The following is a 144179-nucleotide window of genomic DNA, read 5'->3' as shown; positions in this document are numbered from 1 at the left end:
CTGAGGTCCTCCTCATTGGTACCAGATCCACCCTAGCATCACTCAATACTTTCTCCATGTCCATTGACAATTCCCCTGTTCCTACATCACCTCAGGTAAAAAGCCTGGGTGTCATCCTGGACGGCACCTTATCCTTCGAAGCCCACATCAATAATGTTGCTTGGTCTGCATACTTCCATCTACGCAACATCAATCGTCATCGTCCCTCACTTACACCAACCTGCATCGCTATTCTTGTAAACACCCTGATTACATCCCGTCTGGACTGTTGTAATTCTCTACTCTATGGACTTCCTCGGAAATCTCTTCATAAACTCCAACTGGTCCAGAACGCAGCCGCTCGTATCATAACCAGAACTCCCTCTATTGAACACATCACTCCTGCCCTGCAGCAACTTCATTGGCTCCCTATCAAATCCCACATTGATTTAAAGATTCTACTCCTCACTTTCAAGATCCTTCACAACCTGGCACCATCGTATCTCTCTGAACTTATTCACATCCACACACCTTCCCGCACTCTCCGATCCTCTTCTGCCATCCAGCTCCTTGCCCCATTCGCCAACCTAACTACCATGGGGTCAAGAGCTTCAAGCGGATCTGCTCCCTGCCTTTGGAACTCTCTCCCACCAGACATTCGCACTTCCGACACTGTCCCCACCTTTAAATCCCGCCTGAAAACGCACTTATTCTGAGTGGCATACTCTGTCTCACACTAGCTATGCGATCACATTTTTGTCTATTTTCTGTACGATTGCACTATGTCGTCACATTCATATTTATTTATTTATTGACACAATGGTGTCAGCTTTTCCATCTGGAGCAGAGACTAGATCCAGAAATTGATGATACACTTGTCCCTCTTTATCCATGTATCTGTGAGAAAAGCATTTAGTATCCACAGTTCTTCAACAAGGAACAAGATTTATGTGATTCTGACAAAGAAAATAAATGTATACCTGACATGCATATCAAGCTGCCTGGACACAGACACATCTGTGCTCTCATCGATTTCCAGGCCAATTGCCTGTGACGATCTGATGGCCATCTGAATTGGCCCCTCAATTACATGAGATAAGATCTCAAGCATCTCGTCAATTATGCGATGAGATCTATAGTTATTTCTCTGGTCAATCTAGACATTGGGAAGAGCAAAAAAGTTACTTCATAACTTATTAAAAATGTATAGCCATGTATGTAAAGACTGAATTTACGTTTAGATAATGGATAGGTGACATTTATCCGAAGATTTAGGTGTGTTACCTTTTAATTTCTTAAAATAGTTACACCCCAAAAGCTCTGCCAGGCTCAAAAGCGTTGGATAATTGGTATGGTGGGTCAGTTATTTTTTTACAAGCCAGTAGAGGCACTTGAAGCCACCAATGATGGCCTCCTGTTCCATCACAACAGTGGGCTCAAAAGAGTCCATTACAGAGACACCTGTAAATGCCCAAATTATTAAAAAAAATATTTGGATGTATACTAAATTATGTTATTATTATATATTATCTGCTGTTGGACTTGGAAATTACCAGATGAAAGAGATGCCTGGCATCTGATGCTCTCCTGGTGGTGCTCTGTGGTGATGTGCCGCTTCAAATAGTCCTTTCTATAGGTAATGACTCTGACCTCAACAAAAACCCTCTTTGTGGCACCTTTCTTAGGTGCAGGCTTGTGCTGCCTGCACAATCTACAGAACATCCCCTTAAAAGTACATTGATAATTAATCAAGTTAGCTAAATAGCCAGACATTCCACAGTCACACTCAGTCTCACTTTTTTTTTTTTTTTTTTATCATATTACATAAATGATAATGATATAAAAAGAAGAATCAATACAAATTATTATTTCGGATTATTTGTTAATGATGGCATAGATTATGCAGACGTTAAGTTTACCATGCTGTGTGTGGTACATCCATGACATCTGTTTTTCCACCTCACCTGTTGCTTCAGCTGGCTCTCTCACAGCAGCATGTTGGCTGCTGCCCTCCTCCTCTCCTACATCTCTTTCTTCAATGCCTACATTAGATCTATCTCTTTCTCTTCCTGACCCTGTCTTTCTGCTTGAGCAGCACTGGTTGAAGCCTGAACATTTTTGAAACAAATTAATAACATAACTAATCACACTGGTCGGACTGTTCAGCTCTGTTTCAGACTGGTACCTCCGGTTCAGGCTGGCCCACATCCTCAACACGTGCCTTTTTCAGTCACCGAAAATACTTTTCAATACTAAGCGGCAAACATTCAGTGTAAGAGTAAAAAAATAACATAACATTATCTATAAGATAAAGGTTTGCGTGTATTGAAACGTGTGCAAACTCCTTGCACACGCAAAAAATTGTACAAACTGATTTACTAACAGTGCGCAAAAAGGGTTGCGTCTGTCACAGGTGCAAAATAGCAGGTCTGCATCCAGTTAGTACGTTTGCAGCAATGAATATGCAATATGGGGCGTTTACACGCAATTGTGCGTGTTCTGGGTGGAGAAAATGTAAATATATTAATTTAGCACACGCAAAGTGATTTATCAAACCTGAAAGCAATTTTGCTAATAGAAACTGCTTCTATATTTAACACGTCTCAAAGGGAGGTGCAAACGGTTTGTATGCGTAATTGCGCACACATGGCTGCAGTTATTGTTGCAAGAAGGAGACGCCGAAACAATGGAAGCCTGTTTTATTTGCAGGCCTTTTATTATACGCCAATTCTTTTGTTCTTCTTCTGATGTCTTGGTATCTCCTTTTCACTTCATCCACTGTTTGCCTGTTTTTTCCAACAGCATTAACTTTTTCACCCATTTTCTCCCACACGGCGTTCCTTTGCGCGACCGTCAGATTCCTTTGCTGCAGCTCATTGAAATGTTTATTCGCTTCCTCTGCCAACACTTCTAATTCCAAAGGGTCGAATTTCACTTTGCGCTTTCGCTCTCTCAAACTCGCCATGCTGAAAACCATGAAACACGCTAAACCCTCATTTAAATAGGCGTGTCTCCAACACGTTTGCACCTGTTGTCATTTACGCAATCACTCTTAGTAAATCACCCGCAAACTGCGGTTCAACCCCACACGTAAATTTCTAGATTGCGCACGCAGATTAGTACAAGCAATTTGGGGTCTTAGTAGATCCGGCCCACAGTGTGTTGACCCTGACAACCCAACTACATTTTAACGTGAACTTGCAACTAGTTAACTATCTAAAGAAGGCCTAGCAATCGCTTGTTTGCTTAAGGGTTGGGTCAGGTCTCCAACATTAACACACTGACAGCATTGTATTCAGAACATAGAATATTTTTTATACCACTTTTTATTGTGTGATTGTGTACAGGTGTTCATGAGATACCAACCTTTCCTGAACTCTTGAATTTCACCAGCCGTCTTCTCTGCACCAAATATCAAGCTTCCATGCTTTCACTTCCAGAGATGATCAGCTGATCAAATACACTGCGTTTTAAAATAGCGTTTAACCCCCCCCCCCCACAAAAAAAAAACAAACAAAAACAAACGTAATATGTGGCGGTCGGTGTGTGGGAAACTGCTCATTCTAATCTGCTTTCTGCCAAAAGCCTTTAACAGAAACAGCTCTAGTTGGAGTAACTAATGACATAATGATGTCCTCTGATGTCCATTAAGGACTTGATGGCAAACAACTATCTCCATCTGAACTTGGATTAGACTGAGGTCCTCATCATAGCTTCAGACGGCATAGCTTCTAATATGCTGTGTTCAGACCAAACATGATGCTAATTATTCAAGCGACTAGATTACATACAAAGTCAATGATAAGACACAATTAGACGCAAATTCGTGTCCCAAGCGAGCATTCACGTGAGATGAAAATATTGAACTCAAGCGAAATGTTTGCATGAGCCTGAGCTCTGGGTGTTTGCGGACACCCAGAGCTGTACAATATCACATCTACTCGTACCAAGACAGGATAAATTAGGAGCTGCTGTGGGTCAGACTACCTGGTAAGTTTGGAAGCACAGTATAGCTCTTATGGATCTGAACTCCATTCAGGGAACAAGCATTTTAAAAGTTGTTTGCTTGTCGTCTGGCAGACAGACCTGATGAAGCATGAATCAGGCTTTTTACAAGATGGCATTGTGATATTGTTATTTCCACGTCCTTCTGATCCATTTATTGCAGTCAGATCACAGAGAAAATGTCTTTGTTCTGGGTTCATACTGATGTGGTTCACAGTTGTTTTTATTCGCGTTAGGTCTAAACGCAGCATAAGATGGCTCAGTGTATTGGTTACTGGTGGTGCCCCAGTCTGGTCTGAAAACAAGAGGTGACTGTGCTTCTGAAGTGGTGGCTCCAACACTATAACATGCTCTTCCTATAGACCTATGCTATGCAGTCTTCGGTGATGCCTTTAGAAAGCAACTGAAGACTTATTTATTCAAATTGCTGCTATCTTGTGTTGTAATCTGTATACTTTTGTTTTTTTTGTTCCTCCTCTTGCTGTTTTTATGGTTTTGATGTTTTACTTTATCTTACTTGTGAAGCACCTTCTGACAGTGCTCTGTGAAAGGTTCTATATTAAATAAATTTAACTTAGTTACTAATATCCACTAATAGGGTGTGTTGGCTCATAAAAAGACTTCCGTAAAGGCTGCTCTCACGTGTCCTCGCTCCTCAAAGATTGCTCCTTGGTCCTCAGAGCACAAATAACTAAATCCCACCAAATCCGTGTTCGGTCCGTCTCCGCTCCGCCACGGCAGCGGAGCTAGTCTATGTGTTTACTGCATCCAGTGGAATTCCCGGATAAAAGCTTAAGGATGATGTACAACTTCAGATTAAAACGAGGATCAAGGAGCGAGTGAATTCAAGTAAGTTGACCTTGTGATAAGAATTTACTTCTGTTTCCAAGAAATAACTGTCAAGTGCAGCATTGTGACATTAGACTTCATATAGTCCAATTATCAATTTTAAAGCTTTTACTTTAGCTTTAAAAAATACCAAGTTTTGGCATCAGCCCTGGAATATGAATATCAGCCTTCAAAACTCTATATCGGTCAAACAGCAGCAGGCTCTTCCTCAAATAGAAAAGCACAGAGCATTGAAATGGAACATATTAGTAATGACAAACTGAGCCAACAGCCAGAGCACCATACACACTTGAAACCCTCACGTGTTGCGTGAAAGTGGTGTTTTGATTAACTATAACTGAGAATGAATGGTTACAATCATCTCAGTGTGGGAAAGTGCCTCACCAATCCAGGCGAAAAGTTTTTGTCATTATTGGTGGGAAAGTAGGCCGACTCTGACAGGAAATGGAAACTGCAGAAGCATAGCGGTGCAGCCATGGCCATCAGATTGCAGAAGGAAGTGCAGCTGCACTTATCGCACATGGCTGCATTTCAAACGCTTGGGAAAAGTTACTCAACTGAGTTAACAAACCTGGACAGTAAGGCTGTTGTGGGCAAGCGTTTCATGTTCGATTGGATTTCATGATCTTCAACATGTTAAATTCATCACAGTTAAAATGAAAGAAAGAATGAGAGAGACGTCAGTTTTTCCATTCTCTCATTACATTGACCTCAGCCTTGCTGAACTAGGCACCCATACTGTAATATAGAACAAGAGTGGAGTGGAGCTGCTGGGGCTCAGGAGGGGAGGGGGAGGATACCACTGTTTGTCTTTGAATTCAGAGTCTGTGTTAATTTTCAAACCTGAATACACCAAAATATAGTTGAAAAATTATAATTACACATATCCTCAACTGCCTTTTTTACTACTCAAGACTAAAATGAAATAAAAACTCATCCCCCAAACAACAACTATGACAAAAAATATTACAGTTGTCATTAATAAAAAGCTAAAGAAAAGAAGAATGGAAAAATTGATCAAATAACTAAATGCATTACAATGATAATTGGGGTCTTTTGATGTGGGGTTGTATGAGGTACTTATCAGTAGTCAGTGTGTTCCTGCAGTAGATGACCTTTCGCTCTGTGCCGGAGGCTTCACAGCACTAATCTTTGATGTTGTATGTACAGTAAGTGCTGGTTGGAACTCAGCTTAAGGTATTGGTCTTGATGAATAGATTTCCTGGCAACTATGGACTCCTCAGTCAAGTAAGCTACGGTGGCGGAGACTGGTGGCCCTATGACTGTTCCTTCCTTTAGCTTGCTTGTAAAATTCCCTTTGTACATATTGAGTTGTGTCATGGCAGAACTATAGCAGTTGGATAGAGTGATCCAAGTTGAGGTTGCTTCTGTGAGACTTTAAGAAGGACAGCTACAGCGTCCGCCAAACATTTGAACAGGTTGCAGCAGTATTGGGTATCACTAAGCAATATTTAACTGTTACATCTGCTACTTACTAACTTTTTGGTGTATTCCTGGGCAAACCAGGCGTTCTCCTGCAGTCGACTGTTGGGCTACGTCAGGAAGTGTTGTGATTTATTTGACGCCATAGTTGTCCCTTCAATCGTTGCTGCTTAAAGTCCCTAGTGTTCTGTGTTACCTGCTGTTTAGCGACCTTTATTACTTCTTCAGCGGTAAACAGTGTTACATTTCTAACACCAGTTAACTTGTAAAGTTGAAAATAAAAGTTAAAACTTTTACTGTGGCACAAAAGTACAAGTGGAAGTTCAGACATATTCCTCACTTTATTATTAACATTCTAGCCTTGAATACCACATAAGTCATGCATACTTTTTCATACAAATAGTAGCTATGGTGGTAGACTGTGTGGATTGGCATGTACTTTAGTTTCAAAAGGAACATTTTCTAAAGAATTTATTTGTAAAAGCTATACATATTTCATTAAATAAATACTTTTGTTAAGAAAATTCAATTCAAGCTGGGGTTGGTAAAATGGAAAAACCGTCAAGCCCAGGCTAGGTTTTGAAAGTATCCAGCCAGTAAACCCCGCCTCCTGCACTCAGGCCTCTCGCCAAAGCCACTCCCCCCAAACGATGAACGTTACATGTAAATATGTTTCTTACGGCAGTAGTCTATCATAGCTAGCTAGCTAATGTTAGCTACAAGCTGTCAATGCTAACGACGTTAGTGTTGGGCTAATACATATGACAGCAACATAAGGAACTAACATTAGCTATGTTGACTACTTAATGCAGAGTAATAATACATTTCCCCAAGGCAGCAGTGGGCAGCTACGGCCCCCAGGGACCAACTCCAGATCTTAGCCAGTGCCTTGGTCAAGTGAACTGACTGGAGAATCAAGCTGATGTGAATGTTGTGATGGTGGGGGAAACCTGAATACTCTGAGGTATACACGCAAACATGGGGAGAAGATGCAAACTCTGCACGAAAAGGCCCTGCCCCAGCTGGGATTCAAACCCACGACCCAGGAGCCAAGAAAACTCTTTTCACACTACAACTTCAACTTCAACCAACAAATTTGCTGTTCTCTGTCTGCACATGTTTTTTTCTGCCGCCCCATTGCTCCCCCCAAATTCTATTCCCAGACAGGGAGACAATGTGTCGGGGAAGTTATGGCACCCAACGCCCACTTCAAATAGCACACATACTGCAGATTCCTCCTTTGTTCCTCCTTCACTTCATTTTCCCCTCATCTCCCCACCGTCCTCATACCTGCTAGGTTATCATGTTCACTCTTAATGCTGCTTGATTTCATCACAAAAGGTGTCTGGAAGCAGTCTGGAAATTGGGGCTGCTACTGGAAACCATATGTTTGATAAGGGAATCCTTCTTTTCTCCCACCTCCCTTTTTCCTGTGTGTGTGTGTGTGTGTGTGCGTGTGCGTGTGTAAGGGAAAAGTTGGAAAGGTTGCTGTGATGAACAGGATTATTGAGCATAGTCAGGACATCTGCTCTACATGAAAAGTGTCATGACTAACTAACTTTTACTTAGAGTTGGCACTATCTAAATTTAACTGACTTGAAATTGAATTGAATCCATGCATGAAGATGGTAGCTCCTCCAAATTATGCTACATTTTAGTTGTTGTTTTTTTTTACTGTTGGCTTTATTGGTGAAACACAAACAAATCACAATCATGGGTAGACTATCATCAATCTTGGGTTTTTGTTTAATACTGAATTTATCTGGGCTAATAATACTTTAGTTCATGTTAATGTGTATTTTAAGACACAATTATGTTTTTGAAAAAATAAAACTAAAAAGATAATATCAAACAATAATTTGTCACAATCTTATTCAAACTTTGGTTTTGGTTTTTGAGCTGTTTGCTGCTGTGATGACCTGCATGGATCAGTCAAAATGGATCTTAATCCTGCTACTTTTCACCACACAGTGAATGTTTTGAGTACCCCAACATTAACGTCTCCCTCTGCCTGCCATACATCAATACCTTCTCGCCAGTCCTTAACTACCTCAGTCCTACCCCAACAGTTCTGTGCCCCCCCTCTGCCAGGTCGTTGGGTTTATCCCCAGCACGGCTCGTCATACTGATGGACAGGGGCAGTTGGGTTTCCTGGCTCCAAATCAAGGCCAATGCTCGGCCTGAGAGACAACGCTCCATTCAATAAGGGGGTCCATTCCACAGGGGAGAGCTGGGAGTTATTCAATCTACTGCTGCCTCTCACATGGCCCTGCCCTAACAACACGCACACACACACTCACACACACAAACACACACACACAGAAAGGGAGAAGGAAAGAGAGTCACATGCTGATGCATACAGCACAAATGCACGCACATTGCATTCAGCTGAAGATCAGTAAAATAGAAGTTGGCTGAGCTACAAAGAGATCATAAGTGACTGTGTTATGAGTTTTCTTTTTTCTTTTTTAAATTTAGATGAAAATGGTTCCCTCTCAGTTCAACAAATATTCCATCTGCTCTGGCAGCAGCCTTATCTGCATTATGATGCAATCATCTCATTTAAGGGGAATTTCACGCAGAAATACTTTGTGCATTACTGCCATTAAGCTTGTGCCAGACACATGCAATCATCAGGAGGAGGCCAACAATGTCATGTTTTTTTGATAAGATTCAGGGAGTCAAGTTCAAACTATATAATACCGAGGTTGTTGTTTTTTGTCCAGTTCAAGGGGCGTAGTGCTGCTGCTGAGCCCTGGAGTGCTGAAATCAGCCTCAGTGACAGTCTCATCATATGATATCATATCAATCATATCAGTACTTAACACAATAATAACGCAAATTCCTAACGCAATAAATGTTGTTAATTTTTTTGACACGCGATTAACGCACGCATGTTATGACCCTCGGCCTGTGCCATAGTTTACTAAAACAGGAAGTGGTGCAGCAGTATCGTTGTGGATGGCAGCAGAAACAAACCTCCTGGAGCAGAAATGGATAAAGGCTCTTTTGAATGGCAGGTTCAGCTTCAAAGCCCTGCCAGATGGTTCTCTCCACAAGAACAAAGTTATTTGCATTTACTGTCAATGTGAACTGAGTTACCACCGGAGTACGTCCAGTCTCAAATACCACTTGCTGGCCAAGCACACAGCTGATGCAGAGAGCCTCCTCCACCTCGTCAAAGGCAGACCATGCTGTATAGTTTGCAACGCAGACACCTGGACAACTCTACATGAGACAAACTGTCAACAGCGATAGCTAAATGTGTAGCTGCAGCTTGCAGGCCGATTAACATTGTTTAGTTAATCTTTACAAGTGTAAAGTTGGACACTACATTGTGTTAGTATTACTAAGGAATGTTATATCCAGGTCAGTACGCCCATCTGTTGTTGCTTGTTGGGCTTGAGTTTGTCATGTTATGCTTTCAGCATATTATTTGAGCATGCAGTACCTTTGAGGTTATTCTGGAGAATGTTCTGGACAGTATTCATCATTGTTTTGGATTGTTGCAATGATAATAAACATACATTTGCATAAAGCAAGATTTTTTATCCACTACCATGTTGATAAGAGTATTAAAACTTGAAACCCCTTTAAGGTACATTTACAACAGATAAAAAAATATGCGAATAATTTGAGATTAATCGCGAGTTAACTATGGATTATTATGCGATTAATCGCAATTAAATATTTTAATCGATTGACAGCCTTATTTAAAATATTTTAATTAATTATGCATTCATAATTTTTATATCAAGATTACTTTTATATGAAGTCTTTTTGTCTTTTTATTGGATTCCATTTTTTATTTAGCTACTGTGAAGCACAATACATTTTATTATTATTACTATTATAATTGTTATTAATTTTAGTATTATTATTATTATCATTATTATTATTATTGTTACTATTATTACTAATGTAGACCACTTGTATAAGAACTTGAGAGAACTCTCTGGGCTAATAGTTTGGTTGGGAACTCAGTGTTCAGGTCACAAACTCTGTCCTTCACTGTAACATGACCAGGATGACATAACTGATCATTCAAGTGAAGGCAACCTCCTCCACCCAGTTCTTTGCCAGTCCTTGCTGGGTTTCTGTCCATCCTGTGTATTGAAAACCCTCCATTTTCACATGAGAATCTGGTATCCTGTCAGACAGCCAAGTCTCCATAAAACACAGTAGGATGCTCTGTTGATTTGGTAATCATACCTCAAATAACCAACCATAACCATGGACCCCTCCTCTGGGGCCTCTCTTTCTGGTGTTGAGCTTGAAGTAGACATCAAGATATAATGCACCTGAAGAGGCCACAGCTGAAGAAACTCCTACTGACTGTAAGTGATAAGAGGTGGGCCGGGTTTCTTCCTGACCTGCAGTGTTTGAGTGGCTCTCCAGTTGCTACTCAAAGCCACAGAAGGCAAACCAAAGTGTGATTGTTGAGTGTAACCATAATCATGTTATCAATGATCAATCAAAATGCCTTAAAAAATATATAAATTTGAATCACGGATGCACAGGTGGTGGAGTCGCTGGCATGGGGTGCAGCCACAGTCAGTAACTACAGCCCACATACATTTAGTTACTTTTGGTAGGCTACTAGTTGATATTGTAACAATAAAATAATTCAACGAATCCAGATGGTCGCCTTGGTAAAAGATTATTTTACTTAATACTGATTGGAGAAGTGCATGACAAGTTCTTAATTAGCTCTAATGTACTTATTTCTTTCCTTTCTTTTTCCTTAAATATTATTCATGGAAGCATAAAGCTGGTCAACGGGATGATTTCACACAAGGGTGGAATGATGACTTCACTGCTAAATCTGCAAAGGAAGCATCACACATTATGCAGATCAGTAGGAGGACCATAAAGAGTCATGGCAGCACACCTGGGCAAGGCCTGGCCACTAATGCTGAGCAGGCAGAGCTCAGCTACTCTGCCTCCATCTCTCAACCCCCACTAAAAAAGAAAAGAAAGAAGAAAACCCATAAAACTCTGGGAAATTCCCAGCCCTGTAATGTGACTGTGTAAAACATAATACTATGTGCAGGACTCTGACTGCGTCCTGAGTCCTGAGCTACAACAGCCCAGATGTTTGAGCAGGCATCCAGGAACCCTGGCGAAGTCATTTGCTTGGAAAATAGGCAAGACGTGAAGTGTGTGTGTGTGTGTGTGTGTGTGTGTGTGTGTGTACGTACTTGTAAACCCTGCATAGTGAGGACCAGAACACAATTTTAACCAACAGAGTGAGGACATTTTTGAAAAGTGAGGACATTTGGGCCAGTCCTGAGTATTTAGTATTTTTTCAATCAACATTTTCCAAAAGTCTTCAACAATGTTACAAAGTCAGTAATGCCTTCAGAATTTTCCCTCTTGGTGGAGTGTAAATTGCGTGGGGAAATTGGCACCCACACAGCAGCAGAGCAGTGGTGCACTGTGTTGGTGAAGCTGAAGCACGTGAGCAGGAGAGACAGCTTTGTGGAGTTTCCATTCAGCCATGTCATATTCCCCAACACACTCTGTCTTTCCACAGCTCCTTTCTCCCCTCACACTGTATTCTCTGTCCTCTGCTGAGGAACACACTCCAAACTTTATTTGGCTCCTCATCATTAGCTCCTTAACAACAATTTTGTATATTTTTGTGTCAATGGTACTCACAGAACAACCTGCATCCAAAGTACAAATTATTGGGGCAAATTTGATCCTATATCCACCTTATTTCTAGCCTCCATGATACCTTGCATGAATTATGGGTGTGACTTCCAGCATGTCTAGTCACATACCTGGAACTGGCGTTTTCCATGGAAGCAAGACACTAATTCCTGATAGCAAAATTTACCAGGCACCCTCATCAGGCCCACATACCATGTGGAATGATGGCACTTGGGCGGTGCACTCCTGGCAGGCCATAGCATGGTCAGGTGTCAGAATCTGGATCAGATCCAGCCCACCAGAATAGAATGAATTGTGACCCAGATTTTGGCAAGTTCTGGTTTATTTGGTTCGCCCTTGGCTGACATCTGACCAGGGGCGAACCGCCAAAGTGCCATCATTCCACGCAGTATGTGGGCCTGATGAATTAATCTGGTCAGTTCCAGATCTGATCTTGCTTCGCCCACTTAGCTAACACTTCTAAAGCCTTGAAAGTGTTTTGCTCACACTAGTTCCGCCAAGTACCAGATGATCAACCCATAATCGTTTCCCCAGTAACCTCCTCAGTGACCACCCCAGGAACCTACTGTTGTTTACATATGACTACTTTGCAAATTAGCAACATAGAAATTAATTCTGCCTAGATAACAATTTTCTCAATATATCAGATTCATAGATGTTCACAACTAGTGTTTTATGGTTGGTTATTTGTTTAGTATCAACATCTGGTAACTACAGAAAGGTTATAACATGTATTTGGTTAATCACCTAAAGAGAACCAAGGTGCAATGAGGATTTATTTTAGGCTCCTGGAAAGAAAGTTCATTTTCTACAAAGACAATGCTGAATGAAAGTTGAAGTACTTTAAAGCTTGAATAGACATGAAACTGTCCCAGTGCAATGATCAGTCTAAAAGATAAACAAATGGTAATGGATTGGACTGTATTCATGTTGGCTATTCTCATCTAACTGACTACTCAGAGCTTTACAACAGAAGTCAGCATTCACCCATTCACACACACACATTCATATTGTTGGAAGAGGCTACCATGCAAGGTGCCAAATGCTCATCAGGAGTAATAACCAATCATACACACACTCACACACCGGTTGGGGTTCCCTATCTTCAGATGCCTCTGATACCATGAGATAAGAAGTGAAGGGGGACAAACGTGTGGATGTAAAAATTTAAGACAAATTCCCGAGATGCATATCAGTAAGAAACTGAGCTGTTCATCTCCAATCAAAACTGTGTTGTTCTTCCTTTAACTCCAGTTCAGTGTTTGAGCTTCACTGTGTAGAATGATGTATGTGCAGAGTTTGTCACTGTCAAACCAAGCCACGCTCATTTGCATGTCCATCATCAGTTTTAGTGCTAAATTGAGCCATGCCATGCATGGGATGGACCTGCTCTGGAGTAGTAAGTGCACCCGCAGTGACGTCTTGCGACCACGGCCAACCCTTGATGACCCCTGTCTCTCCCTCAAACAAGCCTGTGTTGAGACTCAACTTATGTCAGTGCAAGAAACCCGATTGAAATATGTTTTTTCTCCAGTGTCCCTGTTTGTACTTTCCATTTAATTTTACTGTTTCATCATGTTCACTTTCAGCTGTTTCAGGAGTCGTGTTTAGTGACTGCTGGTGAAAACCAAACATTTCCTGATTTTGCTGCTTCATAATAAAAGCATTTAAATAACTAAATAATGGAGAACTTTTATTGGGAAAAATTTTCAGGAAATTAAACATGTTTGCTGCCGAATTAGTGGAGCGGCTTTTTTCAATGGTGCTGCAGGGAGGAAGAGTGGTCACAGCCACTCCTCTGACCACAACACAAAACAAGTGCTTCATCACTTAAAGACATGCCTTCAAGCAGGTACCCCTGTTGTCATGGAAATACAAATCCCAGCCATGCTGGGCTGATGTGCTGAGTCGAACCGAGCAAGGCCAGACTGGCAGATGTGATGGAAAAATAGAAGGCTGTCTTTGCCCAAAGTGTAAATTTTGAGCTCACTGAAAATCTGATTTTAAGATGAAGGCCTATAAGCAAAATTTGTGACTTCACAAATCGTTTGGAAACCAACCATGGTCCAATATTCAAGTGTGATGTGGAAACTCTAGTGCACTTACACTGAGAATGGACTTCACAGGGAAGCCCTGTAGGAGACATCTTGTGTTCAGCAGTTAAACTTGTGAAAATAAAAATATTTGCATTTTCATATACTCTGGAATTATTTCTTTTTTTTAATCAGGAAAGAGGACTAGGAACATTTTAGTGATTTTAATGTGATTGCCATGTAACAGCAAGTGGAAGCATATGATTACACTTTGTAGAAACCTAATCATCACCATAAATCAGATCACTTTTAGATTTTGCAAATGTCTTGGATGAATTTAACAACTAATTCTAAGGTCCAGTCACAAGTTTTCTGAATTTTCTAAAGCTCTGATTCGCTCCTCCTACTGGCTTTCAACAACGTTGCCCAAGCTTATGAGTATTGTAGTAATAAGACCCATCCAACATGCAAAACCTGAAGAAATTACTACATTTGTTATCAATTAATTGAAATAAATTAAAACAGATGGCTACAACTTTAATCTACAATTTAGTTACATTATCTGGAAGTGTCCTGGTGGGTTAGGTTAGGTTTAAGGGAAACTTGAATTTTTCCTAAGCAGTGGCCATAAGTGGCAATTACATAACTGACTGACAGCAAGTGAAATGTGACCACAAGCAGGAAACAACAAACATGTCTCCTGCAGGTTTCTCTTGTTTTACTTTAGCCATAAAACCATTTAAATGTTTGTTTTTGACACCAAAAAACTACACCGTAAAGTTTGCAAAATAAAAGCAACTGTCAGCAACACACCAGTAGACTCTCTATCTGTGAAGTTTTGAGCTAATGGTCATACTAGACCAAGTGAGGTGATGCATTACCCAGTAACCGTAATAATATTACCGCAAATCCTACTAAAAATTAATAGTAATATAGGCTATTACTGTAATGCATTACTTTTGTAGCGTGTCATCCCCTACACTGTTCCTTGATACTGTCTGTAGAGTGCCACACTGGGGACACACAAGGCAGTTGCACTGCCATAAGTCAAGAGGATGAACAGTAGCCTGGCTGTTCAGAAGTGCATTTCTCCTCATTGGTCACTTTTGCTCCTGTGTTGTTTTCTAATCACAGGTGATCTTCATGATTAGCTCATGAATTTATAACATTAAGACTTTTACTGTACTTTTTTTTTTCAAGATGGCGGCGTGAGAGTAGCAGGTAGATACAAGAAGTCATAAGAACGACCTGTATTCCAACAGCAATCAGACTCCTTAACACAAATGAGACATAAATAAAGTAACACTGCTTCTCACCCTCTTATGTGTTCCTGGATAAGGGGTGCGTTGCTTTTTCTACAACAATGAAGTTAAATGACCATAGACTTTTGTGATGATGGGCAGATAAGGGTTTTTCTGATGCCTGCAGAATGTGTCTCTGTTTGTGTGTGTCTACCCCCCTCACTCTGTTTAGACAAAATTGACAAATATGAAGAATGAATACATAAGAACACAATTACAATAGTGTTAATTTTGGCAGCTATTTTAGATTTAGTGTTAGTCTGTAGATGAAAATGCTTATTAGTATTTGTCACATTTTAGTCACTTTTATCCTTCAAAGTTTTAGTCTAGTTTTAGACAATTTAAACTCAACACATGTCAGACAATTTGATCACGCTGGTGTGTTTTTTGTACTTAAAAATACTACCATTAAAATCACACCAGTACTAAAACAATTAGTTGATTAATATTCCTAGCTGGCCTTCGAGCTGAGAAATCATACATATATATCATCAAACAAATTGCTGTGTCATCTTGAAACAAAACTTTGACTAACTGCAATTCAATGTTCAGAGCTGCCATTACGCTTTTTCTGGCAAGGACAAGTAGGTTAAAAATGAATTGAGCATAATTACAAAACGTAAGCATAAAGACATGCTTGTCCCATGATCTAAATAAATAAACTCACAGGCTGTACAATAAGGTACACAAAAATATGAATAGTTACTGAGGAAGGAGAAAGGAATAAATCAGGAACAACTTGATAGATGATGAATTGTTAATGCGTGATTCCTGAATAACTGATTTCATGAATATATATGAGATAATGATGAGTTACTGGAGAACAGACTGAGAGATACCTCATTAATGAATCATTAGGTAATGATTAGTTCATAAATATCTGTGAATTCACATACTGAATATGTTCTACATTAGTTGTCCCTGATTAACTATGAACCAACGCTGAGTGGCATTAACTAGTGATGACTCATTAATGATTAATTACTAAAACTTTAGTTACTTGTTTTGGGTACCTTCAAGTAAAGTGAAACTAATTAAATACTAATTACTAATTACTTAATCATCACCTACTCTTTTTGTGCCCCTTTATAGTAAAGTGATACATAGGTGATACCTAATACTGACTAGTTACTAGTAGTCTCTCATTAAACTACTTCATGATTAGCTACTGGGTATTTCCTAGGGGTTCATCATCAATTCTTTAATAACAAACCAAAGACAGCAGGATTCTCAAAAAACATTTTAATAATTATATGCACACCACATATACATTAAAATACACATCCAAGTCATTTTCTGTAGCATTAGTGATGTTGATGGCTAAAAAATAATTGTCTGCTTCCATGGACTTTGAACCTATTGCCCTCTGTTTTCAGTGCCACCAAGGGCCAAAATAGGCTACTGCTATTAATAAAATATGTGCACATCAAAATAATGTATGCCCATCCATTGGTTAAAGATATCGTAAGTTATGAATGTAACAGCTGATTTGTGAGACTGAAGGATGACTGTCGCTATGGTCTTAAAAGAATGATAGCCTTCAATCCACTGCTCTCAAGACCTTCTGTCAACCAAGTCATGTCCATGATCCCCAGAGGGGGAACTTCCCACACTTTAACAGAGGGGATAACTTCCAGCTTGTCCTCTTACCTTAGATGCCTCAGAGTGTTCCGAGCAACAAGAAAGGATCCATAGTTACATTCATAACTCATGATGTGTTTCAACCTCACTCTGACCATCACTACAGTCTTAATAGGATGACTCATACCAAAAGGGTTGCTAGGAACAGAAAACAATAATTGTCCGAACCTTGGACAGCCTAACCCAGCACAAAACAAGTGTCATCCACAAGAACGCCTTACAGTGCAGTCCATGAAGTAGCTACACTTCTGGTTGAGTGGGCTTGTATGCCTGTAGGGACTGGAAACTCCTGTTCTGTGTACACATGAGGAATGACATCAACCAATGTGACAGATGCTGCTTAGGAAGCTGTAACCCTAGTTTTGCCTTCCTTTAGCAGACAAAAAGCTGGGAATGAGACCTCCATGGAGGCCGAGTACGAGTTACATTCTAACTGGACACAGGGTGGGCAACTCATCCACCTCTGCTGGCAAGGAGGAAGAGGGCTGAAATTGACCTACCCCCAGTACCTTCATTGACTGGAGATTAAGTACCTTTGGCAAAAAGGCAGGGTTAGGCCAAAGTGACACCCCTGTACAGTCTGCTCTCCACTGTAAAAATCATCACAGAAAATGCACAGAGCTCTTCAAACCATTTAGCAGAGCAGAGAGCCAAAAGAAAAGCTGTTTTGAGAGAAAAAGCTTTCAAGTCTGTGTCAACAAGAGGTTCATATGGGGCCTTAGTTAGAGATTTCAACACGAGAGGCAAGTTCCAGTTCAGTGACTACAAGATACAGGCTGGACACAAGTGACAGGCACCCCTCAGAAAATGACACACTAAAGGATGCTGTGAACCCAGTGGCAAGTCATCAGTCTGGCTGCCTTGCCTTGGTCCAGGTTCAGACTGCTGGCTACAGGCTACTGAGTCAATGTTCATGCCCGAATACCATCTGAAAAGATTCTCCACCTTAAGGAGTAATTAGCTCGAGTGGACAGGGCTCTAGCATTGTTCAAACTCACACACAGTCTGGTCTAACTGTTGAGTGATGGACTTCGCAGAGGCCAGACGCGCAAGCGCAGGGCAGTTTGGTTTGGATTGCAAATCTGCCCATCTAACTCCGTCAGGAGGTCCAATCGAGATGGTAGTTGAGTTGCCATGGGTGACCCTGTGCCAGTTGAACCAGGTCTGCAAACCATGGCCTTCCTGGCCAGCATGGCGCAACCAGCAGGCCTGTATGATGAACCTCCCTGACCCTTCTGAGGACTTGAGGTATCAGAGGAAGTGGGAGGAAAGCATATAACAAGCTTATTGGCCATTCTTGTGACAGAGCATCAATGCCCAAACTGCTCCCCCCCAACCTCTCAGGGATTGCCATTCCAGGCAAAGGGTTGTTGCCCTGGATGCGAACAGAATGACCTGGGCTACCCTGCATCGAGCCCAGATTTGGGTCACTACATCTGGGTGCAACAGCCACTCTTCCGGGACAGACCCTGTCCTGGAGAGAAGGTCGGTGACCCTGTTTGCTGCACTTGTGATAACTCCTCTCAAAGAGGTCAGTCAGGGCCACGTCCATGTCAGTAGATTCCCTTGGCACCTGGAGATTGCAAAGTGACCACCCAATCCACCCTGGTGATTTATCTGGTACACTACAGTGGTACTGTCTGTTCTTACAAGCACATGCCTCTGATGAATGAATGGCCACAAACCAATGTTCTAGTGACCAAGGGGGATTCCATGTGCCCCTCACTGTCCTACCTTCCCAGACAGCTCCCCAGTCAGTCAGTGATGTATCTGTTACTATCCTGTGGGGTGGGTTTGCCAGTGGTGTTGAAAGTGAAGAAAGTCCATGCCACCCTTCAGGGAAGCAGGGTGGAATATAAACACGTTCTGTAAGTTAAAATGGTTCCTGTGCCTGAGCATGACACAATACACAGTATTAATATAGAAAAAAATATCAAAAACTCCAGAGGAAGTTTAATGTGTATAACAGAGGCTTTGTTTGCACAAAAATAAATAATCAGGATATCAGCAGGTGCATCACATCCCGACATGTCTAATGAGTGATAAAACTGAGAGATTGAAACAAGAACTAAACTCACACGAACCACAAAACCAGAAAGCAAAGCAGATGTAGATCCAGCTGTTAGCTTCTCCAGAGATCAGCCTTTGAAAAAAAGTGATCATCCAGCAAAACTGTTTGCTGTGAGCTTTAAAGATATTTAAACAGGTATAAAGGACAGGATTGGTTATAATGTAGGGCACAGACAGCAGCTGAAATAATGTCAGGATAACTGCAAAAGAATCTGATCTTTATTTTAAGCCATTCGTAAATTCAAGTTAATCAGTATGTACCAGTATAATTTCCAAGTGTAGGCCTAAACTATATTCCCTATAACTTTAATCACGTAAATGTCTGAACTGATTACACTTAAACTGCAGACACACGTTTGCTTTTATCACGGTAGTGATGTATCACAGCTATATCCATGGACACCTTGGAAAAGCTGTGGATTGGGCGGTCCAGGTCATAAAACTAAACATTGTGATTAATATCAGATGGGCTGCTGGTGGGTGAAGTAATACATCTCATTAATGAGGAAAACATTACATCACCTGCACTATAAGAAACGATGTAAGTGCATCTCTCCGTTAACAGAGCTGTGCGCAATTATGCACGGTACATCAGTTTAACTTTATTGATTATTTAAATCTCTTTAAAAGTTATTAGTTCTGAGTTATAATTGCAAAAAATATGTAATGGCATTTTTGGCATAAATTCATCTGACGTCTCTACAGCTGTTAAAGCTGACTGACAGCTGATCCAGCTGTGATCAGATGCAGCCGTCATCAGAGAGGGACGTTGCTTCACGTGATGTTGCAGAGGAAAGGACGTCTCACTTGTCTTAAAACACATTGTCTCCTTTCCTGTCTCCTCCCATGGTTTCCACGTGACTCTCCACGAATCCTCGGTGGGAGGGACTAAAAAGCAAATGAGGGAAATGTGGATGCAATTTAAGGAAAATTAGATATACCCATAGACTGCCCCAAATCGCACGTTGTGAGTAAGTTGACAGAGCAGAATCAATAAGAGCCTTGGAATCCTGATCCTCTCAGTCATTGTCGTTTGCAAGGCTGCCAAGGGCATTACCTATATGAGCCACTCATGTGGCAGCGTTAAATGAATGCAAAATCAGGCTGTCATATTACCACACTCCATTAGTAGAAATACAGGCCAGTTCCAGCACTGTCCATGACACTATTGCCTATCTGCGCACGTACCCAGCAACAACCAACACTCAACCCAACCAACTGTGAACAGAGATATAGGGAACAATAAGGGCTACAATACTCACCAGCAATCACAAATTAAAATATAGTCCACAGTATTTCACTGGTGGAAAACCTGGAAGAAACAGAACAGGAACAATATGGAGCCAAGCTGTCATGCCAGCATCTCAGCTTCTGGCTGACAAAGAAAATAATATATTGTTAGCTCATAACTACTTTATAGCAATACACAGCAACACATGCAACAAAACACCAACATTTTCAGGGACACAAGGCACCTGCAACACCTAGGTAATGAATTGAAGGGTGGATTCGTAAGCAAAAATCACTTTCCAACCTTAACCTTGTCTCAGTTTGCTACCTGCACCTGGTCTCTGAGGCAACAAAGGAGGACAAGCCGGAAGTTATCCCCGCTATTTTAGTGCAGGAAGTACTGCCTCCAGGGGTCATGTCCATGACTTTGTTTACATAAGGCCTCAAGAGTTGGGGGAACGTAGACTATCATTCTATTGAGACCGTAGTGACGGTCAGTGACCAATAGCAAAACTCAGGAACATGATAGCAAAGCAGAGGTCACTAATAGCGGGGAGCCGTCTGATCCAGACCCGGACCTATAATCGGTAAAATATCGAGAACTATTACATTTTGACAGAGCACAGCTTTTCCAGCTATTACAGCACTGGTTTAACGTTTAGTTGCATGCGTTATAAATCATCTCACATGACACTACTCAGCCAATCAAATCACATTCGGACAAGTCGGGTGACTTGAGTGAGTGAATAAATACACACACAGAGACAATACGCTAGTCAGAAAAGAGATATTACACAGGGTGTGCTCTAAAAAATGAAAAGTGGACAATGAAAACAGAGCTTTTATTCAGGAATGGACTGTTGTGGCAGTTCAAAACCAGAATGTCTCATTTGACCCCAGACCGTGGCTATTATTAAAAGCAGTAATGTGAAGCACCACTAAGAAACGAAGCTGCAAACATACCCACTCAGATCTGAATTTAAGGGCACAGAAAATAAAGACAGCTTTCTCCACTATCAACAAAATATCGTCCCAGCTACATGTGTGTATAAGGCTGACCCGACCCCAAAATCTTGACAGGAAAAGAGCTCACTTCTCTCACTGAACAAGAGAACGTTGCGGAGTGGGACATGCGAGGGAAAGAAAGACTGTTCAGTTGTTAAGATGTGTTGAGACTGAAACGTTGATACAACAACTAGGTTCAACATACAGTATATGGCAATTGTTATGCAAGTTAGACATTATAGTAGTCTGGGTCTGATTTGGGAGATTTTTTCCAACCTATACCTCTATGAATTTTAATTGAATACCCCTGATCTATTGTTACATTCCCGCGCAGTTTAAGACAAATTAAACCCTAACCCTTTTAGCATGCTAGCTTAACCAAGAGAGCATCACAACACATCTCACCTGCTCAAAAGCTCACCCAGTTTGCAGCTACATAACTCATGCATCTATTGTGTGTCATTAACATAAGCCCCCCTGCAGGTAACCTTGAACTATGAAAACTGTTTTCAGTTTTTCATAGTACGGAAGCCCTAAAGGGCCATGCATTCATACATTTTATTTCCTCCGTTTTCCCGTGATAATAAGTTAATTTCATTTGTTTTCTCAAGTTCTCGAGTTATTATCTTGAAATAACAACTGCCGTTTTCCCGAGATAACGGGATAATTTTCTCGAGATCTCGAGATAACAAAACTTTGTTTTCCCGAGATAACGATATAATTAATTCGAGATCTCGAGATAATGACTGTGATATGATAGGCTGAGATTATGGAGACGCCCGGGACCTCGTAGCTGGTCAGCTATGTAGTTAACGACGACATCAGGCTCACTTAGATTGCGCCGCTGATATAGCTGAAGCCTTGCTAACCATCTTTTTAGATAACGCACACTAATGTGTATATTATCTGTAATAGTAAGGCATAATGCTATTTCAGCCTGTGTCAGGCCTTGATTGAAAAGATATGTGACGCGGTGATCAATATGCTCCTGCTCCTCTGACATTGCTACACTGAATGTTTCCTGCAATGATTTAATATACTACACTATCGTTTTGTTTTCTCAAGGTCTTGAGTTAATTATATCGTTGTCTTGGGAAAACAAAGTTTCGTTATCTCGAGATCTTGAGAAAATTATCCCGTTATCACAGGAAAACGGAGGAAATATAATGTATGAATGCATGGCCCTTTAGGGCTTCCGTATCATAGTGCTTTAACACCATCCAGATTGAAATAGGATGAGAAAATTAGCTAATGCTGTTTTAATACAGAAAAAATAGACAGCGGCAGAAATGTAAAACCTACTGTAAATTAAAAAACAGAGAACTCTAATAATAGAGGATGACACTGATTTCAATTCGTTTCATTATTTTATACTATGCTGTATATTAGCAGCAACCATTTTAATAATGAAAAACAATCTGATACATATACTGAATGAATTGTTTTAAAAGACCAAAGAACTTTATACACATATTAATTTATATTTCTTTAAGACCATAAAAACACAGCTCATACACTGACAATGAATTAATTTGCCACAATGGTTTTACATAAACATTTCCTGTCTGATTGTACAATAATTATGATCAGGCACATTTGTGGTAACCTTCATTGACTGACAGGACCACTTTCACGCATGCACAGATGGGATCAGGCAGTCGGTGCCGATCGGGTACTGACGGGGGGAATGACACATGGTCCAAATCAGTGGCAGCAAGGCAGTCGATCCAGCCTGATAGCCCTGGGCCCAGCTGGAATCAGAGGGCAGCAGGTTCAAAGCGATATTCGCAGAAGTGGACAATTATATTTAATTTAATATTTAAAAGAGTAACTAATAATTAGTATTTAATGAGTTGTCACTAGTTTGTGAACAGAAACAGAGAACAAACCATAAATCCAAGGGGAACAAATGCAGAACTCGAGGAGCACACGAGGACCAGGGAAAAGACACGGGAATGCAGGATGAAGACTGAACAGACGGACCAACAAAGAGTGAAGGAACAACACAGGCTTAAATACAAATTAAACTAACGAGGGGGTGAGGTGCAAATGGAGAAACACTGGAAACAGGGAAGTGCAAAAAAGACTGATGTGAGACAGGTGTGGGAAAAAAATCTGACTGGGGAGGAGAAAAGGAATACAGGAGGGAAACACTGAGAATACAGGTGAGAAGGAAGTAGAAAGTAACTACTAACAACTACAACATAAGCAGTGTCAACACCAGCACTTCCCTGGTTGTCCTACTAGCTGCATGCCTAACTGAGCTAACAAGCTAAGAGTTGCTACAGTCGTGGATAAAAAGAATACAGTTAGCAGCAGTTAGCAGTCACCCTGGGGATATACTGCCTCTATTTGTTGGGATTAACTCAAGCCAATTCTTACATATTGCACCTTTAAATTAGTTAGATTTGAGTCCATAAATGGGCTCCTATATATTTAATCATGCATGGAGGACATTGTTTCACTTACCTGTGGAGAACTGCAACCAGACACCAGGTGGCTGTTTGAAGTTTGTCCTCTCTTTGTGTTCTAATTCATAATTGCAAACTATGTAGATGTGTGATCAGAAGAAATCACACCCTGGAGTCTACACTCATGTGAATGGGTGAAGGGGAAGGAGACATCTGATAGGCTTGGGATTATTCTCTGAAAAAATGCATGTAATAACATTTAAATAATATGTTCTGAATGAAAATTGCAAACACTTTTATTTAAAGCCATAAATATGTGTGTGTCCAACACAAACAAAATGTGAACCTTTTTTTAATATGTGGATTATTTTTTACATTGATATGATGATAAATATTTGTGTATGCACTGAAAATTATTGTTGTGGAGAGGTTCATTTATATGTAATTCACAAAATAAAAAAAGTGACTCTTGCCCATCCATTAATAATGAGACTCGTCTGATTCCATAAATGAAGACCATTAGATGTTGTTGGACCTTTCACTAAGATTTTTTTTTCGTACATGTGGACAAATGTGTTGTAGAGTTGTATTTATTGAACTTGCATGACCTGCATGTTTCTATAAATGGTCACAGGGATCTGCACCTCATTCTCAAGGGCTCCCTCCTCACTGTGGAATCACCTGCCATCCTGTTGCGTGTCTAGGAGTGTAACATCATGTATTGAGTGTTGTTCAGTGCAGCTCAGTGCACACTAAGAGTTAAAAACATACACTGGTTGGCTTTGGATGTGTTGGCCTGCTCCCCATAATGACAATACCATATCACTATTATCAGAGGTAATAATCCCCCCCAGTGGGAATATCCAGGTCTGTTTCAGCAAAGATTTCCTTTTAATTATTATTGGTTATTATCCTTAGTGGGATTTTACACGCACAGCCTTAGTTTTGCACTCGGTCAATGAACCAGCATGTAATAATGGTTACTCAATTTGTTCTCATCCCTGACCACACACACACATACACACACACTGTACTATATATCAAATTCAGCCTGGGGCTAAACCTCTGTTTCATGGCCCACCCACACCACATCCACATGTTACACACTGACTCACGTGGGAGAAGACAAATCTGGACTCTATAACAGACCCCACCATATGCTAAAAAAAAATGCACTTAAGGTTTTTACAACTGTAACTCACTTCAACAATCAACGGTCAGCAATCAAGGGGGTCTGTGGTTAAAGGAGTGTGAGTCCCTGGATATGCACTGAAAATAGTGTCAAAGAAAAGTATGTGTTTGATGACTGTTTGGGTTTAGGCACTGGCGTTTGTACATGTGGTGTGTAACACATATCAGTGGGTGAGATCATGTGAGGAGAGATGAATGAAGAGGAGGGTGCAGTCGTTGGGTCTGGCCCAAGCCCTCAGCAATACTGCAAGGTTTTCAAAGCCAATTTAGCATAGTGGTCAGTCCTTGTAAGTACATCATCATGTGATGCAGTTACCCAAAAAGGCTTTTTTTCCCCATAAATTTCCATTGTGAAAGAAGCAGCTGTAAAACATTGGATACATTTTTGAGTGTCACGAACTCTGCCAAATGACATTATCAGAATTTGATCAATTCAGTCTGATAACATTTGGAAAGTCTCAAAGATTATTAAATTATTTTAACCCTATTGAAGTTAACAGAGGACTAAACTGGATGTTAGCTACTCGGCCTGCACAAGTCTTGCACACTCTACAAAATTTGTAGTCAATGACAAGAGACAAATACATTTTTGATCCCATTTGAATCGTGTCAAGCACACATGATGTTTGTCAATTTAGATTTAGAGTTTATAAAAAATAATTTTGCACGTAAATAAAAGTTGCAGTAAAGATAGTAGAGCACCATCTAGTTTTGTGAGAAACCGTTCAGTGAACTACATCGTCTCACTCAATAAACGTCACCAGCCAACATGGCCGTCACAGAGAAAGTTTTTTAAAAGGTGAAAATCACAATAAATCTGGCCTAAATACAACTGCAGTAATGTAAAAGGGGAGTTGGTGGCTGTTAAAAAAGACTATGCCACTTACATGACTGTTGGGTGTCTAGTCTTTATAATTAAGAATTTTCACAGTCTTGTACTTGATTAGTTTGATGACAAACTGTGACTCTCTTGAGTTGAAAAAAAATAGTTTGAATAGAAAAATGTGGAACACAGTTCAAACAGGATCAAAAAAATATTACTTATTATGTCTTGCATTTCATTAAAAGACATATTTTTTCTGAAAAAGGGCCCATAGTGGTCTAATACTTAAATTTGCCTCTCTATGGGACGCACAATGTGGAAGCTATGCAGTGTAATTTCATACTCAGTGTGTCGAACGTTTTTGGCTTCATGCACCACTGAGCAGCTTTCATAGGAATGACCGGGGCTCCGCCTCTGACACTGTATCCAGATCCCTTAATAGGTCCTTGGTCTGGTGTCAGCTGTTTGGCACCTGAACTGTTGGTGGTTGAGTTGCATTGTGGGTAAAGTAGGCCAGTCTTTGACAATCCCATTCTGTTGCATCAATTTTGATTTTTGATTTTATAGCTTTTTTTTCCATCTGTCTATCTAAGTCAACCTGTCACAGGCGTCAACCTGTTTGACCAAAATAGAATTTTCTGGATACAGTTACTGCCAAGATGGTGGCATGTAGTGTTGTTGTCATAGCAATTTGTGATGTCATAGCTTCAGTGTTGTGCATTACTGTGCTGAATAGCCCATTCATTGAACATGCATATATTTTTGGTGACTGGTAAATCAAATGTATCTGTTTGCGAATGTGAACGTGAGCTCATGCACTGTTTGAAGGAACCTGACGGTGAATGGGAGATTGTAATGTTTCATACATAGCAGTGTTATTATGGATCCCAGTACTTTTCTTGTAAATACCCGCCCCACTCTGCCTCTGATTGGTCGAGAAGTCATGAACACAGCCTCTGACAAGGCAGCAACAATAACTGCTCTCAAAACAAAAAAAGCATAAATAATCACAGAAGAAATTCAGTGTTGGATTTATCATTATGGATTTATTAGAAAGTCTCCAAAAAGGCCCTGCAGTTTAAGTAAGTTACAAACACACAGCTTTCCAGAGATCTTTAGTGTGCTGTACACGATATTTTATATTTTGATATAGTATATGACATCGTGCACCCAGACGAGAAGGTTGGAGTAACATGTTAGCTGACACTGTAAATATAATAAACCAGAAACCAGACCAAATCTTATTATTTTACTTTGTTGCTGATAAAAGTGATATGGAAGAATAAATAATGAAGCTGAACTAGTTCATTTTAATGTGTGTGAACTGAAGGCAGGGTACACCCAGGATAGGTTGCCAGTTCATCACAGGGCTGACATAGAGGGAGAAACAAGCATTCACGCTCACATTCACACCTACGGACCGATTAATTTAACTTTTGCACTCTTTGGATTGCGGGAGGAAGCCACAGTACCCGGAGAAAACCCACGCAGGCAACTCCACACAGAAAGGCCCTGCCCAGTCTTGAATCCAGGTCCTTCTTGCTGTGGGGCAACAGCGCTAACCACTGTTCCATGCTGCCCTAATCCAAATCATGTTTCTGTATATAACACACTCAACCACGAAGCTATGACATCACAAGATGTTAGTTTCAATGATTGTCCTGGAGCAACATTAATTATGATGTTTTTGGAACAACACTAACACAGTGATGCATTGGTGAGTTGACAGACTGGATCTTCGGGCTGTTGTTTGGAAATTTGATGGATTTGTTCCTCGTGTCCTTGTTACCGGACATGTACACTGATGTGTTTTGTTTTGTTATATTCTTATTCTCCTGTTTTCTTCTCATTTCTTTAAACATTTCAAAGCACTTTATCTCAAAGTGTTTTGTTCTCAAAGCTCAATATTATAAAGTGAACTTTCCTTAAACATCAGACAGACAAGCAGGCAGGCAGGCAGGCAGGCAGACTGGTGCTGGAGGGATTGAATATCTCGGGCTGAATTCCTGTCTCTGTCTCTATCGTGATATCTCCAAGACGCCTGTCAAACTTTAGAGGGAGGCAGCATAGAGGAAAGAAAGAAGAGGGGGAAAAAAACTCACTTTGCACTGAGCTTGTGAGTGATACCTCTGGCTGCCTTTGTGCCCCCCTTTTTGAGTGAAACACAAAGAGAGTTGCTAATCCTGAGCTCAAAGAGGGCTGGCCTTCCTGTGTAATTACAAACGCAATCCAACACTGTCTTCTGCAGTGTTACTGCCGCCACATGAGATGCAGGGCGAGGGGAGTCAGAGGTGGGATGGGCAGGCACAGTGAACCAGACTGAGATGTATCAAGTTCGGTCAAATTGCTGTCAAAGGAATGCTTTGGCTGTGTGCATCCAAACACACAAAGACACTGGCTCACACACACATTACGCGGTTAGACATGTACTTTCTGTCAGTAGCCTAGCCTCTGAGATTTTCCTCTGCCGATGGGAGCCAGCACATTGCTGGATGCTGATGTCACAGTTGAAGTACCTCTCTCTGATTTTGTGTTATTGTGTGCCGCCAGCTGCAGCTGAGTAACCAAAATCTCTAAATCGCTTTTCTCCCTAAAGACAGCGAGCCCTTTCACCCTTCAAATCTGCACTGTCCTCTGCTGCACACTCACAGGCCTCTCACAGGGCTGCCTGCTGCATGGCCGTGGACAGGGAGCCTTTCACAGGCTCTGTGCAACACCCAACAGGACTTCACCTCACACTCAGATCACACTTGTGCTGGTTATATGCACAAGACAGATAGTGATATCTGATTGGATTCACGATTCAAGCCAAAGACAATGGTTGGGCTCCATGTTCAGTTGTAGTCTGCTTGTTGCAGCTGTCACCTCTTTAGACTGGAGTTGTCAAATTTCAAGTTTCAAGAGTTTTTAAACCTTGACACTGAGCATAGAAGAAACTCAGGGATTTGGAGGTGATAATGGAAGTGAACATGACAACTCCTTACAGCCGCACATTATTTGAGCTATACAATGATGCCTCAAAGTTCTAAATTCTCTCAGCTCACTTTTGATATTTTTCAACCCAGCTGAGATCCAAGAGGAGATTAGGAGTTTTAGGAGGCATTGTTGGGTGTGATCTTCACCCAGTGTTAGAAATGTTACAGTACATTGAAATTGTCGCTAGTGAAGCTACAAGCCACTCCACAATGAGGTTAGTTTTAAATATTAAAGAAATGAAGTAACATTATTAACAGTGTTGATGTTATGTCAGAGGTGAGTATGTACTGTGTACTGTGTTGCAGAGACGTTTACTGAAGTTTGCATTGTTCAACAAGAGGTGATAGTCTTATAATGATGATGAAAGGATTTTGGATTAAGAGCAGCAGACTTTGAGACGATCTCTTCCCACAGCATCTCCCGACCATCCAACACCACGCTATGGAAGAGAGGAAGAGTGTTGGGATAGGAGCCATGCTATTCCAGCTTGGATTTGAAGCTGCTCCTAGCTAATGTCTGATCACAGGAAAAGGAAATGGACAAAATGGGACTCAGGCTGGCTCTCTTACATCGTTGATGCTTGGTGCCCACATGCAGTCAAGGCTGGTGCACAGTGTTTGATGTCGAACCTTTACTGTGAGGATGGCAACCATATTATCATCACCATGTTGTTGCTGCCGTTCACATTCACTCAGATGCAAATTAATAAAGTGCACTACAGAATTATTTCCTGGTTTTATATGTGATTATGTATGTATATGTCTATACCCTAAAAAAGTGTGCATATGTTTTACGTCTGTCTAGCATGAAGGAGTTACAAACTTTCATTATGTAACCTTGTGTTTTCTCACCTTAAACCTTGAACATAATATGTAACATTCCTGCATTAAAATGTCTAGAAATTTACAGACATTTGCTATATATTGAGTTATGTACATAATCCCTAATGTTTCCAACAATCATCTCATCATGCTGACTAACTGGGCTGATAGATCATCTGACTACATTCTTGCTTAACCCCAGATCAGCAATTGTGTGTGTGATTGTGCAACTTTGCTCTTCTCAATGTGATCACCACTGACCCAGATGATGACACACTTCAGTAGTCTCCAGCTGAGATGCTGAGTTATAATTTCTGAAAGTCCAGGGTATGACTGGGAGTCAGTGCCAGGCTCTCCTCTGATCTTCTCCCCTGCACAGAACCCTCCGGGAGCCAGGACCACACGGTCTTTATTTATCACTGGTCCACCACACACCTAATCCCTCATACTGAGCATGATGGAAAACCTCATTCCAGAGCTGACAACAACCCCCCACACTCTCTTAATGCTGCTCTCACTCCTGTTTCTCTTCACCCATCCCGCTTTCACACTGTCGGCAGCACGGTACAGTGAGGGGTAAACACACCTCAACATGATTTACCTGGCTTTGTATTTTTAGGATTATTGAGTCTTTATAGAGCAATCGTACGTTTTTTCAACATATGTGATGTCACTCTCACACATGTCATTTTAAAATGCTAAAGGTTTGTTTTCAGAACTGGTTAGGAGCAAAGAAATGTGAAGCTTTTGGTTCCTCATGTTAGAGGACATCCTGTGTTCTTGAAACCACCATCTTCCTCTCAGGCTTCACCAGTCAGTCAGATTTTTGGGCTTGAAACAGTGGAAAGTCAAAATGTGTCATTATCCTCCACTGCAGCTGCAAAAAGGTTTTTGTGATAAGAAGAAGAGTGAACATTTGGAAGATATCCACTTGATTTTACTTTGGACTTTGAAATCTTTCCTCCAACATCAAGGATAATAACAGGAAACAGAAACTGTTTCTATGTTCACATGGGCACCATTGTTTAAAGACAATTGTGAACCCACACACATCAGTGGCATGTGACTTGTCTCAAACCCACATGGCCATTGATTTTATGTCTTGTCTCATTGGGACATGCTTCTGTCCCATTTTCCAACTTAGAAAAGTAACAATTTTATAACAGTCTTAGCACCCGCTGACGACTGTACCCTGTACATGCGTCAAATGACTTTACCATGCAGAAAGAAACACAGTATATCTGAGCTTTTCTTAACATATTTCCTTCTGTTTTTGTTGAGCATTGTTTACATTATGTGTACCCACTGGATACCATACACACTTTAATAATGTATACATATTTAATAATAGGTTATCTATACATTATAAAAGTTTTGCATCCCTTCCTTGTCTCGAGTATTACAGGAGTATCCTCCTTTGATCATATATCATATTATGAGGCATGATTGCATGACTAAAATGACGGGAACCTGAGCCTCTTATTCATCTTTGTGGCTTTCCAGTCAGAACTCAACAAGTGGAGGAGGAATTGGTTTCCAGAGGGGACAGGAGGACACACTGCAGCAGTCAGATTAAATATCACTTCAGACAAACATCCCAAGGAACCATTCATTGAATGTAACCAAGTACATTTACTCAGCTACTATATTTAAGATCAATTTGTACTTTACTTGAGTATTTACATTGCATGCTGCATCACAGCCAAAGCAGTGCAATGTTAAATGAATGAATTTTATTGACAGTTAGGGGAAAAAAACACTGTTCGTCAGAAAAATGCTGAAAATCGGATCTGATAATCAGCCAGGCCGTTATACATTACAAATATACATTAGGGTCAAAAAGTCAGAGACCTCCAGTCAAAATAATTCAATTTTGTATTTGTTTCAATTGTAATACTGTTATTTGAATAGTAATATAAGCTTAACAAGTGAAAACTGAATGAAATATCCATGAATTTCAGAGTGTCTTAGTATTTGTCCCCACCCCTTTTCAGTGACAGCATACACTGTTATTGTTGAGCTGATATTATCATTTGTAATGAAAAACACGTATAACATTCTGAACAAATGAAAATAGAAATGTTTTGACTTGTGGTCTCAGACATTTTGACCCTACTGCATGTATAACTTGCCTTTAACTTGTACATGTAAAATCAGATACTTCAGACTTACTTAAACACTATTTACATGTGTGACTTTGACTTTTACCAAAATCATACTTTAACTGGATATCTTTACTTTGACTTCTGACTTTTGATTACTTTTACAGCACTTGAAAGAACACACATAAAACTGAGCTCCCTTGAGACTTAAATAATTTATTTACCACTAGAGCACCACAACAATACTGTGTTACAATACAGCATAGTGGGTCACAATAACATCATCATCATCATCATCATCATCATCATCATCATCAAAACAACAACAAAATACACATAAAAAATAACAGCTCTATCGTGACAAACTTGGTGCCTAGCTCTCTTTGTTTCTGCTTTTCAGTAAGTCCACTGGCACTAAACACCTGAAGGGGCTGCGGTCAGGTCACCTACATCAACATTCATTTAATAAGGGGGAAACTTTGACTGACTAAGAAAACTAGGTAATTTAAAATAGTAAAATGAAAACAGCATCAGTGCAATTTGTTTTAATAAAGACACAAAAAGATAATGACTCACAGACAGCTTTTGCAAGTTTGTGGTGAAGTCAGTTTTCTGATGGCAGGAAGATTCACACTGATGACACTACAGAACGCTACTGCTGAGCTACAGGTCTCTGTTGATGGTTGGATACATTTTGTGATACATTTGGCTCTATGAGCATTTTTGAAAGCCATGTCTACTCTTCATTAATATCTTCTATAATCTTTCAGCAGACTAATCGCCAGCAGCGTTTCTCCAAACATAGTTCCATCATCACATACCTAAAGACAGCATCTCCTCTCCCTGAACCCAAACTCTCAGAGCTAGTGTGGACTGAATCTGTGGCTGTGCTGAGTGCTGGAGATGACACCACTGTAATTCTGTCATCACTGTGGAAAACCTCAAACTGTTCAACATCAATCACTGCAAAGCACAACCAGGTTACACTAAACAGGACAGGAGGGACAGTCATTTCTTGGTTGGCTCTAATGTCTGTGGTTATCTTTAGTTACAACAACATTGCTCGCTACTTGGCCTTGTGGGTTTGGACCTGTTGGCCAGCCAGGGCCTTTCTGTGTAGAGTTTGCATGTTCTCCTCATGCCTGTGTAGGTTTACACTCGTAGTCCACATGCAGGTAAACTGGGGGCTGTAAGTCTCAGTGTGAATGGTTGTCTGTCTCTATATGTCAGCCCTGTGATTTACTGGCAACCTGGTCAGGATGCACCCAATGTGAGCTGGTATCAGCTCCACACAGACACGACGAGAACATGCAGACTCCACACAGAATGGCCCAGCTGGGAATGGACCACAGTACCTTCTTGCTGTGAGACAGTGCTAACCACTGCACGACCGCGCTGCCTCGCTTTGAACTTGTTAGTTCTAAATTGTTCAACTTGATTTTTCAGTCACCTGTCCAAGTATTAAATAAAGTGAGATCTGGGAAAATTGTGACATCACTACACCAAAGTTAGAGGGGTCAAACGATCAGACAGGTTGAATACACGCCAGCACTTCATCCAGATAATTTAAACCACTTAATTTGGAGGTTAAACTGAAATGTAACTAACAGTCTGATTCAGACTCAAACCATCGCAGCGTCTGTTGCTCAGTTGCAGAAAAATGCTGATGCTAGCCTTTCAATGTGCTACGTTACTGACTGACCTGACTGTTCTATAGCTGAACATTAGCAACCAGATGCAGAGCTGCCAAATCTCAAGCATTGACCATGAGACTCACGCAATTGAGCATCTTCACACGGTCACACGCTAATCCTCCTCTGTCACTCTAAATCTAACCAACCCAACAAAAGGCAGTGAGTACCAACCACTCAGAGGCAGAGTAGGGCGGGTCAAGCTGTCACATCTCAGGAGGAGAAAACAAACTTTAGCACGACAGGCTTACAAACAATTACAACCGTGACCATCTTTCAACTGAAGCGGAAGGTCAAACGGTAGGTAGGCAGCGAAGGGTCAGCCACAAAACCTGCCAGGTCAGAGGAGTCAGAGGAAACTGTGGAGGAGACTGTGAATTTGACATCACAACAGTCTAAATGTAAACTTTGTATATGAACATCTTTCTAGTCACTAATTTACTGACAATATTTCGTGTTCTCTGGTATATTCAGAGTAAAGGCAGAGAGGCAGAGAGCACGCAGAGGCCAGCAGGGCAGGGAGAGAAGCTGGCATGGAGGCGGGTGAGAAACTGAGCAAATACTGATGTTTAAGACCAAATGATGACATCACAACAGTCTAATCCTAATGTTCATTTAAAATGAGACATTACTTTAAATCTGGTGTCAAACGGCCCATTTTTTTCACCAGCTACCGAGTTCCGTTCCCCTGAAGTCTCACGCCAAACTTTTGCTGAAACTTGGCAGCCCTGAGATGTCCTGAAGCCTGACACGACGGTTGTCAGGGACAGGATTACCGTTATTTGTGATATTGAAAAGGAGTTATTGTTTATGAACTTTCCAGTATGTGTTTCACTGACAAACTAGTTAGCAACTTACGGTGAAGACAGCGCTTCACTCTGTCTGTACTGGCGTCTTCTCTGCTACATGTGCTGCTGGCCCTGCTGAGACTCAGAGTGGTGTTATAAAGGAGTCAGAGCTATTATCGGCCGGGCTCTAATTCTGAAGTAGGAGCTCTTTCAGGGTTTTCTGCTTTCCAATATTTTGTAGAAATGACTTGCAAAATAAGACCAGAATTATCCTTTAATGTGCTCCAATGTGATGTTTTTTATGCCAGTATTTAAATGACTTACTTTCCAACATTTGTAGACAATGAAATGGAGTAGATGTTATATATCATCAGTGCAAGGTTGATACTGTCCACCATTCTACCTGGGCCGAAATCTGCAGGGTGCTAAACCATAACCATGAGCATCTTCCATCGCAAAACAATGGAAAGATTTAGACAATTGAAAGGATCCCAAACAAAGACAAACACAAAATGAGGATGTGGTGTGGTGTGACTGTGAAAACTGTAGAGGGGTGAGGCGGGGGAGAGGGGAGTGAGGTGGTGTCAGGGGCGGGGCTTGAGTTATTTTCAGGACTTATTTCACATATAGACACTTATCACTTATACTTCCAGTGTTTGCCTTACTTTTGTGTCTCGGTGTGACAAGTGTGTGAGGTGATGCATGTTGACAGGGCTTTGGAAACACTATAGAGGGCATCCCTGTGTGAGAGCCGTGTCTGTGTTACTGTGTGTGTTTGGATGTGTGTGTAGCATGTGTGAGTCCTGTGCAGTGGGGTCACAATAATCAAAACTTTGGCATGACTTTGATACCACTGCTAAAGATGAATTTCCAAACATTTGTTTTCATCAGGTTTGATCTCAGTCACCGTGAAAATGGGTGCAATGGATAGGCAGGCAACTGAAACAAGTAGGGATGTCTCCAAAACAACTATTTTGCAATTCAAATTTTTCCTTATTAAGGAATTGTGACCCAGAAACCTATTAAGCGGAAAATTTAACAGTTGAAAAAAAACAAAGCAAATAAAGCAAAGAAAAAAGACAACTTGTATGTAAAAACATAATAACAGGACTTTTTCTGAATGACCTTAAACATATTTTTGATATGTATTTATTTTTTATTGTATCTGCAACCAGAACCAGAAGTATCAGTTTGGATCTACGTTTAAAAAGAAATTAATGGAGTAAAATATTTTTTTAAAGCAGTCACCAGTGGCTTTTGCCAGTACTGCATGTTAGGCACTTGATCAACCATTTCATCACATCATGACCTGGATCCCATTTCATTAATAGACTTAAAACCATTTGGCACACATAGCTGACTGTAAAGGTGCCAACGTCATATGTGGAAACACTACTTCATTGTTTTCAGTTGCTGAAGGACAAATATTAATTCTTGCTTCTTGCTGCCTTTATTTTGGTTGGTTTGGTCACATAAAAACAATTTAACCCAGACATGCGCAGCACCAATTAACTGCACTGGCTCTTGTCTTGGAGAAAAAGGTTTAATGGGTATAAAAAGCTGTGTGGTGACACTGGTTTTGCCAAGTACACTATTACACAACGTTGAGGCATACTGTGACCTGGACTCATGTGTTCATCATGAAAGTGTTAATGTGAACCCGTGTCAACCACTCTACCTCTGGTTATTAGCACTGGTATTAAAGTCAAGTTTCTGGTATCATGACGGCACTGGTCTTGTATGTTGTGTATGCATTAATTAAGTTCTGTACCTGTACTCTCCACCACACCTCTCCTAACGATGCCTGTGTGGAAACAATGCTGTGAGTATAATAGTGCATGTAATACGAACTACAGTTGCAGTTTAACTGTATGTATGCCCAAGTCCACTGTGTGTGTGTGTGTGCGTGCGTGCGTGCATGCGTGCGTGTGTGTGTGTGTGTGTGTGTGTGTGTGTGAAGGAAGTAGAGAGAGAGTGTTTGTGCTGGCTTGTAAGGGGTTCTAGCTGCACTTGCAGGACTTGACCTTCATATTAGAGAGCTGCTCTATTTTGGGGGTCTTGCCAATGTAGTAAAGGATGGTGAGGGGCTCCAGGTCCTGGGAGACGCAGCAAGGCGAGGCTGATGCTTCAGGGTTGATGGTGTTATACAGGCCCAACACCTGCAACACAGAAATATGCCATACCATGACGAAAATACAAAGTAGGTTGATGTTCAGAGGGTGCCGTACACTGTACAGACTGTAAAACCCCCTAAATAAAACTGACTTGGATGTAAACTTCGACCTGGTCCCTCATACAGTACCTTGGAATGCTGGGTGTCGGCGCTCCACAGATATGGACAGGCCCCAGCACAGAAGTTGGCCTCGTAGCCCTTTGGCTCGTGGATCCACCTCCAGCCCAAGTCCTTCTTAAAATCGATGTAGAGTGACCGTAAGCAGCAGTTGTCCTGAACGTTTCTACAAAGAAATGAAGGGGTGAGGTGAATCGTGGTGAAGTAGGAACCAAGTTTCTGCTCCAGCCTGACTTTGGTATTATAATGAAGAGTCTGGTAACAATACAGACTTTTGTAATCTTATTTAAAGGGTAAATCCAGTTTACCCTTTTGCACAAAGCGCAGTAGAATTTTTTCATGCTGTAATGAAAGGGACATAGTCATATCTTTAAATCCCAGGATACCTTATTACCGCCCAACCTTAGTTGTCATAACACCAGACTACAGAGCAGCTCTTTTCCCCAGGCGTCCACCAATCGGAGGGTCAGTGGTTCAATTCCTGGCCCCTGCAGTCTACATGCTTTAAATGGTTGCTAAGACTAGAAAAGTGCCATACAGTCCATTTAATATTCAATTCATCATTCCATACTCCACTGCACTGCACACAGTAGTTTGGTTTTGTATTGTTTTTCTCCTACGTAGCACAAAGGAGCTTAAACTAAATTTCATTTTGCAGGCAGTTTTGTAAAATGACAAAGAGTAGTAAATGAAGCTTGTGCCTTGGAGCTTTTAACACACAGATGATCACATTACTATGGCTTTCCATGGAGAGTGTGTCCATCAATTCAGTTCAGCACTATCCATAAAAGCACATCTTGCCATGGATTTAGGTTCATACAGTTACACTAATCACTGTCACTGGATAGCCAGTATTTTTATAGCGGTTTACCACTGCATAAAAACAACTAACAGGAGGATTTCTTGTAATTCCTGGGACCTGAGGAAAATTTCAGAGAATGTGTAAAGAGAACTTGCAGAGGAGAAATATCTTCTAATATCTGCATGATGAGAGCAAGAGAGTTAATTCCCAGTTATTACCTGGAACAGTAGGCAGCATCCAAGGCTCTCTTAGTCCGATGGTTCTTGTGCTGGGACTGGGTCTGGGACTCCAGCCGGTATGAAGGCAGCAGCATGAGGAGAAGGTGTGGAGCTCGGGCGCTATGCCGCCGCTTCTTAAATACCTTTAGGTCACCGCCATGGATGAAACTGTCATCAATACCTGGAAACATAACAGAGAGATCAATAAGCTATAACTTACTGATGATACGCAGATGATCAGAGAACCTATCATGTATCAGGCATCACACATCTCTACCCAAGTATAAAAACTCCAGAGATGGCTTTATTTCTTTAAATAACTTAAGAAAGCAAGATGCCAACTTCTTGTTGACTTTTACAGAAGAGCAATATAAAGAATTCTGACTGGAAACATCACACTGACATGGTTCATGCTCAGCCCAGGACAGGAGGGCTCTACTGCAGCTGATTAACCCGGTGAGATGAGGTGCCTGGATAGCACCCAAAGGATATTAAAAAACAACACCCAGCCCAGCAACAGATTTCTGACAGGTTTCTGTATTTTTCCTCGTGTTTTGTCTCATTGACAGGTTGCAGTCCTTTAATACGGCCACATGTTTAGGATAAACTAAAGGAACAGCTTTACTGCTGACCTCAGAGCAGCAAGTCTACGCTGTGACTTCAAACATCTCTCATGTCAATCAGCTGTGAGAGGAGGAAGCACAGTCACGACATACAAGCGTTTCAAAATAAAAGCCAATGTAGACCATTTCATTCAATTTTTTTGTTTTTAGACCTTGCAGCCGGACAGAACCATCATGTGGCCCGCGGGCCGTACAACACCCAGGTCTGCCTTGAAGGATAAGTACTCTCAATTTTTTTTCTTATTGTCAACAAATCTCAAATACAGACACATCCAACATTGAATGTATCCTACCACCAAGTATTGTGTGTATCACAGTCTGATATGTCAGTCGCCTGTGCCATAGAGCTCCGGTGTTTCTAAAACAACAGAATCACATGGATGTGCCTTGTGTCCCTTCATTACCATGAACACACACACAGCAGTGTCTTTTTGACTGAATCACACAGATAATGTCCTGCTGCACCAAATACTCACGAGATCACTACATGTGGATTTTCTCCTGTTTTATTAACATTTATTAAAAACCACTAAAGAGAATTGCACTCAGTAGAGTGCATACCTCAAGGACCAACAGTCCCTTTAATACAATCAACTATCCATAACTACTTCATAATAATTTAAGCCCACCAGATCTGCATCATATTGTGCTCACTCATAGATACCAGCTGCCTGAATACAGTCATCAAGACTGAAAATGTCAGACAATGTCTGAAAGATTTTCTCAAAACTTAGACGAAGGATGGGATCGACCCAGAATAGACCCAACAATGAACACATTGTTGTAGTTTTTGTGAAATCCTGCTGGCAAACCAACCGACCGACAGAAAAACAAAGTAACAGACACACATGGAAACATGAGGTAAATATGGAATAACACCAGACTTGTCCTACAACATCCTTTGTCATTTTTAATTTAATCAAATAACCTGCAAACCGTGCCTCCAGCTCCTCACTCTTGTTGGGAATAATGTAGTTATTTGATGGTACGAATGTGCAGCACGGGCAGTGCAGGCTGATCTTGAATCCACTGTTTCTGTCTGTGGAGACAAAAGTCAAGCGATAAGGTGACGGGACACTCAACACAGCCTCAGCCATAAGTGATGAGGAATGTGCTGCAGCGATGGGAGGAACAACACTCACCTCTGTGATTCAGCCACTCACTCACTGCCTCTGTCACATCAAACGACAGCCACTCTCCCTCCGTCTGTGTCCGTACCACCTTGCTGTCAATATACCGCTGCGTTGGGGACATCAGGTCTTTGTGTCCTAAAATCTACAGATAAAACAGAGCTATGTCAGGTTCAAGTTGTGAAACAGAAATAATATTTTAGAGCAATTTAAAAAAAAAATATGAATATATGTATGTGTATATGTTAACGAGTCAGTACGTGAGAGTGCATGAGTGCTCAGGCTGGTGAAGAATGCTCTCTAGCTAGCTCGTCTAGCTCAGTGGCTCGCACATGTTTACAGTTTGTCACAAAGCAGACCATTCATGACAAAAAGACACACCTTTACATGTGATTACAACTATGTTAATCATCAGAAATAAGAGTTATTGCTGATCCATCCACTGATTACAGCACCAGAATCATGATTTGTACATGTTGCGACCTTGAATATTGCTCTGTAGCTGGTCTCCAGCAGCGTTGCTGTGGATACTACTCATTAATGATTATTTGGCCTCTATGGGATGGAATAGTGCATTAATACCTTTCTTTTCTATAATTTAATATTTGTTGGTGTGTTCAAATAATTGGTTATGTCTATGCATAAAATAAGTTGATGAATAAAAGATGGGAAAAGATCGATGCATTATTCCCTGAGAAATGAACGAAAATGCCTAAAAGCCCTCACAATGTTAAAGAAAGTGAAGTCTGGATAATATTTCAACCATATTGTCTGTGGTTATGGCAAACACGCACAGCATCATAACAGAGTGCACAATACATAAACACAGAAGACACACCATTAACCACAGCAGCTAAGGACGACAGTTGGTTGAGGCCTAGCAGCCTGCTCTTTTCTCTCTGATTGATTGGCCAGGTCTGGGAGGAGCAGTGAGAGCATAAGCAGATATTGGACAGACCTCTGTTATTCTGCTGTCCTTCAGAAACATGTGCTTATGTTGGCTCATGCCTGCCTAATGTGTAAAACACTATTTGTGCTGCTTTCACTGAGATCTCCTGTCGGGGCCGCTGTGGGAAATCTGACGCCCAGACACAAACAGTGTAGAGAAAAGAATGAGAGGGAGAGGCTGGCGATGAAAGAGGTTTTATGATGGTGGGTCGAGGGCTGATAAACTCTTTTGATGATGATACTGTTTGACTTGTTTGGGTGACTCACTTTGAAACCCTTATGGTCCTTCAGAGGTGAACTATGTGGTTTTGGGGAAGAGAAAGATCTTCACTGACTGATTTTTTTCTGCCTCAACACATTCTTTCCTGGATTGGGTTGAAATTTGTCCTGAACATCCAAGAGACCCTGAGGAAACTTGGCAATATGTTTTTATTGAAATAGTTGTTGCTGAATGTTTACAGTCATCAAATTAATCAGAGGAAGTCTTTTTTTTACCAGAATGAAGTCATTTCCAAAAATTCATTCATCTCCTCTAGTTTTCACTTACCAATTTTAGATGTTCAAGACAAATGTCAACCCAATCCAGTAAAAATAAGAGATTGGTGAGGTTTAGAATACACATACAGAGAATCACAAAAATGCTGAAATTTAGCTCAGAGGGTCAAACTTCTATTTAAAAAGTATTTGAAGTAGGAAGGTCCCATGAATCTAACAGAAGCTTCAACATGAATTTTTTCAAGAAAATACATGAATACATGAATTGGGGGGCCCTGGGTGAGTTGTTATGGAATTACCCTATTACCTCATTAATACAATAAATATTGAAATTCTGAGTTTGAATTTCTTCTCCAGAACTACACAGTGCCTCTTTAACGACCTGCAAGGAGTGAATATGAAACCAGAACTTCCAGAAGTACGAAGGCCTCACTCCAACCCAAATCACAAAAGAAAACCTTGCAGCATAACCTTACTATGTCTTGCAGACAATGAATTTTCATGTTTAATGCCCTGTTTCCACTGCACGGTACGGCTTGGTGCAACTTGACTGGACACACTTTTGATACCAGGTACTGGTACCCCCTCAACGTAAGCGTGATTCTTAGCTGATCATCATAGCGATGCTAAGAAACTGCTGTTCCTTTGACCACAGCTGACCACAGTGTGGTTTTGCAGGCTGCCAATATTTCAAAATCTGGGTTGAGTGAATAAAAAAACTGCGGCCTTGATTTGCAGTCTGTGTGTAGGGTGTTCTGTCACCTAAGTGACAACCCTAGTAACAATTCTCTCTTACACATCAGTGGTCTGCACTCTCTCCACCGTTTATTACTGACTCAGCTTGGTTGTGAACCTTTAACCAAGGTGATACCAGGAAAAGTACCAGGTACTATCCACAACTTTTACCAGAGGAAAACCAAAAAAGAAGGGCTCTGATCAAGTTAAGTAGACCATGCAGTGGGTTTAAACTGCCTTCAAGTATGAAGAAGCATTTAAAGCATTATAAAATGGTACATTTGACCATGCCGTCCATTGACTCCCATTATAAAGAAAATCAGAATAAAGTTCTGTATTTAAAACAAATAGAAATAGTTTTTAAAAAGTTTAATTGTGTCACAATTCTCTTTAGAGGGGAACTACGTGACCTGCACAGGCAGACAGTTCCATAAAACCATGGCTCTATACATTACAGTTGTTTTCAATGCATTTGTTGATCTCCAGTAACTTATGAATATTTCAAACAGCAGATCTGTTAAATCTGTTTGTGCCCAGATCAACATCAACATGTGCTTTGGAAGAGCACACCTGTGCTTTCAGGTATGAGGCCAAGAGTGAACATCCATGACACAGGGTGGGTGAACTTTAAAGTTGTTTTTTTTTATGGTGCTTTCAGTGCAGAAGTGTGGGGGCATAGGAGTGAACTCCTTGGCGCACTGTGGGTCGTTCTGACGTGCAGACTTGTGGGGTGTGTGCTGTTGTTGGAGCGGGAGGGGGACGTGGAGGGGGACGTGGAGGGGGACGTGGAGAGGGACTTGGAGGGGGACGTGGAGGGGGACGTGGAGAGGGACTTGGAGGGGGACGTGGAGAGGGACTTGGAGGGGGATGTGGAGGGGGACGTGGAGAGGGACTTGGAGGGGGATGTGGAGGGGGACGTGGAGAGGGACTTGGAGGGGGATGTGGAGGGTGCTGTGATATTCTAGGATTCATGTGCATTTTTCAGGGATTTGGCTTTTTGCTGGGATTGTTGGGCCTGTGTTGTCGGAGAGGGGGCGCTCGGGACAGGTGCAGGGTGGAGGAGTTTTGACTGGTGGTCTCAGACTTTTTTGACCCTCTACTATGTGTTTTATTAATTATAGCATTTTATGCAGGTGATCCTTGGACTGTAATTGGAGAGCGGTTTCTGCTCATTACAGACACATTTTTTTGCAGCCGTTTACGGAGGCTAAGACACCTTTCTTTCATGCAGTGAAGTAAAGTGCCAGTGAACGGAGAGGAGCAAGGAAAGAGAGTGAGCTTTTCCTAACAAAACCTAAAAATAAGGATACCTTTGGTGTGACAAACTCAACACATCTGTAACAGTAAAACATTGGAAATCAATTTATCACTTATTATTATTACTTATTGTGAAATGTTTTGCAGTTGTTTGTTACAACATCCACAAGCAGCACAAAAGTCTGGCATTTCATTTTGTAGAAAGACGCCTCTCTTTCATGTAGCTTTCCCCTCCAAAGTCGATATCAGCTATACATTGATTTTATGAATTTATCTGTTCATTTCTGCAGAAGGCACTGTCTCCTCATTTGTCTGGAAGTGATCTGGTCCAACGTCAAAAACAAATCACGGTCCACTGTAAAGCCTGTCTGAAGCATCTCAAACAGAGGCACGTAGCCAAATGGGAGAAGTCTACGGCACTGCGAGCTGATCAATACAGCAGCAGCCCTAAAACACAAGCAGCCCTGGACCCTGGAATACCCCTGAAATATCACAGACGTTTTTCTGTTTTATCAGTGCAATTACTAACCACATAACACTCTATAAATGAGGTTGTGTTTTCATTACATTATAATGTGTAAAATAAAGCAATAGTCCTTCCGAGCCTAATTCCCAACAGTAACTCTAGAATCATGCAGGGAACCCTGGCAGCTCCTCAGGTCAGTCAAGAGGAAAGTGTGTGTACCTGGTAGAGCTCGATGCGCTGCTCAGATACTCGGGCCCCGGGGTTTTGAAGACGGAAGATCCTGAGCTCGGCCTTCACCAGGTTGGAGGCGTTCTTCTCCATGGAGGACACATCAAACGTCAGTCGCCTGAAGTAAGGATTAAAGTGTGTCGGAGAGATGACATCTGCAAAGGAGAGAGAACGACTGATTGAAGATATGTGTGTGTCTGACAGACAGAGAGAGGGGAGGATATTTCTGACAGGTGTTTCCTTGATGCTTTTATCTGGAGTGGTCGACACTGAAACAAGGATGAAGATTTGGATCAAATGACAATAAGTAAAGATATGGAACCTAACAGCTGTGAACACAGACATGTAACAGAACTAAGGAGAGAACAAGTTGGTCTCTCACTTAAGAAAAACAATCATTTCAGCAAAAGAACAGATCTTCCTCCTCTGGCACACCTGCAGGTAGATCAGGCTCAGACCAGGAGAATATCCGTGCACAGGCCTACCTGCCAACACTCTGGATTGTTGTGAGAGTCTCCCTATTTTAAACCCTTTCTCCTGCGGTGCTCCTGATTTCATAGAGATACAAATCAACTGGGAGTGTGTCAGTTTCTGTGTAGGATGTGTGTCGTGGTATCTGGCAACCCATCCAAAGAGATGAGCGTGCACAAACCACCCTGCCTGTGCCTGTGGTGAGTCACTCGTACCTGCTCTCGCTCAAACCCTTCCCTCCGCTCAGTTTGCCGCTGAAAATGGACGATGCACATCCAAAGAAGAAGAAATGAGCTTCCAAATTCCTCTTGGTGCGAGACTTTCCCCTTTATTAACATCTGCCCCATCACACTTGCTCGACTTTTGCCTCCACTCTGCAGACTGTAGTGCTGCATCATATTCTCCCTCTTCTTATTTTTGAGAGGTCTCACACACTCTCTCCCAACATAGTAATGTTTCATGATGTAAATTTTAGATGTTGACATGTGATTGCTTTCTCTAGAGACTAGAAGAATTTAGAAAACACTGTAGGAAAGACGGGAGGCAGAGAGGATTCCTGTCCACCTTTATTGTCTCTATGTTGCCTTGAAAGCCTCTTCAGACCGTTTCTATCGAGACAAACTTATATACCGGCAGTGCAGTGTGCCACTCTGTCTCTTGTTAAAAGTCAATTTAGCTCATCCAGCAGTCAATCTCTTTCTCTCCCTGCAATCATCTTAAACAAATGATTATCCAGTCAGATCAGGTCCACAGACTCTGCAGCTAAAAGATAAATGTAATAGATGGGATGTTTCATTTGTGAATGTGAGTAATATACTTGCATGTGCCACTCGTTATGAATATAAACTGTTGAGGGTAAATAATAACTTATAGTCGAGGTGAAAAGTTTCCATCCACTCATAAAGAACATGTTCATCATGTCAGTCTTCAGCTCCAATGATTCCTACAGCTCTCATGTTTCTGTGATGAATGAGTGGAACACAAACTACTTTGTCACAAAAACATTCATGAAGTTTGGTTCAGTAATGAATTTATTATAGATCTTCTGAACATGTGATCAAACCTGCTGGATCAAAAACATACAGTGATTCTAATATTTGGTTAAATGTCTCTCAGCCATGTTCACCTCAGTTAGCTGCTTCTGATCTCCATCCACAAGCTTCTGGTCGTCCTCTGGATGAATATTTAACCTCTCCTCTTGACAGAATCAGTGAAGTTCAACTAAATGTGTTGTCTTCCTGGCACAGACTTGTTTCTTCAGCACAGTCCACATGTTCTGATGAGGTTCAAGTCAGGACTTTGGGAAGCCCATTCAAAAACCTCAGTTCTAGCCTGATTGATCCGTTCATTTACCACTTCTGATGTGTTTGGATCATTGTCCTGTTGAACACCCAGCTGCACCAGATCTACATCAGAGGACTACATATCCTGGCTAGTATGGGTCAAAGTCCAAAAACACTGGATCATACATATTCCATAATGCAACGTCATAGCTTTTTGTCTGTACTGTCTCTACATGGTAAATGTCCACATCTTTTAAACTGCACATGTCCAGTCTGAGGCTTCTGTTAAAACGTAAACGTAAACGTCTCCAAACCCAAACACAGATAATCCTGATGACATGACAGTGTTAGATGGTCATGGTCACATGACTCCACAAAGCTCCTCCAGAGCCACATTATGCAAATTATTTCACAGAATTAAAACTAATAACAGATCTTGATGTATAAAAACTGTGAAGTGGCCCTTTAAAGATCAGTTAAGATGCTTCATATTTCCACTGGCACAAGACCAGTACCACAGCCGCCATGCACAGTAGCAGAAGCCTCATACACTACTTACAACCATGTGTTTGGAAGTGTTTGAAAGACGCTTACACAGGACTGGGGTGACACGCGCAGCGTGACAGCTATATGTGTTGCCATGTCTGACAAATTCTGCAGAACACACACACACACACACACACACACACATGTTCAGCATAATACTGGAAACCATGTGTGTGGTTCCAGCATCCCAAGGCACGGTGAATTAGGAGGCCCAGAGGTCTTAAATTGATGGCTGTAATGTAAGACAGAAGCCTGGGATTAGCAAAACACTGCAGTTTGTTTAGAGCGAGTTTACAACCACAGCAACCAACCAGCCATGTGGCCTGAGCCCAGCTGACAGAGGCAGGCACAGAGAGAGAGAAGATCGTTTTAAACTCATTTTTTCAATAAAGTTAAACATTTTTTTAAACATTTCTGTGCTGATACAGTTAATGTCTGCTTCTGTCCGTAACGGTGACAGAAATGATCACTGGGAAAGACGACAATGACATATTGTCTGCTTTTCTGTTTAAAAAGTGTTAAAATATATGTTTAGCTGCTCAAGAAATGATCACATAAAAAAATAATTTGTATTTGACAGTTTTAGTTAGAACTGAAGAAGCCTCTTGGATGAGAGGTGAAACATCTTCAAGAAACTGAAACATGTCCAGTTGCCTACGATACGGCACTTGTAAAAATAAGTAAGTCTTAAATGAGTCTAAAAGCTGTGTAATTATGAATGGTTTCAGCAGAGATGAATAATTTACAACGATGGAAAGTACACGCATATTGTGTGATTTGTCTGTATAAACTGAAGATTTTGTAAAATTGTGTCAGAAAAAATCTGAATGCTATGAACATAAGTTTGAGAAACTTTCTTGGCTACTTTACATGTACTTTTATTATCCATGAACATTGGACTGATGTCATGCAAATTAAAGGGCAGACATTACATTAGCTCTTCTTTTATGTTAAAGTGATAGTTGACGGTCATCTACTGCATCACTTCAATGCTTTAGTTATATGAACGGGTCAGATGTGGGCAGAAGGCTGATCCAGTAGACTTGTGCCGTCCTTAGCTGAGATCTGGAGACTGTGAGGGCCAGAGCACATGATTCATCACATTTTATTGTGCCCCCTGTCTCCACAGTATGTCATCTACGTGTTATTGTGAGATTTGAACGAGCTTGTGGAAATCCTTTTTATTTGCGGGATGGGAAAAAGTTGCATCCTGAATGGATTTGTAGTATGTAAGTGACTGGACAGCAGAAATAGACAGCAGCAGAGGGATTTACTGTCTGATGCAGCTCCTGACTGTTTGTCCAGCCAACTCTCAGGATTCTGACAGCCGCCTGTGAAATACTTCTGCTGCTGCTGTGTTTCAACATGGCTGCTCCAAAGAGCTCCTCTCTCCTTATCTATCCTTATAGTTTAACATGTCAACGGGGGCTGGAGCCTCCCAACACACCTTCACACTCATATTCACACCTACAGCTGATTTCAAGTTTTCAGTGTAACAGCGCTCCTTATTTCCTTTTCAGCTTTGTTGCTGCAACATGTACAGCCTATGGCAGAAAGACTTCAGGCATTTATCAGACACTTTTGTCCAAAGCGACTTACAGTAATTCATACATTCATACACTGATGCCATGCAAGGTGCCGATCAGCACATCAGGAGCAGTTTGGGGTTCAGTGTCTTGCCCAAGGACACTTCGACATGCAGACCAAGGGAATCGAACCAGCGACCTTCCGATAACAAGACGCTTGCTCTACCCCGAGACACAGCCGCCCATCATCATCAGTGGAGAAGAAAGCAGGTGTTTTGGATTAAGAGCAGCGGACTTTGAGACCATCACAGCCCACGGCGAAACCTTTTTTCCATCATTCTTTAATAAATAATATTTAATAAATATGGTGTAAATGGTGAAATAAGTTGAAACAGTGTGTTCAAAGGGAAGTAAGACTCACATTTAAACACAAAAAACAGCCGACAAACTGACAAAAGAAACATCTTAATGTATTGTTCCTAGTGCAGAGACATTCACAGAGAAGGCACTGATGATTTAATTTGCTGTAGTCGTTTAACAAGGTCTGTTAAGTTTCTACTCATGCAACGACTTAAAATCACGCAATTTGTGTCGTGAGGGAGTCTGGGATATTGCCATGGTTATGATTAGTTAAAACATTGGCAGGTTATGAGAGCCCAAACGTGTCACTTACATGATAGTGAACTTTGAACTGTGCAATCAGACAGCGTTTAATCCTTTATGATTGTTGTTGGCTTCTCTGTGTCATCTCACAGAGGGCGGTCCTTCAGTGTGGCCCAGGCCACATGTGCGTACACACTGCTAGAAGATCAGGGTCACACGTGGCCCAGACCGTCTCTGAAACTGGTCTGAGTGATCGGATCTTAAATGCATCTCAACAATGTTCACACCTATACTCAAAGCCACTTCTGATCTGATCACTCAAGACACAGAAATGCCAGATTTTCTCAGTAGATGACTGGAAAAAACTCCTATTTACTGAAAAATCTAACTTTGAGATTTATGGCACTATTCAAGTCTGGTGAGCAGAAGCTCCACTCCATTCTTCAGAGAGACGCTCTGGTTTGATCTTTGTGGATAAGGATTCATCCTGCAGCAGGATAATGAGCCCGAACACACCTCAAGGCTTTCACACAACTACTGAAGTCCAAGAAGACCAAGGAGTCCTGCCTGTCATGGACTGTCCTCCACAGTCACCTGGCCTCAACCCCATTCAACATTTACTGTATGGGGGTACTTGAAAGGCCCACACGCACGGGAGGCGATAACTGATGCTCCTCAATTGAAGCAGGTCATTTCCGGCTCCTATGGCGCCCTGCAGGCCTGAGATTTGAAATGCCAACAGCACAGAATCAGCAGTAGATTGGGAAAAGTCACTATTTATATGTAGAACTCATATTCCTCTATAGAGACCTTAGTGGTGCCCACGGATCCTCAAAAATATACAAGCACTTGCTCTCATACAGCACATAGACACAGACAACAGTCTCCTCACTTGCAACAAAATGAATTTGGATTTACCTCAGTGTTACAGAACTGTGTTAAACTGGGACTGGGATGAGCAGTGTGTCCTCACAGGACCTCAGCTGTGATCAGCTCTCATTAAACAGGTGCAATTGTCCGATTTGTGTGACTTTGTTTATTATGGCTTTACTGACTCACACAGTAGGTCTGATTCATAAATTGCTTTGTTCACAGTGATTTATGGGCTGTAGCTAAAACACACCGATCTCTTAGGCCGGTCACCTGGTCCTCTCAGGGTCACTCGTTCCCTGGAGTTGCTCTGCAGCTGCAGTGTCTCTGGGCTCGTTAGGTAGAGTGGACGGGTCCACCATACGGCACCTCCACCATCCAGCCTGCTGTGGTGGTGGGGCAACTGGCTCATGACCCACTTCAGCGGCTCTGCCACTGGCTGCACAACCCATTAACACCAGACAACCATTTGTTTTTGTTTTTGCATCATGTTCATAAACAAATCATGAATAACAAATCATTTTATTATCTTCTGATTTTGTATTCTCAAATGAATTACGGATTATCAGATGATACCCAGAGCCACTGGACTGGGAGTCAGACGATCAACAAAGTCGTTACTGTTCATCCTGAGGGAAACATTCATCCAAATTCATAGAAATGAAATGAGAGAATGAAGTGAACTGTGTGACAGTTAACCAACACTTCCACAAGCCATTTGAATTGTTGCCATGTTTGAAACAGAAACATCAGTGACACAATCACCTTTGAATTACTGTCAGCAGGACCTACAGCAGAGGCAAACAGACGCAGGGATCAAAACCTGTACTCACTACTCTACTGGAAGCTTGTGACCTGAATGAATTACAGCAATTCTTTGAGCAAACAAGCACACATCAGCGTGTTTAATCCCTCCACTCCTCCGGATGCTGATCAGTGGCCAACATTAGAAGTTAGCAGTGTGACCAGCTGAGGCAGAGGAAGGTTAACGATGCTCCTTCTTGTTTCCTTCCCATTGGTCAACAGAGAAAGTCACACTTCCAGCTCCTGCAGAGCTGAAGGCCAACTGTTTACACAAACTGCTTCATGAATGAGTCTGCTGTGCTGTAACACCACACTGGGCGTATTGAGATGAGGCCCACGCTGACACATACTGTGGCAGACGCAAACTCACCTAAAAGCACACACACATCCACTAGTCTTCGTGGACACACACAAACAGAACTCAGTACTAGGCCCAGACTGATCCAGGCTCATACCAATATATTTTGATACTCAATATTGATTTTTTTGCTTTTCAGTATTTCACTCACAATTTAGATTTTATTGTGGGAGATTTGTTTTTCACAGCCAGTAAAACAGATGAAAATGTAAAATCTTCTTCTAGTATCTCAGCTCACAACAGCAGGGCACGTTGTTCAGGGCTGTTCTGGCAGAATGGACAAAACTCCTGCTGAAGCATTTCCCCCATTTAAAGTCCTGTCAGCCGCCTGCAGCCACATGTTAGCAATATGAAGCGGTGACTGAGGGGTGATCAGTGTCATCTGCTATTGTGAGTGTTATGTGTGATGGCTCTGTGGTCCATGTCTGGGTGATGTGGTGGGAAGGCAGAACGTGTGATGCCGGAGGTGGTTAACATGGTAAAGAGCAGAGGGAACAGGACGGCAGGATAGGCTGAAATAGGTCTACAACTAACAATTATTTTCATTATTGATTAATCTTTCAATCATTTTCCTAATTCATTGATGAGCTGTTTGTTCACATCACACACGTTGTCACTTTTTTTCAAAGCTCGAGATGAAGTTCTCAAATGTCTTGTTTACAACCCAGGAGAGAAATGTTCATTTAAGGAGCGACAATCAGACAATTTTGGACATTTTTTTCTTAAAAAATGTCTTAAAACTGATTTATGTTTCCAAGATCAATTTTACGTGTGCGGACCATGAGATGAACCACCTCCAGAGGAGAGCCAAAGCGACTCATGATGAGCCCCGTCTCCCCTCAAACACGGGTGTGTTGCAATTCAACTCATGTCTGTTCAGGAGACCAGCGTGTTCAGTGCTCACTGCTTTCGTAGCTTCTATCTGTATCTCTTTAGTTTCTCTCCTACGTCCCTCCTGTACTGTAGATATCAGCTTTATTTCACTGTTTCATCATTTTTGCGTTCAACTGTTTCAGGAGTTGTGTTATTGCTGAACAACCATCCCTGACTTTGCTGCTTCACAATAAAAGCTTTTAGGTAACAAAATAACTATAATAATTATTTGAAGCTATTTATAGGGAATTAACTGTGTTTGTCACCAAATTAGTGGAGCTTTGTTAGCAGCTATCCCTGTCCTTCTGGAGGAATTAACACCTGGACTCACATCAGACTCTGCTCTGATCCGGAGCTGTTTACCAACGAAAGGAGAGCTCAGAGATGACTTATTAACTTTTGAGATTAAAAAGTGAATTTATCTATAGTCCCATTTATCACCCTGACTGCAGCAGTGATCTGCCTTCCATTGTTGCAAAAAGCTGAGGTACACCGAGCTGGCCGCTGGTGCGCAAGATCGAGGCTGGACAGCAAAGGTCCGACCGGTGGAAGTAGGCTGCAGACGGTTTGTAGCCTCATCTACATTGAAGCTACTACGGGAGATGGGAGTGCGAGGGAAGCCCCATCGGCAGGCAGTCCAAGGCCTCTCCAGAGCTGCGGAAAAGGGGAGTCAGTGGCTATGGATGAGAAGAAAGGACGTCACCTGGGCCCTCAAGTGAGCAGATGGCATCTAGGGGGTGAGCCTGGGACGCCAGGATTCACCGCTGAACCCTCTGGAGGTGTCATGGGCCTATCAGCTAAACACCGGTGAATGAGGGCGCCCACTTGATAACCCGGAGGACGCCATCTCTCACTTGACCATCCCACAGAGTCTCGTAGCAGCTAGGCTCAAGTATGCAACTAGGGATTTTATCATCTAGTCCTACAAAACATATGTGTTTATGTACTATCAAGTTGACTGCCAACTGGAGCTGGAAGAGAAATGTACTTTACTTCATTAACACAACCTTAAAGGGAGACGAGGTGGGAAAAAAGAAGGAGGGCCGTATTTAATTGATCTATGGCACATGGTCTAAAGTGCATGGTGCAGGTGCATTTAGGACGTATTCAACTCAGCAAAATATATACCATAGGTCTGGTCAGTCTAACAGCAGTCTTACATATCATCTGTAAGAGGAGGGGTGGCATAAACTACAGCCTTCACTAATGGAGCCTGACTTTAATAAAGGTCAGTTTGATTTGTTGGCCTATTCTTTGGGGATTTCTAAGTAGTGTTGTACTTGTCATGTATCCACATGCTCAATCATACACTTAAGTCCTCAAAGACAGAGCACTGAGTGGAGTGCCTGTTGATATATTCAAGTAAAGTGAGATCCACAGGGAAGTTCCAGGGGCTGGTTGAGGGTGTGGGGTGTCAGCAAATCACTGCATGACTGCAGTGTACAGCAGAGTCAGCCCACATTCCCACTGATTTATACAAACCTGACATAAAGATGATCCACCACAACTGGCACTGTCGTCTGTGTGTGTGTGTGTGTGTGTGTGTGTGTGTGTGTGTGTGTATACATACATTGCTAGATCGCTCCATCACAATGACAACACTAAGATGGGAGTAAGGTGAGCAATGTCATATCGCCCCCACACCCTCCTGCCCACACACACGCACACACTCACACACACACACACAGTGACATAGATGCTGTTCATCATGTATGTCCTCTCTCAGAGAAAAGCTGCTGTCACATGAGAGCTGTCAAACAGGCCCGACACAGCCGCCCTAATTCCTGCAGTCAGTCACTTCATTACTCATCACTCCCATTACCTCAAACAGTGATGGCAGAGCACCACAGCATGTTGTGTTCTGTGGACACAACACAAGTGAAGAAGAGACAGAGAGGTCATCAGTGACTGTCCTCTGTTGGTCGAATGAGCTGTTAAATAATAAAACATGGTTACTAGTGATGTACTGAATCAATCTATTAACTACAATGGCACACAGTAGAGTGTATACCTACACCAGTGCCCAACAGTCTTCTTTATTTCATTCAAGCCTAATACAATATCAAACCCATAGCTGTGTATTACCCTAAATTTGAAACTACTCATAACTGCTGAACCATAATTTAAGATCACCAGATCTCAGATCTGCATCAAGTTGTTCTCACTCACAGAGACCAGCCACCTACATACACCTGATGTTTCTCATCAGGATCCATCAGCAGTGTTCACTGAGAAGTGAATGAACATGTTGAAAAACAGCCCATCTCACAATGTTAAAGAGAGTGAGAACAAATGTCCTGGATCCGTCACTTTAACTGGATCAGCACCCCAAGTTAATGAGGTCTATTCTGGGCTGAGACCCGTCCTCCATGTGAGTCCAGTGGAAATCTGTTCACTAGTTTTTGTGTGATCCTGCTGAGAAACCAACCGATCAACAAACATTCAGTTCAGCTTGCTCACTGTTAAACCTACTGACAAGAGACAAAATCAGAGCGCTGACTCGAGTGCGTCGAAGGTTCTACCATTGCCATGGTAACTGATGTCCAAATCAGTGTTGTTTTTTTTGTTTTGTTTTGATTGACAGAAAGGGAAACACGTTTTGTCGGCTGCACCGAAAAAAAGGGAAAAGATTACTGGTTAGTCTCCAAACCTGCACACATAAAAACCAGGCGCATGCACGTGATACAGGCGCACAGAACAGCATCTGCAAGTGGACAATCATCTTCAAAAGCGAGCAGCATTTCTGCTCCACATGCACAGACGCTGTCTGGCTCTCTGGCTCTTTAGCTGCTGAAGGCTCTGCTATGTTCATCACTTCTTTCTCTGGGAACAGAGATGCTACAAACGATGCTATGAGACGGTGAGAGTGAATCACAACAGTGAAGTTGTTAGCTGGTCAGATAAACAATGAGCTATAAAGCTCTGTGCCGCTGAGGGGAGCTGCAGAGTCAGGTGGTAATTCTCTAGGTCCAGCACGATCCCTTTCACGCTGTTCATTTCACATTGTCATGAGATACATTGTTATAAAATAGCTTTTCTAGGCACTAAAACTATATTATATTTTTCTTTTTTATTGAGCGAAGTCAGTGACCTTATTTACATTCACTTGAAAAATTAAGAACATACAATAATACTAAAAATTAAAACAATTGTGCTGAAAGCCAGTTGGTTTTTGTTTGTATACTTTATATTTGATATACTTTAGATAGCTTTTTTCAAAGAATCTTTTAAATGTATCAAAGATACAACAGCCCTTCTCAGACAGAGATTCCACAATATCGCCGCAACGGGCATGAAGCCTCACCAGTGTGTCAGTTCGTCAGTCAGCATGCTGGCAGTATAATGTTTTGTGGCTGAGATCCTGAACCATCATGCACTGTGGAGCGTGACGTACTGTAAATACGTTTTTTGCTCTAAATGACATCACATAATCACGAGTAAATCATGGAAGAACTGAACTGAAGACTCGGTCAGGAGGGCTGACCAGGTTGCGTTGATTTTCCTCATTAAATTTTTTCTATATAAGTTGCCAGAGACAGTAACTACAACAACACAAGAGAGGAAAGCAACAACAAAGTTATAAACAGCAGGAGCTGCCTGGCTCTCTCTGCCGGGGACAGATGCTGTTTTCCGGGCGGAAGTGTGACTAAGAGTCGGTAGGACAGACAGGATGACAGACAGGATGACAGACAGGATGACACTTTTCCACAACCTCAGCAGTTTTTTCCATCATATAAGATGCCAATGACACGACATTACTGTTGTTTGGTCCTGTAACGTTGCTGTGTGGGTTTAAGTGTAGGACATTTCTCTTTTATTTGATGAGTGAAGGATCTGTTCAGGTATCAGACGCTGCCGGCTTTCACTTTACTGTTTACTGTTACTACGTCCACTGACTGATCAGAGGTGGAACGAAACTGTCCCTCATTCTGCCTCTGTAACTTTCACACAGACAGCGAGGCAGAATATTCCTGCCTTGAAACAGCAGTGTGACAGAGGCTACGGATATGTGTCTGTATTTGTATTAATGCAATAGTTCAACATTTTTGGTCATTTTCTTTTTTCATTTTCTGTCCAAGAGTGAGATGTGAATATCAATATTTATCTAATGACTGAGTGAATAAAGCTAATACTGCTACTTAGATACAGATTTCTTCAGAAGACAGTGGCTCCCAGACTGGGTGCTGGAGACACCCAGGGGTCTCTGATGTCCTTCCAGAACATATCCAGAAAGATTAACTGTTTAATACACTGAAATTCCATTTACTATAAAAGACCTCAATCAGAGAACTTTTAGCCTTGACTGCTCTAATCAAAGGTTTCACTCTCATCAGTTCCATCTCTCTGTGTACATTGCTGCCTAATACTGTTTTTAACATTGCATTTCATATGGAAAAGATGTTGTAATGACAGATTAGCCAGAAATCCAGCCCTCAGAGTGGTACTAACTCTGTCATTGCTGAATGGAAGAGGTCCATGAAGCCAGTGGTTTCTGCTGACAAAGACACCAGTCATAGAGTTTGTAGGCTGGGGAAGAGAGAAGGGCCAAGCACAGCGTGGTCAGCCCTCTCCTCTCAGGAAGGAAGCTTGTGCTTGATGGATGACTCCAAGGTCCTGCAGTCAGGAATATGTTGAGGATTTTATTATCTGAAAAAGATTGATCAGTGACAGAAGGGCCCCACTGTGCTTCCGGCCTGCTGTTGAATTTCTGCCTTTTATCAAATTGTGTCACCATCATGTGAAGGATCTCTAAGCACATTAGACCTTCAAACCTTACTGGGAGATTTCGTCCAATGGAGCTCCACCTCAGAAAATGCTTAATGTCAGGCATGTTCTGAGAGAGACTTGACTTCGCTCTCAGTGTACACAGTAAAGGCAGGGTGGTGAGGGTGAACCAGACATCCTCAGCCTTTGGACTGAGATCTGCTGTCTAACATAACAGTCTTCGTTGTCTAGTCTGTTGCTGGACCAATAATAATGTGAACCAAAAACCAACATCTCATTCGCTTCTTTCCACTTTGACTGCTAATCTCAATCTGTTGACTGATGATCCTGAACTGTTAAAGACAATGACAGACAGCTAAATGTCAAGTGTATCATTTTTTGGCACACTACATTGAAGTGCCATCATGATAATGTCATGTCTTTGATACCAAGTTTAGTATCACGATTCTCAATACTGAAACGATACTGATTCGATACTCGATACCTGATTGAACAGACACATGGACAGTATGCATATACAGTATGCATTTCAATGAAATATTAACTGTTACATATCATGGCAGGTTCCTTTTTTAATGGCTGTTTTGCCTGATAGTAAAGAGCCACCACAGTTTAGTTTAGCGGAGGCCTGTAGCTAGTAGCCCTATGATAGTTAGCTGGCTTCAAAAAGCACCAAGATAATGGTGCGTTCAGTCAATGTCTGAGGTCAGAATTTCTTAGTTGAAATTTCCAACTGCCGACCTCAAAGCAATCCAGATGTACGACACCAAAACTGAACAAAAACTTGGCTGAACATGAGACATTGATATCTGTTTCGCAAGTGCACACACAAGTGATGCCTCGGCAGGGCAGCCTCCTCGCATATGAAGAAAATAGAGTAGGGAAAATGACACATAAGGTAACAGATGCCATTATACATCTTATTTGACTGCACTTTTATACTTGGAAACCTATCTAAATATTCCATTCACTCAGCTAATACAAATACTGTAGTCTACAAATACACCCTACCCTCTTCCAGTTGGTGCTGCCATCGTTGTGTGACATCAGACAGCTGCTCCCTCATGATGTCGAGGTAGATGGATCTGCCCCGAGTTTACAAGTAGGGATTCAGATTTGTAAGTGTTGTTCCATTGTACTTTTACTAGTAGGAGGCTGGAAATGTTTGAGTTCTGAGTTATCTGGAACGTAGCATTAGGCCCCAAATAAATGCAGCTTTTCTGAAATGTGTGTCATGCTATCTACGATACGGGGTAGGAGCGACTTGGACATGCAATCTCACAAGCGCCTGACTTGGCTACCTTGCTAGTACTGCCACCTAGTGGATCAATTGCAGCTGATACATTTGACCGACAACAAGAACTGAATGTTGGAAAACATTTGATTACAGAAAAGTATTGAAGTAGTCGGCAGGCCTGAAGCTGCCACTGAGGACACCGAGGTCATGTCAATGCTACTTTTTCTGGGTCTTTATTAAAAATGTTAACATATAAATAAGTAGACAATTGCTAAAACTAGCAACTATGCAACTAGATCGTTACATGACAAACTGTATGTGAGGAGTCATTCAATCAGTGTGTGAGGCCGAGGGGAGCTCAGCCTACCTGCTGCAGCTACGCTGTCTGTCCCGTGCCAGGCATATTATTGGTATGTATTTAATTTAAAGACATATCAGGGCCTTTGTATCTTCTCAACAATTTTGTACAGCATGGAATCTGTGGAAGATTCAGTAATTGTTTTTCAAAGGAATAAGTTTAAATCACAGGGTTATTTTTTGTAAAATTCCAGCTCCTTTTTCTTCCCAGTACAACTACTAAGATACATAATGTGTCTCATTTTCTCTGGTACACACTACACACTTTCTACATCTATTGTAAAAGTAGTATTAAGAATGTCCGAGTCTGAGTCCGCCAAGCACCAAATGTGGGAATATTTTCCGTTTGCTGAGTAAATCTCATAAGACTCTCCGCCACACTGACAATTTGTACCCAAAGTCATTTAATAAGAAACTCTGCTGACGCTGTGTTTTGGTGTCGTACTGTATATCTCCGTAGACCGATCTTTGCTTCTCTCCACAGTCTGTCTGTGACGGAGTTTGACACACTCTTCATGGTGCATTCAGGTGCACATCTTAAACTTTGAACTTTATCGCTTTGTATGGCAAAGGTGCCCTGACAGGCGTTAGGTGCACCTTATAAAAATGTAACAGTGTGACAGTAGTCAGGGCGTAAAAGACTCATAATAGCATTGTGCTGAAAACTGTGACCTTAAAACTGAACATCAAGTCAAAGCGTAGATTTGGAGAATCGTGACACCAGTACCCCCACTCTCCCTCTAACTTTTACTTGCATGCATGATATCAGCCTGTTCTGGACATGCACTTTATGTTTCATGGTCATAACTACAAGTTGTTTCATTCAGCAGGTTTGTGGAGTTGGGGTCATGACCTAATGAAAGCTCAACCTCAACTGACCTCAGATACACTTCCTGAGTTGTGGATGTGTTGGTTGCAGGTTGCAGCTGAGCAAACTCTCTGCTCTTTCCACTCTGAGCTGGACTCCATGGTTTCTGGGGGAAAAATGTAATGATTCAGCTGCGGCTGGCCTCAACTTTACGGGGCTACTTTACGCACTGTCAGGGAGTTGGAGGTTGCAACATGAAGGGGTTATTATTATCTTGGCTAGGGTCGAGCAGGACACCTGCAGTGGGCAAACATCTGACCTTGAAGACAGGAAGAACTAATCTGCACTAAAACTGTTTCATTTGGAGTCGATTATCGAGGATTCAGGCAGCTTCAATACTCCAGTTCTCGGCCATGACGGATGTTTACCAGTTTGAGTTTTAGTTTCCAAAAGTTGGTTCTCTTTCATGACCGAAACAGGTGGCAACCATATTATTCATGTCTATCCACTGAAAAAAGAAAAGAAAAGAAAAAAAACCAAAACAGATTAAAAGTGTGGGAATACATAAATGAAAACATTTGCAGTGAAATAATTGCGCCGTGATCCCGAGCTGTTCAGAACTCAGCTGTGACTGCTTTTGCAGATGTACTGGCATGAAGAAATCCACATGTGCACGTCTCCTCAGCACTGGTAGAAGGTTCTGGCACCCCCACCATCATCATTTTCATCTTTTTCTCCTCACATACATGTGGTGATATTATTGGCTGTTTTGTGTGATATTTAAACATTTCATTTACCATGGAGACCTTTACTGCAAAACATGTAATTACACAAAACATAACAAAACACTGTATGTAATTCAGAGGAAATATTCTTTTCTTGTGAGTGTGTTATCGCTGTGTTGGCACAGTGCATTCTTCTAAACTCAGATTTATTACCGGATGCAACTGTTTACTACCTGAGAATCACTTTTATCGTTTGAGAATGGAAACGGGGTAAATAATAGTCCACAGGGCTGGAATGCTGGGAATGACTTGAGGGAAAAGTATTTGACCTACTTTTAAGTATTTCTCACTTCTGACATGCACAGGAAGAGAAGAATATAAGAGTGTCAGTAAGTAAAACCATTTCTACACCTAAATGAGTGTGTACATGCAGGTAAGCCACTCCGTCCCCATTACCAGGAGACAAGTTTTCCTTTCTGCTCTTTGTTTCCTTGAGGTTCATGTTTGTCATCACAAACAGAGCAGAAAAAAAGCAGATCATACTCCTCATCAGACGTGTTTTATAAGTCTTATTACACTGAATTAGACACATCATTTTATCTGGATCTGATGACGGGAGGAGCTCAGAAGTGAGACATTTCGCTTGTTTCTCATGTCTGATTGGGTACTGACATGGAGGACAACAACAATGTTATCGTGGTAAGTTTTTTATATATTTGACTTCAGACTCTCCTTCCAACTCAACAGTGACTGAACAGTATGCCCTGAACGTTCTAAAGTGTACTGTAAGAAGTTTTTATCCAGTTATCAATCAGTTTCAGTTTAATACTGATGCCTCCATATGACCTACAGGAGCAAACGAGACCATCAGATAAAAGATTGGCTGTTGCTATATAAAGGTTGAGAAAATGATTTTTCAAGTTTCCGAGGTATGAGCCGAGTACTTGGCTGAGTATACAGATAAACAGTCACGCTAACGGTCACACAAAGCTGGTTTTGAACTCGATAAGTCAACCCAGGTTTTCCACATCTGGACATGAGTGACAAGTCTACTGACAGCAGAGCAAAGTATTTTATAAAGAAGAGCAAACTATTAGACAAATTGAGGCAGAGGTTAAACACATAATCCAGGCTGAGAACACACAGTTACAGCTGCCAGACGCAGGAAGGCCAGCTGACGGCTGAAAAACTGTTAATGTATGAATTCATAGGTGTAGAATATCTCAGGCCCATCATTAGTGCATGAGTAGATCTGACTATAATTACATTTGTGTTTCCATTAAATACCAGGTTAGGTGTGCAGCATAAGTTACCATGGTGATGAAACCTGGTTCACCCTGAAGTTACCGCGCTGACTATAAATCCTGCTTCGTAGTACAGGCCTCTGGAAATGAATGCTGGTTTAACCCTTCCCACTGAAAATAACAAAAAGAACCAGATGTTGGCCGGTGGAAGTGTACTTCTTTTTTTCTTTTTTTTTTCCATTTACACGTTTTATTTTTAGTGTTGCGTATTAATATGAAATTAAAGTGTGATCTTGTTTGCTTTAGAGAGATGGTGATGGTAATGCCCCTAAAGAATAATAAATGGTGCAATGTAGAGGTGTAATTACAACAGTACTAGTTTAATAACATAGGACACTAGCTTAACTTGGCGGAGGAGATCCTCTATGTATTTACCACTACTGATAATGTATGTTTTCCTTGATAAAGATGATTGATCATTTAGTATATACAGCTTTAGGTGCATCTTTTTTTTGGAGAAAATTAACTGCAACTAAAAATAGTTGCAGTCTTTATAAAAAAAAAACTACATGCAGAGGAAATGGAACTTTTTCTGGATTAAATAGTATCCACCGGCTCCATCCAGTTCTAAAAACCTGCAGCCTGTATGTAGCCTGAGAGGCGAAACCAAGAGATGATCTATCAGCATTCTTATAAACTCAGATCTTCTCTTATCTGGATTTTGGCAGCTGGACAGTAAGAGGACACTGGACAGAGGTTAGTTAGAGAATTAAAATGAGACAATATAAGTGAGGGGGACAAGAAAAGGATTTTAAAAATGGGGACTTCCCCCCATCACCAGGGGAAAGTAGGCCCTGAGCAGCAGTGAGAAACAACAAATGATATAATATACATAGATGTGTTTTGCTGAAGAATAAAGAATCCTTTGCAGTGACAGTGAATCATATCATTGTCCAGATTATAGAAGTGATTTATGGAAAAGGAAACCGGACAAATTGAGAGAGTAATGGCAACATGGCAGATGAAGAAGAACGAAAGAATGATAAAGAGAGCAGCAGATAGGAGCAGACGGCTGTGGACACACAGCAGCCAAAAGGAAATGAAGGAAACAGCGAGAGGACGGGGGACAGGAGGAGGGGAGGGAGGTGTCAGGAGCAGGAGAATAAACGCAAAGTCTCAGAGTAAGAAAATGGACAGAGAGCGAGAGAGGAAAAAGAAAAGGATCTACAGTGAGGGAATGTGAGCTCCCGCCTGTCTGCTTCCCTGCAGACGCCTCCGCCCAGCCGCTCACCTGCCAATAGCAAATTGAAAACAACTCCACATATAATCCCCGGGAACTAAAAATACTCAGCATTTTATAGGCCCGTCCTCCTGGCCTGTCAGTCTCCACAGGCACAATTCCCAGCAACAGATAAACACACATATACACAATGCAGATACACGTTGTTTATTCACTCTGTGATCAACACATGAATTCGTTCATCTGACCCAAACAATCACTATCAAAAGTAGAATACTACTCAGTAGAGCGCATACCTCCGCCAAGGCTCAAAATATCAAACTCAAAAGTCTTGTATCACTCTGAATTCTTAAACCCCTCATAACCATAATTTAATTAACACTTTCCACCTGCTCTCAAGCCACAGGCCCATTTTCTCATGGTGAAAAACAAATGTATATGTGATAACGGTCTGCATGAAGACAGCAGTCAGCAGCATCTCTCTCCTCTGCACTACAGAGCAGGCCGGCAGCAGTAACATGGACACACTCTCTGTTGCTCTGAAACCTTCTACAGACTCCCAATAAGAGGTTATTAAAACTCCACCAATTTTCCACATTAAAGTGTGTTTACAGGTCTTGGTCTCTACTACTACATATGTGAAAAAGTAGTATAAAGCCTTTTGTGGCTCCAGAGGAAGCTGCATGTAATCTGATAAACTGCAGCAGGGTTTGAAAGGGAAGATGAATGTGTGAAATAAAAAAGGTGATATATCCCTGGTTCTCTGGTGGTTGGGAGGTTATTCATCATGGACCGTGATTATTGACTTGACATTATTATCATGACCCCAACCTCTGCGGTGGGTACTGAGTGCCTATAAATGCACTGACTTGACCAATGCTGAATCTAACTCCAAACTGAATCGGAAAGTTGGCAGCTCTGATTTTAAACTACATTTTTACCAGGAGGAACAATACACTACCATGCACATGTGCACATTTCACAATTTACAAGTCCCCCCACCCAAGCTCCGTAATGATGACTGTTTTTGCGTTGATCTCATTTGGATGTATCCGCAATATAAACAAAAGAGTGGAAAGTAATGTGCAGGCAGGCACAGAAGAGTACAAAGCAGCTACACTCCGTGCACGAAGATCCCAGCGTAGAAAGAAAGCTGCAGTACTTTGGATCTGTGTCCAGCAGCAGAGTGAATGGGCCGTATGGAAGCGCGAGAGACTGAGTGGGGAAATGTTCTGGGCAGATGTTTTGCAGAACTTTGATGATGAGCCATTCAAACACCATTTTCACATGTCCTGGTGTATGTTTCAGTATGTGTTACAGCTGATTAAACCAGCGCTAACAAGGAGGATAACACGTCCACTTGCTCGCTGTGAATTCACTCAGGACAACTATCTGCTTCATTCACACGTGTGGCTCATGCAGACTGAGGACTAGGGAGCTGGCAGGATAATGTCTGGGGCAAGTAATGCAGACATTTGTGTTCACACATGCAGCTCCTCTGGGTAAACTCTGGATAAATCCAGAGGTAGAGAGCAAGGGGTTTTATTTTTCCAACCCAGTGTTTCATATACAACACACTACTTCCTGCATTGACACTGAACATTGTCATCGGGAGCACATCACGAGGTCTAGCAAAGTAATTTAGCCCTGGACATAATTTCTGGGGCTATTGGGCAGCAAATTGTAGGTTGAGACAATGCTTAAAATCATCCAACGCTTCTTCCTGCACTATTTTGTAATAGTTTTATTTAATTATTTTTAAATATCCACACCCAGATTTTTATCACTATTTGTTAAGTTAGAAGTGCCACTGCATCCCTTCTACAGCCAAGATGAATAAATCCCAAGAAAAAGTCAACCACAGCTGACTCAACACTTTAGCCCACAAGACAAGCTTCAGAAGCTACGTGAAGGCACAGCAACCAAAAAGTTGTCGATACCGTGGCGTCACATGCTTTCACAATCTTCGCAATGGAAACGATCCTCAATGCCCATTTAGATGGAATTACTACTCTGGAGCACTACATTGGAATCCACTGCCCATGAATGAAAAATTTTAGCTTGCTGTCGAAGACCTGGTCTTGCGCTTCAAACGACAGAGCCTCTGAAGTCTTTGCGGAGGGAATAGGCTTTGGCCTAATCGATCCAGCCACCTGCGTGTTACTATTAATGAACAGACTGAGCAGAGGAAGCTGAGCCTTTCTACTGGGTCACCTGAAGTAAGTGAATAATCTGGGCTCTGCTCTTTGAATTTTATTTTATTTAGTTTTTTTTATAAATGAGTCTCTAGAGACTCTATAGACTGACCTGATCCTTTAGCAATTCTCTTTATATTGAGCAAAGCTGACTTTTTAATTATGAGTATCTAAGAACTGTTACATTTTGATGGGCAGCAAACTACATCACAGTTAACTGGTGGTATATGATATTTCCTGCTTGCTCATCCGTGTGAAAAGATTATTTTAAGTGTAATAATGTTATTATCTGTTAATAAAGTCAGTTAGGACTGTTTTTTTTTCTCTTTTCTCTTTTCTGTGTGCTGTGACATTGCTCTGTGTTGTGCACTTTAATTAGCGGATCATTGTTTCACCTCAAAGGTTACTTGGGTCTGTGATAAATGGCTGATGTGTGTCAGAGAGACGGGCTAGGATCCATCAGATCTGCAAGCTGGAATGTGAGGAGACCTGGTGGGCCTATCAAAAGAGCAAGAGTGCTTTATTATCTTAATAACATCCCCCGTGGTTCATATAATAGAGAAGAAGAATTACTGAGATCCCTCACATTTTAAATACATTCGGTTCCTTTTCAGGATACAAGTTGAACATTAGTAAGAGCGAATGTTTCCCTCTTAGTTACGTGGCAAAACAGATCCCCCGCCCAAATGCTACCTTTTCATCTGGCCTCCTCTGGTTGTTCGATATTTAGGCATTAATATCTCACGCAGTCTCCCTTCACTTTAACATTAAAGTGGGTTAGGGAGGTCAAATCAGACCTCCAGCATTGGAATGCTCTCCCTGCTGTTGGGAAGAATCAAAATATATTTTTTGGTGTTCACTAATAAGAAGAGCAGTGTTACTGCTTTTCAAAGGCGTGTTTGACTTCATTGGAAGGATCAAAAGCCTCCATGGCCAACTCTTGGCTGAGAGACTTCATGTCCTTTCTATACTTTGAGAACATTAAGTACAATACGAGGGGTTGCTGTGATAATTTTGACAAAACTCAGGATCCTATCCTCTCTTTTGTTAATTCTATCCATCCTTTGAAAGATTAGCATGATTTATTTAGTTAGTCATTTCACAGTTTCATGTGTATGTATTAAATGCAAACTAACTTGACAGCACGTAGTGAATACACCCTGGATCATTGACAGCCTATCATATCTCTTGATAAACTCACCAACAACCAACAGGCGTGTAGTTCGGTTGCACCATCACCATGTGACTGACAACAACAGAAGCTGGTGTCAGAGGGATTACTATGGACCGCAGTTCTCACAAGACCAGCTGTGCTCTGCCTGTAAAACTATTAACTCACACAGTAGTAATGTCTGCTTTTCTTGGGGTCTGATGCAGTGACCTACGAGCCACAGCCCTGCCGGCAGACACACAGACCCCTTCTGCCTCTGTCCTGGTCTTCTGCTGCTCCTCTCTGTGTCACTCATCACATCATCACTCTCTCTTCACTGCCGGAGTGTCTCCGGCTTGTTAGGTAGAGCGGACTGGCTGGCTCTGGCCGCCGCTGCTCCGCCACCCGGCCTGTTTGCTCTACCTAGGAGCCCAGAGACACTGCAGCTGCGACAGCCAACATGGTTGGCACGACCACCGGGGCAACTACGACTCACAATCCACCGCACCAGCTCTGCTGCTAGTCGAGTGTTTTACAAACCAACCATGAGAAAAGCACAAGTACAACCCATTAACACCAGAGTGAGAAAATGAGTGCTGACGGAGAGGACATTTTGAATAAGAAAGGACAGGTCAACTCGCAGGTATGAAAGTATTTTTATTTATTTGTGTGATTTTGTTTCTGTCTCTTTCATTGTTGTGTTAACATAATTATAAATTATGTGTGTAAGTAAAAAGATTCAATTCCACCTTTATTTTGCCAGGTCTTTAAAAAAAATAACAGGTCATTAAAAATGATCAATAATTATCGATATCAGTGTTGGGACTGACCACATGGTTCTGACATCAAATGCGGCCTGCGTGTAGCCCAATGCTTAAATGCAGCTTTTGCACTATCAAAGCCTGGAAGCAAAGGAAAGTGCACTGACCCTGAGTGCTTGTCACAGTCCCCCCAGGTTTAAAAACTACCATTGTCTGTGAGCGCACCTAAACGCATCAGTTCCACCGAGACTGGAGGAGATAGGTACAGCTGCAAGATCATTTCATTGCAGTCCCAGATGTTACATGTTGCTGGAAGCATCAGCTTCCGTCTGCGCAACGGTTACACAATGGGAGCACCCAGACGTTTGGATTTTACCCGCCTAGGCCGCAGTCTTTCATCCAGCTGGACGAGCCAAAACTGCCCCGTGTTCACCAAACACGCTCCGGATTCAGAAAAGACGCTGTGCAACCAGCCCCTTTCCCCGCCTGCAGAAGGAGGATTTTACCTCACAAACGCCCGCTTTGCCCGTTTTCTTAATGCCCACGTCGACTACGCTGTTTTAACAGCCAGCGCAGGACGCTGCAACTGCCTTTAATCCATGCCGAGGAAGCAAACTGGAATTAGGAAGACACGCAATAAAAGTGAGGCTTAATTAGTGCAGGGTTTCCTCTACATGTAATTGATTGTGGGGCACCACCACGGCAAAATAAGGCCGCCACACCTTCAGAATAATGTTTTTTTTTTGTTTTGTTTTTTTTCTCCTTGTTTTTATGTTGTTTTATGTTTATGTTAATGTAAATTACTGTATGAAATGTGAATTTTGGCACAAAAAATGGTGTTTTTCATGAAATGTGACGCTACGCTGCAAATACCCTTATTTTGAAAAAACAACACCGGAGTCACCACCTGCCTGTCTGGCTGCGGCGCGCGAAAGACTAAGAGAGTAGAGACGACAGTCCAACGTGGAGGGACACAAAAGGGTGAAAGAAAGGTAGCCTACCTAAGCTAGGTTATATTTGATACAGTTTTGTTCAAACCCGTGAAAACGACCCTAATGTTATAGATGGATTAGGCTACAGAAAAAATCCTGAGTCGGGATCAGTGTTGCCACAGTTACCTTGAAAAAGTAATCTGATTACTTATTACTGATTACTCCTTTAAAAGGCAACTTAGTTACTTTACTGATTACTTGTTTTAAAAGTAACTAAGTTAGATTACAAGTTACCTTCGAGTCAACCGTGTTTAAGGGCAGCATTTCCTCTACAACATACCGCCCGACCAACTTCTTCAACTCTCCCTCACTTACTTGTTTTGCACTGAAGTCCAGCTTCTGTTGTTTGGGAGGTGGGGGACCTCCTGCAGAAGTCCAGCTTTTGTTGTTTGGGAGGTGGGGGACCTCCTGCAGAAGTCCAGCTTTTGTTGTTTGGGAGGTGGGGGACCTCCTGCAGAAGTCGAGGCCGTGGCTTTGCTCGCAGCTCTCTGCTTAACACCACCTGGTGGGACTTACTCTGTAAACTTAACTGTGCTGTGCTGCGACTCCAAATGTTTCTTCAAATTTGACGTCGTGGTTTTGAAGCTTGATAGTACTTTGTCGCCAGCACAGAGTGTACTACGAACCCTAATATTCTCATCTTTAGCTGACACGAACTCAAAATAATGACTGTATTTCCAGCTCGAAAACGCGCATCTCTCACCTCCCTCCACTGTTGATACTGCAAGATCCTATTTTCAATTATTATTTTCAATTCATGTACCGGAAACCCTATAGTAAATAATGTATTTAGAAAAACATTCAGTTTGAAATAGTCATAATTTCACATTTCAAAATTCATGTTGTTGTTGTCGTCGTCACCCCCCCTCTTCCACCCGGGCAGACCTTCCCCATGGTTTAAAAAAATCCTGGAGGAAACCCTGTAGTGTCTGGGCAGATACTAGAAGTTAGCGTGTATTGTATGCTTGTGAGCTACATTGTTTGTGAGTCTGTGGACCGCCAAGTCCTTTTTTTTAATTGCTGTTAGTTTTACGTTGTAAAACAAATGTTTGCTGTTTGTTTCTCCTTTTCACTCATCACAAGCTGATTTGAGCCTCTCCACTCTGTGGAGCGGAAAGTGTTAGCTTAGCCGCCGCTAAGGGCGTTGGCCCTTTGTCTTTGTCTTCCTCTCTCTTTCTCTTCCTCTCTCTAACTAACCCACATGTACATGTACGCACACATTATGGGTCACGCGCACAAACACGTAATCTTATGAGCAATCTGTTGGAGACTTATGGTTGATGACCTCGCTATAACATAAGATACGTGTGTCTCGTGATATCTCCCTTAAATGAGTTCAGAGGCGGACGCCTCGTGGTAGCACAACTACCTTTTCTGGAACAGTAGGTCACTGTCCCTCCAAATTCATCTTGTGTGCAATCAAAGCGCACATGAAGCCAACGGCGGTAAAACCACTGCCATTGTTCAAATCTTGTGTGTTCGTTCAATTGACTACCTTTTAGGTGACATATTCACATCCACCATTTTTTAATTTTAGACACATGATTCAGCAAAATCATTATTTTTGAATTTGTGTCCATGCGTGACTTCTGCCATTTTTGTAGTCCTTTCAACGGAACACTCCGTGACACCACCTTCCAAGAGATTGTGACCGCCATTTTGGCTCTCTGCCATCTTGGCTCCTCTTTCTTTGTCTCTCTGACACACACACACACACACACACACACACACACACACACACACACACACACACTGCATGCTTGTTTGTTGCTTGAGTTTGTCTTAGTGTTGTAGTTTCATAGTTTAGCTGCTTTAGTTGAGTGAAAGTGAAAGTATAATTGATTTGATCAATTTGCTAACAATAATAAATTCTATTATATTGTACAGAGCAGTTTTCTGTGATTATTTTGTGCATATGTTTTGTGATAATCATTGGTTGTGATGGTCAGTGCTCAGATTCATTTCCTTCACTGTTCCCTTAGTGCTAAATATTTTACAAATACTTACATTTAAAGTGAACCCTTCTTTTGAGACTGTGTTTGGTCTGGTTATTGGTCCCTGATTACAGGGTGGTGCCCCTTTTATTGATTTAATTTTAATAATTATTATCAATAATTATTCATTTCTAATAACCACACTTGCCCTACCATCAGTTCCCAACATTAGCCAATATGAAATGTTTGCTTTAGAACAAACAAGTTCTAATATGTAGATATGTAGGCAGGGTCAGCCTGCATATTGTGTTCTTGTGGGTTTTTAACAATGTGACGTGTCAAGCACTCAGATGCACACTAGTGTATTGACAACCCAATAAAGACACTTGGCCTCCTCCTGCATGATGAAGGCTGGCAAATGCAAGCTGGGATGGCTCACTTCCACTGTTGCTGTATGGCAACAGGACATCAGAAAGCGTGGCAGAGACTAACACACACACCCTGTGACAGCAGGGCAGATAAACATTGCTTCATTACTCAGTGAATGACACACACCGTTGTGACCACAGCTCCAGCAGGCTCTGCTCAACCAGCCTGTTGCATAACCAGAGGCCGAGCAGCGGCACAGCCAGAAACACTGTCCAAACTCCCATCCAGCATGTGAGCAGCACCACAGCACCAAACATCCTGCTCCTCTTCCTCCTGCACTCCTGTTAAGACTATCATCTTACACAGGACTTGTGCCGCTGCAGTAAACAATACAGAAAGTGCCGGAGGAGATCTTATTATTCATTTAACTCTCTCGCTCAATCGCTCTCTTTCTCTCCCTTCTGTTATGCAATGCTGCTTGGCCACAGTGGCTGAGCAGTTCAAATGGCAGCAGCGTCCAGGTCTTGCGTAAGTGAACAGAACGCGGGCTCTCAACAACAACCCTGTGGTGAGGTCCGTCACTCAGGCAAATACCCAGAGGTCTCAGGGTATTTTCAGCTCTCCCTGCAGCTGCCTTCTCTCTCTCCGATCACTCCATCACAGGAAAAGAAGGTTTCAGTTGAATACAAAGGATCCTGATTAAGAATCTGAGACAAAAACAACAAGCCCAGGCTGCAGTCATCACAGTTAAATGCTGGCACTTAAAATGATGGTCAGTTACCATGCAGTCAGTTTGCAGCAACGCAGCAATAACACCATGAATGCAAGTTCTATGACTGCCCTGAAAACTACAAGATCCATCATGGTGACACCTACAAGCTAAAGAAAACACAAGGCTCAGAAAGAGTTTCTTATTTTCTCCCAATGTGTTTATGGAATGAATGAGGGCTGGATGATATGGCCTTAAAGCAATACTCAATATGTTTAGGCTCTATCATAATACACCACAGAATCTCCTCAAGAGCACTTCATAAATGACAAGTCAAATATCAGTTTATTTTTAACCAAATACCCCCATACTGAAATTGCAGCAAAATCAATTTAGAACAAGGATTCAGAACAAGGTTCAGTTAAGGTTCAGTTCTACTCCTTTTACGCACATTAGAAAAACTATATTTTACTGTGGAGTGTTGAGGATGAGTTCAGGAGACAACAATGTACGTAATGTTAAATGACATCCTCTCATAAAGAAATTGTGTGCTCCAGCTGAGTTTGGGCTGTTTTGGGTAGTTATTATTGTTATGACTGCCTGCAGGTTCAGGGAAGGTTCCAGTGTTTCAGGTGGTAATGATTCACACTGCAACAAACACTTTGTGATCAATCATCTGATCCACCGGTTAACGTGACTGCATCCTTTCTAGAGCCACAGCTCTACAATGTAGTTGTTAAAACTCTGGCTTCATGTTATTGTAATCACTTTAGCCTGGCTCGCAGGGCGTTCATTTGTTTCAGCACAGCAGACGGTACAGCATTGGTTGATGAAGCGTTCAGCTCTTCTGCTGATGGCCAGCGACAGTCTGACAGACAGCTGCAGACAATCTACAACACAGGCCCTGATACAGACTGGTACAGGGATGCAGTAACCATGGAGTTGAGCGTCAGATTAATCTCACAACTGATTTCTTCTTAACTAAAAATTAAAGGAGAACTATTTTGTTTTGGAGAAGAAATTCAAAGTCAGAATTTTAATATTTACAATATTAAAGAGGTAATAATACAAACTGTTTCCATCAGTGAATAAACGAGCTGTTCTCAGAGGAAAATAAGGTCTCAGAACATTGTTTGAAGCTAGAAAGGTGGCAGGGTCCGCCACATATAAACAAAGTAAAACAGTATAAATTGTGTTGTCCTTTAAGGTCAGTTTGTTTATTCAGTCATGAAAAAAAAAGAGTTTATTTAGGCAGAAAAAAAATCAGCCAATGAAGATCTTTCTCTGCTCATTAACATGTCTCCTTTAAATTAAAATGAATTCATTCTGGCAGATTCACTGTGGAAAGGACGAGCCCTCACCGGAGCTATCTCCTTCTCTTGCTCGACCAATCACACACTGCGCACCGCCCTGTTTCTTAAAGGAACCACGCTGCTTTTTTAACCCCTGTTGGAGGATGACGTATGACTCCCAAATTCTACTATAGTCATTATTCCATATTAGCAACAGCTTAAATTTGGCGAACAGTGTGGCTCATCAACATTGTCGTAAAAAACACATAAAAATGTGAAATATCATAAAAATACAAAAAATACACTGGAAGGGGGCTTTAATACTTTCATCTCAGTCATTCTTCTTCTCTATTGTAGGAACCACAGGGGGCATGTTAAAGCATTATACTCATCGAGACATGCCCCAAGCATGAGTCTCGACCCCTGGGTTCCTAGACGCTTCAGCCACTATACAACTCTGTTTAACTTCATCCTCCAGCAATCGATCCCCTTTTCAACCCTTGCCTCATCCCAGATCATCCACAGAACATGACCCTCATCCTATCCATCCCCAAACTTCTATCAATTAAAATAAAACTACTTTCATGCTATACAATGGTCGTTTGAATCAACCTATTCAGTCAGTTAGGTATGAGGATATGTTGTCAGGACCAGTGAACATTGCAGAGTCCCTGTTGTCTTATGTGAACCATTCTCTCAGATCCTTTACTTCAGGTGTGTTAGATGTTTGGAGCCACATAGTTTAAAGACTTGTTAGAAATTCAGCCAAATCATCTCGTTGGAGTAGGAAAGACATCAGTACTGTCAAAAGACCATGAGATGATGAAGCATCTGTGAGAAATATCTTAGTTTAGTCATTCATTAAAGTGCCACATGAGCCAGTGATTTCAACATTAGTTTGAGTTCATTAGTGCATGGTACATACTACCATGGGTACACTGACAGAAATGGAAAAAAAAAATGTTTTCTTCGTTTATCACTGAGGACTGGACCTACTCCCCCCCTGAATGGTGCCTGATCTCCATGTGGGTTTGTGTTCATGTTTTTGGCTGTTTTTACAAGACTCCCTTCACAAACCAAGAGCCGCCACACGCCTGGGTTTATTTAGAGAGGCGCGGGGGAGATTAGCCAGAGGTTTCAGCCGGACTAACTAAACACCATCCATCACACACAGGTTCAACAACACGCTCACTGGGCTCAACACATCACAACACACAAACACAAGTGTTAGTAAGACAAACTAACAAAGAGCCATGTGGACCTGGGCTCAGAGTTTTTGTCAAATACAATAAGAATCTAGAGTCCAGTCCTTGTAGAGTATACTACACAAAACTGTAACTTTGAACTAGAAACCAGGGCTGGGAGGTATATTCACTTCTTAAGACATATCTATACATTTTCAAACAAGATATAGGATGAGACAATACTGTTTAAAATAATGCAGTTTGTTGTGTTAAAATACATAACCCGATACTTCTGTAAAGTGGTGCCAGTGTTTACATCTCTCCTCTCTCACACTCTCCATTTAACACTGCAACCACTCGCTCAGTCCTCTGGCAACATGGAGGGACACAAAGTATCTGTCCACACTGCTGAAGAAGATCTGAGCCATTTTCTCATTTGAGCTCAGGCCCAGACATTGTCCAGAGTTGCCCTTGTCAGACGCGACCTCAGACCGGAACCGGAACTGGAATGTTTACTTTTGATGAAGGGTGGCGCCTGGTGAGAGCATGCAGAAAGAGGTGGAGGACTCATCCGTAATGATGCCTGTTGTTGCGTTGATATCAATAAATGTATTTGAGCGTATACACAATATCAACAAAAGAACAGAAAGCAATATATAGGCAAGAAGAAGATAGTTTGAAGCGTCATCATCACACCCAGTCGATCGCTGTGAATTCTCTATTCACACATGGGCTCAGACATTACACAGACATTGTGCTCGGGAGCTGGCAGGGTTCGTCTGTTTAAGGTCTAGATTAGGTCAGGGTTGCAGTGCATGTGTGAAAGGGAAGAAAAACAATAGTTCAATTATTAAGGGATGGTTTGGATTTAAAGGTTGTTGAGCAGCAGACCCAGCACAGCTGTGTATATTCTGTTAAGCAGGAGAGGAAAACCTGTACTTGCTCTATTTTAATCATTCCATTTTTATTGTTAAAGAAACTCTTTATTTCATATAATGTTGATATATTGTGTAGATTTATATAACACATAAGGAAACCCTATCTTTGCATTTTATTTTGTTCACAGTTTGTTTTAATGCGAGTACTTGTGACATCTCACATATAGCTTTGACTTACAACTGAACATTTAGCCCACTTTGTACTAGAAAATACCTAAATATAAATTGTGTATCTAAAAATACCAAGATATGATTTTTGTCCATTTAGTCCACCCCTAACAACTCATGGATAAGATTTTATTGATACAAATGCCATCAGTGGTTCTGCTTATATGTCTTTTTGTCAATTCCCTTATTCATTCTTGATCAGTTTTAGTCAAGCTGAGAGCTAGCTGTTGCAACAGTCTGTCTTTCAACATCTAAAATGGATGAATTAAGAGAATATTTGTACAGCATTTATTTTCATCCAGGTTCTCTTAGTCAGAGAAAAATCTCCTAAACCTGCCTGCATGGCACTGATGTTATCATAACATTTACCCTCAGTAACAGACATGGTGCTCAGTTGGGAAGCAGTGGCACTCATCAGTAGAGAGTCACATACATGGCATTTCCTGTAATGCCATATTTAATGCCATAATTAATGTTGCTCCAGGGCTAACATTGAAACTGACCAATCACTTTTTTGTAAGTAGCTTTTCAATTTGGAAAAAAGTCTGGAAAATTAACCGCATGGGAGAAGTTATCCTTTCAAACACATGGTTAATTAATACGATGTAATAATAAAAGGTCTATTGTAATACAAACCATGTTTTCCTGAACCTAACCATTTTTTTGCATAAACCTAACCTAACCTAACCCTAACCTGAACCTAACCAAGTATTTTTGTTCCCTAAAGTTAACCAAGAATTTTTGTTCCCTAAAGTTAACCAAGTATTTTTGTTCCCTAAAGCTAACCAAGTATTTTTGTTGCATAAACCTAATCAATGTTAATGGGGTAAACCTAACCAAGTACTTATGTTCCCTAAAGCTAACTAAGTATGTTGTTCCCTAAACCTAACCAAGTATTTTTGTTCCCTAAACTGAACAGAAAAATATTTTTCCCTAAACCTAAAAGAGTATTTTTGTTCCCTCTGGCCAACCAAGTATTTTGTTCCCCAAACCTAACCAAGTAATGTTCTCCCCTTAAGCTAACCAAGTATTTTGTTCCCCAAACCTAACCAAGTAATGTTCTCCCCTTAAGCAAACCAAGTATTTTGTTCCCCAAACCTAACCAAGTATTTATGTTCCCTAAAACTAACCAAGTATTTATGTTTCCTAAACCTAACCAAGTATTTATGTTCCCTAAAACTAACCAAGTATTTACGTTTCCTAAACCTAACCAAGTATTTTTGCTGCATACACCTGACCAATATTTGTCATAACCCTAACAGCAACAGAAAACTGAAAAGAAACAGAAAATAATAAGTGTGTGAAAAAATAAGTGAACAGTTAATCAGTATGTTCAAACTGGCAATGAACCCCAGTTTTAATTATTAAATGCATTCACATGAATTATGATCTTGTAGGAACAACACCAACATGGTGATACCAGAAAGATCGTATAGAACATGTCCCATCCATTATCCCTCCTTTATTCTTGGCCTCAAGTTATATTCTGAGTCATGTTTTTCTTTTTCTTTTTAATCTTGGGGTGGAGTTCAGACAAAGGGCTTTAGTCCAATGCTCACAGTTAGCCACAGCAGTACACACACTTGCACATGGCATTAACTGTCCATATAAACTGGGCTACTCCTTTCAGTCTTTCTGCTTCCTATTAAAAAGTGACACGTCCTTCCTGCAGATTCTCTTAAAGTCTGTTTGGAGGCTGACCTGAAACTTGTGCTGAACAACAATTTCTGCCCCTGGCAATTTACACACCACAGGAAGTCTCTTCACACTGCTGGTACCTGAACAGACAACTATTCACTCTGCGATAAGATTTCCAACACTAAGTCTATCATTGTTCCAGCAGAACTGTTATTTAAGCTCCCTTCAATTGCTCACACTGATTTCTTTGGGGACATTCACGGTGCAAATTGGATAGCTTGAAAACTCTCATGTATGCTTTTAATGTGATTTTCCAACACAAATGCTGTTAGAAAACAGGTTCAGTGTGTGTAATGTGGTGAATTGTTACCTGATGGGGAGCTAATTACTGCCTTTGAATTCAGCTCACTAAATAAAAGCAGAGGGCAACATGTGGTCCACATTTGCTTTGTAAATAAGCAGTAAATCTTTGGCTCACCATGTTCACTCCCTGTAACAGCCTTTCTTTAAATGGTGTGTTTGAAATCCTCACCAGGCTTATTAGTCTTCTGATATTTACAGCACTGGGCACTCTGTGTTACTGTCAGATGCACTGATGCAGTGTTTGTGCTTTAATATATGTGCATGTATATGTGTGTGTGTGGGTGGGTGTGTATATGTGTGTGTGTGTGTGTGTGTGTGCGTGTGTTAGGGCACTTCCACAGCAAACAGCAGTGTAAATCAGATGCCACAGATTAAAGCAGCGCCGTTAAAGACAAACATTGGCTGTAAAAAAAGGTTTTATCAGTGTGAGCAGCCCTCAGGGACAGATCTGCTTCATCAGGATGTTTCACACCATTACACTCCTGATCTCTGCACACCACAGGAACAAAACAACTCTGTTACTTTGACATCTTCTGCCAAGATGATGAACAGCATCAAGCTGTGTGTGTGTGTGTGTGTGTGTGTGTGTGTGTGTGTGTGTGTGTATGGTAAAAACAACAGCATCTGCTGGAGTCTGAAGGACACTTTGAGCAAAACAAGCCACACAACACACAAACTAGTAGTCTGGGTGATTAGAGAAATGATGAGAGGTTTTCAGGTATATGTTCCAAGGAATGCTGTTCATAAACAGTTAATGCTGCAGAGGAGGTTCAAACTAAATATACTGTATGTGCACAATGTTTACTATGAATGCTCTGCAGGGGTTCAGGTCTTCTACACATGGTCAGTGGTAGAAACTCTGAGCTGAAGCACAGAGCATAGTGCAGTAATGTAAGTGCAAAGTGTAATGTATTTCATACTACCAGTTACTTTCTTTTGAATATACTAAGTTACAATATTACTGTCTGTGCAGAGTAATGCGTTACACTACGTTTGTGTTCATCATCAAAAATAACTGCAAAAGTACAACTAGGCATTATAGAATGAAGACAGTAATATTGTTTGGCTACTGCAGCCAGAGAACCTTTTCTGAGCTGAGCCTTCTGCTCCCATGGAACCCACCTATCCTCCCATACTCTGTTGAAAAGGGAAAATGAGTGGCTACCATTGATTTGTTGATAGCCAATAACAGCTCGTTCTACCATGGCAGCAAAGATACATGAAAGAGCCGATTGGCCTTCCAAAATGGGAGCGCTTGCAATTCTCCAGGAGAAGTCCTGAGGTGAACTAAACTGAGCAGACAGAGGTGGGACACGTTCACGTTGTCAGAAGTAACATAAAGAAAACAAACATACTCGACAACACCGACCAGCAAGAATGGAATAGTCTCGTTCGAGACCAGCCAGGCTTATGCAGACTCGATCTGTGACAATGCATGGCGGCTGGATTTGTGTCTGATTTGATCCTGACTTGCTCTGATGTCATGCACACGTAGGCGCCGATAATCTCCTGGGATCGAGGTGGCTGAAGTTTTTAGAGCCGAGCGCTGCAGTTGCAGCTGTAGCCTGATCTAACGGCTGATTGGTTTAAATATTGACTCAACTATATGATGTTTTATACAAACCTTCATTTTTTCTAAATTAAAGTGTTTTGTTGATCTTATTTGTCTGATTATAAAAGTTGTTTTTTTACTAGAACACACGTGTGGCCGATGATGACGTTAGGTAGTCAGACAGACTAAATAGCCTACATTAATATTATACACTACAGAAAATATATCACAGCTGTTGTCTTTATTAACATTGGACTGATTTAATTCAATTAATTTACTTTAGCAACACAAACACTTTGGGTAAATGGAATGTGAGGATTCTTACTATAACATCTGTACAGATGTGAAGCCCTGACAGTCCAAATATCTGACATAACAGAAATAAAAGCTTTGGTCTTGCACTTCTTTCCTCTGTGTTTGACAATAAAGGTTTTTTACTGTATTGATGTACTTTAAGAGGAACATGTCTGCTCACATGTGTTTCTGTATATACAACAGCCATACAATGATGCTAACTTTCGCTGTTCACCTGGAACAAGCCTCCTGTCAAAAGAAGTTGTTTTTTTGTGGACAACTTTGATGCGGTTGATCAAAAAGCCTCTGTAATTCTTCTGATAAGTGGACTCTTAAGGACTAAAAGAACACAAATGGTCGGGGAATGGACACAATTTAGGACTTTATGACAACTTCAGAGGTAGCAACTCCACTTTCTTCTGTCTCTGTTGATTACCATGCTGCAAGTCTGAATGAATCATTCTTTCGGTTCTTTCTGGTTCAGACAAATGAACTGAGCGACTGAATGAAGACTGAGCAGATCTAACCATGTATAGAGTAAGCATACTGACAAAAGTTAAAACAATTAAATCATTATGAGTCTTACCAGGCTGATTAACATCTATAAACACTTCATTTAAGGTGGTAACATGTTACTCAACGTAGTAACTTTAATAAAATTACCGCAAATCCTATTTGAAAAGCGTTATATTACACTGTTATTGCTTAAATTAATATATTACTGCAACATGTTACCGCTGTAGCACATTACTCCCCTAACATGGTCACCAACATGTAGCAGGAAGCCTCTGGAACATTTGAAAACATAACAAGTAGGCTGACTGTGTTTTATGTATTTCAGTTTCACAAAAAGGAAGACATTATTCTGCCTTGAAGAACTAGACTAGCTGGAGAGGGCTGGAGCCCAGGGCCGTGAAATATTGGACATAAGACACAGGAACTAGGGAGAGCAAGGCAGCAAAATCCCAGCAACATGTAACCCCAAGATAGTGCTGCTGCTTTCGATGGGGAAAAAACAAGACTATTCCTGTGAAAAAGCCATATCGATCTTTAAAGTATCAAATTGTGCTCAATCCAAAGTGTGTTCAAGTTTATGTCAGTTTCAGTGGATCCAATAGTTGTCATGGTTAAAGGACGCACTGAACGTACATATACAATTCTTAAACCACTTCTGCAGCATAATATAATGATTGAATTTAATTAGGTGGATTTAGCTGTATTTGGCTGAACAATAAGACTGTGTGACAGACCTGTTCAACTGGTGGCACAAAATACTTATTTCATTCAAATGTTTTAATGGAGGCTGTTTAAGCAGAGGGAATTAAAGAGAGAGAGAAAAATAAAAATGGCCTTGTTTTAACACATCTAAATAGAGTTTACAGCCGCCCCTTGGCGCATCATCATTTCGATTTTTCATCGAGAAATGAAGCTGAATATGGCTGCTGTATGATACGGTTAAGATTAAAAGCATTTCAGCTGTGTTAGGGAGCGGTGGTGGTCGTTCTTCAATAAGAGGCAGAATGTAAAGCTCTGGTGCTGCTATCAGCCCGACCTTTACATCCTCATTTACACTGCACTATGTAACACGAACGTCACTATGGCCTGCATGGACACTGAATGTTACTACAGAGCATCATCACTATTTTGCAGTTCAGTATAAACATATTTTTTGTATTATTCAATAAACCCCTAATCATATAATGCTAACAGGCAGTGGTTTGATAGAAACGTCACAGTCACACTGCAGAATACATGAGAGTAAAGAACTGCTGAGTGAAAATGAGCTCAGTTCTCTTTCCTGTTATAAATGTACTCACAGACACCTTTTAAAAAAAATGTAAATAGAAATAGAAAGCAGGTCACTTGTGTAGACAGTGTTATGTACTGCAGACACAGAGGGGTCAGTGTGGAGGGAGGAAGCTGAAACTCTATAGCTCTCCAGAGACACACAATCAGCTGGAGGGCACACAGACGTTCTGTCCACTCAGCTCAGAGCAGCCACATCGACAGTGAGACAGTGTGTCAGCCAGCCCACACTGCTCAGAGCAAACACAGCTTTTTTTATGCATTTAGACCTTTTGTGTGCACGTTTACTGTGTTTCAGGTCACTAAAAACAGATGTTTTTGGAAAACTCCTCCACACACAAGATATTCAGAAACTGTGTTATCAGTGTTTACATCTGGACGAGCAGAGAGTTTTGGAAAGAGTGGCGCGGACACACACGTTCACTTCCTAATTGTGGCTCATCAGTGTAGCTTTAACTCGTGGAGTTTGCACACTGACAGAATGAATGTCATATTGTCTCTTTTCACAAGACAGATACAAACAGATATTGATAATACAATTATGGAAAAGAGAGACAAAAAATGGCTGCTGACAATATTTGAATAAAAGCAGCATGATCCAGGAGGGTTCTGTGGAGAGCAGTCACGAGTCAGTGCCATTTTTATAGGAATATGAACCTGTTGCCTCAGTTCCAGCCCTGAAGCCTCATTTATAATGCTGTGCGTAGGATTCACATGCATGAAAGGTGGCTTACTGACAAAAATATTCTGATTTGTAACACAATGTGCACGCATGCCCTACACCGGTTTCCCTCTAGAACTCAAAATTTGGCACATCTTTTGCGAGCTTCATGAAACGCCCACAGTTGCCTATAGTCAGTGAAAACGCCCCTAATTAATATTCATTCACACTGACTGCATGAAGATGATCACGGAAAACACAAATGCAGACAGCCAGCGAGGACACGCAGCTCACCCACCTCGATGAGAAACTGGCAGGAGAATCTCTCCTGAGTGGAGTCAGGGTGGAGAGGAACACCACCACCTCAACCAGTCAAAAAAGACTTGTTTTATGTGACTTCAGCTGTACACTGAAAAATATTAACATGAAAATGACCCTGATATTAACTGACAGTGAATGGACCGTTATCTCACCGACAGTTCTGTGAACAGGTGATAAAAACATATGAAACAATGAGTTCGGCTGAGGCATCGAGATGAATAATGAATGAATAAATTCCATAACATTAAGGTATTGTTCAGTTATTACAGAACATTTTTGAGGGGTTATTAGGCTTTAAAATATATCTTGGTTTGTATTTATTATCCGAAACCATGTTTTTTGTGTGTGTGTGCCCTTCAGGCAGATGTTAATCAAACAGATGTCTGTTCCTTTTCAGAATGGCTTTTATCCGTTTTTGCAAAGGTCATTTAATGATTTATTTTACACAATGATATCAAGTTCAATGTTTTATCCTTCTGCCATCACAGTTTCTCATTTCTCCAGTTTATGTGCGTATGCATGTGTTTCTGTGGAGGACTGCACTTCTCCTGTTCAGTTTGTTTTTGATAAATCCCACGTTGCTTAGAAAGTGGCATACGCCTTCTTTTGTGCATACACAGCATTTATGAATGAGGCCACAGATACCTGTGACATATAATAAACAAACAAATAAACAAAAAGTCAAAGAAAGTAAGACAGTAAAGAGTACGAAACAGTAAAAATCGTTCATAGTATTTTGTCAAAGTAAGAAACTAACCACAATCTGCTTCCTGTTTACACCAGCATGCACATGCCCAGTGTACGTGATAGTCATGATATGTCTTTTCAGGTGTGTTGGACAGAGATTATTTCTGAAAGCTGCTAAAACCCTCATCTGCATGGAGATATTTTTGGTTTTAGAATTTTTCAAATATAAACGTGTGTTTGGACCGGGCCTAAGGCTGAGACTCACACACTGCCCTGCACACACAAACACACACACCGACAGCAGGAGGTGATACACTCTGAAAGAAATCTTTGTGAAAGTATAATTCCTGATGTGGTGTGTAGCAGCTTCCCCCAGAGGGAAGGCACCACTCTAACACCATCTCTGGAGGTGCACCTCTAGTAAAAAGAATGAAAAGGTCCACAGTGCTTGGTGGTTGGAATAGTTGAGGGGGGTCAATCACAGGACCTTTGCCCAGGAGACCAGGGTTTAGGTCCCCTGTGTGACCAAAACTCAAAATTTAAGCGAAACCATGATGTTTTCCCCAACATAATCAAGTATTTTAGCTGCCTGAACAGAACCAAACTCATTCAGTGTTAAAAGTCCAAAACTCACAAAATGAGATCTGAGTTCAAACTTTGTGCTGACAGCAGTGAACATGTTCAGCACAATGAAAAGAGGATCTGTGAACAAAGCAAGCACAATAATAGGAATACAACTTTCTATGAGTGTATAAACTGCTTGATGGTTCTTACAAAATAATAAAATGCTAGTTTGAGCAACACACAGAGAGTCACGTCAAACAGCAGTCAGCACACATCAGATGCATCATACAGAGTACAGGAGGCCATCAGGCAGTGATGTGACCAACCTGCTGCTTCTCTACAGAGTGGACAAACACTGAGAGCTGTGGTCCAGCCTGACGAGCTGATGTTGGTCCGCTGAGGGTTTGCGGGTGTACACTGAAACAGTAGACTGCCATATACTGCCACTGTGTGTGTTGGTCTCAGTAGATCAAATTGATCTTCAGGGAAAACAAGGTGACTAAAGGATCACTCCACTGAGTTTGTACTGCACGTCCATAAAGCTGGAGGACTCATGAGTCTGATTTAAAAAAGAATGTGCAAAGCATCTTGACTTCTACTCCCTAGAGTAGGTCAAGCTTAAAAAAATGCTTGTTAATGCATTTCCCCGATGCAATCAAGAGTAGTATAAGAATTAGTCTTCCTGTTTGCCACAGTGGACCTTACTTGTGGCCAATGGGAAGAGACAAAAACATTTAAGATCTATGATATTTGAATTGTGTCATGAATCACACATATGATGCTTGTCAATTTAAAAGATAATTGTCAAGTCAATAAAGTGTCAGTTTGTTGTAATGAAAGTAAAACCTCATGTAGTTTTGTGTTACAGCGCTCAGTGAACCACATCGTCTCATCAACACACATCACCAACACCAACATGGAGCCAACTGGGCTCAGAAAAGGTCGTAAACAAGATGAACATCACAATCACTCTGATCATATTGACAACTGCAGTTCTGTGAAAGGAGAGTTGGTTCTGGTTCAGTTCTGTGAGCTGCTGATATACAGGAGCAGCTCTACAATGTTTAAGTTACAGGTTTTAGTGAGCGTTCAAAAGTGTCCTTGGGCAAGATACTGAACCCCAAACTGCCATTCATCAGTGTATGAATGTATGTATGAATTACTGTAAGTCACTTTGGACAAAAGCGTCTGCTAAATTTAAATGTACTGTTGGCTGTGTCGTCTTTATAATGACGTATTTTCACAGTCTGATATTTCATCAGATTGATGACAAACTGAGACTTTATTGACTTGGAAAATTATCTTTTTAAATCGACAAAAATTAATTAGTTTTTCCCAATTGACTACTGTATAATTTTTTTGTATATGCCATTTTTTTTATCACTTTCTGTGATAAGTCTCCAAATTGAGATAACCCTGATGACATCACTATGACATCATCATATTTTAACATTGTCCAGCCAGAGAGGACACTGTGCAACTCTTTTCACAGGCTGAGTAAAAGTCCCTCATGACAGTTGTGTGTAAAATTGGTTGAATTCCCCTTTAACATGTGATGTCAGTAGACAGACCTTAAAAGTGAGCAGCAGCCATGCAACTGCAGATAAATGCCATTAGGCTGACAGAAGGGCAGGATGGGAAGGAATAGGACTGGGGCGGGGGGGAGGTGGTGCTGGTTGGAGGGGTCTTCCGTCCAACCGTCCAAAGCCCACAACTGAGCGTCTCTCCTGCTGGAATTTTCCATGGAGTGAGTGAAAGGCAGGGCATACACACAATGCCTCACAGCTGACTGGGTTTAAATAGACGACTGTGAGACCTGGGACAGCGTCTCCAGCGCCTCCCACACACACCCCCACACTACGTCACCCTTCTCACCCTGCTGCCCAGCATTTCTGCAAAGCTTCAAGGGCCATTGTGCCCAACATTGCTGCCTCTGCGGACTTCCTGGCGCCCAACCAAATAAGGCTGATACCCTGTGGTGTGTGTGTGTGTGTGTGTGTGTGTGTGTGTGTGTGTGTGTGTGTGTGTGTGTGATATTTGCTTTCACAGCAACTCACGCTCACATGTCAAGTGAAAGAGACTACATAAACAGAGCTGGAGCTGAAGGGTTAACTGCTTGATCTCTCTCCTGTCAGACTGTGTCTCCAGATGTGAGGACCTGGCCAGTGTCACCAGTTCACATGAATGGGAATCAATTCTGGCCTCTTTCCTCCCTGCGTGTTGACTCAGTATTATTTATACCCCGTAAATGCTTTCCTGACTGCACTTGGCATGAGGCCCGATCTATTCATATTTAAGGTATTTACACAAGAGGCAGGGCCAAGCATAACATTTAATGCAAAATACACCTCGGGGCATACAAAATGTCATGCTAATTTATTTTTGCTTCAGTTCATGTGCTTACATTTCTGATGTGAAGGGGAAAACCATATCAGGGTGAATGGCACTGCAGCTTTATCTAATGTAATTATTGTTTCTGCAGCCATGCCTTTCCCCTGATGTTTCTTTGATCTACTGAAGGAGAAATTCATCTCCTCCACATGGAAGGTCAAAGGTAAGGAGCTGTCAGCAGAGAACTGAACCCACGCCCTCTACTTAAAGGATTATTACACAAACTAGCTTCCTCTGCAAACTGTATGTGGTTTCAAAAATGAAACAACTGGTTGTAGTAGATCAGCACACCACATACATAAAGTACACATACACAGGTTTTCCATCACATCCTTTGAGGCGTCAGTATGTGCTTTAGTTCAATCTTGAGAATGCTGGATTATATTTCTAATGCTGGGCGTCATTTGTACTTCTTCATTCAGACGGGGTTGTTGAGGAGTCGTTTCCAACAATGTTCAAACCAAGAGACATCCTCAAGTTTACTCAACATAATGGTGGGTTTAATTTGGTTGCCTTTTCACTCTAACTTCCAGGATAGAGTCAGACAGTGAGGGGGAGTGTCAGTGAACCAGACTAAATGTACTGCGAATAAATATAAAACATTACCTCGTCCAAGAACATTTGTGTCAGAGTCATGTCGATGGATTTTCATCAGCAAAACTAATTTTCCCTCATTAACATTCTCAGGTTCTCAATTATCATTGGACATGTATCCAAAATATTGCAAAATAGACGTTTTTGCTTTTCGCTTTGACAGCAAATCCTCCTCCATGGTCTTGTCAGTCAACTCTCCTTACTCTCATGACATTATCAGTGAAACGTGACTCCTGCTACTCTGCTGCTGGCCCCGCTGCTGCACAGAGTAAGTAATTTGCAGTTTAGTAACAGTTTGTAATTGTATCATCCCTCATCCCTCAAATACTAATTTTTAAAAACGCAAAAAGAAGGTGAGGGCGGGGGGCATGTAATGTAATCGGTGTGTGCCCGAACACCATGTAACACCGACTACCGCAGCAGGCCTAATGTTGATGAAGCTGAAGAACATTCCCCTCCAGTTTCAGTCAGCAGTCAGACCTAAACAAGCTGATAAGTGTGAACAGCCACACAAAAAAGACAGTTACCGCGGATTCCAAGTTGGATGCTGTCAAATTTTGGATCATTGTGATTTATGTCTAACTTCAGTACCAGCACTGATACTATATCTGAAGACAAAATCATCACATTATGTTAAGTTCACTCCCTCCTTCTTTTAAAGCTGTGATGTGCAGCTGCTTTCACATTAAATGACCAATAAAAAAAAGAAAGAATAGAGTCTGAATGAGCACTCTGGCCGTCACAATATATGCTTGTGTTCAAATGGCCCAGACTAGCTCTTCAGTGAGGATTAGGACCCTGCTTTGTGAAGTTTACCCACACTGGAAAGCAGTGAGACTGCAAGGCCAGTTTGTTCAGTTTACTGCTTTACAGTTGGAATACCAGTGCACCAGGTTTCCTCCACAGTTGTATAGTAACATTATATTTCAGACAGAATAGATGAGTGACAGCTTTTGGTCTGGATCAACTGGAGGGAGTACAGTGGGGCTAAATGTGCCTGGGGGTCAACAAAAAAGTCATGGAGAAACAATGTACCTACTTTGGATCATCCAGTTAACAGTTTTTATAGGGTTATAATTTAGTAGAAAGTAGTTCCAATGAGTGAGGTGGAGGCAGAACTCACAGAGTGAACAAACAAAAACTCAATGAAAATCTCTAATATTGTCACTTAAACCTGGAAATAATCAGAGGGTTTGAGGATTCAGAGAGTTAATAAAAGTATCAAAGTAAGACTGTTATTCTAAGACAAGAGGGGCTCACTGTGCCATGTCATAGCAGTGCATGGACCTGGATCAGTTGTGAGCACATCATCAGAAGATCAATACATCAAGCTTAGTTCACTGAGAGATTAAAAAAAAAGAAAAACTTCATCACAGGTACAACATTTTCTAAATAAGGACTCAAATCAACAGGTGTCCTCTCAGAGGGAGGCTGTCTTGTAGTGTCTCGAGGACAAGGAGCAGTTTCTAAACCACTGCTCAGGAGGGAAACGAGGACAAACACTTGAGGTGGGCTAAGAAATACCAGAATTTCACAGTGGGTGATGAAAAGGCCTATTAACTGATGAATCCCAGTGATAGATTAGTGTCAGTAACAGAAGGGTGTATGTAAGGAGACCAACAAGAGACAGAATGATACCACAGTGTTTCAAAGCCACACTGAAACATGGTGCTGGAAGATGTTTTCAGACTCCTGCACAGAACTGACCGAGGAGAGGCACCACTCCATTCTTCAGAGACATGCTCCACCCTCTGGTTGGATCTTAATGGAAAAGGATTCACCCTGCAGCAGGATAATGAGCCCAAACACCTCAAAGCTTTGACACAACTACTTAAAGACCAGAGAAGAACAAGGAGTCCTGATGGCCCTGGACTGTCCTCCACAGTCACCTGACCTCAACCCCATTCAACATTTGTGGGGGCACTTGAAGACTGAGAAAGTCAAACATTCTGTGACATCACAAGAAGCTTTGTGGAACACTTTCAGATCATACTGGGATGACATGAGTCAGCAGATTTTACACTAACTTGTGGAGTCCATGCAGCTCAGTGCATGCTGCCATTAAAGCAAAAGAGGGACATACCAATACCATACCAACATATTCTGAAATTCATAGACATTTTTCAAACTTTTCACTCATATTGTTAAGCTTATATTATCATTTGTAATGGAAAACAAATACTATTACATTTGAAACAAATTATGACTGCTGGTCTCAGACTTTTGGACCCTACTGTTTATACAAAATATATATAAATACTCTGCCATAAAAATGATTGGCTGTCCCAAAATGATTTCATCTGGTAGATATATCAATGCCTGACAATCTATACAATCTGATAAACAAACCTGAGAAAGGAGAAAGGCGTATTTTAGGCTTACAACCCTGCAAGCATCCAAAGACACGAGAGGCTTTAACTGCCAGATCTTTCAAATGGGCTTTCACTGTGCACACATTTCTTTTAGTCAGTTAGACCTGGTCAAACACTGCAGGAAATATTTTTCACACCCATGCCTTGACTTTGTGTACGATATTTGGACGAAACTACATAGCTATACAGAAGAATCCACAAACGTGGATACCACTGTGGAATAACCCACCGATAACAACAGGGGGAAACCCCTTTAGAAGGACCATTCATATGGGGTAACATTGATAAACTAGCTGAGATTTATAATTACAGACAGATAATTGTTTACTAGCAAGAGATATCACTCATTTAAGAACAAAAAATATCTGCAGAGAGGTTAACAAAGAAAATATCATCAACTAATGTTCCAGCTCTGAAAAGGGGTCGGGTCAGGATCTAAAATGTGATTTAAGAAAGACGGAATGGGAAAAGTTCTGAAGAACAGCTCAGTCCGTCTCCAAGAACGTCTCACTGAAACTAACTCGGCTTAAAACATTACATAGGTATTACTGAACGGCCAATAGGTTGTGGAGGGTGAGACAGCAATTGGACTGGACTGGCGCACTGCTGAAAAAAGCCAAGCTTTAAAAGGTCATGTACGTGAATATAGGCTGTCTAGACAGCTACAACACAATATGGGTACCTGTCTTAGCGACTGTGTCCTGAAGACACCAGATGGAATAGTTATCAAATGAATGTTTTTGTTTAAAGCTGCAATATGTAAGAATTGGTCACCTGTCAGGTTCACACTTGCAGCTCCTGCAGTCCAGAGCTGCAACGGAGCAGATACGCAGGGCTTCTATTTCTGCCAGAGCACGGTGCATCAATTCAGCCAAATTCAGCACAGAGTAGACAGGAAGTCACACACCGAAACAACAACATAACATCCGGTTAATTTTCAGAATAAAGCACTCTGTGTTGATGCCAGCACAAATACCTCAAAAAAGAGACAAATCCAAGCACTTCTTCTAATCCTTCGGTTGGGAACACTTCTTGTTGTTGTATTTATAACACATACGTATAACTGCGTGATTCTTTAATTATCGCAGGAACTCTTCGGTCTCGCAACTCCAGCTGTCTGGTGGGGGTTGACGGTCGACGGATCAAAACCGTACCGGAGCCGTTCCACAACGCACATGCATCCAGGGGAATTCCTGGGTTAGTGTTTACACCACTAGCACAGGAGTTTTGGACTGGGTCAGTCCGGGGCTAGCATGCTAACTTCAATAGAACACACAGACATAATGTCCAAACTGCTATTTATTATTTTTAGTTAATTTTTGAGCTTTTTCAACTAAAATTGGAACATGTTGCCCCTTTAATAAAACACAGTTAAACTAATGCATTTTATCTTCTTTTCTGACTAAATCATTTTAATTAATTGTATTGCTTATTTTAATGACTTTATTGCTTTGTCTGTTTTCCAGTTTGTCTCTTTTTGTGTGTTCATTAAAACTCTCTGTAAGGACACACACACCTCCAGAGGGCAGAAACTTCACACTGTTGACTTGTGATGTTTATGACAAGTGGAAGTGTCAAAAATGACTGTGACCTGTTGAAATCCTCTCCTCTGGTTCAACAGGAAGGAGAAACAGAGATGTGTGGTGTGAGTGACGTGCAGAGCAGCAGGCTGACTGATGGCCCTGCGCTCTGCAGCTCTGAGGAGGAGAGCTTGTTGATGTCTTGAGAGAGCAGCTCGGCTCCAGCTCCTCTACTCTATCTGGCTCTTCTCCACTGCACTCATCCAGCAGAGCATGATGGGACGGATTCTCCAAGACAATCACAAACACACGTGACCACATACAAACGCTGTTTGGGGCTTTAAACTTCAAACTCCAGCACCACCACTGAGGCCACATAGGACTGGCACATGTTTGCGCACGCACGCACGCACGCACGCACGCACACACACACACACACACACACACACACACACACACACACATACTTACTCTCTGACGGGTAGAAGGGCTGCATATCGATCTTGTGCACCTCTTTGGCGTAATACTCCTCCTCGCTCCGCTGCCGCTCGCACGTCGCCGCCCGTTCGTTCGCCTTTTCTTGCAGCAGGTCCCGGGTGCTGTTGTAAATGGCAACAATGTCCCGGGACACCTCGTCAGGCTCGGGGAAATCCTCCGGAGGGCTGGTGAGCTTCAGTTTACTCAGGATCTGTCCTCGGATGGCCTCTATGCGCTTCTTCGTGAACTGATCCATGTCCAGCGTGCTGCATGTGGACAAACTGAGCGCCACGGTGGCTAAATCCAACGTGAGGAGAAGACTGACGATACACAGGTTCATCTTCTCCTCCAGCGTCTTCAAATTTCAAATTAAAAAAACGATTCAGGAAAAGATTCACCGAGGCGGTTTAAATATCGCCAGACAGACGCATTTCTTGGACAAAAATCAAAGTGGAGAGCATTTACGCATACGAGCCAAGTGGCCCCGAACAGTTATTTCAAAATCGTATGGTTCAACTTCCCCGCTGTCAGTAAAGTGTTCCTGAAAATCCATTCAACTGTCTCGAAACAAAAGAGAGCCGTTATTCGGTGAGAAGGGATCGCACGGATCTGCTGCCGGCTGACAGTGAACGCACAGAGAGAGTGCGTAAAGGTGCAGCTGAATGTTGCCAGAGGTGGCCTTTCGGAGATCAGACGGATCTGAAATACATGGTTGAAAACAAAAGAGTTCTAAAGAGCTGACGGGTTACAGCCAGCGGACGATCAGCCGTGTAGCCTGCGGGACTGAGCACACCTCCACCGCATCAGAGCGCTCTGCTCGCAGCTCTCCAACCGCACCTCAGACCGGCCCCGAAGATTCTAGGTGTCAAGCGTCAGTGCCTCGATATTCATCGCTTTCTTATCCAAACAGACTGATCAAAAAACTTGTTTTCAGAAACGAAAATCAAACCCAGTCCTGGCGTTCAGGGTACGAACTTTTACGAAGTTTGTCTGACGCCTTAAAGCGAAATCAAAAATCTGTCCAAAGTTGTGATTTCACGATGACACGTCTTCCTTTAAAGTAGCTCAGTAGAATAATAAAGAGCGGAGTTTGCCTTCGGTGCGACTGCAGATCACTTTCACACGTCTTCCCTCACCCCATCTAGTTGGGGAATGGCTCGTCTTTTACGCGTGCCAAGCGGACAGCAGCGGCCGCGAGATTTATAAGGGACTAAAGTTACAGCGTGCTCCCCCCTCCGCCCGCGTCAAACCGAGGTTGTGGTCATCAGTGTCGGAGAAGGGGACCCCTTCAATTCTACGTTACGAGACGATTTATTGTAAATAGGAGTGCTCACTGTGCCCATTGGGACAGCGATGCAACGGCTAATGGCCCATTGGCTCCTAATGCGTCGTGACGCAGGGTCCTAAAGCCGGTCAGAGTGAGGCGGCAGAAATCTTTTCTCTCTCGTTTTCTACACTTGAAACTGTTTCAGCTTCTCTCCATGTTACAGTTCCTTCAGACACATGTCCAACTCGTCCTGGTATTCTGGTATAAGAGTCCTGTCAGCTGAGGGAGTGTATAGAAAAGATGGGATGTCTAACTATATTAAGGGATAGGAGGGAGTGGGCTGTGATCAATCAGCACTTTCCACATCTGATGTGTAACATATCTCTGATGAGCTCACTTTCCATTTGTCTAAATATTACAGTGGCAAGAAAATGTCACTGCTTCACTTTGTAGGCTTACTTGCTGAAAAAGTTCAACATGTAGCTTCCTTCTCCTGCTCTGCCCTGGTCTCTGACAGCTCTGCAGCTCCCCTTATGAAGATGGATGGTGGGATCTGCTGGTGCAGCTCAATGTGAACAGAGTGACAATGACGCGGTGCACAGTTCAGAGGTCATGTCGTTTCTCATCATTTCATTTTCCTGGAGAATCTGACAGAAGGTGTGGAACCACCACAGTGTCAAGTAAAATAAATGTAATCAAACGATAAGCAAATGACTTCATGAAAATGTATTTCATAATGTCTTCTCAATCACAAAACATTTCCTCCTTCCTTACATAAAATGAACACAGATAGGTTTTTCTAGTCATCATGTCTTAAGTCAAGTCAGATTACAAGTCTTTATTTTCCAAGTCGAGTCAAAAATCATTTATTTTCTGTCAAGTCAAGTTGCAAGTTGTCAAAACAGTGACTCGGGTCCACCTCACTGGTTGGATTATGTGGGTGATGCTGAGGGTGTCTGATCCATTCATCTGTTAGCTGATTGGATTGTGTCAGATGTTACCAGATGAGACCGACTGCACCATGTGCTCCTCCGAACTGATACCCCTGTGTGCTCCCATACACTGAGCCTGCTGTGTGGCAGCTTGATTTACGTTCATACCCCTCCGAAAATTCCTCTTTGTTTCATTATTTGCCAAGGCCCGGTGCTGGCCCTCCGAAACCGGCCATCCATCAGGCCTGACAGCCGCTCTCTAACTCTCTGCATCCAGAGGCTGCTGTGAACCAGATGGTGTCACTAAATCAGCACCCACCCACACAGACAGGCGAGGTGAGGTGTGTGTTTGAGGCCCGATGTCCAGTCCAACACCTGCTCCACACAAGGAACACTGCTGGAGCAGCAGACAGGAGGAACACAAAGGACTGGCATCTTATGTTGTCAGCAAAGTCAGCAAATACACTTAGGTACTGTACTTGAGTATAACTCTGGTATTTGTACTTGTATTACTTAGTATTTCTATTTTCAGTTACTTTATACTTCCATTCCACTCAATTTTGTAGGCAAATATTGAACTTTTACTCCACTAAATGTATTTGATAACTTTAGTCACTCGTTACTTTGCAGAATGCCTGCTGCATCGAGTAGCACATTTAAAGTAATTCATTTTATCAGCAGCTGGATTGGAGAAAAAATACTGATTCTGAGAATCAGAAAAATTCTGAATATCTGATCTGATAATCAGCCTGCCAACAATTAGTTGAACTACAGTATACAGTATATACATACATGTGAATTTATGTATAATTTACTTTTACTTCTACTTTTGATACTTAAGTACATGTATTGCCAGAAAATTACTTTTCATACTTAAGTACATTTGATATCAGATATGAGGTGTTGATAGGGCTCCCGGTTCTGGTGAAGACGTGAGGACGTTCCCCCAGCTCCTCAAATAAACTGCTGAATTTACCGACTTCACTCCCTCCGCCAAGTCCATGTAACGGCCAAGAGCTTTTTGTGAGGCAACACACATCAGGGACGGGTCCACAGCCATCTGTAATCCATAAGCGAAGATAAATGAGCAAGGAAAAGAAAAACAAGGTTAATGATAGGTCACTTGCTAACATAGCTAATACACAAGCCATGCTATCCTCTGCAAGTGACAAAATGAAGGACGAGCTGTTTGCTCAAATTGAAGAGAAGGCCAAGAGTCAAAATGCTTTGATTGACCAGAGACACTAATTCTTTAAATGTTCCTAATGGCTAACAGTTTCTTGTATTATAGAAGACATTGTAGCACCAAGAAGAAAGTGATCTGCACAGTAAAAATATGAAAGTTGAAGCGGTCATCTCTCTGTCTGAACAGGAAATCCCAGCCTGTGGAGATGACCTGGACTGTGGCTACATTTCCCAGCCTGAATAATTGTTCCAGAATTCCCCTCCAGACAAGGCTCATGTGACACGTTCAGTTCGTATCATTTTTATGATTGGGCTTAATAAACGGAAAAATAAACATTCAGCAACTTGATAATTTGATGTCCTTATAAGATAAATATTCCCTGTTATTATGGCATAGAACTAAATGCTGACAGCTAACATCAAGGAGGCAAGGAGGAGACATCAGCAGAGACTGGAGAGAGACCAACACCAACACCACTACAGATATGTGGCAGGAGATACAAAATGTCACAGGCTACAAAAGCAGGAGCGCCCCCATCATGAGTGAGGTCACACTGCTGGATGAGCTGAACACATTACATCTCCTCAACAAAGACTCAGCTGTGAAGTCTACTCCGTCTCCAGAGGACCGGCCACTGTCAATAACCACAGCGGATGTTAGAAAACTCACTAGCTGATGTTGTTACTGACATTTCTAACATCTCACTCTCACAGGAGACTGTTCCCTCCTTCCTCAAGACAGCCATCATTCCTGTACCTAAAAGTCTGCTGTGTCTAGTTTTAATGACTATCGCCATGTGGCTCTCACCCCAATCCTGATGAAGTGCTTTGAGAAACTGGATCTCCAGCACATCAAGGCAACATCCCTGCTAGCCTGGATCCTCACCAGTATGCTTTCAGAACCAACAGATCCACAGAGGATGCCATATCTACTGGCCTCCACTCAGTCTTCACACACCTGGACAATAAGAACAGCTACATCAGGATGCTGTTTGTTGACTTCAGCTCAGTATCCAACACAATCTCACCTATGAAGCTGATCTAAACACTCTGCAACTGGATACTGGACTTCCTCACAAGTAGACCCCAGAGAGTTCGGATTGGCAGTCACACCTCCTCTATGTTAGCGCTCAACACCGGCGCCCCCCAGGGCTGTGTGCTCAGCCCCCTCCTGTTCACACTGCACACCCATGACTGCACTTCCAGAGAGTGGTGCACAGAGGACAATCTACTGCTCAACATCAGCAAAACCAAGGAGCTGATTGTTGATTTTAGAACGAAGGAGGCAAAGACACACACCACTGTCTACATCAGTGGAGCTGAGGTGGAGCAGGTCAACAGTTACAGGTTCCTTTGAATTACCATCACTGAGAACCTGTCTTGGTCATCACACATCATCAGCACAGAAAAGGCTCTCGTTCCTGCAGAAACTAAGGAAAGCTAATAGAAAGCATCCTGACTGGAAACAAACTGGCATGGTTCATCAGGGCCCAGGACAGGAAGCTCTACAGCGGGTGATTAAAACCACCAGAACATCACTGGTACCATCACTGATACTACAGAGCATCAGTGACATCAGTGAATTGAGACGTCTGCACAGAGCCCAAAGATACTAAAAGACAACACCCACCCAGCCACAGTCTGTTCACCTGCTGCCATCTGACAACAGATACAGAAGTACCTGCTGCTGTACCACCAGACTACAGAGCAGCTTCACTACTCTGACTGAGAGACTCCTGAACTCATCAACACTGCATTTTCTAAAATAGATGTAGCACAAAGGACTCAGACATAGTTTTTAATAAAAGTAACCTTGTGTGATTAAAAACACTTCTGTTGAACTGACTTACATTTCCAGACAGACAAACGTCCTGTGACCCATTTATTTGGTGTCTGGTGTACTCAAAACTTTTATGTTACTGTACTAACCTAAAAAGTTCTGAGTGCAAGCAGTTTCCAAAAAAAAAAAAAAAAAACCTTGGCTCACCTGGTTCAGCTCAAAAGGAGAAATCAGATTATAGAGTTCAGTGTTTACCTCAGCATTCCTCTGTTTGCAGGATAAATAGGAATGTGTTCATATACTGATGGATTTATGGGCAGTAATCCATCCAAGGTTGTTGGCTTTGATTTTTTTAATTAGATTTGTTGACAATAAGAAAAGTACAGAAATGCTTTGGATTGTGACCAAAGTAACCTGGTCACACACACACTGTGTGTCTGCACCACTTATTCAAGTACGTTTTTAGGGGCTTAAAGAGATGATAATATTATCAACAGCAGAAATGGCAGCTACAACTTTTTCAGGTACTGTGAAAAATATATGATTTTGTTGTGTTGATGTGGCCACTGTGAACACACACAAATGTTTCGCCTCTGCTCTCCTGTCTCCTTAACCATTCATTCATAACCTTCACAATCCCTCACATGAATAAGTATGTTGGGACCTCTTGTGGAGGTCCTGGTCTACTACTTTAAACAGTAGGTTTACACATGCCCAATGTTCATTCAGAGTTATGAGTCGCTGTAGTTATGAAGATCTCATGAAGAGGTCCTCACTCACCACTGCTGCCGAGAGCTTCAGAATCTCCCTGACCAGTAGACACCATCTTGTTTTCACGAAGACAATCAACTGACTCACCAAAGGTAACTTCTGACAGCGATGCAGATGTTGGTTTATTTTCTTTTTCAGAGACCATTTATTAATTTGTTTGTGAAGAGGGTTCACTCGGGATCGACTGGAGAAATCCATCTTTGTAATTAACTGAATTTCTATCTTTTGTTGTTTATTGTTGAATCACTGAAGACTGCTGTTTACTGTTAAACTCTGGGATCTTTATTTTTGGCAAACATTATTTAAACCCTGACCTGCAAACAAAACAGCAGAATAAAGTCAAGCTGTCATAAAATACCCCTATCTTTTTAAGAGGAATTAGTAAATGACAGATGTCAGGGCCTAAAACCAATGACCTGCTGGTCTGTACTAATCCAGATGTGATATTCTAACAATGACATCAGTCTACAGAAAGAACACAGAGCATTGAAGGTGACACATGCACTGGCTGTTTATTCAACCAGCACTGTATAAAACATTCCTATGTACAGAGTCTACATCATGACAGCTCTTTCATCAATAAAATAGTTTGTAGGAAAAAAATGGAGCAAACTGAAGCAGAATCCCTGAAGGAGGACAGAAGCTGATCACCTGCAGCTCCTCCAGGCTCCATCTCGGTCACAATCTGTTTCCAATGGTCCAGTTTTTCATGTCTTTATCGACTACACTATGTTTTACAGTCCCTCACCTTTCTCTTCTCTGTACAATATATTAAGCAACAAATATCAGAATGTGAGATGCTTATAAAGCTGTTTCCTTGTGTTTACAATCAATAAAGGACAATTTTCAGATTTTCTCCAACCTCCTTTTTGTTCAGCCCACAAACTGATCAAGAGCAAGGTAACTGCTACATGTGTTCATTTCCAGACATAGGAAGAATGTTCCTGAGGCTCAAGCTGTTCTCTGCAGGTCAGGGTTCCTGTTTCCCAGACTGTCCATGAAGGCCTCGCAGCTGGACGTACACAGTCTCTTCAGCCTGTCTGGATGGTGTCAGTCTGAATCACTTTCCTCCACCTGCCCCTGTGCATCAGGCTCCTCCGTGTCACTGTCTTTGTCCCAGTCCTTCATGGTGCCTCCCATCATGAAGTCATCTCTGAGGACGCTCCAGGCAGGCTTCTCCTCTGCTGCTGCAGCCTGCACACACACACACACACGCACACACACACGTTACACTACAGCAAACACTCACTTTCTGTCCCTCAGTGCTACAGGTTCAGTCAGTGCTTCCAGCTCTGCGCCTCTCATCAATGCTTCCATGAAGCAACAGTGCCACCATGTGAGCACTCAGTTTGTTACAGAGTCCTGAAGAGATTAACCCCGTTTGGGCCCAAATTATAACTTATCAGTCATTTTATTTCATGAAAAAAGTCAAGCTCTCCGTGCCCATGAGTAGAATATTAGCGAAAGGAGTAGAAACAATTCTTCTACTAGTTTTCTAGAAGTGTTGTCATGAAGCAGTGACAACAAGACCTCATTGAACTTACAGTGACCTTCTCAGTCTTGATGGTGACTTCGCTGCCTCCCTCTGTCCTTCTCAGCACATCAATGAAGTCTTTCTTAGAGACAGATGAAAGAAACTTGGCCTTCTTCCTCTCTGAGCCACCAACTTCCTTCACCTTGGCATCGATTGTTTTCTGATGTTTCTTCACTGCGTTGAACAGCTGCACCACCCCCCTGGGCAGAAATGACACACTTGAATCAGCACATGTAACTGAGAATGCTAAACAAAGCCTCGTAGAAAGAAAAAAAAGGTATACACACCTGGTAGCAACTCTTTGTAGAGTTCTTTCAGTCTCACGGTCCTTCACCTTGTCAGGTTTCTCCCTGCACATCATCTCCCACGCTCGCTTCTTGTCAACCTGTTGGACATGAGTACAGATATATCTTCACTTTCAGCTCCCCAAAATGTTCATGCTGTTCAACATCCTGCAAACCTCTGCCTGCATCTATTCCTCCAGCATTCTTCTATGCAATTTGCACAAGATTTTTATGTGTTGAATCCCAAATTGTTCCCCAGCTCTTCTTCCTTTGGCTTCTTTCAGCTTCTCAAATTTTGCACCAATGAATATGCATATTAAGGCTGCATTCTTTAAGAATGTTATATACTTTAGATTTAAAATGAAAGAATGACCATGAGGTCAACCATGCAGCGACAACAACCTGATCTTATTGAGTGGGTGATGAACTACCACTTTCATGAGACCGGCATTTTTGGATCCAGAATTCCAGGTCAGAAAATCTTCTGAGCAGCACCGGAGTCCACAGGTACTGTTGCCCTTTCACTATCTACACCACACATTTCCAGCATCACACCGGCTCATGAAAACTACCACAATCCAATAAAACAACTATCATAACACTTCCTTTGGAGCCAGTATACATATACATTCATACCACTTACATATGCTGACATGACACCTGACATAAGCATACATAGCCACTCATACGTAAGGTTGGGTGACAACTTGGTACTTTTGAGGGTACAGACTGAATTATGTCGGCACTACCAAGTATCAATACACATTCAATCAATCGGTTCCAATTTCCGGTACAGTACGCAAGAATGCATCTTTACAGTCACGTTCTAAAGAGTGAGATGTCTCCCCTAAACTTAGCTCCTGGCTGCCTGACAGTCCTTACCAACATGATATTTAGTTTAGTTTGTCCGAACCCTCACTATGAAACCAATAGTATTTGAACTGCATTCTATTGAAGAGGAATTAAAACAGTATGCATTCTTTGTTTCCCAATTCAATTTTATATATTATATACTGTGGTTGAAGTATATTTAAAACGATTAGTTAGGTTAGGTTTTAGTTCATGTACTTCACATGAAACAACGCTGGTTTATTCATTAATGAATTATTTTATTAAAGCAGCTAAATATAGCAGTTCACTTCAAAAAGGAGACACCATTCAGAAAGAAAAGCATACTTTTTTACATTATTACATTATCTGTCAAAATGTTTTCAGTGGCGACCCAATATTGTATGACCTTTCACTTTGTGGGGAACTCATTTGGTTTTTGAGCGTGGCTTCTCTTGTGGAGGTTTAGGGTAGCTCCAGCTTAATTTCACAGATGATTGCTGGGAAAAGGCACTAATCAAGGTCGATTCTGCATCTCCATGTGCACGTTTGAGTTTAATTCAGTTTAAGGTCCTGCATAGGATTCATTTTACAAAAGCTAGGCTGAGCAGGTTGTTTCCAGGTACTGGTGATACATGTGATAAATCTGGCTTGTCATACTCATGTTTCATTTTTTTTCTTGTCTCAAACTGGCAGAGTTCTGGTCTTATTTCTTTAACATCTCCAGCAAAGCCCTTAATATTACACAAGAACCCAGCCCCTAGATCGCCATCTTCTGGGTATCCCTTACACCAGTCTGCTTCACATTGTTGCTTCTGCTTCACTCACTGCCCATAGACGTATATTCTGTTACAGTGGAAAAGCCCAAATTCACCTTCCACCACATCTTGGTGAATTGATTTAATGTCCTTCCTGTCTTTAGAACAGGTGAAACTTTCCTGAGAAGTTTGTCTGCCAGTGGCATCCTTTCACCCCCTATACAAATACTCTTACATCTCTGGACCCATCTGATTCCTGCCTGACAGTAATGCTGGAACACATTTTTGTACTTGGATTTGATATTTGTTCGATACTGGTTTCCCAAAAAATTTAACCAGTACTATTGTGAACAATATGATAGGGAACACATCTGTTTAAAACTATTGAAACACTCAACTCAATCTGATTGTACAGTGGTGTTACAGAATGGAGCTTCTTCCTTCACAGATGATCTGTGGTAGGCACTGGCTGCAGAGGACTTTAACCCGACATCAGACAAGTTTCATTTTGGCCTGAAATCAAGTTATTAACAGAATTCACAGTAAGTAGTGACAGCTGATATGATCTGGTTCCTGTGGCGTTTGGCGTTTTGACTGGTAAAAGTGAAGCTAACTGATGGCTTAAAACGAGACGCTACAAACTGAAATGTTTTGTTCGCTGCTAATTCCTAATGAGGGGAAGACTGTGTCGGATCTGAGTATATCAGTGTACCTAGACACATTTTTCCACATTCACACACATCTTTACTCACATATGCGATGGCATGTTTGCACTGTAGAGACATACTGCAACGCCACCAGCACATTGAGGAAAAAACATATTACAGCATCATATTAATCCCGTACCTGATACTGATCTGTTCAAATCGGCCTCAGAGCTGAGAACTTCAGAGCAGCCAACAGAAGCAAGTCGCTCCGCTCTCTGTTTGCACCAGCCTTATCTATTTCCAGTAGTTAGTTATGTAGTCAGGTGACTTTTCAAAAGTAAAGAATATCACTAAGAAATGTTAACTATCTAAGAAGAACTCTCCATCAGCACCTGCAGAAACTGGGTGCTGCTGAAACTAGTTTTAAATTATGACAAAGTTCTGACCCGTGAGCTAACAGTGTGTGCACAGTAAACTATAGACTAAGGCTAAGCAACACCTGACAACATGTGCAGGAATAATGTTATTGTTCGTTAGATAAAAGTGCGATCTGTATATACTAAGGCAGGGCAATATGTACGATATATATCATCAGTCTTACATTTTCTATATGGTTATATGTCATGTTTCCTTTCCCTGGTTTTAAAGGCTGCATTACAGTAAAGTGATGTCATCTTCTAAACTTACTGTTTAGAATTTAGACTGTTCTAAGAAAATATGAAGTGCTTTTGAGGTGATTTCAAAATATCGAGGTACATATCATATATCACGATATGGCCTAAAAATATGGTAATATCATTAAGGCCATACAGTCCAGCCCGGGTTAATACTGTAAAATCAGAATGTAACACATTAAATGGACCTATTGGCTAGCTAGAATAGCTAGATAGTAACTTTTACATAAAAATTTGCATGTATATGCAGGTTTTTAAAACGCAGGAAAATACTCTAATGATCGGCAATTAACTGTGTTCATATTGTCAGTGGACGAGCTTGTCTTTCTGTTTTTTTTTCCCCCTTGTGCGTTTCATGTTAATTATCACAAACACAAGGGAACAATTATTCCTTCATTTGCTTCTTTTTTGTCATATTTCAGGATGTTATCTCTGAGCTCACTACCATGCACAGGTACTTTCAGACAACGTGATATTGGCATCGTTTGATTGATTTTGGGTTGCAGCTGTGGATGTGATGCATGACACCCCCAAATTTAACTGACTATAATCACATATGTTGAAGACCCATAAAAAAAGAACATGAGAGAAGTGTCATAGTGTGCATCACTGAGTCCTTCACCGTAGTGATTACCTGTTTCTTTCTCTCCAGCTGCTCCTGTCGTTCTTTTTCCTTTATCTTGTCCAGCTCTTTGTTCTTCACCAGGATGCCGCTGTTGCTCTCAGAGGCTTTCTTCCCCAGGATTTTTGCCATGGCCTCTGCCCATCCAGCATTGGCAGTACCATCATCTCCTTCATTCTTTCCTCCATCTTTATCATCTGCATCCTCCCCATCGCTGCCTCCATCGGCATCTTCGACATCTCCTCCATCGCTTGCTTCATCATCTGACCTTTCATCGTTGCTCCCTCCAACAGAATCACTTTGGTCATCGCTATCCTCAAACTGAGGCTCTTCATTGGCCCCTGAGTCACACAGAGAAATAAACATATTTAACACACGCACGTACGCGCACACACACACACGCACACACACACACACACACACACACACACACACACACAATTATGTCTGGTGTTTTTTCATCAGCTCTTACAAATGTCACCAGTTGCTGTAAATTGCTTCTATGTTTTTTCTCGTCTTTGTTACCTGGTTCAGAACAAGGAACCTTAAAAAAGAAGGAAGGGTCTTTATATCACTGAACCTTGCTTTTGGGCTTGGGGTCCAGACTGTGGTGACAGCTGTATTGAAGTCTATGGGAGATGATGGAGAAACACACTAAAACATATCCAACATATCTACATCGTATGACTTCTGATGAAGAAATGCCTCCAGAAAAAGGAAGATATCACTGTAACTGCACTGTGAAAACAAAGCCTCTCCCAAACTAAATGGAGGGATGAACAAGGTGGTGATAAAAAAACAATAAAATTGGATGTTAACCTCCTGTCACCATAGTTTGACACTAAAGCATGATTCAGTGACATACCAATACTTCCTTGGGTCAGGCAGTGGGTTTAAGCCTGTTTGGGTGGTCTGGTTAGAGACAGAGACAAAGTCCACACAGGGGCGTCTCCTCTGAACTGTGACTGATGGTCATTAGTCTAATTAGTGAAGATATGAAATCCAGTGCTGGACGGTGCAGGACCATTAAAGCTCAAACGTTCAGAGGATTTTTTTTAATCTGAAACTTTTTTTGAAAGGTTTCTCTCTCTCTCTTTCACACACACACACACACACACACACATTCTCTCTCTCTCTCTCTCTCTCTCTCTCTCTCTCTCTCTCTCTCTCACTCACACACTCACACACACACACACACACACAGTTTACGGTTTAAAGGAATACCGACTGCACTATTTAAATACTTCTGGTTAATTTCCATGTTGCAACGATCCGCCCAAACCTGTAGCAGGTGGGATTAGTACAGACTTGCTTGTTGTTTTCTAATGATTCTGTTTGATGAAGAGGAATGAGGAAGACTAACACCGCTTCAGTTTACTGTCGTCCTGTACGTTAGCTGGAGCTAACACATTAATGTTCTCCCTCCTGGAACAGATAGCGTTTATTAGCTAGCGCGATACCCTACAAAGCATCGTTTTTTGTTGTGCCCAATATATGACCGTTCACAGCAGGTTAAGTTAGGCTACATTAAGCAGTTGCTAACAGGAACAAGACCAGTGCCATGGTAGCTCTGGAGCACACAGCACATACAGCAGCGTTAGCTAACGTCAGCTACAAAGTGTAAGCTAGCTCTATCTGTGAGATTAACATCTGCGTCAAACACTTCAGTCTTTGTTTAACACGAATAAACTGTAAAGAAAAACTCACCAGACGTCTCAACATGTGTTTTCACCAGAGCAGCCATCATGGTGTTTGAGTAAAATGGTTCCGTAGAGTACCACTGCCAAACACAGAAGGTTCCTTCTGTTGCTCTGAGGTTCAGCTCATCACTGCCCCCCTCTGGAGTCAGTCAGCTCCTGCAGTGTTACCCTGAGCTGAAACCTGCCATCGTCTCCTTCTGTACACTGTGTGGTGGTTGACACGCACGTGCTCTACAGTTTACAGTTACAGGACAGTGGTTGGTTGCTTTTCTATGACGTAACGTGCTGTTCACAGAACTCATCTAGTCATCAATGCTCCTCTTTTATTTCCCCCTTATTGTCAACTTTAACAAGGTACAATCATTTAATCTGTTTATTTTGAGACAGTTTCTTTACTTATAACTGAACTAAAGTGAGAGCAGTCACTGATTTCATGAGTTTGTCTGCACTTATTGTTTTGTTTTTTGCTCAGTTATAAAGGGAGGACATTGGGGGTATTTTCCACCCAAAGTTTATTCAGTTTCACCAAAACATTCTTAAACTTAGAAGTGCTTCACTACACAGGCTCTTATTATCATTCAAAATGACTGGCTGGCGACATTGCTGTTCCTGGTGACCTCACCCATCAGGAGAAGTTGGTGAAAGTCTTCTACCTTCAGGCTTTAACAGCAGCCTAATAACATTTCAAACAGCAAAATCCAGTTTTCACATAATTAAGAGTTTGTTGTAAAGAGTCCCAGGTATTTTCAGCCTAGAATCTAAAAGAATATTTACAGAGTACAGAAAAATACCTCAAGCACCAGACAGCCCTGTTAGCTTTTCTAATGATGCTACATTTGCAATTTCAAGGATATGTGTGTCAAGACACCCTGAGAAGGCAAGTTTGCAGGAAAGCGTTTATGTTCTGTCATGTGCCAGCCCAATATTTTAATAAAGACCCTCTCCTCCAGGAGCACCAGTGACTGAAAGAGGCACCTTATAACTAAAAAGCCAGTTTATCAAGTGCCTTTTGTCCACAATCCATTTCTCTCTCTGTGTGTGTGTCTTTCTTGATTCTCTCAGGATAATGACAAGCAGTGGACCTTGGCTTGGGAACTGGAGGCCCCACAAGCCAAGAGGGCCTATAGCTGCCCTCTATGGTAGCCCGGGGCCCAAGTAAGGCCTGCCTGGACTCACAGGTACAGCCAAAATGACCATTAAGCCTTTTTTTTAACCACCATTATTATTATTATTATTACTATAATATTACTATAATTTACATTTCCTGTCCTTGTATCCTCCATAAAGGTAATTCTAAACACGACTCAACTAAATTCAAAGCACCAATGTTCAGCTTCGGGATACGGCACAATCAGACCAGTTCTGACTGCTCGCCTGGGCCAAAATACCTCATCCCCTCCAACATCACACGAGAGGGCCGAGACGGCACTCCAGCGTTTTCGCTCCACAGCCGTGTCAAGGAGCTAAGACAGTTCCAGGTCCCTGGACCAGGTCAGAAAATCTCTTACACATTAACAATTGCCATTTGAGTTTACCTGTTACCTGTGTCTTTGTATGACTTTCCTTGGTGTTTCAGGCCAGTACAGCCCAGAGCGTTCAGAAAAGATGACCTACCGCTCTGCTCCTGCTTTCACTCTACCTGGGAGAAGCAAAGACTTTAAACAAAGCCAAACACCAGGTAATATGTTGCATTTGGTGTCAATATAAGCTGCGGATTACGTTTTTTGTCACAAAGAATATAAACTTCACCTGTCGCTCATTCTCCAGGTCCAACCGCATACAATCTACCGCCTGTGCTGGGGCCCAAAACTGAAATAAGGTTGGGAGCTTCTATGAGGACCTGAAAAAGGTGCATGTAAAAACAATTTCCTTTAAAAAAATCTGGAAATGTTGTGATATGCTTTTGTTCTAACTCAGCTACTTTGTCAACATGTACTGTAGTATACTGTTTCTGACCAGGTGGGTGCTTCATCACTTCATTCAACACTTAAAATAAGTCCCAGCATGCACAGCGAAAAAGGTTTCGTGCCTCTCCCTTTGCCTGCCTCCCCTCTCAGTATCTGTATAGATCGGTACCTCGCTGTCGTCCATGCGTCCAGTACGCTGCATCAATGCAGGACCACAGGGACAGCCGAGTGTGTCAGCGCCACAGTTTGGTTCATTGCAGCTGTGGTCACCTACTTGTTCCAGGTGAAGACACAAACACGACACAAACGCTTCTTATACTACCATGTAGTGGTGACAAGAAAGCATGACATGAAGCTTTTGGCTAACACACACACTGACAGATCACAGTGGTGTATGGTTTCAATCTATTTTTAATCTCAAATGACACATGATGACTTTATCTCCTCACTCTAATACAGAGTAATCGAGCAATAATTATAATGGCATTTGTTTGACTGTTGTCATGCCAACATGCCAACATGGGTATGGCAGTGAATGAAATGAGCTTGTGAGACTTAAAGTACTGATTAATTAACATCTCCTTTTTTATGTGTTTTTCAGGTCCATCTGTGGCACAATCATGGTAACCATGGTGCCCGCACGGAGATAAATACCAGAGTTTCCAAATGAAGCGTTTTAATAATAAATGAATGTATTGTTTCTTTGTGTCTGTAGACATGTACTACTTTGTCTTTGCCCCAACTCTCTGCTACCAGCTCAACTTCCTGCGGTCCTCTCGAATACGCAAAAGGTTCCTGATGAGAAGACTTTTTGAAATGGTGAGAGGGAACACACACACACACACGCACGCACGCACGCACGCACGCACACACACACACACACACACACACACACACACACACAATGTATATGTTTTTGGTAATGTAAACTGAGATGGGTGGAAATGAACCAGAAACAGACATGCATGTTAACACTTTTTGCTCTTTCTTGTAGCTTTTCTTCATGCAGCTGTTGGTAGGATTGATACAGCAGGTATGTTGAACATTTACATGATTTAAATCACACAGACGAGCTTTCATGATGTACTCTGCACACACAAGGTTCAGCAGAGAGGATCGGATCATGAAAATTGTTTCCTATTGCAAGCTAACCCAGTTTTCATTTGTGTCTTCCAGTGGATGGTTCCCACCATACAGAACTCAATGAAACCATTTCAGGTGCATACACACACACAAACACACACACTTTATTTATTTTACCTTGCATGTAATGTATCTGCTTCCTCAGAGCCTTACCAACAACCTCTGCCCATATACTATAATTGTTTTTTGTTAAGATCAGACTTTGATAATGACGGAATCTCATTGTTCATGTCTCTCACAGGAAATGGACTTTTCTAGGATGGTGGAGCGCCTCCTAAAGTTAGCTGTGAGTATATAGATATACTGTAGTTACACTGGAATATTTAAGGTCATTTCCATTCCATGGTAATTACCAGGAATTTATAAAAAAATTAAGGGAAATAATCAAGGTAACAATTTAGTTGAGTTGAAAATGTTTTTAAATGAGTTTACTCATTTGAAAAGAATGAATGGAAATCAGTTAATAGCCAAATTTTTTTTAAAGTGTATTTTCACCCCAAAATAAAGTCACTAATGAAAGGTACCATTTTTATATTCACATTGAAATTGTGCAAGATTTCCAAAAAAACTTTGGGATTTCCACCCTACACTGGACACATAATTGAGTCCTATCATAACATTATACACCTCCTCTACCATTTGCTTTTGCATATTGAAACAGTTGTGATGACTGTCTCACATGTGTATTGAAAAAGAGTTGGCAACATGGCAACCATAGTGTAACCCTACCAACCCAGACTCCTCTCCTCTCCTCTCCTCTCCTCTCCTCTCCTCTCCTCTCCTCTCCTCTCCTCTCCTCTCCTCTCCTCTCCTCTCCTCTCCTCTCCCAGGTCCCTAACCATCTGATATGGTTATTATTCTTCTATTGGTTTTTCCACTCTTCTATGAACTTTGTGGCAGAGCTGCTGCAGTTCGGAGACAGAGAGTTCTACAAAGACTGGTGGTGAGTATATCCAAGTACGGCGAGATGTGCCTAAACTTTAATTCTTGAAGCTAAAAATGTTATTGGAGGAGCGTGCAGCTTTTACCTTCTTATATTTAGATATTACCAACAGATTTTGATAAACACTTTTTCCTCCAGTACCTGGTGAGTGTTCCTCTGAAGATGGTCCGACTGTGGGCCTTTATGGGAATGATGGCTCAGGTAAGATGCATTTGAATGTTGCATCTCTTTCCCTCATCCCAAACGCACATGAGCACACTTTGACCTCTGAACTTTCATCTCTCCAGGTTCCTCTGGCTTGGTTTGTGAGTCGTTTCCTGAATGGAAACTATGGCAACGCCGCTGTGTGGATCTCCAGTCTCTCCCCCTCCAGCACGCAGCGCAGCCCAAACCCGAAAGCGCTCCGCGCCATCCAGTATCTCCTCACCCTCGAGTTCAGCATCCTCTCCATCGGCATCTCCGGGCCGCAAAGGACGGCGTCTTTCACCCCTGCGGTCTGCATGGCATGCTCCTGCAGTGCTTGCGTCCCCCTCTCCGTCGCTAGCCGCGGATGAGCACCCTTCCGCCTCATCCAGACCACCTGTTGCATTTCCTCCCACACAAACTTTAGACAGGTAAGGAAAGGTAGCCACCTGCCACGCCCCCCCGTGCTCTCCTATCTCATCAGGGTCCTCCAAGTTTCTCAACCCGAAACTAGCAGTTTACAATGATAACCTGGGAACTGAAAAACCGTAAGTCTTAATAATTGGGGACTCAATTGTCAGATTTGTCCAACTCCCGGGCGCTATCACCTACTGTCTTTCAGGTGGTAAAACAACCAATTTTATTGAACTTATTCCTGCACTCCTTGACCTTCATCCTTCCATCAACACAGTTATAGCTCATACTGGCACAAATGACGTAATGTCTAGGCAATCATCAAAGCTGCACGCGGAGCTGGAGTCCCTGTCCTTCACAATCGAGAGCCTGGGGAGGCGCTGTGTCCTGTCTGGACCAACTCCCACCCTATACGGCAGCTCTGAACGTTTCAGCCGGCTCTTCAACCTACACCTGTGGATGCAAAACTTTTCCTCTGCTACTGGTCTTGGTTTTGTTAACCATTTTGACTCTTTCTGGTCCAGACATGATCTTTTTAAATCTGATGGGCTGCATCCAAACAGGAAGGGAACAAGGAGGCTGACCATGAATTTTATTGATTTTATTGCCTTTTGCTCGAATTGACATTTTTCCCAGCAGGTCCCCACTCAGCGATCTGGCCCAGACTCTTTTAGACCCCCCGCCCCTGACCACGCGGGCCCTGCTGGCGCTGGTGCTGGTGCTAGTATCTCTGCTAGAGTCTCTCCTAGTGTTTCTCATAGTATTTACTCTGATGGTTCTCCTATTGGTTGTTCCAGTTCTATTGCAAGCTTCAGTTTCAGCTCTGCCAACAGCTCTTTCATTCCTGTTAGGATCTCTGGGAGGCAGCATGTAAGACCCAATGTGTGCCCTCCACTCAGACCCAGTCCTGTTGCAATTAATATAACAATTAGTATGGCCCCATTCACTAGCCCCACCTTGTGGCCACTTCCACCAGATAATTATCATATAACGACCATTTCAAACAGATACTCTCGGTGTAAATCAAGGGCTATTAAATCTGCAAATTTTACAAATCTGTCAATGTCCAGAGCTGGATGCTTCTCAAATCAGCAGCGCGGTGTTAACCAAGCCAATCTTCGCCCTCTACTCCATGCACCAACTCAGAATAACATGGACCTTAATATTGTCCTGGTTAATGCAAGATCCATATCAAATAAAACTTTTATATTGAATAATTTCTTTACATCCCACACTCTGGATTTCATGTTCTTAACCAAGACATGGCTGCAAGTTGGGGAGTGTTCAGCTTTTTCGGAACTTCTCCCTCCTAACTGCTCCTACTTTAGCTCTCCTCGAACCACTGGTAAAGGTGGAGGTCTGGCAGCTGTTTTTAAATCTGTCTTCCAGTGCCAGTTGGCTACACCTGTTAATTACTCTAGCTTTGAGCTGCTACTGTTTGAACTAAATGGCCCGTCCCCTGTCCTCTGTGCAGTGGTGTATCGACCACCAAAATTTAACAAGGATTTTATAAAGGAATTTTCCGAATTTTTATCCGGCATTGTATTAGACTATGACCATCTTTTAATCTGTGGTGATTTTAATATCCACGTATGCTGTGAGGAGAAACCTATGGTTAAAGATTTCATTGATTTAATTAACTCCTTTAACCTCACTCAAGCAGTGACAGGTCCCACCCACGAGAAGGGGCACACGTTGGACCTTGTGCTGTCCCTTGGTGTCTCTGTCGTTATTAATGAAATTTGTGACACATGTATATCAGACCATCTGCCTGTCCTGTTCACTACAACTGTCGCCTGCTCTGTAAAACCCTCTCCTCCTGCACTTCACTGCCGTGCTATAACCAGCAACACCCCATCGAAATTCTCTGCTGCCTTTAAAGACACTGTGCTCTTTAGCTTAGATGCACACACTGAAACCTTCTTGCTGATAGTCTTTTGGATCTTTTCAATTGTACCTGCACTAACATTTTAGATCTTGTTGCCCCTCTAAGAAGGAAACACTCAAAAGCACCTTCAGAACCATGGCTAAATAACCATACCCGCTTCTTGAGACGTGAGGAGATGGAAAAAGGAGAAGCTCCAAGTGTCGTATGAGATTTTGCAGAGTTGTCTGTCTGACTACCAAGAAGCTGTTAGAAGTGCAAAAACTGCATTTATTTCTCAATTAATCTCCAAAAACTGTCATAGACCACAGGTATTGTTCAGTGCCTTTAATTCTTTGGCCAATCCATGCGACGCAGCCACAGTCACACCTTCGTCCATCCTCTGTGATAGATTCTTAAGATTTTTTGCTGAGAAAATATCTGTCCTCAGATCCTCGTTGGCCAGTTCCACTGATCTTGACCCTCATATGGTATCTATGTGCCCAGCAGTGTTGGATTATTTTGAGCCCATCTCACTGGCAGCTCTACAGGGAGTTGTCCATCATCTCCGCCCTTCTAACTGCCCTTCTGATAACATTCCCTCTCGCCTGTTGAAGGAGGTTTTCGACACTGTGGGGACATCAATCCTTTCACTGATAAATATGTGTCTTGTATCTGGTTGTGTTCCTGCTCATTTTAAACATGCTGTTGTAGAACCCCTGTTAAAAAACAAAAATCTCGATCCCACTGTACTCTCCAACTTTAGGCCCATTTCCAAATTGCCCTTTCTGTCCAAAGTCATGGAGAAAGTTGTTTCATCGCGGCTTCAAGATTTTTTAGCTCAACATGGTATCCATGAAAAATTTCAATCTGGTTTTAAACAGCTTCATAGCACTGAGACAGCTCTTTTAAAGATTTTTAATGATTTCATCTTAACAGTCGACTCCGGTCACTCGGCAGTCCTTGTTCTCCTCAACTTAACGGCTGCTTTCGACACAATCGACCACAATATCCTCCTGTCCCGCTTGGAGAGCTATGTTGGGATCAGGGGTACTGCTCTAAAATGGTTTAACTCCTACCAGGACTTTTTCAATTCGCCTGGGAGATTACTCATCTGGACATGCTCCGCTCCTATGTGGTGTCCCCCAGGGTTCGGTTCTGGGCCCCACCCTATTTTCATTATATATGTTGCCCCTAGGTTCTATATTTGAAAAGCACAATGTCTCGTTCCACTGCTTTGCTGATGATGTTCAGATATACATGCCCTTAAAAATCAAAAGCAAAGGTGCATTGCAACCTCTGCTTGATTGTCTGGATGAAATTAAGTTTTGGCTGTCCTCAAACTTTTTAAAATTAAATGAGAGCAAGACAGAAGTAATTGTGTTTGGCTCCCCACTGCCATTGGGGGATGAACCTATCCCTGGGCCTATCTCCTCAAATATGCTCAATTCCGTGAAAAGTCTGGGAGTGCACCTTGATAGTTCTTTTAAATTTGGAAAACAAATTTCATCGATGGTCAGCTCAAGCTTCTTCTAATTGAGATTAATAAGCAAAATAAAAGCCTACCTTCCCCCGAGTGACTTAGAAAAAGTGGTACATGCTTTTATTACAAACTGGCTGGACTACTGCAACGCTCTGTATGTGGGCCTAGACCAGTCCTCTATCCAGCGTCTCCAGCTGGTCCAAAATGCGGCCGCTCGCCTTTTAACAGGCACCAGAAAAACTGAGCACATAACTCCAGTGTTGAGGTCTCTCCACTGGCTTCCTGTTTGCCAGAGGATAAGTTTTAAAATTTTATTATTGACTTTCAAGGCCATGAATGGCTTGGCTCCCCCTTATCTAGGTGACCTGCTTGTTGCCCACACTCCATGTAGAACATCACGGTCAGCCGACCAATTCCTCCTCAGCATACCAAAATCTAGGCTAAAAACAAGAGGTGATCGAGCCTTCGCGGTCGCTGCTCCAAAACTTTGGAACAACTTGCCACTCTGCATTAGAACAGCTCCAAATGTAGAAAATTTGAAATCCCTGCTCAAAACCCACCTCTTCTCCCTGGCTTTTAACACTCCTAACTGACTGATTGTTTTATCATGACAGTTCTTATTGTTTCTTATATTTTATTTTATTGTTTATTTTATTGTTTATTTTATTGTTTTATTGTGTTTTATTGTGCTTTTATCTGATGTATGTAATTGTAACTGTAATTGTTTTTAATTGTAAAGCGCCTTGGCTAAAGGTGCTATATAAATAAAGCTTCACTTGACTTGACTACTGGACAAATGCATAAAAGCTTCCACAGTCACACACATAAACATGTGCAAGTCATGTTGTATACACACATACATGCGCACATACACACACACACACACACAGACACACACACAGACACACACAGTCACACACATAAACATGTGCAAGTCATGTTGTATACACACATACATGCGCACACACACACACACACACACACACACACACACACACACACACACACACACACACACACACACACACAGACACACACACAAACACCAGCCTGCAGGACAACTCAATGAGTTCTAACAACAGGAGGAGTGCTCGGTTTAAAGGGGTATTCCACTTTATTAGGACAAAGGCAACTTTAGGCAAACCTCTGTATCTACAGCTGTCTTAATATCTCTATCTAGCATCGGATCCTAAACTTAGAGTGTAATAGCACTTTGATCTCTATTAATTGAAACTGATCTATCATTGTTAGATATGCTAGATGAATGATTTTATCTAAAGTAAATGTGCGGTGATGAGGTTTCCTCAAGTAGCCAATATCAGTGGGTGATGATTCATGAGTTCAAACAAAGGTTTGGTACATTTAATAACATTTTCCGCCTGACCGTTAACAAAAAGTTATTGAACTTTTGAATATATTGAAGTGCTTTTAAAGTGGAAACAGTGTTTGTAACCGGGCACTGCTCGAGTTTTGGAAACAAATGTGAACCGCTGCCGAGCGAGCAGTAGCCAGGACAGAATCCTGCCTCTGTGGAGCCAATATGAAAATGCTGTTTCTATTTTCTGTGGTTGAAAAGTCACTTTTTACTTGTGTCCAAAGGCAACAGTGCTATTATGAAGCCAGATTAACAGTTTGTTTCTCCAAGCTAAGGCTTAAAAATTCCAATTTCCAATGTAGGATGTCTCGAGGTGTTAACATTGACCACAGTAAAAAATTATTTTTAAGTATTCTGTATAAAACACTCTTCTTGAAGCAATGAGGTTGTTGAGTATTACAGACATTTATAATAAAAAGATTTGTTAAACAAATGTGGTCAAAGGCAGGAAACTGAAGAGGAAGGACCCTGCAAGCTCTAAGTGTATCAGTACATGCTACAGATGTGTTGTCTGCCTTGGCTTTATTGTATTTTTTGTGTTGCGTTTGACTTATCAGCTTTATTTTATACGTTGTACAGCTGTATCTTTCTGCAGTTATGTTTTGCCATCTAGAAATGATCATTTATGTTGTATTTTATTTACAATCAATGATTTACTGCAGTAGTTGATTTACTGATTTGAACCAATGAACGTTTTTTGCACGTTAAAGAGATGCATGCTGTTGACTAAAGCAATAGATTTCTATGAATGTATTCTTTAAGTTAAAGCAATCGTGTAAGGAAAATGTGTTTTGTTAAAATAATTTGTATATCTTGTAATTTGTTGGTTGACAGTTTGTTATATGAGGGTTGTTTCAAAGAGAAACAGCAGCTGCAGTGGTGATAATGAGAGTTTCAAACAGCAGTTTCAGGCCACATTTTTCACTATCTAAATTCTTAAATTCTGAAGAGTCCTGAATTGAAAGCTATTACAGCCTGACACTGTTGCCAATATTGATTTTGCCGTATCAAAGTTATTATAGAAAGATGTCCTTTTGTTTTATTTGTTATGCTTTAATATGCTTTCCAAATAAATGATGACAGCTGACTGAAAATGTTAAATTGGAGCCTTTTCAGGGTTTTTTCTTTTAATATATGTCCTCTTTTCTTTCCCGATGACGATCTGACGATCCTTATTGAAATTTATACGTGCCTGCTGGGAAAAATATGCTTACTCTCAACACGTACAAACATTTTATACTAACAGTTTATAACACTTACTGCCCTAACTTCAAACTCTTGTCCAAGTGTAACCCTATAGCAGTATGACCTTTTTCAAGTGTTAACTTTTAAATCAGTTGTTGTTAATGAGAGCCATATGTAAATCTTATCACATTATTGGTATTTCATCGCACAAATGGCAGCTTTATACATCCATTAATCCGATCTGACTTTTATCAACACGTCACCCAGTTTAAAACCTGTGTTGCAGTAGTCTTTTGTTTTATAAAGAGTGAACATCTGAGGATTATTGCTGAGGCAGCAGATGTAGCAACAATGCCTTGAGTACCATATTTGCAACTCCTGTATCTCAATGCCAAAACGCACATTTGTGCAGTGGAAAGACTTGACCACTAAAAGATTCAAATTACTCGGGTCAGTCTGTGACAGAATATGCTGGCAGAGACATTTAATGCTAATTTGAACTCATACTTAAATGGTGCAATTAATTCTTTCTTGTTTTCATTTGCGTGACTCTCCAGTGTGTCAATGTGTTCACACAGTTCAGTTGTGTACTGTTTGTTTTGTTTTTCTGACATCGCGAGAAGGAAAATATGAAGTCACAGTGTTTATGCTTAAGACAGGGGTATCAAAATTCTTCCCAGTTCGTTTTTCATGTTATCTTGTTCTCCTAAAACCCTTGCACTCACTGCATTTGGAAAATGAGTTGAAGATGCAGCTTTATGTCATTTAAGTTCATTTTGTTGGTGGATGATTGCTTGATGCAACATTTAGTGAAATGAATGTATTGCTGATCTGTTCATACTGTACACAGAAATCCAAAGGGAATCAAAGATTATATGTTTTGGGAATGCAAATCACTTTCATAGCCTTTCACTTGAGATTATTTGTGTTGTTTGATAAAGATTATTTATATTTGATGAATGGACTCGTCTGTTTTTCTTTGTGTTTTAAACACCAGCACTGGGCCTTCATTCTAGTAGTAGGTATCTGGATTATTGTGAAGTTCCTGGTTATTTGGCTCGTATTGATACTGTGGTCTTTAAAATACAGCATGCATTGAAATTGAGGACATATGGGTCCATAAAAAACTTTATTGTGCAGAACATCTTACACATCAAAACTCCACATCAGGTCCAGGGGAAGAGAGCAGGGTGAGAATATCTACTGCTGCAAGAGACAAACACAAAAACAGACAGGGGGGTAAGACACGTTATATGTGGTGTTCTAAGTAAATGCAGTGATGTGTGTGCGTGGATGTGTGTGTTTCACCTTGGCTTTCTGCTTCTGGACAGGCAGGCGGAGTTTAAACTCTGCTGGGAGCTCGTCCTCAGAGTACAGTCTGTCTGAGAAATACACTCTCCTTATTCGACAGTTAGCGTGGATCTGAGAGGAAAACAGCAGGTCAGACATTAGCAACTGAAAGAGAATACAGTCAGGGTTGTAGCTGGTTTCTAATCTGTCTCTGTGCACTGACCTGTACACGCAGCGTCTCAAGGTAATTGGTTCCATAGGCTCTCCTGGTGAAGTCCGACAGGTCGAACTGAATCTGGTTCCAGCCGTCGTCCAGCTTCATTGGCATGGTGCAGAGCAACGGGTCCACTCGCGTCGTGCTTCGGTAGGTGCTCAACCGAAACCGCCGGCGAATGTTTTTATCATCCAGCACCTGAAAGTTTAAAGATGGGAGAATATGTCCACTTTACTTGTTTATACCACCAAAACATGGAACAGGTCGGTATCTGTGAGAGTGAATATACCTACCTCGACTTCATAGGTGAAATACTTCTTCACATTCTTGACGATCAGAACAAGAATGGGAAGCTTGATGCCCAGTGTCTTCTTGGGGTCTGCAGGACATGCTATGTAGGTGGTACTACAGAGACGAGAAGAGATGAGGGTGCTTTAATGAGTTGCCCTGAGCTGAAGAATCAGTTCAACAGACACAAACTCACCAGACGTTTGCCCCCTCGACCTCCAACACCTGGGAGCGGATGTCATCGTCTGTGACTCTCTGGATGTGACCATTCCTCGCCTGTGTACACACAGAAAATGATGTATATAAAGGCTGCGCAGTCAATGGAAATATAGTTAGTTAGCTTTAGCACGGCCAGCTAAGGAAGCTTGATAAGCTTCATAGCATCCACTCTGAATCGCTGCTTACCTTTTCATCCCATATCTGAAGCGGTTTGCTGCCGATGCTGTAGAAAATACACAAGAATCTGCCTTGAAATGTGTTTTTAAACATCTTCTCTGAGTTATGTTCGTCCACGATCGCTTTACACTTGTGTTTAGTACAATGTAGAGGTTAGCAACAGATTTAGTTAGTAAACACTGTTTACTTACTAAATCTGTTGCTAACCTCTTCATTATTTTGTGTTGCTAAGGAACGGAATATTTAAGCGGTTCCATGGTGGTTGTTAGGTGACGCAGCTTGTATTTCACGAAGACCCGCCCCCTTCTAAGCTTCTGATTGGCTGCTCTTCTAACCCCAACAAGAGCAACCAATCAAGCCAATTAGAGACAGATTAGGGCTGGTCTTCGCGGAATGAGTTTAATAATAAAACCCAAATCTTCAATATGAGGGCTCATTTAGTGGTTTTGACTAAATAAAACAAGAAATAAAAACATTTTCAAAGGTTGTGTTTGCTGCAGGCCATGTTATTAGAAGTGTAATGGTTCATTTTTATTTAACTACAAAGTGCAAGTGACTATTAAAGTCACAACTAACACAACTACACAGCTACACAACTTAACACAACTAATTGTATCAATAGAAATAATTATGTTTTTATTCCCATTTAAGTCTTAAAGTGAGACTCATTAAAACCATTTACATGATCATTTCTTTGTGTACAGAAATTAATCAATAATATAAATTTGTGTAACTATAATTATATACACCACCGGTAGCATGAGTGTCAAGTAAACCGTGTCCCCAGTCTTCTGGTCTAGAGATCAGCTGTCCCCCATAAACCACGGTGACATAAACAACCAGAGAGATGGCCACCACTCCAATGTGTGTGTGTGTGTGTGTGTGTTTTAGTGTGTGTGTGTGTGTTTTAGTGTGTGTCAAAATGCCAAACAAACTGCTGTAGCACAGACCTCGCCTGACTACTAGCAGATGAATTCATCTTGGTTTCTTATGAAAGTAATAAGGGACTTTTGATTTATGTTGCATCGCTGGTGATGTCATTTTACAGAGTGCCTGGTTAATGTTTGATTAAAACTTTCTTGGCTTGTTCAAACATTTGAAACCTTTGTCAGATCTATCCTGGTCCGGCTTGTTTAAAGTGCTGGAGACAGAGAGGAAGGAGGTCCCACTTGACACTTTAGTGGCATTTAGTGGGGGGAAGGAGTTCTGATAAATAGGAGGAAGCTGAGATATATTCAATATTTTGGTTAGAGGACTTCATGACTAAGACTAGTGCTTTGGGCTGGCTTGATTGTCAGTGCTGGGCATGAATCCTAAATTACTTGTAGGATATTTTGGAAGTTGGATCAACTCTATTATCTTGGCTTGTTATTATCATACATAAAATGAATGTGAAAATAGCTCATTTATAATAATCATTGGGATTCATTTAGTCAAAACCACTAAATGAGCCCTCATATTGAAGATTTGGGTTTTATTATTAAACTCATTCCGCGAAGACCCGCCCTAATCTGCCTCTAATTGGCTTGATTGGTTGCTCTTGTTGGGGTTAGAAGAGCAGCCAATCAGAAGCTTAGAAGGGGGCGGGTCTTCGTGAAATACAAGCTGCGTCACCTAACAACCACCATGGAACCGCTTAAATATTCTGTTCCTTAGCAACACAAAATAGTGAAGAGGTTAGCAACAGATTTAGTAAGTAAACAGTGTTTACTAACTAAATCTGTTGCTAACCTCTACATTGTACTAAACACAAGTGTAAAGCGATCGTGGACGAACATAACTCAGAGAAGATGTTTAAAAACACATTTCAAGGCAGATTCTTGTGTATTTTCTACAGCATCGGCAGCAAACCGCTTCAGATATGGGATGAAAAGGTAAGCAGCGATTCAGAGTGGATGCTATGAAGCTTATCAAGCTTCCTTAGCTGGCCGTGCTAAAGCTAACTAACTATATTTCCATTGACTGCGCAGCCTATATACACAGGCGAGGAATGGTCACATCCAGAGAGTCACAGACGATGACATCCGCTCCCAGGTGTTGGAGGTCGAGGGGGCAAACGTCTGGTGAGTTTGTGTCTGTTGAACTGATTCTTCAGCTCAGGGCAACTCATTAAAGCACCCTCATCTCTTCTCGTCTCTGTAGTACCACCTACATAGCATGTCCTGCAGACCCCAAGAAGACACTGGGCATCAAGCTTCCCATTCTTGTTCTGATCGTCAAGAATGTGAAGAAGTATTTCACCTATGAAGTCGAGGTAGGTATATTCACTCTCACAGATACCGACCTGTTCCATGTTTTGGTGGTATAAACAAGTAAAGTGGACATATTCTCCCATCTTTAAACTTTCAGGTGCTGGATGATAAAAACATTCGCCGGCGGTTTCGGTTGAGCACCTACCGAAGCACGACGCGAGTGGACCCGTTGCTCTGCACCATGCCAATGAAGCTGGACGACGGCTGGAACCAGATTCAGTTCGACCTGTCGGACTTCACCAGGAGAGCCTATGGAACCAATTACCTTGAGACGCTGCGTGTACAGGTCAGTGCACAGAGACAGATTAGAAACCAGCTACAACCCTGACTGTATTCTCTTTCAGTTGCTAATGTCTGACCTGCTGTTTTCCTCTCAGATCCACGCTAACTGTCGAATAAGGAGAGTGTATTTCTCAGACAGACTGTACTCTGAGGACGAGCTCCCAGCAGAGTTTAAACTCCGCCTGCCTGTCCAGAAGCAGAAAGCCAAGGTGAAACACACACATCCACGCACACACATCACTGCATTTACTTAGAACACCACATATAACGTGTCTTACCCCCCTGTCTGTTTTTGTGTTTGTCTCTTGCAGCAGTAGATATTCTCACCCTGCTCTCTTCCCCTGGACCTGATGTGGAGTTTTGATGTGTAAGATGTTCTGCACAATAAAGTTTTTTATGGACCCATATGTCCTCAATTTCAATGCATGCTGTATTTTAAAGACCACAGTATCAATACGAGCCAAATAACCAGGAACTTCACAATAATCCAGATACCTACTACTAGAATGAAGGCCCGGTGCTGGTGTTTAAAACACAAAGGAAAACAGACGAGTCCATTCATCAAATATAAATAATCTTTATCAAACAACACAAATAATCTCAAGTGAAAGGCTATGAAAGTGATTTGCATTCCCAAAACATATAATCTTTGATTCCCTTTGGATTTCTGTGTACAGTATGAACAGATCAGCAATACATTCATTTCACTAAATGTTGCATCAAGAATTTTGATACCCCTGTCTTCAGCATAAACACTGTGACTTCATATTTTCCTTCTCGCGATGTCAGAAAAACAAAACAAAGCCAGGTCTAATTAACAGTAAACAACTGAACTGTGTGAACACATTGACACACTGGAGAGTCACGCAAATGAAAACAAGAAAGAATTAATTGCACCATTTAAGTATGAGTTCAAATTAGCATTAAATGTCTCTGCCAGCATATTCTGTCACAGACTGACCCGAGTAATTTGAATCTTTTAGTGGTCAAGTCTTTCCACTGCACAAATGTGCATTTTGGCATTGAGATACAGGAGTTGCAAATATGGTACTCAAGGCATTGTTGCTACATCTGCTGCCTCAGCAATAATCCTCAGATGTTCACTCTTTATAAAACAAAAGACTACTGCAACACAGGTTTTAAACTGGGTGACGTGTTGATAAAAGTCAGATCGGATTAATGGATGTATAAAGCTGCCATTTGTGCGCTGAAATACCAATAATGTGATAAGATTTACATATGGCTCTCATTAACAACAACTGATTTAAAAGTTAACACTTGAAAAAGGTCATACTGCTATAGGGTTACACTTGGACAAGAGTTTGAAGTAAGGGCAGTAAGTGTTATAAACTGTTAGTATAAAATGTTTGTACGTGTTGAGAGTAAGCATATTTTTCCCAGCAGGCACGTATAGATTTTCTGTCAACCAGCAAATTACAAGATATACAAATTATTTTAACAAAACACATTTTCCTTACACGATTGCTTTAACTTAAAGAATACATTCATAGAAATCTATTGCTTTAGTCAACAGCATGCATCTCTTTAACGTGCAAAAAACGTTAATTGGTTCAAATCAGTAAATCAACTACTGCAGTAAATCATTGATTGTAAATAAAATACAACATAAATGATCATTTCTAGATGGCAAAACATAACTGCAGAAAGATACAGCTGTACAACGTATAAAATAAAGCTGATAAGTCAAACGCAACACAAAAAATACAATAAAGCCAAGGCAGACAACACATCTGTAGCATGTACTGATACACTTAGAGCTTGCATTGATGTCATTAGTAGTTGAGAAATAGAGGCGGAGAGGCTGCCTGGAGGTCCACGACTGTACGAGTAGGGTCCTTCTCAGTCTTCAGTTTCCTGCCTTTGACCACATTTGTTTAACAAATCTTTTTATTATAAATGTCTGTAATACTCAACAACCTCATTGCTTCAAGAAGAGTGTTTTATACAGAATACTTGTAAAAATCACCGTTGATCTTGTTCACAAATTTAACAAGTCTGTGTTTTTGAATCTTCTCAGGATGATAAACCAAACAAGCGGGGCTGTTCTTGTCATAACCGACAAAAAGTCCCTGGTCACATCTGGAATCAAGCTTTCTCTTGTTCTGTTTGTAAGTATAACGTACAGATCCAAATGTCTGCATTTTGGACAAATGTGGCTTTTTATCTGTCAGCATCTGGTAAGGGGTCTTCCCTGTTCGCTTATTAAAGCATCTGTTGCGTACTATGGCCGCCGTTTGAACAGCATAGTTCCAGAGACATTTGGGTAGCTGACTTTCAATTAGCATACATCTGCCCATTACAAAAAGAGTACGCCAGCCCCTCTCAGCGGTACCGTTTTGGTGAGGTGAATACGGGGCTGATGTCTCCTGCTCGATACCATTCTTCCTTAATAGTGATGTGCGAGTCATGAACGAATTGTTCAAAACTCGAGATTCTTTTTACTGACTCGGGAGTTACGAGTCATTGTCGCCATTAACTTGTTCACTGACTCACCGCTGCTACCGTCAGCTAACTACAAAGAGGAAACATGCCATACAACTGTTATTCTAACTGCAATTGCGTAAATGTATCAAGCTAATTGCTGTATTAGCTCCGTGGCTGAAGCAACGGCTCTGGTCATTATTTCAACTCAACTCCCCTGTCTCCTCTCCTTTCTGCCCCGAGCTGAGCTGTATCACAGGCTGATACAGAAAAGGAACAATTGACTGACCCAGTAGCTCCAGCTCACTCGCTCTCCCTCCCAGCTCATAGAGCCCCTCCCTTACCTGAGTAACTCGCATTCCATGGCGCACACTCTGGGTGACTGACTCAAGTGACTCAAGTGACTCAAGTGACTCGAAAACCCGATTCACTTTAGTGAGTGACTCATACAAACTTGAGTCAGTAAAAGGAATCGAGTATACCATCACTATTCCTTAACAGGGTCTGGAAATCCCTGCACATAAACTCTGTGCCGTGTTCAGATCTGATACACTTTATCTTTCCATAAGGGGCAGTATCTGCTAGGAACTTTTCAGCTGCCTGCACCGTATCGCTCTTTGTCTTAAGAAAGTATACAAACACTGCTTTAGAATAATCATCAGTGAATGACTGCACATATTTGTCCCCATCAATAGACTCATTAGCTACTGGACCTGCTAGGTCTGTGTGCACCATCTGTAAGGGAGCCTCTGCTCTTGTATCAGGGTCTCTACTTCGGGTTTGAACAAACTTTCCCTGAATACATACCTCACACTCTTCATCAGGCTTAATAGTCTTCCCCTTAATCTGCATACCATTAACCACATTTTGTAATCTTTGTACATCCTCATAGTTGCAGTGGCCTAATATTTCATGTCACGTCTGCATGTCGTGATAAGTATTACACTTATCACTCTCCTCAATCTCAGTGTGCAAATAATACAACTTGCCATACACATGAATGTTAAACCTGGTACCGTCTTTATGTGTCAACATGTCCTGTCCTTGTTTAAATGTGACCGTTGCTCCGAACGCGGTGGCTGACTTCACCGAAAAATGTCTTGGGGGTAAGACGGTATAAACAATGCGTCTCTCAGCGTTGCTCTACGTCGTTGTCCCGTACTGTCTACCTCTGCATTCCCCTTGCATTGAGCCACACCTTTGCACAGGGTGCCATCTGCCGACTCCACACAGTGCGTCTCCGGCTTGAACGTGTCGTCAAAGCCTTTAAACTTGACTTTATCGGTAACGATGTGGGAAGTAGCTCCAGTGTCAACCATCAAGCCCTTCTCCTGGATGTTGCGCGCTGGCTGCTGCTGAACCCCGATGTCTGCGTCCTTGATCCTGAAGGCATAATCCGCTGCTGCTGCTCCAGATCAGTTGCCGCTCTCATCTGCGACTTTCCTTGCTCCATCTTGTTTACCTTTACGTCTACAAGTGGCATCGTTGTGGGTGTCACTGTTACAATGACTGCACCATGTCTTTCACCGACATGCTTTCGCTCGGTGACCCTTCATGCCACACTTGAAACATACAATGTCTGCATCTTCATTGCTCCTGTGCCGTGCACTTGACTTGGCGCCACAGTCCTCATCACATTGTCACTGGACTCGGCTGCGGTTAGCTTCTCTGCTTCAAAACTACGCAGCTTTGTTTTGAATTCTGCAAATGTTATATTGTCCTCATTATGTCCTACATGTATTGCAAATGGCTTAAAACTTTCAGGCAGCCCTTGTAAAACCATAGCAATCAGCAGACCATCTCCCAATGTTTCACCTGCGGTCCGCAGCGCCGTAATGGCGGTCTCTGCCCTGATGATATAGTCTGTAACCGTCTCGCTGCTCGTCTTCTGAAGCGATGTCAACATGGTGTACAGGTTGATAATGCGGGGCTTTCTCCTTCCCGGCACAGTATTCCCTCAATATTTTCAGTGCTTTTCTTGCATTGTCAGGTGCATCTCTCATAATTAAGGAGAGGCTCTTATCATCCAAAAGTTGAATCAAGTCGGCGTACGCATCAGCGTACCGTCTGCCGCTACCTCATTTTGGATGTTGGGTTCTCTCAGAACCGTATTCTTTAATCCTAATAAATGCAAATGTCCCAGCACTTTAGTCTCCCACAGTTCATACTGGATTTCATCTCCGTCGAACATGAGTCGAGGCAGCCTGCTTGTTCCTCGTGACTCCATAATGCTATCTGTTAGCCGTTAGCACGCTGTCCGTCACGACTTTCTACCGGCGATTAAACATCCAAAACTCTTTCCCGAGTTGCTCCTGGGCCCAAAACCTGTTGAGCTTTGCAGCTTCACTAGCGCTGCACTCGGGGAATAACCCGACGGAGGCAGTAATACTCTTTAGCCCTTTTTGGCAACTTTAATTGAGACTAACACGACCTCTAATTTTCTTCAGTCATGGAGGAATGAACTCCAAACCCCACATACAGAAAAACAAGCCTGGGCGTGGCCTAAACAAAATGCAGACTGTCCTCCCCCAAAAAGCGACCCCATAGGTCGTTTGTACAAGCAGCTCATCACGACCTACAGTTACGTTTTAAAGTTAAGCGACCTCTAGTGGTCGTGTTAATAACGACAATCTGGAGTCTCGGGTGTGTCGTCATCATATGACCTTTGACCTTCGTTACCAATCAAAATGCGATGCGCCAAAAGAGGGGGAGTGGCCCACTCATTTCACTGAAGGTTGTATCCCTGCTAAGTCCGGCAAGTTTGCGTATTTTATTTTATTTTGACATGTTTATTTTAAGTAATCGTGGTGATTGTCTGCATTTCATGTGTAACTAAGTTAGTTCAGTGTGTTGTTTTAGTTACATATCAGTTACTAATGCCACTACAGGCATTGACAAAAACAGTAATTTTATCGCGCACAACACAGGAGTTGCTCCGGTGCTAACTAACCGAACAAAACCCTTTAAAACACCAAAGTCACATAATAACAATGACGTTGGTGTTTTAAAGGGTTAGTTCGTCACACAATAACACAAACAAACTAACCGATTGAGGCAGCAGTAGACCAGCAGCTCTCGTCTCCTGCGAGGTAAAATTACTGTTTTTGTCAATGGAGTCTGGTGGCGAGCGTGACAGAAAGGCTGTTTCTGGTTAAACAAAACGGATCTTACTCTTTATCAAAAAGGTCTGTCTCTGTAGGGATCCTTCCATAGTGTTATCAGACACTTCTGAACAATCTGAGCCTGTCTGGCAAAAATAAGCACTTTTAGTGGACGTGCTTAGATCGTATGCAGTTGCCCAAAAGGATTAACGTTAATTTGCAGCCATGCAGCCCGTTTCACTGCTGCTGGCTGGGGCGATCTACTGGACCAATGTTAAATATAAATGTTTATTTCAGTTGCAACAAGTAAAATACATGGTTACACAACTAATCTTAGCTCATCTGTTTTGTTTTTTGTTTTTCAGGTCTTTGAACGTCAAACCACTTTTCTATTAGCATTGAAATATTTTAAATCCAACAGTTCTTTTAAGAGCCAGTTTCTTATTCCTTCTCTCTGTTACACTAATTTCCTTGTCTCTCATAGCTTTTGCTTTGTCTCTCATTGTGTTTATCTCTTTGTAGCCCTGTGGCCCTTATTTTCATTCATTTATATGCAGACATTAAAATGTTAATGTTGTTAAGAAATGACAGTTCATGAAGTGTAAATATGTTTAAAATGTGTTGGATTATAACATGTTAAAACATTCATTCTATATACAGTTAAAAGTCAGAGAAGAAAAAGAGTGGTGTTAGTTCTAAAAATCATTCATAGTTGGTTGTCTGCACAAATACCGGCAGACCACGTTTGTTTGTGGGGCCGTGAAGCATCCTTTATTCTCTCATCTCTGTTGGTATGTCTGTAGTCCTTAGCCAATCCTGTCCTCACCTTGTTCTTACCAAATGCCAAATGCTGTTCAAGTTTGATGTGTTCACATCATTTGAGCAGATGAAGTTGGCCAGCCCAGCTATATCCCAACAAGCATTTCTCAAAATGCTTGAACATCAATCCCTTTGCACAGGACGAGTAAGAACTCTCTTTTCATTAGAAAAATATTTGAATTCCAAACTTTAAATTAATACCATCCTTGTTCCCAGACAGGTAATATTTGTGGCGATACCTTCCACAGAGTCTTTCGAGAGTTTGCCTTCTGCAACTTTAAGAAAGAAGATCTGTGCCTGGTGGAGCCCTTTAAATGCCCAGCATGCACACCAGACATGCTGGCTATATCTCCAGATGGTAATAAAATCATTTAAAATACATTGGTGACTTATTAACTAAACAATAAAACCTTTATGGATGTGTGATTATGCTGTAAAACAAATTCTTCTAATTTAACAGGACAGATGAACCATCTCTTTTTGATGGACTGTTCATCGCACAAGATGCCAAAGTTTCTGCCTTTGTTGACCAAGTCAGAAGTCAGATGATGAGTGTAAGTATTTATTCAACCCTCTAACCATTATTATTTTTACTTGTCCCAGGGCTACATGTAACAGATTGTATCTACTCTCAGAAGACTGGTCATGATGTCTGTGGGCTGGCAACATTTACAGCAGGCAGAGAAACATCACAGAAGTCCAGGGCCAAGGTGGATGAGGAGGGCCTGGAAATAGCTGTGTGCAGACATGGAATCTTGCTGCAAGGCTTAAATCACTACCGTGGTGAAATATATGCCTACCCCATGTTCCTGCAGAAGGAGCTGGCTCAAGCTGCTAATACAACATTCTTTTGTATGGACATTACTTGCAGGTAGTCATAACCATGGCCACTGATGTTTTAAGTTGTCTTAATCAGTATTTTTAGGCCACATAGAGGCACAACAACCCGACTAGCTAAAAATTACACATTTCAGCTATTATGGCTAAATTGTTATCTGTTTACTACTTGCACATCCAGCAGATATAAGGCAACATTAGCATTCATTTGGCTACATGTTGTTCTTTGATTGGTTACTGGGATTGTACTGGTGACTTCCTAGGTCCTGGTTTTTCTCCTCACCATTATGCTATCAGGCACCCCAAATATTAAGTGGTTTTCCCATTACAGGTATTGGCCCTATTTGACGAAGATGGCAGAGAAGTTGCCTGAGCTCCAACCACTCACAGTGATGAAGCAATTCTCTCTGTAATGCATGCCAAGGCTCACACTGGCAAATGTGAGGTACAGTGTGCAAGTTAAATGTGTATGTGTCACAGGATGTTTTTGAGGAACATATCCCTACAGTCTCTTGCACAGGAAACATTGAGCTTGCTTTTTTATCTCTTCAGGTACAGGTGTTTCAGAAACGGTAGTCCACATTAGTGAAATCATTTAGTACGTTATATGCAACCCTGTTATGTACTTGTAAAGGTTCTTGTAACTGTTACAATTGGTGAGCAAACTGTACAGCAGGGCCGTCTGCAGGATAGACTTCCAAAACCCATGAAATGGATCTGTAATTTAAATATCTATAATATAGAAATACTCATTGAACAGAGGCTAAAGCTTCAACCAACAGCAGTTGTGATAGCTTTGCAGGCATCGTGGTAAAGAGCCTAATTCTACCCCAGAACATTTTAGACTTTCTGAATTTGCTCATGACACTAAATTGAACTGAGAATGCACAGTCTAAGAAATATGATTCTAATGCTGAATGTCTTGATCTTATTGTTATGTTTTGGAGCAGGTGAGGTGGGGTGGCAGAAGCCAGGATGGTGCAGGAAATACTGTTGGCGAGGAGGTGGAACAGGTCAATAGCTTCCTCTCAAGGGCAGCTCTGACTACAAAATACATGACCAAGTCAGGTTGGTATAAAAATTATATGCTTTGACACAGTACCAGATTTTAAAATTGGTTTGAATTTGCATCTTTCTGTTTTATTTTTACAGGCAGAGCAGATATGATAACTGTGCTTGCCATGGGAGGGAACCAGAGGAAGGTGGAGAGTCTCTACAAGACACTGGCAATATTTTCTTTTGGCTCCCAGGAGTTTTTCCACTTCGCCCCACTGTAAGACAGAAAGTATACCTAATCACATTGTTCGTAACTGTTTGGAGTACTATGCTGCCACTGTACTATTTACAATGAGATATGGAATCATCAGGTATTGATACCTCAAAATATAGCATAAAACTTGTACAACTGCCTGCAAGACTTAACAGCAGATTGAAATCATTTTCTGAATTACAGTATGTTTAGAACATCGTTTTAATTCTGTACACTGACAGTAACATATTTTTCATTGATTTGGTTCTGTATTCAGAATCAGCTTTATTCTCATTGTTCAAGTCAATGAAATTATAGAGCAGCTCCCAACACCTACAGCTGATAAAAGGTAAGCGCTTAAAACCAACCACAACAGTAGTTAAAAACCTCATTCAATAGTTAATAGTTAAGCACACCAGATTTCAAATGAAATTTATATGACGTTCAAGTCTGGACTTGAAGCTGTAATGGTGTTTAGAGATGTTATTGATCGTAGCAAATTTTATCCATTTGGATTTGTGTAAAAAGGGCTAAGTAGTTTGTCTGATGTAATGTAAACACCCTTAGATCCATCCATCCAGCTGACAGCTGAGGGAACACCCTGGACAGGTCGCCAGTCAATCACAGGGATGACACATGGAGACAGACAACCATTCAGACTCACACCTACAGGCAATTTAGATTCACCAATTAACCTAACCTGCATGTTCAGGCAATTCCTTACCATGTGGAGTCATGTTGCATTAGACACAACCCAGGCCAAAACTGAGAAAATTGTGGCATTCACGGGTTATTTTATAACCTTGTTCAGGCAATTAGTCTTAATTTGAAGTCACAGATGTACTCATTTTTGTTTCAGTGGTCAAAGGTGTACTCACTTTTGTTGCATTGAGGTTGTACTTTGAGGTCTGTATTTTCAATTTAGTCTATTTAACCTGTTGTTTTTTAATTACAAATAAGATAAAATACCATACCCTTCACCCTAAAATGCTACAATTATTGTAAGATGATACAATTTTGAATTATTTAACATTTTAGTGATAATGCACAGGGGTATACTTACTTTTGTTGTATACTGTATTTTTATTTTAAATCCAATGCACTACACTGCCCAAACATTATTTGACCGCTATGTGACTTGCTTGACAATCAGACTTTTCTGTCACTGATCAAACTGCAGTTAAAGTTGAAGACATGTTTATATTTTTGTTAGTCCTGTTGCCCCAGACCCAATCATCTACAGTAAAGTAAAGTTCAGAAAACATAATTACCATCCAGAGCAAGGATCGACACGGCCCTTAGCGAAGACAGAAAGACATAAGGTAAAATGAATCAAATTTTCTTTCGACAAATGGCAATACAGGTAGACTAATATACATACTGAACTGTAAATACAACATTAAGTCCATGTGTATTCAAACAATAAAGTGAAATAATAAGTCAGCGGGACTAACTCTTACATAAGAAGCATTATAAAATATTTAATATAGATAGTCATACTATCCATACAATTTTGAAAATGTAGAAAATTTCGATCTTTGGTTTTTAATTTACTTAATGTGATGAGAATTAAAATTTACACTGAAAACGTAATTTGTGAAGTAAAACTGTATTGTAATGCAATTTAAACAAAGAATAATGGCAAACAAACCTCCCTGATTCTTTCCCTCAGTATTTTTTTGTAGGGGACACTGGTTGACCCTTGATGAATGGGACATTCTGAAATGAATTAAAAGATGGTAATAATTTGTAGGTTTAACAGACATCTAGTAAACATTGCCATGAGGGTCATGGTTCAAGAATCTATTCAAACTGAAACTCAGACTTTTGATAATCAAAATTAATGCTAACTGTAAACAACTGAACAGGACCTTTTTCATTGATGTTACAGTAACATGATATGAAAGGATGACATTTTTGAGACGAGGGATTTCCCACAACACACCACAGCTGTGTGTTTTTGTCCTTTTTGTTAAAGGAACATTTTGCATTTTTCAAAGTCTGTCTTTAAACAATACTCATGCCCAGAGGAGGATTAAGGTAGTCATGGGCCCCTAGGCTATTTTTTATGTGGGCCCCCCCTTAATCCAGTATTTCCTCTTATCTTCATCAATTTTCTCCCATCACGCAGGATCCGAGCTCCAGGTAATATTAGCAGGATTGCCGGCGTCTTGTGCACTCTCTGCAGCAACAGGTGATGCACTCACGGAGGGATTAGCGGAGGCTAGCATATTGTGGCTAACTCCCGGGACTAGGGATGTATATCGTTAGGATTTTACCGATACCGATACTCCTTATCGGTACCGATATGTATCGATACTCTTATCGATACTACAACATGTAATTTTGTGTAAAAAATAAAGACGTTACAAGATGTTAAAAGATTCAACCTTTTTTTTATTACCACAAGGTAATAATAAAGCTTCAACAGAACCGAAGCTATGCAATTACAAATACATCTCAGAAACAAAAAGAAAACTAGGGAGATGGCAAAAACCCCTTTATGTTCAACCCAACAGACTGTAAGTACAGACAGACCCATACATCAAACAGAACAGTGTAGAGGGGGCACTTCTCCTGCCGCATTTGGCCCTAACAGTTTTTGTTAAGGAAAAGCAACATATTTACTTTCTCTGGCAGCAGCCGAGACCTCTCTGGAGTGTGACGGTGACATAGTGGTCTTGCGTAATACTTGTCCACCCATCACTGGTTATGGCCACTTTTGACACGTTAGCAAGCTCAGCTATTAGATTTTTCTTTTCAACTTCGTACCAAGCTGGTAGGAGGGTGCCTGACAACACTTCTCTGGAAGGGGGGGTGTAACCTGGGTTAAGGGCTCTGGTCATCTCCCTAACAATCATCATCACGGAAAAAGCAATACAAAATTAGTTAATATCTGATTAACAGGACAGTTAACAGTGCTCACACTGACTTCAAGTGGACTAACTACTACCTATTTACCTAAACCACTTGGATTCGACTGTAGCAAAGGGCTGGAGATCCTTCACAATGAACTTTGTGACGACCCTATGGCATTCCTGCATTCTTTCTGCTGTCATCTTCATTTGTCTGGCGATTGTGAATGGGGTCGTCTGCAATGTCGGCGGAGTTGTGGTAGCTGCTGCTTGGTTCATGCCGCCTACAGGATAAACGTAACATATCAGTGGTGCTAAAATCGATGCTGTAATGACTACAAACTTTACAACAAACTTACCGTGACTTGACGTCGCAGAAACGAAACCGGGTGCTGCTGCCACGGCGCTGCAGTCTTTAACGTTAGCCGGGCTGCTAATTTTACTCGCTTTGTTATAGCAATCAAACACGCTGCACTCCTTTAGCTTCATACTATGCGCGCGCTCCAAGTGTTTGGTGATGTTGCTAGTGTTACCCCCCTTGGACGCAACTTCTCTCTGACAAAGATTGCATCGAGCCGAGTTTTCATTAACTTTGATAAAGTGAGCCCAAACCTTCGAGCGCTTGGCCCTCGCCGACATGATGATCGACTAGAGTGAGCCAACTAGGCATGCGTCATCACCTATCGACGGCGGCAGTGTCCTAATTACACGACAGTTAGGTAGACGTTCAAAAAAGTACCGATAACAGTACTGTTTGTCCAGAATTTTAACGGTACCCTGGTACCGACCCAATTAGGAACCGGTACCAAAAAGTACCTGCCTGCTGTCTCACCCTCCTCACTAGCTTGAGAAGATGACGAGCCGCGGTGGTCGCGGTCAACGTCCTCCACCTCCGCATCTTCTTGACCCTGACAACCAGCAGCCTTAAAATATCCCGTTAATTTGGGAATCTTCGTTAATAGTTCTCTGTCCCCTTTTTCTTTCTCCCACTGCACTTTTCGCTTCTGTGCCCCGCTGGGTTTTTTGTCAGACATTTTGCCGCCGCAAAATTTTGGTTGACAGGTAATGGCCGGTGGTGTAGGTAGGTCAAATCGAATTGATGAGCTTGATTGGATGAGGTGACACATGTCTGCCCAATCAGTGCTGTTTTGTTTGTTTATTACCCCATGGACCAATAGAGGTCAATTAATTTTTCCATTAAAGTGTATTTAAATTTCTAAAAAATAATCTGACCAATTCAAGGACCCCTCCACACGTGGGGCCCCTAGGCTGCAGCCTAGGGAAGCCTGTGCATTAATCCACATGTGCTCATGCCCATGTAGTAAGTAGTAATTGGTTGCTGTGATTATTTTTCCTGTAGATACTAGCCACAAACAGATCAGTAACTGAAGCAATTCTATTGTAAGAGATGGAGGACAATATCTGCAAAAATATATTCTATAGTTATAGAATATATATATATATATATATATATATATATATATATATATATATATGTGTGTATATATATATATATATGTGTATATATATGTATGTATATATATATATGAATATATGTATATATGTATGTGTATATATATATGTATATATGTATATATGTATGTGTATATATATATGTATATATGTATATATGTATGTGTGTATATATATATGTGTATATATATATGTGTATATATATATATGTGTATATATATATATATGTGTATATATATATATATATATGTATATGTGTATATATATGTGTATATATATGTATGTGTATATATATATATATATGTGTATATATATATATAGGCAAATCTGAAGTGTATTTTCCTAAGTAACATTTTTTATGGATCACTAAGCTATAAACGAGGGAATGCTGCACTACAAAGATTGTAACATACTCAAAAATACTCATTTAAATTGGCTAACTCACACTACTGTAGCCTTATATCATATTCATCTTAAAGTTATTTTGAAAAATAATGGGGACTGTTAGTTCCAATGAGGCAGGCCCTGTTCCTTCAGCTGAGAGAAGGCTGGAATGAAACTGCTCTAACTGAAACTGTTTCACAGTGCAAAATCAAAAAGTCTGGATGCATATGGTGATAAGAGAATGACTGATAAACCCACACACACCACTAGTGTCCGATTCCCTCCTTATTTGTCTTCTTTTCCGTGAGGAAGATACTGAGTCTGGAGTACCCAGCTGGGTGGACACAGGAGCGAGTTTAGAAGAAACAGAAAGGGTAAGGGCTGATGACAAAGGAGAGGCCAGGGAGGATGGACTTATGTTGGGTCAGAGAGGAGGAGATGAAAACAGGATGGGTAAGGGGAGAGGACACAGGACAGGAGGAGGACCCAGAGGATTGAGAACCAGTTCAAGAGGTGAAGGCCACTGAATGAGTCACACATGAGGACACAGGAGGAGTCAGGGAGGAGGGGGAGGAAACAGGATGCATCTGGGAGGAGGTGGACATAGGAGGAGCAAGGGACAAGGAGGACACAGCCACGGTCAGGGAGATGGGGGAGGAATGAGAGGTAGAGGGCACAGGAGGAGCAGGGGACAAGGACACGGGAGGTGTCAGGGTGGAGGACACAGGAGTGAGTACAAGAGTGAATTCAGTGTCAGACTCTGGGGTGAGCAGAGGTGTGGACATGGAATCCGATGCTGGGTCAGCTGCAGTGTAAGAAGGGAAGACATCATGGTCTAATGGTGGAGTCTCTGTCTGTGTGGCTGAAGGATCCTCACTGTTTTCTGCTGGAGTCTCCCCCATCCTGGTTGCTGGTTCAACTGCCATAGTCACTTTTGGGAATAAAAAAATGTGAAGTGGACCTTGGCATAAGCAGTTTTAAACAACACATACACATATCAAAATCTATTTAAGCAGCACAAAGAAATACCTGATGATGTGGAATTAAATGACCAAAAAAATACAGCGCTATATACAGTTACAGTTCATACAATAAGATCATATTATAATAGTATAATGCAGAGCTGAATAGAGTAACCATAATCTTCTAATTACATTACTACATACTTTGATTTTTTGATTAATGAAAATAAGATTGTATGAGTAGTCATGGTCCTAATTATTGTCACAGCAAGACCTGACTCTTAGTAGGCTACATGCAGATCTATTTTGACCATGCAATTTGACAATCAGAAACTGACAAAGGTTTGTGAATCTTTTCAGTGTGAAGTCTGAGAATATCCAGTGCAGCAATCCACTACTAGTGAAAGATACCAACAAGGATCTGTTGAAGAAATTATTAAAAGTGTGATATTACATTATTACCCTAAACTGTTATCAGTGGCACTATTTACTTCCCACGGAAAACTCTTTTCATTAATGTCTGAAAATTATTCAGAGCGATGGAGACAAGTCATGTCCTTTGTCTTGGGGTCTGTTCCTGGACAGATACTATTATTTGGTGTGTGAGATGTGATAAGAGCACAAAACTATTTGCTGTACAAGAACATGTCAGCACCATTGAGACATATTACCACTATGAAATAAATCAAGACTAAATGTTCAACATCAAACTGTGAGGACACAGTTAAAGAGTGATGGGTAACCAGGTCTACATGTTAACTTAAAGTGAGAAAAAATGTACTTTGCTTTGCCATATGAAAATGTATGTTGTTAATAAAGCTTAATGTCTTTTTTAATTAGTATGTCATTCAAATGACTCTTGGGTGAAAGTATAGCATGCACATTTGTGTACATTGCCGTTAAGAAGACTTTCATAAATCCTCTTTATTGTGACAAGAGCATCTTAAGCATCTTCTGTGTCCATTTGCCATGGACAGAAGCACTCAGCTAAAAAAACATTTGTAGTTCTCCTGGCAAGGAGGATGATTGGATGTCGCTCTAAAAGTTCCCACTTGTGGAGCTGGAACAAAATTGATACAAAATCATAAGAAATTGTATACATAACTACAAGTTCAGAGTACTGAGAAAAACAATGTGTTATGCTTTGATACCTAGACAGATAAGCTATGCATTGAGAGTCAGAGTGAAGTAACTATAAACAGTTTCTTAGTAACAATGTAAAAAAAAAGAAACTTGGCAGAAAAACACACTTGAAAGCTATTCAAATTCAGTCAGAGACTAGGGGAAAATAACATTTTGAAAAACAAGGCCTATCTTTTAATGTCCAAACATTCCTGTCATAGTGCTTCCAGACTGAAAAATTATCTCTCCACCTAACTAGGGTTAGGGGTGTTAGTCCTAATTTGATGGCGCTCACCATTCAATGGAATAATCAAGACAGTGAGTGGTGAGGTCCCTTCCTAACTTATTTACTTTTGATGTTGATTTAGTTGAAAGTAAAAAAACATTGCATTAAACTAAAAACAAAACAGAGTCTGGGGTGCATGAAACCAAAGTCAAAGTTCAAAACACAAAAAATGTTTGCATGCCCAAATCTATTATTACTCCTTTTATTTAGTTTTCTTCATGAGACCTGAGCACAGGGGAAACAATGCACAGAAGTTTCAGCTATTTCTTTTTCAGTGTGCACACTGAAGAAGGCATAACCAAAACTATGTTCATTTGGTTAAAAAGGAATGTTTTACTAATACTGGGTGCACAAACCTTTTTTATGCTATGTTAATTTACTGTAGTTACAAATTAATGTTGTACTAAAACATAAAATCATGTTTTTAACAAACTGATATACAATACCCGTAAGTTAGATGCTCTGCCTTCACTGAATTGAAATATGGTGGTTACAGAAATATAGCTTACCACATTGCATAAAATGCAGTAATCAGGCAGTGATCTGTACTTCACTCATTAACTAAATTGAGAATTCAGGATTGTCTTGCACAATGAAACAAGGATGAATGTTGGAATGCTGAAGAAGTCAATTACGTAACAGCAATATAGCAATGTGTATGTAAATGTAAAGATCAGGGATTATTTACTTACTATTTTGTGATAACTGTCTGAAAGACAAAAACCTACCAGTAGATTTGTTGCCTCATATACAGTATTTTGTTGACACTGCAGTTTTTTTTCTGCCTTTTTCTGTCTTTCCAGCCCTGGGCAACTTTTTTCTTCTGTTTCTCAAGCTTTTGCTTGTAAGGCTGCTTAGCACCATAGTGCTGACACGCCGGCTGGCTACCCCAATTTTTTCATTACAAACATGGCATTCTTTTTGAGTAGGCATCTGGAGGAAGAAACATAAATAATGATAAGAACACTGCATACTGAGTTATCAGGGGATAAGAACTTAATTTTCTTATACTATGTTGACAGGCTTTCAAAGGAAACTGCTACAGGAGTTAGATCTTTGAAAGGATGTGCCTTCCCAGTATTTTGTTTGTGGTGCTAAACCAAAGTCATATAATTCCAACGTTGAATATCCAAAGCGGTACAACAAGTACGATTATACTGTAGCAGTTTTCCAACGTTGAATACCCAAAGGTAAAAGGTACCTTTGGGTCATTACAGAAAAACTGTATTTGTGGTAGTCTTCTAGAGGAAGAGGGCTCTAGAAGAGGTCCGAGATCAAATGTAAAAATAAATGCTTGTTATAGAATTAACAAATACCTATTGAGAATGATATACGTGAGGTGGTATTCTAACAAATAAATTCATCCTAAAAGCATGCACACATAGGACCACCCTCACCTGTCAATATCTGGTCGATCAATTAGTTGATGCTCCAGCATCACAGAATCAACACCAAAATCAAACGTCCTATCAAAACGTGTCACCTTATACAAAACCTGTACCGTGTTTGGTAAATAAAGTAACGTTAACGTTATGTGATGCATTATAACAACGTTTCTAGTGGCCGAAAATCGACATCAGGTTACAGAAACCAATGGGTCATAAAATTTAGTTGAACACCTGTTTTGTCTGTCCTCTACCTTTTGTCTTTTCTATTCCTGTCTTTTTACCTGTGTGTCTTGACGTCATCTAAAATCCATATATTTGTTGATTTTTAGCAAACCATTTCCTCTCAACGCTTTTGTGTAATTAGGAGGGTTAAAAAGCACATAACGTTAATGTCACGTCTTGGCGGTCCTTGGAAATGATAAAACTTTCCCTGTACGTTAACAATAAGCTATCTCATTCGATTAGCTATCGTGAAAACGGATGTTAAAAGCATAGTTTAATGTCACATAACTTAACGGTTATATAATGTCCATGCTAGCTAAGTTAGCTAACGTTAGCTCTTATGAGGTTATTCCAATCCTAGGTAAACATAACGTTACTAGTAATCTTAGTTACTAACATTATAACGTTACTAGACGGCGAAACAACACAAAACCCACAGACTAAATATTCTATTGTTCTCAAATTGTTTTTATCACCATTTACTGACTACTTACCTTTATTAGCCTATCTATCAGGCATTGAAAAAAGGATGTCATCAAGTAGATAAAAACCGACAATGCACAGAGGCGAAAAATATTTGTGTCATATCTCCTGCCACCGGTAGGGGCGCTAATTTAGGAAACGCTCCTGTGGGTCGTATTAGAGGGTAGGAACAAAGACCTATGTGGTCGTTTGGGTTGGAGGACTTGTTGCTGCTGCGGCACGTAGGTGACGCTAAGCACCTCCTCCCTGAACAAGGTGAGGACAGGATTGGCTAAGGACTACAGACATACCAACAGAGATGAGAGAATAAAAGATGCTTCACGGCCCCACAAACAAACGAGGTCTGCTGGTATCTGTGCAGACAACCAACTATGAATGATTTTTAGAACTAACACCACTCTTTTTCTTCTCTGACTTTTAACTGTATATAGAATGAATGTTTTAACATGTTATAATCCAACACATTTTAAACATATTTACACTTCATGAACTGTCATTTCTTAACAACATTAACATTTTAGAGATAAACAAAGAGATAAACACAATGAGAGACAAAGCAAAAGCTATGAGAGACAAGGAAATTAGTGTAACAGAGAGAAGGAATAAGAAACTGGCTCTTAAAAGAACCGTTGGATTTAAAATATTTCAATGCTAATAGAAAAGTGGTTTGATGTTCAAAGACCTGAAAAACAAAAAACAAAACAGATGAGCTAGGATTACTTGTGTAACCATGTATTTTACTTGTTGCAACTGAAATAAACATTTATATTTAACATTGGTCCAGTAGATCGCCCCAGCCAGCAGCAGTGAAACGGGCTGCATGGCTGCAAATTAACGTTAATCCTTTTGGGCAACTGCATACGATCTAAGCACGTCCACTAAAAGTGCTTATTTTTGCCAGACAGGCTCAGATTGTTCAGAAGTGTCTGATAACACTATGGAAGGATCCCTACAGAGACAGACCTTTTTGATAAAGAGTAAGATCCTTTTTGTTTAACCAGAAACAGCCTTTCTGTCGCACTCGCCACCAGACTCCATTGACAAAAACAGTAATTTTACCTCGGAGGAGACGGGAGCTGCTGGTCTACTGCTGCCTCAATCGGTTAGTTTGTTTGTGTTATTGTGTGACGAACTAACCCTTTAAAACACCAACGTCATTGTTATTATGTGACTTTGGTGTTTTAAAGGGTTTTGTTCGGTTAGTTAGCACCGGAGCAACTCCTGTGTTGTGCGTGGTGAAATGACTGTTTTTGTCGATGCCTGTAGTGGCATTTGTAACATTGATGTGGGTTCAATAACTCAGACGGAGACCGGACTGAGTGTGCAGACTGGGACTTTACTCAGACGTCAACAAGCACTAAAACAGGTTACAGATTGGGTCGTTGCCTAACATGTCCACAAGAGGGCTGTGCACTCTAGTAGTATATTCTCAATACACTACACTCCTCCCCTTTAAACTTTAACCCCCAAAACTCAAAATACTGCAATGAGCATAGCAATAAAGTAAACAAAACATTTACCTCACATAAACTTAAAGTCTTCTTCTGCAAATTATAACTGTGTTGTCTTTCTTTTTTCATTCCAGCTGCTCATTATGAACAATTAGCTCCAACTTATTACTAATAATTACTATTCAGAAACAACTAGGATAATCAGAACACTTGACCCCAAAAAGGAAACGGTTTCCTTGCTCTTTAAAGGTTCAGTCTTTTAGGTGGAACCCGCAAGCGAACTGGATAGCGACGCCCTGGTTGTTGTGTGGTAGCTGAGACAGCCACTGGCTCTGCTGGTTTCACTGGAGTATTCCTGTACTGGGCTGGAGAGTGTGGACGGGATGCAGGGCTGAGGCTTGCAGGAAGAGTTGCAGGCTTCACCAGAGAGCGAGCTGGTACTGGAGTAGAAATCCTCCCTTCTGCCTCCGGGATGCTGCTGCTTGGTTGTGGTGAATCCAGATCTGGTGTCAGGTGAGTATCATCACTTGAGGTGTTGCAATTCACAACTTCTTCATGCGAGAGTAACAGGTGATCAATGTGTACTGTGCGCTCTCTCACACCATCATTTATCAGGTAAGAAACAGGTCCGAGTCGTTTTACAACTGTTCCTCTGATCCATTTCTCCTTCCCCTCACGAAAATTCCTCACACGCACATGATCACTCTCAGACAACTCTCTCAACTTGGTTCTTCCTGCGTCATGGTATTTCTTCTGCCCCCTTTGTTTCTCCTCAACAGTTTCAGTGAGACTTGGCTTCAGAAGACTAAACCGGGTCCTCATCTGACATTTAAGAAACAACTCAGCTGGTGAAACACCTGTTACTGTGTGTGGTGTGGTTCTGTACATCAGTAAGAAATTTGCTAGTCTATGCTGCAATGTAACAGACCCCTTATCTGCCAACACTTGCTTCATCAGCGCAGAGTTGACTGTCTGCACTGACCTTTCAGCGGCTCCATTAGAAGCGGGATGATAAGCTGGGACCAAGGTTTGTTTGATGCCATTTCCTCTCAAAAACTGCTTAAATTCACTGGATGTGAATTGTGGCCCATTGTCCGAAACCACTTCCTCAGGTAGTCCATAAGATGCAAAAATGCTGCGCAGAACTTCAATAGTCTTAGCTGATGTCGTGGCTGTCATGTGAACCACCTCCAACCATTTTGAGTGACTGTCAACAAGGACTAAAAAATACTGTTTATCTTTCTCACAAAAATCTATGTGTATCTGTTGCCACACCCGAGTTGGCCATTTCCAACAATGCAGTGGGGCTGCTGCTGGTAGTTGTCTCACTGTCTGACATGCACTGCACTCTTGTACAGCTTTTTCAATGTCGTTATCCAGACCGGGCCACCACATAGCTTCTTGCTAAGGCTTTCATGCGGCACATGCCAGGATGACCCTGGTGAAGATCATGCGGCAGCTTTGGTCTGAGAGCTGGAGGGACTATAACTCTCATTCCCCAGAGAACACATCCTTGTTCCACTGATAATTCAGTACTTCTTAATAAGAATGATTTTAGTGTCTCCTCCCTTGCATGACTTGGCCATCCATTTAGAGTGAGCTCCCTCACTTGGCTGAGCACAGGATCTTTGTTTGTGCTCTGTGCGATGTCACTAGCTTTCACAGGTAAATCCTCCATGATAGAGAAATAGAAGATTTTCTTCTGCAGGGTTATCTATGACTTTGCTTGGCAACCTTGAGAGTGCGTCTGCATTTGCATGGTCTGCAGACTGGCGATACTCTATTTCATAGTTATAGGCCATCAATATAAGCGCCCACCGCTGCATTCTCAAAGCGGCAAGTGTGGGAATAGCTGACTTCGGCCCAAGGATAGTCAAGAGGGGTTTGTGGTCAGTAATGAGAGTAAACTTCCTCCCATAGAGATATTTGTGAAACTTCTTCACTCCAAAAATAATAGACAGGGCTTCCTTCTCTATTTGAGCATATTTGCTTTCTGCCTCGGTTAATGTACGAGATGCAAATGCTATTGGCTTTTCTTCTCCATTCTCCATCACATGGGAGATGTAAGCGCCGACACCATAAGGCGAAGCATCACAGGCTAGTTTCAATGGCCTTTTTGTGTCATAATGAACCACTATGGTGCTCTGTAGTAGTTGATCTTTTGCACTTATGAACGCAGCCTCACATTCCGATGTCCACTCCCAAACACTTTCTCGTTTCAGTAGCTCATGCAAAGGTCGCAGCTGCATGGACAGATTTTTCATAAACCTGCCATAATAGTTCAGTAGTCCCAGGAAGGAACGTAACTCTGTGACATTGGTGGGACTCGGTGCGTTTATAATGGCTTTCACTTTCTCGTCTGTGGGATGGAGCCCTTCACTATCCACAGTATGTCCCAAATATTCCACTTTGTCTGTCATGAACTTACATTTTGATCGCTTGACCCTCACATTGTACTTTTCCAGACGACTCAACACTTCCTCCAGTTTACACAGATGTTCTTCTCTTGAACCAGCTGTGATTAAGATGTCGTCCAGGAAACAGGTCACATGTTCTATCCCCTGTAGGATTTGGTCCATCACTGCCTGGAAGATGGACGGGGCACTTGAGACTCCATATGACAGCCGGTGGTAAGTGTAGAGCCCCCGATGCGTGTTAACTGTAAGGTCTTTTTCTGAGTCCTTATCCAACTCCAACTGCTGATAGGCATGTGATAAGTCCAGCTTAGTGAACAGCTTGCCTCCAGCCAGTGTTGCAAAAAGATCTTCAGTATTGGGCAATGGATAAGTTTCCTCTTCCACACACTGATTTATGTTCACTTTGTAATTTCCACAAATCCGTATTGATTTGTCAGCCTTCGGCACAGTCACTATAGGTGCAGCCCATTCACTTTTGTCTGTTTTTGATATGATTCCCATAGCCTCTAGCCTGTCCAGTTGTTTTTCCACAGCCTCTTTTAGAGCATATGGTACCGGGTTTGCTTTCTTAAACATTGGCTGCGCATCTGGCCTCATCTTGATCGAAGCCTTAAACTCACGGATGATGCTGGGGCCTTCCTCAAATACTCCCTTGTGCCTCTGTAGAATTACTGCCACTTCTGGATCAGTAACATCTCCGGCTGCTTTGACTTGGAATATTTCCTTCCAGTTCAGTCTAAATTTCTTGAGCCAATTTCTGCCCAGTAGCGCTGGTCAGTCGCCTTTCACAATAACCAGCGGTACTCTGGCTGCTTGTTGTTCATATTCTACATTCACAACCAACTTCCCTAACACTGGGATGGGTTCTCCAGAAAAAGTAGACAGCGGTATTTTACACAGGCAAAGTGGCAAGTGAGCTAGTGATCCCTCGTAGGTGATCTCTGACACAAGAGACACACATGCTCCCGTGTCTAACTGCATCTGAATGTTCTGGCCTTCAATGTTCATGTCAACCACATAGCCATCATTACCATCTGAAGCTGTGTATACTGTGTACAGTCCAAGTGAATTTTCATTATCCTCATCTGCCGGGCTTGTTTCAGCCTCCTGTTCGACATAATGGGTCTTATGTGGTGTCTTTTTATTCCTACACATGCGTGCAATATGTCCCACTTTTGTGCAATGGTGGCATTTTTCTTGTTTAAATCTGCACACAGTAGCTGGATGCTTATCTCCGCATCTGTAGCAGGGCTGACGTAGCTGTTGCTGCTTGTCATCCACGCTGCTCTTTTGCCAGGGTGTACTCTTGCTGTAGCTTGTGTCACTTGATTTTCTCTTGTCATCTCTCTGTTTACTGAGGTTGAACACTTTATTAACTGTTGTACTCTCTTTTATTTTCCCAGAGAATTCCAAAGTATTGCGTGAAGCCATCTCCATGGACAGTGCCGTGTCACATGCACTTTTAAAAGTTACATTGGTCTCTGCCAGCAGTTTCCTCTGTATTGCCTCTGATCTCAGTCCACTCACAAACCTATTACGGAGGGCATCATCCAGGTGGGCTCCAAAATCACAGTTAGTAGACAGCTGTTTCAGAGCTTCTATAAAGTCACTCACTGATTCTCTCTTGTTGATTTCTCTTCTGAAATCGAAACCTCTCCATAATGACAAGTGGCTTTGGCTTGTAATGGTCACTGAGTGCTTTGGTGAGTTGTGCATAACTTTTTGTACTTGGCTTATCTGGCAGGAGTAAACTTTTCAAAAGTCTGTAGGCATCCGCTCCAATTAGCGACAGGAAAACACTGACTTTCTTTTCATCTGACACTGTATTCGCGGCCATCCACTGTTCCAGTCTCTCCAGGTAAGATTCAAAATCTTCCTTACCCTCTTTGTATTCTGATATACTGCCGATAAGGGCCATTGCTGCAGTCCGTCCCGTTGCTAATAACTTGCAGTCACGTTAGCTTGTTAGCTCGTTGTTAGCCACTCACGTTGGTGCCACAATTTTCTTTTCTTGTGATCTGCCGGTTATAACTTTATGTCTCTCGTCTTCCGGGATGCTTTTTTTTCCTTTTAGCATCCCATCCTCGTCGCCAAACTGTAATATATTGATGTGGGTTCAATAACTCAGACGGAGACCGGACTGAGCGTGCAGACTGGGACTTTACTCAGACGTCAGCAAGCACTAAAACAGGTTACAGATCAGGTCGTTGCCTAACATGTCCACAAGAGGGCTGTGCACTCTAGTAGTATATTCTCAATACACTACAGCATTAGCAACTGATTTGTAACTAAAACAACACACTGAACTAACATAGTTACACATGAAATGCAGACAATCACCACGATTACTTAAAATAAACATATCAAAATAAAATAAAATACACAAACTTGCCGGGTTTACCAGGGATACGACCTTCAGTGAAATGAGTGGGCCACTCCCCCTCTTTTGGATCATCGCATTTTGATTGGTAACGAAGGTCAAAGGTCATATGATGACGACACACCCGAGACACCAGATTGTCATTATTAACACGACCACTAGAGGTCGCTTAACTTTAAAACGTAACTGTAGGTCGTGATGAGCTGCTTGTACAAGCGACCTATGGGGTCGCTTTTTGGGGGAGGACAGTCTGCATTTTGTTTAGGCCACGCCCAGGCTTGTTTTTCTGTATGTGGGGTTTGGAGTTCATTCCTCCATGACTGAAGAAAATTAGAGGTTGTGTTAGTCTCAAATAAATATGAAGTGAAGCTGCGAAGCTCAACAGGTTTTGGGCCCAGGAGCAACTCGGGAAAGAGTTTTGGATGTTTAATTGCCGGTAGAAAGTCGCAACGGACAGCGTGCTAACGGCTAACAGATAGCATCATGGAGTCACGAGGAACAAGCAGGCTGCCTCGACTCATGTTCGACGGAGATGAAACCCAGTATGAACTGTGGGAGACTAAAGTGCTGGGACATTTGCATTTATTAGGATTAAAGAATACGGTTCTGAGAGAACCCAACGTCCAAAATGAGGTAGCAGCAGACAGTAAGAAGAACGCTGATGCGTACGCCGAGTTGATTCAACTTTTGGATGATAAGAGCCTCTCCTTAATTATGAGAGATGCACCTGACAATGCAAGAAAAGCACTGAAAATATTGAGGGAATACTGTGCCGGGAAGGAGAAAGCCCCGCATTATCAACCTGTACACCATGTTGACATCGCTTCAGAAGACGAGCAGCGAGACGGTTACAGACTATATCATCAGGGCAGAGACCGCCATTACGGCGCTGCGGAACGCAGGTGCAACATTGGGAGATGGTCTGCTGATTGCTATGGATTTAAAAGGGCTGCCTGAAAGTTTTAAGCCATTTGCAATACATGTAGCACATAATGAGGACAATATAACATTTGCAGAATTCAAAACAAAGCTGCGTAGTTTTGAAGCCACAGAGAAGCTAACCGCAGCCGAGTCCAGTGACAATGTGATGAAAACTGTGGTGCCAAGTCAAGTGCACGGCACAGGAGCAATGAAGATGCAGACATTGTATGTTTCAAGTGTGGCATGAAGGGTCACCGAGCGAAAGCATGTCGGTGAAAGACATGGTGCAGTCATTGTAACAGTGACACCCACAACGATGCCACTTGTAGACGTAAAGGTAAACAAGATGGAGCAAGGAAAGTCGCAGATGAGAGCGGCAACGGATCTGGAGCAGCAGCAGCGGATTATGCCTTCAGGATCAAGGACGCAGACATCGGGGTTCAGCAGCAGCCAGCGCGCAACATCCAGGAGGAGGGCTTGATGGTTGACACTGGAGCTACTTCCCACATCGTTACCGATAAAGCCAAGTTTAAAGGCTTTGACAATACGTTAAAGCCGGAGACGCACCGTGTGGAGTCGGCAGATGGCACCCTGTGCAAAGGTGTGGCTCAATGCAAGGGGAATGCAGAGGTGTTCCTGGTAGACAGTACGGGACAACGACGTAGAGCAACGCTGAGAGACGCATTGTTTATAGTCTATTGATGTTGTCTGCCTTGGCTTTATTGTATTTTTTGTGTTGCGTTTGACTTATCAGCTTTATTTTATACGTTGTACAGCTGTATCTTTCTGCAGTTATGTTTTGCCATCTAGAAATGATCATTTATGTTGTATTTTATTTACAACCAATGAACCAATGAACGTTTTTTGCATGTTAAAGAGATGCATGCTGTTGACTAAAGCAATGGATTTCTATGAATGTATTCTTTAAGTTAAAGCAATCGTGTAAGGAAAATGTGTTTTGTTAAAATAATTTGTATATCTTGTAATTTGCTGGTTGACAGTTTGTTATATGAGGGTTGTTTCAAAGAGAAACAGCAGCTGCAGTGGTGATAATGAGAGTTACACTTACTGCCCTAACTTCAAACTCTTGTCCAAGTGTAACCCTATAGCAGTATGACCTTTTTCAAGTGTTAACTTTTAAATCAGTTGTTGTTAATGAGAGCCATATGTAAATCTTATCACATTATTGGTATTTCAGCGCACAAATGGCAGCTTTATACATCCATTAATCCGACCTGACTTTTATCAACACGTCACCCAGTTTAAAACCTGTGTTGCAGTAGTATTTTGTTTTATAAAGAGTGAACATCTGAGGATTATTGCTGAGGCAGCAGATGTAGCAACAATGCCTTGAGTACCATATTTGCAACTCCTGTATCTCAATGCCAAAATGCACATTTGTGCAGTGGAAAGACTTGACCACTAAAAGATTCAAATTACTCGGGTCAGTCTGTGACAGAATATGCTGGCAGAGACATTTAATGCTAATTTGAACTCATACTTAAATGGTGCAATTAATTCTTTCTTGTTTTCATTTGCGTGACTCTCCAGTGTGTCAATGTGTTCACACAGTTCAGTTGTGTACTGTTTGTTTTGTTTTTCTGACATCGCGAGAAGGAAAATATGAAGTCACAGTGTTTATGCTGAAGACAGGGGTATCAAAATTCTTCCCAGTTCGTTTTTCATGTTATCTTGTTCTCCTAAAACCCTTGCACTTACTGCATTTGGAAAATGAGTTGAAGATGCAGCTTTATGTCATTTAAGTTCATTTTGTTGGTGGATGATTGCTTGATGCAACATTTAGTGAAATGAATGTATTGCTGATCTGTTCATACTGTACACAGAAATCCAAAGGGAATCAAAGATTATATGTTTTGGGAATGCAAATCATTTTCATAGCCTTTCACTTGAGATTATTTGTGTTGTTTGATAAAGATTATTTATATTTGATGAATGGACTCGTCTGTTTTTCTTTGTGTTTTAAACACCAGCACTGGGCCTTCATTCTAGTAGTAGGTATCTGGATTATTGTGAAGTTCCTGGTTATTTGGCTCGTATTGATACTGTGGTCTTTAAAATACAGCATGCATTGAAATTGAGGACATATGGGTCCATAAAAAACTTTATTGTGCAGAACATCTTACACATCAAAACTCCACATCAGGTCCGGGGGAAGAGAGCAGGGTGAGAATATCTACTGCTGCAAGAGACAAACACAGAAACAGACAGGGGGGTAAGACACGTTATATGTGGTGTTCTAAGTAAATGCAGTGATGTGTGTGCGTGGATGTGTGTGTTTCACCTTGGCTTTCTGCTTCTGGACAGGCAGGCGGAGTTTAAACTTTGCTGGGAGCTCGTCCTCAGAGTACAGTCTGTCTGAGAAATACACTCTCCTTATTCGACAGTTAGCGTGGATCTGAGAGGAAAACAGCAGGTCAGACATTAGCAACTGAAAGAGAATACAGTCAGGGTTTTAGCTGGTTTCTAATCGGTCTCTGTGCACTGACCTGGACACGCAGCGTCTCAAGGTAATTGGTTCCATAGGCCCTCCTGGTGAAGTCCGACAGGTCGAACTGAATCTGGTTCCAGCCGTCGTCCAGCTTCATTGGCATGGTGCAGAGCAACGGGTCCACTCGCGTCGTGCTTCGGTAGGTACTCAACCGAAACCGCCGGCGAATGTTTTTATCATCCAGCACCTGAAAGTTTAGAGATGGGAGAATATGTCCACTTTACTTGTTTATACCACCAAAACATGGAACAGGTCGGTATCTGTGAGAGTGAATATACCTACCTCGACCTCATAGGTGAAATACTTCTTCACATTCTTGACGATCAGAACAAGAATGGGAAGCTTGATGCCCAGTGTCTTCTTGGGGTCTGCAGGCAGTGTTGGGTGTAACGCGTTACTTTGTAACGCGTTACTGTAATCAGATTACTTTTTCAAGTAACTAGTAGTGTAAGGCATTACTCTACTGAAAATAGTAATAATATTACAATTTTCCGGGCTCGTTACTTGCGTTACATTTGCTAGTAGCTACCAGCTACTTCACCACACACGCATCACACAAAACAGCACGGAGGGAGGGGGGGGGGGGGCGTGAATGGATCAGTGATTGGTTGGGGTTTGACACGAGGTATCATTTACCATCACCGATTGGTCGCCAGCGGCACCCGCCAGGGCAGATGGGTAAAAAATGGAAGAGTCAACAAGTCCGGAGCATGTTGCTGCTGCTGCTTCTGCTAGCTCGTGTCCTGAAGAAGGCACCGCTCTGCAAAAAACCTCGTTCGACGGCTGGAAATTCAACCACTATTTTCAATATTAGTTAATATTTCTTTGTATTTGATTGCACAAGTACA

At 41.5% G+C, this 144179-nt stretch overlaps 5 protein-coding genes and 2 pseudogenes across 6 annotated transcripts in view; 3 read left to right on the top strand and 4 right to left on the bottom strand.

Annotated features, from left to right (window-relative positions):
• Nucleotides 1-31756: 31756 nt before the first annotated feature.
• Nucleotides 31757-89127, bottom strand: tgfb2 (transforming growth factor, beta 2). The gene is made up of 7 exons (XM_073486681.1): nt 87824-89127; nt 43219-43382; nt 39111-39243; nt 38897-39007; nt 37346-37526; nt 36338-36491; nt 31757-36194 (listed from the first exon to the last, which is right to left on the bottom strand). Exons 1-7 carry the CDS (start codon nt 88167-88169, stop codon nt 36036-36038), a joined length of 1248 nt encoding a protein of 415 aa, XP_073342782.1. The 5' UTR covers nt 88170-89127; the 3' UTR covers nt 31757-36035.
• Nucleotides 89128-94250: 5123 nt separating this feature from the next.
• rrp15 (ribosomal RNA processing 15 homolog) lies at nt 94251-100875 on the bottom strand. Of its 2 annotated transcripts, none has more exons than XM_073486682.1 (5): nt 100819-100875; nt 99124-99452; nt 95586-95683; nt 95309-95498; nt 94251-94958 (listed from the first exon to the last, which is right to left on the bottom strand). In XM_073486682.1, exons 1-5 carry the CDS (start codon nt 100856-100858, stop codon nt 94815-94817), a joined length of 801 nt encoding a protein of 266 aa, XP_073342783.1. In that variant the 5' UTR covers nt 100859-100875; the 3' UTR covers nt 94251-94814. The 2 variants fall into 2 exon arrangements, with proteins under 2 accessions (XP_073342783.1, XP_073342784.1); XM_073486683.1 differs by having other exon boundaries at nt 95315-95498.
• A 1002-nt stretch (nt 100876-101877) lies between these two features.
• LOC141012907 (ciliary microtubule associated protein 1B-like) lies at nt 101878-102655 on the top strand (annotated as a pseudogene).
• Nucleotides 102656-102815: 160 nt separating this feature from the next.
• On the top strand, nt 102816-105358 carry LOC141012906 (diacylglycerol O-acyltransferase 1-like; annotated as a pseudogene).
• Nucleotides 105359-112508: 7150 nt separating this feature from the next.
• LOC141012904 (cilia- and flagella-associated protein 20-like) lies at nt 112509-113589 on the bottom strand. The gene is made up of 6 exons (XM_073486452.1): nt 113506-113589; nt 113297-113376; nt 113106-113217; nt 112822-113010; nt 112617-112730; nt 112509-112514 (listed from the first exon to the last, which is right to left on the bottom strand). Exons 1-6 carry the CDS (start codon nt 113587-113589, stop codon nt 112509-112511), a joined length of 585 nt encoding a protein of 194 aa, XP_073342553.1.
• A 1697-nt stretch (nt 113590-115286) lies between these two features.
• On the top strand, nt 115287-125413 carry LOC141013610 (cilia- and flagella-associated protein 20-like). Its single transcript, XM_073487392.1, has 6 exons — nt 115287-115370; nt 115480-115559; nt 115639-115750; nt 115846-116034; nt 116126-116218; nt 125067-125413. Exons 1-6 carry the CDS (start codon nt 115287-115289, stop codon nt 125109-125111), a joined length of 603 nt encoding a protein of 200 aa, XP_073343493.1. The 3' UTR covers nt 125112-125413.
• Nucleotides 125414-143016: 17603 nt separating this feature from the next.
• The window catches only part of LOC141012903 (cilia- and flagella-associated protein 20-like), a 1859-nt gene continuing 696 nt past the window's right edge, over nt 143017-144179 (bottom strand). The window contains exons 4-7 of the mRNA XM_073486451.1: nt 143614-143699; nt 143330-143518; nt 143125-143238; nt 143017-143022 (exon numbers count right to left, since the gene is read on the bottom strand). Coding sequence (XP_073342552.1) covers nt 143017-143022; nt 143125-143238; nt 143330-143518; nt 143614-143699 — 395 coding nt within the window. The remainder of the gene's footprint in view (nt 143023-143124; nt 143239-143329; nt 143519-143613; nt 143700-144179) is intronic.

The sequence above is a fragment of the Pagrus major genome, chromosome 18 (assembly GCF_040436345.1).
Source record: "Pagrus major chromosome 18, Pma_NU_1.0".
NCBI classification, from domain to species: Eukaryota; Metazoa; Chordata; class Actinopteri; order Spariformes; family Sparidae; genus Pagrus; species Pagrus major.
The sequence above is the reverse complement of the archived record's forward strand: the minus strand, read 5'-3'. Positions and strand labels throughout refer to the sequence as shown.

Bases quoted from the DNA above. Each gene is read 5' to 3' on its own strand.
- tgfb2 (XM_073486681.1), bottom strand. From the start codon at position 88,169: ATGAACCTGTGTATCGTCAGTCTTCTCCTCACGTTGGATTTAGCCACC. The intron at 39,008-39,110 runs GTGAGTGTTGTT...TTGTCTCCACAG, and splicing joins TGAGTGGCTGAATCACAGAG to ACAGAAACAGTGGATTCAAG. The intron at 36,195-36,337 runs GTACTGTATGAG...TCTGTGTTGCAG, and splicing joins CCGACACCCAGCATTCCAAG to GTGTTGGGCCTGTATAACAC.
- rrp15 (XM_073486682.1), bottom strand. From the start codon at position 100,858: ATGATGGCTGCTCTGGTGAAAACACATGTTGAGACGTCTG. The intron at 95,499-95,585 runs GTGTGTATACCT...ATTTCTGCCCAG, and splicing joins CTACAAAGAGTTGCTACCAG to GGGGGTGGTGCAGCTGTTCA. The intron at 94,959-95,308 runs GTAAGTTCAATG...GTGTGTGTGCAG, and splicing joins TCAAGACTGAGAAGGTCACT to GCTGCAGCAGCAGAGGAGAA.
- LOC141012904 (XM_073486452.1), bottom strand. From the start codon at position 113,589: ATGTTTAAAAACACATTTCAAGGCAGATTCTTGTGTATTTTCTACAGC. The intron at 113,377-113,505 runs GTAAGCAGCGAT...GTGTGTACACAG, and splicing joins TTCAGATATGGGATGAAAAG to GCGAGGAATGGTCACATCCA. The intron at 112,731-112,821 runs GTCAGTGCACAG...TTTTCCTCTCAG, and splicing joins TTGAGACGCTGCGTGTACAG to ATCCACGCTAACTGTCGAAT.
- LOC141013610 (XM_073487392.1), top strand. From the start codon at position 115,287: ATGTTTAAAAACACATTTCAAGGCAGATTCTTGTGTATTTTCTACAGC. The intron at 115,751-115,845 runs GTAGGTATATTC...TTAAACTTTCAG, and splicing joins ATTTCACCTATGAAGTCGAG to GTGCTGGATGATAAAAACAT. The intron at 116,035-116,125 runs GTCAGTGCACAG...TTTTCCTCTCAG, and splicing joins TTGAGACGCTGCGTGTACAG to ATCCACGCTAACTGTCGAAT.